Genomic DNA, 126,431 nt, shown 5'->3' with positions numbered 1-126,431 from the left:
GTGGACAAAGTATTTGAGTTTATGGAGCGTCTCGTCCCGTGTGATTTAATTTGTTAAATGTGAATCAGCAGTCCACCCTCTGACCTGATGTGTCAGAGTAAAAGCATCAGAAAATATCACCATAACACAGAAAACCTGACCTAGTGTTTTTTTACACCAGAGCGGAGGGTAAAATCGTTAAAATCCGTTCTTTGTGTCCGAATTAAAAAGTTCAGCACTGTGAGTCAGTGTTGAGGAAAGTGAATACCCTCAGCTGAGATTCTGTGTCTGTCAGGTGACACCTTGTGATTCCAGTTTGAGCTGTTTTCTTGTTCTTGCAGGGATTTTAGAACCCTGTCATATAACTCTTTTTACAGAAATGAGACTTTTACTCGGTATCTGAAAATATTGCACTTTATAGTTATTTGCTAGGATGAAACTGCAGTTTAATTAACACCGACCTTCATGTATTGTGCTCTCCTCAAGTATGTATGTGTGTATTTATTTGTAGCAGCTGTTGTGTTGCCCTGTGGTGACGACAACCTCACGAAATCTCCAGTTGGTAATATTTGGGCAGCATGCTGGGTTTCATGTCATACAATTAGATTTTTCTAATTGAGCAAAATTGATGTAATAAATCTGTTGTACAGCTTCGAGTTTACTGCTTGGTTTCACATTGCCTGGGGAAATCAGTGGGTCCCTGCTCAGACGTACAGCTGTTTTACTGTCACACTTCTCTGTTATCGTGGCTTGAATTGTCCCGACTCTGGCAGCCTGAGGAAACACATTTACTGAGTGTCCTTAGTAGGGATGTTCCTGACAACACAGTTCTCTAATGTACAAAATAAGACTACTAAGAAGACACTCAAAATATTCAATGTAATGCATTGTCGAATAAAATCTGAAACAACCTTCTTCAATAACCCAGTTGCAATTTTAAATGCCGCTGAATATGTGGAACCTTGCATCAAGTGTTATGGACATTGCACAATATTATTATATAATAGTGGCAAGTTGCTGTGCAACAGTTAACTTGTGTTGTTCACATTAATAACAGAAGCTCTTTTTATATAAAGAGGAAGACATGACCTTTCAGTGTAAATTATGTCAATTATAAAATGATAAAATCGACTTTAACTGACTAGTATTTATGGTTTATGAAAAGGTCGACTAATCACACACGTCCTTAGTCCATAGAGGTTTTCTGTCTTTGATAGTAATACACAGTTAATAGAAAAAAAAAAGTAAATAAGTATGGACAAGGCAGCCTTGAAAAGCTCAGAGGGGAATGAATCTGGCTCACTCCTCCTGGTTGTGTGCAAGCTTAAGAGTACTACAGTGATTTAATATTGTACCTCTTTAAGCTCCACACTCCTCGTTTATAACAAAGGCTTTCTGTTAACAAGACTAAGAGTCTCCAGCCATGCTAGCAGCTCTGTGAGGCACACTGTGCTTTGAGCTTAATGCTATCCTACCACGCCTGCAATGACCATTCTAACTTACTGATGTTTGGCAGGTATTATTCTTGGCCTGCATGACATGAGAAAAATCTGCGATGTGTGATGACGCATTCAATATTGAGATGACGGTATGAATAAATGTTGAAGCTCGTCTCTCCCTCTTCAGCCATCTCACTAGCTAACCTTGCAGTCAACACCGAGCTCCATCTGATAGGTTAAATGTCACATTTTCTTAGGCTATTCATCAATTTCAGGCAGTCCTTTGTGATGTGTTTATTGTTCATGCTCACTTTGCAATGACAATACGATTTATAGGTCAGCACTGGTGTTATCCTCCAGCAAACATTGACATTTGCACCAAGTTTTGTGTCAATCCATTGAGTAGATGTTAGGATATTGAAGTGAATTTAAAACTTTGACTTGCTGTTGTTGTTGGGATAACTTGATTTAATTGATTTTGACATGTAAAATAGGTGAAATGCCTTTTTATACATGGATTTATGCTTTATGCAGAAAGATCTCGTGTTCTAGTTTTGTCATGGAAGTGCTAACATATGCTTAATAGACACTTTACATCATTAGCCCAAGTGGGAAACAACCACTTAACCCTGGTAGTGATGGCGTCTTTCTGCAACAGCAGGGCCATAGAGGATGTGGAAGCCCTGACAATGCAACAATGCAAAGTGTACTTGGAACAAGGATATATAACCAGTTGTGTGAGGTCGAGCTGAAAAGAAACAAGCAGAGATGGAGTGGATGGAAGGAGTAATGGTGGCAGAGGTGGATGGAGAGGAGTGAAGGTGGGAGTTGGAGTTAAGGGGGAGGGTTATGCCCTTTTACATTCCCAGATGAGGATTAGCAATCACAAGTTCTCCGCCTGTTCCTGACCTGGCCTGGATTGCGAAGGCCGCTGCTGCCTCCTGGATCCTTTAAATGCTCACACACTCAGCTATGGAGCAAATGTTTGCTATGTATCATTTTCCCCTGGTGACATATTTGTTAGTCCTCTAACTAACATTGTTGCTCGTGCTGAAAATCCTGTTTGAGACTTGGTTTATCAGTATGTGATACGGCTGCACAGAATACTGTGGCGACCTACATCTGCTGTCACCTTTAATCACTGTTGATAGCCAAACAGGTCATGACCTTCTTACAGTACCAGGGCAAAATACAACCTGAGGCCTACTCAGATTTTTATGAAATAAAGCAAAACTCAGTCATATTGATCATATACACTCCAGTAACTAATACACTCTGTTTATAACCTCAGATTTTCAATCAAACTGCTGCTGAGCTGATGCAGATTGTTGGATCTGTGGAGTGAACAGTGTATCTCTCACTAGGCTTAGCAAGAAAAGTGTAAAATATGATTATGTTACTTTTTAGATCGGTTCTTTTTAAGGAAATATATCGGAATAATATGCTTTTACTTGACTTTTAGTATGGATAGCTCATGTTGTCATGGTTTTACTAGTTATTGGGCAGATAGAGGCCCTTTTTTGAAACACTGGGTATTAACCCAGTGCACATGGGTATCCACATTTCAGTCCAAAAATAAAAGTCAGAAGTCGTTACAAAAGAGGATATTCTCAAGCATGTTTATGTAAGAGGTTTCTCTGATTATTCTCCTGCTAAGCCCATTTTGTCACATTGTGCCTGACTATGTCTTGAATGCTCAGGTTTTTTTGTCCGACTAGTTTTAACCCTACCTCCAAAAACTAATGAAGAACCATATGAACACGTGCAGGGGCTATTTTTGCCACATAAACTGAAACTGGTGAAACATTTGGAAGACATTTGAAATTGTCAGTACAGTTAATTCCTTCTACATTGTTTCTGGTGTTATGTAACGATCCATTGTCTTTGACTTCAACTTTGATTCCCTGAGGAGTCTCGTGTCAAAGGGGCTGCAGCTGTCGCTCATGTAGACTAGAGATGACATTGGAATGTGTCTCTAAGGTGCTAGAGGAATCAGACACACACACACACACACACACACACACACACACACACACACACACACACACACACACACACACACACACACACACATACAAACAATTAGGTCTTGCCCAGCAGCCTTTTGTTGAGTTGTCAGACCAACTAGATGAAAAAGGAAAATTTAAAAATTCATATATTCCAAACATTCCTCGTGATTGGTCAATTACTTGAAAAACAAAGTAGTGGTTTTGTCCATATTTAAAGGAAAAGTTCACCCAAAAATGAAAATTCAGTCATTATCTTCCATATCGGCCTCAAAACCTAAGTATTTTTTGGACTCTATTTAATTATTAGGTCTTCTAGAAAAGCTGCTGAGCTCTGAAATGTCACAGAAATGTTAGGTGGCAGATCCTCACGCTAAGCAAAGTTTCTCTGATTCAGGAAAAAACTCTGTCATGAACTGACTCTCGTGGAAAGAAGGAAAATGGACACATCCTGTTCACATGAAAATCTTTATTATTCTAATTGCGAGTGCTGTAAACACATCCAGCGTGTCCGTGATTGCTCCTTCACGTGCCTAATGTGCATGTGTGTGTTGCTGTGTTTCCCAGGTCCCAAGGCGAGTGTGTGTCCATCATGCCGCTGTTTGGTAAATCCCACAAGAATCCGGCGGACATCGTCAGGACCTTGAAGGAAAACCTAGCCATCCTGGTCAAACAGGATAAAAAGACAGACAAGGTAGAGGAGGACAGTGTGTTCTGTGTTCCTGTGTGTGTGTGTGTGCATGCGTGTGTGTGTGTGTGTTTGTGTGTGCGGGTGTGCATGAGTGTAAATGCCTGGGTGTTCAGGGGCCCAAGGGTGACAGACCTCTGTGAAATTAGAACATGGAACAGCCTGGCCCTGTCATCTCCTGACACTTCACTGTCAAGACGTTTTACGCTCTCTCTCTCTCTCTCTCTCTCTCTCTCTCTCTCTCTCTCACTCACACACACACACACACACACACACACACACACACACACACACACACACACACACACACACACACACACACACAATTAGCCAAGTTCATGCTCAAGTCAGTGTCTTTTTTCTCTATTTTCCTCTTTTTCCTCGGATCACTCTTTAATCTGAAGTGTTTGTTTTAGGTTTATACTTGCTCGTGTGCTTCGCCATATTTATCTCCTCTTCCATCTTTTTCAACTGTCCCTCTTTCTTCCGCAGGCGTCTGAGGAGGTGTCAAAGTGTTTAGTTTACATGAAGGAGATTCTGTATGGCAGCAACGATAAGGAGCCTCACACTGAGACGGTGGCCCAGCTGGCCCAGGAGCTGTACAACAGTGGCCTGCTGATCTCACTGGTAGAAAACCTGCAGGTCATAGACTTCGAGGTAAGGACAGAAGGATAAAGCTTCCTTTATATCAATCCCCAAACAACTAAAGCAAGTTTCAAGAGTCTACTAATCCATTTGCATACTGCGCTAAAGCTTGCTATCACACTGGTACAGTCATTTAAACTTCTGTCCTGCACCAGCCCAGATCGGCGACTCGCCACCTGCATGTTGGTTTGACTGTTTTACTGTGTGTTTTAGTGTGCTATTAATTATGGGGTTCTGCTCTCCCCTTATTATGCACTGCCTTAAGACATGTGTGCCTCTTTCTGTTGGCACTCATTACCTAATAAAGTATTCCGTATTTCGTACAGCACAGCACTCAATATACACAATAAAAGTAGCACCAAGAAATGTAAAAAAAAATCAGTTGAAAAGTGCTTATTTGTCTGATTTTGTGTGTGTGTGTGTGTGTGTGTGTATTTTCAGGGGAAGAAGGATGTGTGTCAGATCTTTAACAACATCCTGAGGAGGCAGATTGGGACGAGGAGCCCCACTGTCGAATATTTCGGTTCCCACCAAGAGGTCCTCTTTATACTGCTGAAAGGGTGAGACACACACACTGATACACTTACACAATGTACACAGTTTAATGGCTGCCAGAAAGGTGACACAAAGGCTCCGTCTCTGTTTGAAGGTACGAGACGCCTCAGGTAGCGTTGAATTGTGGGATCATGCTGAGGGAGTGCATCCGCCACGAGCCACTCGCCAGGATAGTTCTCCATTCGGATCATTTCCACTGTTTCTTCAACTACGTGGAGATGTCCACCTTCGACATCGCCTCCGACGCCTTCGCCACCTTCAAGGTACCGCAGGTCTCCCTGTTCTAGCCTGTAGATGAGTCAGTCAGACTAGAAGCTATAGAAAATATGTTTGTCACTACACCTGCTCTCCACGACAAGTGTTTGACTAATGTGGGTGTTTGACAGAAGGTGTGATTTGTGTGTAAAATCTGCCAATATTTTGTGCCACTGTACGCTATCTATTAATATAAACTGGGAAGTATTCAGTGGACAGTTGGTTTGAGCTCCTTGTTAATAAAATAGCGTTTGTCATATCCTGGTGTGCGCTGGAATATAAAATGTTTATTAATGTTTACCTCTATTAGCTGATAGACCTGATGTGTAAATCAGGGTTTGTACAAAGTTTTTATGTTTTCAAGATTAGAAATATGCTTATATTTGAATATACTTGTTAAAAAATGCTTGATATTCAACATAATCTCCAGAAATCACTCATGTAAGCCCAGAATCTGTAATTATTTTAAATGAAACACTCCTTTTGTCATATTTGTTCGTCTCCTGGTCTCAAAATTAGCAGATGTGATAATAAAGGCTTTGAAAGTCTGAAGATTGTTCGTGCAGGGACCTTGAAAGTGCTTTAAAAATGTTTGAATTTTACTCTTAAGAACCCTGATCATTAATTTTTCTGTCCCTTTTCCACAGGATCTCCTGACAAGACACAAAGCGCTCGTGGCTGAATACCTCGAACAGAACTACGACGCTGTGAGTGATTTGAGTTTAAAACATATATTCCAACACTATAGATCTACCCCACAGAGGATTTGTCTAGAAAACACATGACTGTTCTAGCTACCACACATGCTAATGCTAGTTTGCCATGTTATTTTGAACCAGCATCACCACATGGAGCTTGCATCATGCCTCCCCCCCCCCGTCCCTGACCACATCCACGTTCACACACAACTCTCACATAGCTCACGCAACATTAGCCACCGAGCTGCTATTTGGAAGCGTAAACATAAACACCACCCGAGACCCCAAGAGAGGCATCAGTCACGTCAGCGCTCAATGGCCTAGTCACACATCCAAGAAAAGATCTGTCTCATTGAACACACTGGTTAGGAAGCAAAAAAATACAGTTCCAGGAAAACAAGATTAGTGGAAAGCCCTGTCGGTGTCACAACTTGTGCGGATACAAAGCTCTGCTCTGTGTTGTCAGTTTCCCCAGGCAGAGCTGTCCCTTTCATAGGTAGGGCCCCCAGGGGTCTCAGGCTAAAGAAACCCAGCACAAAACTGCCTTTTACCTGGATGTTGCATGTTGACAGATGTCACTGTGAAGCTTGTCAGGAGGCAGCGCTACAGGCTCAATAGAGTCGACGTAATCCAGGAGCCAGAATACAGCATTTTGATTTAGTGACGTGCCTAGGTACACTCACAGAACAAGTTGGTCTTTGGCTTTGACTGATTTTAGTATCCATGATGTGCTGAGAACAGAAAGTATTGTGTGAAAGGTCATCTTTCACTTAAGCTTAAGGAATTCTGTCCCTTTAATCTCACACTTTAGAGGGAAAGAACTCTGATTTGCTCAAGACTAAGGAACATGAAACCCAATAAGAAGAAGAAGTCTCCTAATGGTTTGTGAAATTCAGATCCCGAGGTTGCACTGGTGTGAAAACTTGAGAGAAAATTGGAGAAAAAGTTTACATCTTCCAATTAATCCACTTACTCCTTGTTTAATGTGTTTTTTTACATGTTTGAATGCCAACATCTTAGTAGTTTGGACTTGATTTAAACTTTTCTTTGTGGGCAAATGGGACAACTAATCAAAACACAACGAGACATGTTGAACTGCAAGTCTGGAATTCCATCTCTGACTTATACAATGTATCCTAAGGTGTGTTTCTTATGTAATTGCAGGTGTTTTCAGACTACGAGAAGCTGCTGCACTCTGAGAACTACGTCACCAAGAGGCAGTCTCTAAAGGTTTGATTCTGACTCATATTCATTTGCAATCATTAATGCTGTTGCAATTGGGAAGCTGGTGAGGGATCGTTTGTCACCACAGTGCCACCCTGTTTGGTCAGTAGACGGAGGGTACTCAAGAAACACCAACGTAATGAATGTCTCTAATATATGATTTATTTGTCTCATTGTTTTCTATCATCTCTACCCAGCTTCTGGGCGAGCTCTTACTGGACAGACATAACTTCACGGTGATGACGCGCTACATCAGCAAGCCTGAGAATCTCAAGCTGATGATGAATCTGCTAAGAGACAAGAGTCCCAACATCCAGTTTGAGGCCTTCCATGTCTTCAAGGTAAAAACACTGCGTCCATACACGTAACACCGGAAACACTGACTCAGTTAAATAATCGTCTATGTCGAAATGAGTGAGAAGACCCAGTTGGGTGTGAGAATGTGGCGTAGTTCACTGATGTCAGACAGGCGGTGTGTGCCTTTTTCTGCCTCTGTCATTCTGTGCATTCCCCAGATCCTTTTGTGAAATGTCAGACTGGCCTTTTACAAAGTCTAGTTGCTAATGTACAAAAGCTCAAACCAAATCAAAGTGAACTTTGAAGGGCACTCGAGAGCACATACCTCTGCCAAGGCCAACAGTATTTCTCGTTTTCACGGCGCTTAAAGTTTAATACCTCTGGTGGAGATTATTGCAGACACGTCACATTTACGTTTCCATAGCCACACTTTATTTTTTTATTAATGACGTCCTCAACATACACACACATTGGTTGTAACATTTTTTTGATACCTTTCGTTACAGGCCTGATCGTGGTACATTAATAAAAATATAAATACAACATTGCATTCTGTTGCAGAATGACAAATAAATTGACCTTGAGCCTTGAAAATGTCGTATATTAAGTATCAAATCTAGGAGAAGTTATAAAGGGACAATTCAAGTCATGGAATTCCAGCTGTGTCACTGAAATCATGGAGGCGTCACGTAACAGTATTGTTTTTTATCATGTGAGTAAGTAAAACTCTAATTTTCTTTCCTGCCCCTGTCGTCAGGTTTTTGTAGCGAACCCCAACAAGACGCAGCCCATCATCGACATCCTGCTCAAAAACCAGACCAAGCTAATCGACTTCTTGAGCAACTTCCAGAAGGACCGCACGGACGACGAGCAGTTCAACGACGAGAAGACCTACCTAATCAAACAGATCAGGGATCTGAAGAAACCGGCCTCCTAGAGAAGCATCCCCTCCCCGCCCTCTGCCCCGACTTTTTATCGATAGGAAGACATACAGTAGAAAAAAAACACATTAACAATAACGGTAATTCTATTTAAAAACAAAAAAAAAAATCTTCAAGACGTTATTGGTCTTCATTCTCTTCGTTGCTTCATTTAAACCTTGTGCAAGAGTAGTTCTCAATCACTGATCTTTCTTTTGTAAATTTTTCTCATGAAACCTTTTTTTTTTTTTGTTCATCTGTAGCATGTAGTGCCACAACTCATGGTGTTGGAGGCAGCTGATTTGCTCTGTTGGGAGAACCAGCGGTTAAAAGCTTCGGCCAGAATGGTCAAGTAGCCGTCGTACAGAACAGACGTGACCATTGTGTCACCCTTTGCAGGTGATCTGTTAGTTGCTGCACACAAGTTAATTTCTAAATGTTTCAATGAAGTAGCTGCAAAAAGAAAATCTTTTTTTTTTTTTAGCTCAACTTGCTCATTTCTCACAGTGTCATGAAAGACAACATATTTTAGCATTGCCAATTCAACGAGGGGAAGGTGGAAGCAGTTTTCTGAAGTTGAGAACACTATACGGTATATAAATGCTGATTTGTCTCTCATAATAGCTTTCCAATATCACAGAGTTTTGGCACTTGTCCGCAAAATGTTTGGCAGGTCACTGCAGATGTTATCTTATTGTGTACTGGAACCTTAAAGGTGCTATTTAGAAGGTATTGGGTTGTTGATTCCCAGGTCAGCAGACACAAATGCTTTGGGTTGGTGGGTCAGGCTGGCCCCCAGCCCTAGGCGTTGGTATTTGACGTCCCAGAAAGAATCAACTGTCCTTCTCCAGAATCGCTTATTGCACCATTAAAGGAGCAGTTCACCCCCAAAGTCATACACACATATTTTTCCTCTTACCTGTAGTGCTGTTAATCCATTTACGTTGTTTTGGTGCGAGTTGCTGAGTTTTGGAGATATAGGCTGTAGAAATGCCTGCCTTCTCTCGAATATAATGGAACTAGATGGCAGTCAAAACCCCCAAAAACTCATTTGAATAACTCAAAAGCAATGCCTTCTTTGAGACAATCCACAGCTTGTTGTGAGCAGTTTCATGCAGGAGCGTGCATCTACTCATGGAGGCAAGAGGCTGTGGGGTAATCCGGTTGGCGGGGTGTATTTCAGTAGAGGGAAAATACTTCCTCCATGTAACTGCTCACAACAAGGTTTTGCAGATTATCTTGAGTGACCAGGTCATGATTTCTGGAAAGAGACATTTCTATTGAGTTTTTTTCAAATGTACTTTTTTGGCAGTTTGAGCGCCACAAGCCAAATCCGGTAGCTCACACCAAAACAATGCAGTAGACGGATAAATAGCACTGCAAGTTAGAGGGAAAATATGGATTTTGGGCTGAACTATCCAATAAAGTTTCAGTGTGGCCGTGACTGGTGATGAATTTATGTTCTCAATCTGATCTTGCAACATGTAGACTTGAGTCAGTCGTGATTAAAACGAGATCTGTTTCCAGGTTAAGGTGCATCCACTACGTCTAATAACGCGAATGAGCTTGAGTAAGACTGAGAATCTCTGTTGACCAACAAAAATAATTACCTGTAGGAATATTATAAGAGTTTGAAATGAAGGGCCTCTTAAATTGCATTGTGACATTGGGCTGCTATCGGTACAGTAAGCTTCAATCATTTCGATCACTGGTTCTCTTTGCTGGTGGCTAATAGCACTTTCTGTATGATAAAAAAATAATAATATGATGATTCAAATGTTCTCTTTTTTTTGTTAATCTTAAAATGATCACTGTTTTCACACTGCTTGATGGTATTTTTTTTATATATATATATATAATTTCATTTCCTGTCATGTACAGTTTATGGTTTGCACACCTGAAGCGAGTGCCATTGCGAGTGAGAACACTGAACATGAGCGGGAGGCACCTCGCCGTGTCGAGGCGCTCCTTGTTGAGAGAGGAGAGCAGCTGTGAAGACGGCTGTTTGTGTTTTTGTTTCACTCCTTTTTTCTTTGTGTACTGTAACGAGTGTTCTGCTCCGACCTGGATCTGATGTTAACACGTGAGAAGAATCAGAGGTGCCTTTTTGGTTTGGTGTTTCTTCCCTTCCTTTGTCTTTCCTTTTTGTATTTTCAGTATCTTTCTAGGGGGAGCTTAATTATTATGTTAATGAAAATATGTTCTGGACAGAACATATTTGTTGTGATTAAGCAGTGAACCTCTTAACTCACTATATTTGAGTTACGCTGTCAAAGAAACATTTTGAACTTTTTTGCAGCTGATCGGTTGCCAATGTGTACAGACCGGGGGCCACATATTCACTTTGAGTTTGTTGCCAAAGCCGCGCTGATTCAATATGTGAATTACAAAACTGTGTCGGCGACAAACACATCTGGAAAACTTGTTGCACAGTGAGGCCAAAGTTAACCTGTAACAGGATTGTGAAGCGTAACTGTGAAAAAAAAAGTTCACCCAAAATAAAAAAATTCTGTCGTTATCTACTCACCTCCCTGCTGATGGAGAGTCGTGGTGAAGTTTTGTAGTCGACAAAGCTTTTCTGGAGCTTTACAGCAAAATGGTGCTGCAGCCCAAGCACTGACCCAATCTACTCCAGGTGTTTAGGAGAATGCTGCAGCGCTGTTTTGTGGACTGCGACACTTCACTCGACTTTCCATCGGCATGGGGCTGAGTAGATACTGACTGAATTTGAATTTTTGGCTGAACTTATCCCTTAAAACGCTACTTTTTAAGATGGTGTTCATTTTATATTTGACCTTAAAATGAAAAAGCCGTTTGCTAAAAATGACTTGAGCTCTTAAATCAGTACAATCCGCATCGATATTTGATGTGCTTCCATTGGCTTACTTTGAGGTTTTCAAGCAAATGTTTGTGTTCAGCGGAGTCATGATGAAAATTACAAACCGATTCAAAATAAAAGCAAATCTGAACATATACAAAAGGCAGTAGTGGAGTGCAGTAGGCTGACAGTGACGATTGTTAACTTGTGAATCGCTCTTCTGCTTTGTCTTTTCATCTGGCATAAAAGAAAAACAGAAAAATACTTCTCCGTGGTTTGTCTTTGGGGTCAAAAAATAAAAATAATACCAGCTTTTTTGATGTGAAATATACTAACTTTACATCAGACTTGTCATTTGAGCCAAACTCAGCTATTCCTCTAGTTTTGATTTTGCCTGTTTTTCAACTTAAACAAAGAACGACTTTGGTCTCAGCAGATTTCCACACTATCTTCCCAGTGTCCTCTCTGAAAGCAGCCACTTTTTTTCCCCACATCGATGCTATTGTACCACATTCACAACAAATAAAAGGATGGGAATGCACGCTCTGTGTGTGTGTGTGTGCTCATTTGTCACTTGTTTACAGGTGTGTAATAAGTGATGTTGATCATTCACTCCTACAGCGTACAGAAACTTTTTGCATTTTCTTAAAAACTTTATTTACATTTTGTGTATATATATCTATATCTCAGCACATCCACCTTGAAAGATAATTAAAACGGTCTTTAAACACAAAAGCACATGATGTTTTCTGGCTTGATATTGTTAGGTTTGCTGTCTTCCTCTGTGATTTGGACCTCAGTTACAGAAACATTTTAACGGAGTGCTATTGTACTTACAGAAAAACATATGACACACAATGCGATTGGAACAGGTTCTCGTGCAGAAAATTAAGGCTGGAAACGAACAGAACTCCTTAACACTGTGAATAAATCATGAAAATAACGACACCCCGGTAAAGCTGTGCAATCAACTTCCTTCTTTGTTAAAGCTGCTTCACGTCACATTTAATCCAACACCTTCATATCACTGTGAAATATTACGATTGCTTGATTTATGTTGAAAGAGATTTATTTACCTTCATTCAAGCCTGAGATGCAAACAGTGCATTCTGCTTCAGTCCACATCAAATTAAAAATAATAAAACTGTAATAAAGTCCCAAATAAAATGATCTCACAGCAACAACCTTTCACACAGAGCGCACACAGAGATGCTACAGTGTTGTATCTGCACTTCTTTTAGACCTCATTCAAGTCTCATCCTAGAGAACAGAGGTAACCTGACATACACACACACGTAGTACTAATGTCTTTACATTCATACTCCTTACACCATTTAAATAAACTATTCACTATTTATATAAAAATTAAATAACATGAACAAATCCAAATATCACACTTTGTATTATTATTTTAAAGATATTATTTTTGTGGTATCCCTATTTCCCTCTCTTGTTCCCATTCAGTTCAAACTGTCCTCATGCATTCTTTACCTCTCTCATCACTGATCCATCCATACTGTCCATCCACCCATTCATACTGTCCATCCATCTGTCCATCCATCCATCCATCCATCCATCCATAGATAAGATCAACCCATCCAGGTACTCTGCCCTTGCATCACGTCCCCGCCCCCTTTTGGGTGAAAACAGGCCTTCTAATTTAAATGGCAGTCAATACAAATTCTAAATTAACAGCATAAAATAAGGAAACCCTATGTAACCCTTTTTAGTTATTAGGGTCCGAAACACTATGGCCAGTCAGGACAGCAATTATATTATGTTGTTCTCAGTATGTCGTTACAGAGAAAGAAATACAGACATAGTGGCTGATGAGTGTGCTTTCAGTCCCAGTCTCCATCAATGTGGACGAACCTGACACACACAGCTTCCTTATTAAATGTCCAGGTCATTTCTATGTCATCTATCATCTTTTCTGTCAGTAAGACTCTTAATGTTGCCGTTATATAATCTGTCCGATATGACTCTATTGTAATCTAATCACGTCGCTGTGGTGAAGCAGAGCCATCAACTGCCCTTCATTCAAATAAAATCATGACCTTTGGGATTTTTTATAGTTTCTCGTGAAAAATGAAACACAGCGGCTTTTAGGAATGTCACTACTAGCTTTTTTCAGTCTGGCGCCAGCACTTTGACAGCGTTTGTTTTCACCCAAAGGGGGGGTGGTCATTCTGGAGACAGGTTCGCTAGCGCGTAACTAGATAATCACAGTGAGTCTGTAGAACAATCATCCAGATTCTACATGTCTAGCTTCCTCCCTCTCTCTTTGCCAGGCTTAGCAGCCCACATACCGAAGTTGTGTCAAGAGCTGTGGCAGCTTCTGATACATTTCCAATTACTACTTTGCCTACAATGGTATATATAACAAAACACTTATGTCCCAGTCAAGTGTAAATCCACCGACATCAGTGGTTTGTGGACTACTGTCTGAAGCCTTGAATTTGGTATTATGGCCATTGCCATCTTGGTGACCATATCTTGATTAGAAGGTGGAGCTGGGGAGGATATCCTGATGGGAACTGACTGAGAACATTAGGACAGGCCGCGGTAGCGACTTGTCAATCACTAGGTAGCCACGCCCTAAAGCTTACCCTGCTTTATCATCTATTTTACCCTAAATGTGAACATAACTTACAAAATTGACATCATCCTGTATTCAATAAGCATTAAAACCAGAGACTGAGACCATAATTTCATTAGGAAAGCGTTTACTGAGGTATTAAATCAAGTAATTGGTAGGGGCACTTTCTCATAAAACTTATGTATGCTTACATAAAACCTGACTTGTTTTTGAAACAAGTGAAGTCGTCCCCTGCTGGCCATTTAAAAAAAAAAGCAGGTTTAAAGCACTTCTGCATTGGCTTCACTTTTCAAGGCCTGGAAGTTCCGTCCATATTTTATCCAATCAATGGTACTGGTTCCACACAGAGCTTTGGGTCCATCATATTTGATGCCATGGCACTCACATAAATGAGAAGTAGCATGGTAGCAAACAGCAGGGATAACTAACAGGGGGAGCGTCTCTGAGAAGGGAGGGACTGGGGTCTCAGCAAGGCTCGTGTTGTAGAGATCAGGCCCTACGCGGCATTCTTTGGCTGCCGTTTGACCTAGTGGGTTATCATTTGGTGGATGATACAGGCAGCAGACAGAGGTGGAAGACAAAGAGGAAGGAATCACCCAAGACTAGCAGCCCCTGGTTGTTCACATATAGCCTTTCAGGTGTTGATTTTACCCATTTTGAACTGCTGTTGGTCTGTCCTCCCTCGGAGGACTGACCAATAATCAGTCTCTCAAAAAGACATGATTCACAAAACCAATCTCAGCTCAGATTCCTCACAGTCCGAACTGTATTGATGCAGCAATTAAATGTCGAATCTGTGTGCTAAAACATTATTCTGTGGTTTTTGGTATTTTCATTTATCTGTCAGTCCATCTGTGGCCGATGTTCAGCTAACAGTAGGTGAGTCGTGGGATCTGTTGGTGCACAGCTTCTTGTTGCTGTGGCTCTCCGGATCAGTCTGCCTGCTGTGCTTCCCAACACAGCCATCTAGGAAAAGAGACACTACCTGTTACAACACGAGACAAAAATGGCACATCAGAAGATATAAGGATAATAAGTTGGAACTTACTGGCGTGGTGAGGAGAGGACGGCGAGCCAGCTGAAGGGCTCCTCTGCCACTGTGAAGACAGAATATGTCAGATTCTCCGAGGTGGGGAAATCTGTATCTACTTTTCCTCGACTGCACCAGACATCAAGAGCAACACATCAAAAAGCTGCTGAGTCAAAGAAGATTTCAATATGTAACAGAATACATTAATATATGTCTTCCTTTTGAACAGATTCTCACATTCTAGCACTGAAAGCCTGAGAGTAGAAATTTACCTCGGAGAAGTCTCAATACCTTTCAATGCCTTAAACTTGACTGTACCTATAGAAATAGATACAGTGGTGGTGTAGGTGGAGGATACTGACCCCCATCTACTGAGGTAGTCTCAACCTGTTCAACTCTGTGTAAGTTTAACTTGTGAGTGCCAGACTGAGGCCAAGAAGAGTAAATGTGTGTACAGCTTTCAAATGTCACTTTCTGATAGATGTGGAGATAGGTAGGTCGTTGAAGACATTTTAGTAGTCATGTCGGCTACATGATATTATGTATCACACAGTAAGAAGCTGTGTCTATCATGGTAAGAGCGCCCTCCGCTGGCTGTTTTCTGTAATGCCTCAAAGCGAACTGCTGAACTAATACAAAACATATCGAATACGATTTGAAACATGAGAGGTCACAGTGTGCAGTCAGGCACAAAGGCAAGCTGATGTTGTGTGTTTCATTTTGCTAGATACCAGTAGATTTATTATACATGATAAACTGATGTTTTGTTAGCATTCAGTTAGCATAACATTATCAAACCCTAGCTCCACTGCAAAAAGCAGAATCTAAGTAAATCAAAGCAGTATATGCTTGTTTTTTGATAAGATATTTCTTCTTACCAGGCAGTTTTTATGTACCCACTGCCATACCACCAGACTACGGAGCATCTTTCCTCAGGCTGTGACACTCCTGAACTCCTCAACACTCCACCATTACGTTATTTTTTCCTTATGTGGCATAAAGGGACTTCAACTCACGTTTCCTTCTACAACTCTGGGTTTGTAAAGTGACTGTTAAATGAGCCTTTGTACCTTTCTTTGAAACTTTAAAGCATTTTACTTGTCTACATTCATCTACTTACTTTGATTTCTCTTTGTATCTACAGTAATATACCTGATTTCAGTGTAGCTGTACTGGTTTTGATATATAAATATCTTTCACATACTGTATAGTCTTATTTCAAGACAACAGCACTAGCGTTTGCTTATTTTAAGCACATTCTACATGTTGAGATAAGAATTTTTACATTCGTCTTACACTAGTTTTGCACTAATTTTAATGTCTGTGTGTTCTTTGAGACTAGATGTTTTTACTTGATTGAAAAAATCCTGACAAGTGAACCTTTCTTGATCTGTTGGCAGATAACTTTGCCTATTTTAAGTAATATTTCGCAGATGTTATCTCTTTTTTCTTGTTTTTAAGAGCCGACTTTTGCAGAAACTAACTTTGTAATATATTTTGCTCCTTTGTCATCTCTTTTAATGGGAATTAGTCACTTCGCTTACTTTATACATATCTGATGATTAACGATCGGCACATGACAAATGACTGAGGACAGTGACAGATAATACTCTTTCCTCCAAAAATGGCGATTCCGTCCTAGAATGCGCTGAAACTTCCATTCCTTATAGTAGATGTAAACTAAAATAATACTGGATAAAGCAAGAAGAACTGCTTCCATCACTCCATGTACTCACTATGTACTTGTTGATGTTCTTCAGGCTGCTGAACCTCAGGTAAGAAATGTCCACCTTGTCCTTGTCCCTGTCCTGGTCGGTGGTGTAGATGTGTGTGATGCCTGCTCCTCTGATCAGCGGGACACACTCGTCACATGGACATTTAGTTACAAACAGCATGGTGGGCTCTCCTGGTTTGATGTCTCGAGTCCTAAAAGCATCAGAATGAACACTTCAGAATTAGAGGAGACTTTGTGATGGTATTATTCACATCTATTGTCCATGTAAGGACAATATTAATATATTTCTTCAATCCGATTTAAATCATTTTAACTTGACAGTTTACATGGATGTTAAAAAGTAATCCGATAAAGATGTGTATTTAGTTCATCGATGTGTATAGATGCTTTCTGGTTATGCCGCCCATTGATTATTTGCAGTAGAGTTAGACTGTAAATTTTTTGTCCGTTTATTCTGGTTATTATTGGAATATTAGGGTCCGTGTAAACACAGCCATATCTGACCTGAAGGTGAGGGCGTTCTGCTCTGCATGGACAATATATCTGTATTTGCGTCTCTGTCGGTCCTCCTGTTTGTTGTCCATCTGGGGGTACTCGGCGTATTGTGAGCCTGCCGGGTAAGCGTTGTACCCGCAGCCCACAAGGTACAGACACCCAGTTCTATCACTGCTAGCCTGGGACAAGAGGGCAGGTCAAAATGCTTCATCAACATCAGTGAGAAAAGGAATGCAGCTAACAATGTGGTACACCTGTTGGACCTGTTATACAACACTTAATTGAGCGCACAGTATAAGCATTCCCTCATTCTATGGTAACAATATTATTTTATCTTCTATCAAGTTTCTGGAAATATGCTTGTTTGTTTACTTGCCGAGAGTCAGATTAGATGATCAACACCATTCTCATGTCTCTCAGCTAAATATGAAGCTTAGCATAAACACTGGAAACAGTTGAGAACAGCTAGCTTGACTTTCTCCAAAGGTAAAAAGAATACACAAGTAGAGCTGCAGCAATTGATCGGTTAATTTGTCAGCTATTAAATGTTCCATGCCAATAGTAGAGAGTAGACTGTGACTTGTAAAAAAGTAAAAAAACAACTAAAAATCCCATCAAATCGATTTGAAAAGATGTTATTTACACCCTTTTTTAAGCCTTCACTGTGGGGCAGCTGTAGCGGCGTACATGTTGAGGTGTACTTGGTTTGTGAGTGCGTATCAATAGTTACTGCTCCTGATGAGCAGGTGGCACCTAACATGGTAGCCTCTGCCACCAGCGTATGAATGTGTGGGTGAATGCTGAAGTCCTCATCTACTTCAGTTCTTTAGGAGAATGCTGCGAAGCTCCAGAATTTTTTTATGGACTACAAAACGTCATCCAACTTTCTACGGGCAAGGGGGTGAGCAGATAATGACTGATGAATTTTCATTTTTGGGTGGACTTATCCTTTAAATCAACACTAATTATTAGTTGCCTACCTACAACCAGCTCTAAAGCTCACTTATTAAAACAGACCATCAAATTCTCTGCAAAAAAAGTATTGGTTTGCAATTCTCAAAATGTTTAACTATTCCTTTTAAATATTCGCTGTGAAAAGACGATCCATCAAAGTCTGTTTTAAATAAACACAATCACTACCACAAAAAAGGACTCGGTGTTCTATCAGGACACTTGTGTGTTAATTGAGTCAAGGGTATGTTCCTATCATAGCATGGAAGCTAACTGGAGGGATTTGTCAAAAGCTATTAGCTTGGGACAGCACACTCTGTCCACCCACACTAAAAACATCAATGCAGTAATACAATCAGCCATAACTGGATTTATTTGATCCCATTTTGAGTTGAACAAAAAGGCTGATCTATATAAGGCTGCTGTCAGTTTTAACCATCCAGTGCCCCTGTAGCGCCTCCTCACTGAAACAGTTATCAGAACAAGCAAAGCGTAGAAAGGAGAGCTCACCGACTGTCCTTTGGCCCAAATAACAGCACCCACGCCCACTTTAGGGTCCTCTGGAATGAAAATGACAGATTTGCATGTAAGAAAACTGGCAGATGACAGTGACAGATGTTTAAAATTGTGACCTTTAAGTGTGCCTTTCTGGAAGATGTCCTGCAGGCAGGAGCTGTTGCCTCACCCTTTAAAGACTTGAGAATAAGCTGCCTAGAGACTCACATAGAGAAGTCAGTGACTCAAACTACCCTAACAGCATACTTGCTTGGGAGTTTAGCACCACAATTTGACAGTGTTGTATAATTAAACCAAACGGTGACTGGAGCGACGTGTCATCCAGACAAACCTGCCAACTGCTCTCCAGTTTGACAAACACTATTATTACTCATTAGCGACTCAGATTTTTATTTCATTTTCCTTTGATTGCAGTGTTGGACTGTACGTTTTTGATTTGTTAAATTAAGTTTCAAATTATGAAATAATGTGGGTATTGAGCTAAGGAACTAAGGTTAATATTGTGTCAACACACAGAGAACAAGATGCCATCATCTAGTATGCAACTAACATTAAAAGTGAAAAGTATTAAAAAAATTAAATTTGGAGTCCTTTTTTCCTTTTTTGTTGAGAAAATCCATGACATGAACTGGGAAAAGTTATCATGTAATGACCCTTAATTTATTTCTAGCCACATGTTTGCAGTTTTTAGTGTTTTGATCTCTTTTTGTTGAGTCTGCCCTGCAACAGGATATGTACTGATATGCTTAACCAAATTGAGCAGTGTGAAGAATTTGGTGAAAAAAACAATCAGACCTGTTCTGTAAGCCAGCAGCCTGGCTTGGATGACGCAATGGCGAGCCTCTTCCTGGGACAGTCCTTCATGATGAGAAGGCAGTAAAGGCTTGGCAGGTGATGGCTCCGGGCTGGATTGCTGTTCCCTGAGTCACAGGAACAACACAATCAACAACAAATACCATCTATGGATGGGAAGCGCAAAAACCTAAGAACTGTGAGTGTTACTAACCTGTAGAAGCCGTAGTTTGACTGCGGCACCCCGGCAGCCACTGCAGCTAGAACCTCCACCAGCTCTCTCATGTTGTCTCTCAGGTTGGAGAAGTACGGCTCCACGCAGAAGTTCTCCTGACCCATTCGGGTCAAAATGCTCCGGTGCTGCCGAGACGTCTCGACCAGGAACTGTCTGGACAAATACTTCAAGTGTCGCATCCGCTCTCTGGAAAGCAGGGAGAATTTCTCATTGTCTGGCTCATGCCCTTGAAAAACTAACATATTAATGACTAAAATCACAACTAAAATCATTATAGAATCACAGAGTCATACTATTGCTGCAACAGCGAAGGCAGGCATAGTAGTGCACCTGTTGAAGAGCTCCTGCGTGCTCAGCCCCGGTTCATCATCAGTCACTCTCTCCATGAAATCGCACTCTCTGGACGTCTCATTGACGAACTGGGCCAGGCCTGGAGCCAGCGGCTGCAGCAGCACACAGATGTGAGGTCGGCTGTTGGACTTCAGCTTCTCCGTTGCGACGGCGTCCAGCGCGGCCTCCTCCGTGATGCAGTCAGGTGGACTGTGGGAGTGAGAGTTTGGCTGGTTTGGAGGGGCGGACCTCAGCATGCTGACCTCAGGGTCTCCGGGCCAGAAGGAGATCTGACTGACTCCAGCTGGAGAGGAGCAAACAGCATCATCAGTGTTTGTTTCCAGTAACTTCCCAGCAGGCCATTAATTTAATATCTCAACCTCATTGTTTTTGTCTGATAATCCCTATGTCATCCATCTAAAGCCTCCCTCTCTCCTCACCATTGATGATCATCTTGAGGCAGGTAGCGCAGGGTCTCCTAGAGAAGTACAGCTGACAGTCAGTCAGGCAGGAGCCATGCTGGATGATGGCCGCTTGTCCTGCGTGGAGCTCAGGTCCTGAGCAGTGGAGTCCCAGCACCTTACTGTCCCGCACCACCACCAGACCCATCCCACGGATCTGGAAGAGAGCAGATTCTAACTATTACTTCATAGAAAGAACTACTGGTATGGAGTCCACTACTATAACTCACTGTGCATGCTCAGTGTGCAGTAGGTGAAGTGGAAGATTGACCCATTATTTCATTGTAGATGATGCATTTGTGTGTTTGTACGCTAACCTGACTGTGGTCATCCTCTTCAGGTTGCTCCTGTGGAAACAGCTCCATCCACAAACTCAACAAGGTGAACAGGTTTACCTTTGATAACCTGGGGCCATGACCTGGAGGAGAGTGAACAGTTATCTTGTCAATGTTTGTCTCCAAAATGCCTTTGTACAAAGGTAGTCAAGATACATTTTTTTTGCATTTGTATTGAATGTAATACATTTTTTTCATTACAAATGATATTATCAGCATGAGTGAAACTCTCAATGTCTGAATTTCAGAATATCTTAGTATTTGGATGGATTGGTACTTTTTCTTGGTCACGTTGTAGTGAACTCCAGAGTACGTAAAACACCCCCAGCCTTCAATATTCCCACCACCATGTTTAACTACTGGTTTCAAACACTGTGGTATCATGAGTGAGGATGTGGACGCCGATTCCGTACGCGCTTTGGCACCTTTCGGCTCCTGCATGCCTTCAGCTGCAGAAATAACACCTCTTTTAGGAACGGTCTGCTTGTATTAAACTTTTTATATCTACTGTAATTTTTTAAAATATTAAGTTTTTTCATAAAATTTTGCCATAGACAATGAATGGGAGGTACATGATCACAAGGCTGGTGGTTCGAATCCCGCCTACGGTTACTATTACAGCCTTTACTATAACTACTGTGACTTCCACAACTACTACAGCCTTTATACAACTTGTACTACTACCACTACTACAACTGTTACTGTTACTACAGCTACTTCAGCCTTCAATACTACCACTACTATTACAGCTTTTACAATTGTGTTTGGTGGCGCTGTGCAGAACTACTATTAGTAGAAGTGGAGCAGCCCTATTTGAGACCCACAGCAGACTGTGATTATAGCTGCCGCTCCACGACAAAGAGGATAATGCACATGTCTGATGAGGCCATGGTCACTGGTTTGCTTCCCCATCTCTCCACTTCAAGCAAAAGTTCCAACATATTTACAAAATAAGCAAACACATGGTCGATTGTAAGATCTATTACAACTCTGGTTTTGCTTGCCGCTCTGTGGCAAAGAGGGTAAAACACATGGCTCATAATGACATGGTCAGGGGTTTGATTCCTCATCCCCTCACTTAAAAAATGTCAAAGTAGTGTTATTATACTCCACACCCCTGCTTATGCTACTACTGCTGCTGCTACAACTAATGCTACACTACTGAAACATCTGCTACACTGTGGCAGAATGAGTAAAGCACATGACTCATGATTAATAACACTGAAATATGTTGAACAACTAGAACCTCTCCTTTATAAATGTTAAATACCTTTAATTGTGTCAGGATTGTTCAGAGTTAAGTACTTAGGGTACAGGTTACAAGTGAACCACTGGAAAAACTATGAAACTGTGTCAGACTGTCTTTGCTAGTTTGACAGACACTATACGACATGTTAAAATACATGACATTTTTGGAGTGCCCCAGTTGTTTAACTGGTAGAACATGTGCGCTCTGTACAGAGACTGTGTCCTTGCAAGTGACCCAGGGTTCAAAACCACCCTGTGGCTCCTTGCTGCATGTCATCCCCACTCACTCTCTCCTCATTCCCTTTCACTCTTTCTTGTCCTATCATGATAAAAAATGTCACATCTCTCATGTATTATGACTTTTCAGTTTCTTGAAGACGTTTCACCTCTCATCCAGCACTTAGAATTGTTTTAGAAATTGATAAATAAAGAATGAAGACTCAGAGGACAAGTAGCAAAGTCTTGATCTGTGATGAAGCTGCTTTTCTATCTCTCATGGATCTAAACTTAATGTATAGCTATTTTGATGGTGTGGTCACTTTGGGTCTGCCTGATCGTGCTCTGGATACAACTGAGCTGGTTTCTGAAAACAGTTTTTGAGGTACAGGCCCTCTTCGATCAGGCATGTCTGGGCATGATTTGATATTGAGAGAGGCCCTCTTTAGTTAGAATAACAATTTGACTTGTAAAATTGACTTTGAATCCTCAAACTTCATCTTATTTCCAGGTTTACGTGACAATATTTGAGATTTTCAATGTGGCTGGATGGGTTTTGGATTTACAATTTCAAAATGCATAAAGTACTCGACATTTGATCAAAACATACATGTCTGCCTCAAATTATGAGTGATCCTTTCTGATATTTGCTTGCCTTGTGATGGTGACTGACAGCTCATACTTGTATAAGTGCCTAAAGGAACATCTCACAGTCAAGAAGGAGGATACTTCCAGCAGGACAGCGTTTGAAATAACCATGATAATGTGATCATCCCTTTGCACCATCTTTCTAAGAGTACCATGATGATTATTGGAGCACTGCTGCCATTAATATTCTTAGATAAGTCGTAGGTAGCTACGTGAGGTTGTACTGGTGAACTATCTTTATCATTAATCAGCTGTTTTATGACAGGACTGAATAGAAACCTATGTAGCTAACCCATTACAACATGAACTCTTTCCATCTGGCTCACCTTGTACTTTACTGTCAGTCTGGGTGCTGCTGTCTCTCGTGTCTCGACCTGGCCTCATCTCGCCCGGGTCGGCTCGGTTCCGTGTGTCGCCTCCTTCCATCCAATTCTCCAGCTAAAGAAATAATATTGCGTTCCGGCTTCCAATAACACAGGGACAAGGTAGTTCAAGCAGAATTAACAGTAATCTAGTACAGTGTCAACCTAATGCCATTTCCGATCAAGCATTTCAAAATAAAAGTCCGGCGGACGAACCAAAGTGGTTATATGCAGAAGAAACAAACGCAAGTTGCACTCAGAGCATAATATGTGATATTAATAAAAAGATATATGTCGGTTTATTCTTTTGATATTACTTCCAATTTTTTTTCTATGACGAATTAGAAATGTAAGCTAGCAAACAACTAGCGTTAGCGTTAAGCTACAAGTCCCCTAAATAGGACAGCTAGACACTTACAGTTGAAGTCGATATCTTGAGGTTACTCTATGTAGTCCGATATTATTAATGTCACGTCCTGCCCAGGTATTGACAGTATCTTATTTCAAAGGAGAATTGTACTTACTTCTGTTCTGTTCTGTTTCTGCTATGTTAACTCACTGTAACTTGACAGAGTTCCGGGTTACTTCCGTAACACCCTCTGACGTACACAACAGGGCGGGGCAACGACTCGAAAGCAGTATTTACAAACTACCCAAGTGTTTCACTAGGTGGCAGCACACTACTGCAGTCATGTATCATACGTCTGCTGCTTGTATTACCCTATTAACAGTTAACTACTTCACTATATAACACAAAATTAAATGCAGGAGGAATAATTCACACAATCTAATGACAAATAAGCATGATATAAAAGTCTACTTTAATGAAAAAATATTCATTATATGGAAACAGAGAAGGGTTTTGAGTTATTTATTTATTCACAGAACATTTCATTCCATAACTAGAGGTAAAAAAGGCAAAGTAAAATAACATGAAAAAGGAAACAGTCATTCAAATCCACCCACTGTAATGCTCTGGAGTAACCCGCTATGCTAAAGTTCAATTTTAACCAAACTATCAGCATATTGATCAACTTGTCCTATGTAAATAAAAGCTTAACAAAGCACGTTAAAAATATATATTCTTATCTTAATACAGTGAGCAAAACATTTGTATTTTTTTTCCAGCTTGCTTTTCATATAACACAAGAGGAAAACTGTAAACCTGCTCGTAATTCCAGTCAAGCATTAATTGCCACAGAAACCTAACCTCAAAGCATATGTCATGGTTTCTAACCTGAACAAAACTGTGCTTGTATAATGAACAAATATCCTTTTCACGACCAAGCCAGATTAAAAAGGGCTCTTTCAAGCATCAAGAAATAAAAAAAAACAAAAAAAGGGAACAGAAACTGATCTCAGAAACTAGGACCTGCAGGCAGTCTTTGGTCATAGTAAGCTCAAACTAACAGAATAGAAACAAAGCAGCTCAGGGATTGCTACAGAGCATATCGTATTGTGTTCATATTGCTTTAGCTTGCAGTGTCTTCAGTGCATTGCATTTTCACTGTATATACAGATAAAACCTGCACAAACTGTGATAAATGACCGAGGAAGTACTCATTTTGCTTTGCTGCATTCCTTGTTTGTTTGTTTGTTACTCTGCATTTACCCCAGTAACATTAGCAAACACAAACAGATGAAAACACTTGTCGAAGGTCCCAGAGTCAGAAGGAAAATAAGGTAATTCTTGAAATATAAAGACCACCTGCCTCAGATACATTTAACATCTTTTACACTTAAAAAGAAGGAAAAAAGCTGCTATTAACGTAAAAGTGCCTGAAATGTTGCCTGTTTCTTTTGTAACTCAAAATTGCTAGTCTTCCATCCATCATCAACGTACTACAAGGAACATTTAGATAGTTATGAAACAGACTAAATTTAATACTGATACCTCTACATGACCGTAAACAAGACCGCAAGTGAGAAGATTGGCCATTTTTTTATTATCAAAGTTATTCTTAACGGACCGGATTCTGATTTATCCAGGTTAATTAAGTCATAAAATTAAAACTTTTTTTTTATGGCAGATTGCTGAGGATGAATAGAGGAGTCTCACAGCCTGAGGAGAGAAGCTGCTCTGTAGGCCGGTGGTTCAAGTTTACTTTGTTTCATCATCGTCATCATCATCGCCAGAATCAACAAATAATCGAAGTTCCTTGTAGTAGCTTTAAATGATTTGAACTATTAACCTTATTATTATTAATTTTAGTGAATGTAAAGAAGAAGTAAATGTAGTTTTTTAAAGTGCCGTAGAGCAACAATTTAAGTGAGACAGAATGAACATACCAAAAGAAAACAAACTTGAGTATAAAAAGGTAAATATTAAACATCCCACAGTGGTTTTGAGCCTCCAAAATGTACAGTATTCCAGCTAAAGGAACAAATACAAGAACAAGCCAAGTGAACCATAACAACCCACAGTAGGAGCTGGATCAATTGTTTGAGTTGACGCCTCCGGATTGGACTAGTTATCAACTCAAAGGCTTAGATTTAAAGGTTCAACACATCCGAGCGCTACTTGCCTGAGCACAAAGACCACAAGTTGAAAATGATAGATATGGAATGTAACTCAAAGATGTGTTTCAGTACAGTGTTCATACAGTCAGATATCTGAGCCTCTTCAACAGAGCTTCTCTTTCAGTTCATTCACAAAGACACCGACTGTTCTTTGAACTAGATTCTGAACTAGGGTCTTTGGTCTCCCATGTTAACTTTTTCATAAGTAAGATGAGGATCTATCAGGACATGCGTGCGCTGGCCGAGAAAACAAACATAAAATTCAAGTAAACATACAGCATGTAAAGATACGATGCAGTGTGACACAATAAAGGCGCCATGACTTTGTCAAGTGACTCCACAGGAATGGGCCAAAGTGCTGAATTCAGATGACATGATGCAGCTTAAATTTCAGGCCAACACCTTGTAAATGATGCTGCGTATGCCAACATGTGCCTCAGTAAATATAAAAATCCACACTTCAAAGAAGGGCTTTTGTTTTTCTTAGGAATGTGATCAGCATAAACCATACAATGTGTCAGAAGATTGTAAAAACTCAGGAATACCACTCAGTTCTTGAAGGCTCCACAGCGGCTAGCTCTGCTGATAAACTCCTTGAGCATGGCTCCATCCACCTGCCAGAAGGCTCCAGTCTGAGTCACCTGAGTCAGATGGTTTACACAAAACCTGAAACAAAACACTTCCAGGTCCTTGAAAAAGACAAATAATATGAGAGAGGATTAGAATATGCACACTGTAATGTAATGTTCAGTAGTATAAAGAGAACAGAAGAGAAAAGATGAAGCCGACACGATCCCTCTGGAGAATACAATGCTGCAGCAGCAATACACATTAACACTGTACACTGTAGGAGCCGATTCTAGAATAGAGGCTCAAATAATATTGTATTGTAGTTCACGATGTGTACACTGGGTGTCACCTTACTCTGTGGTCAACTTTAAAACAGGTGTTGCACAACAGAGGGCAAACAGTTTTTGATTGTCTTGCCAGGAAAAAATACTCCTGTAATAGTGTAGAACTGTAGTACCACTAATTGTCAAAATGTATTTAGAAAACTGTAATGGAGGATTTCTGACAGCAGTAATGGAAAGTTTAGACTACAGTTTATTACGCTGAACACCATCCCATTCCAGAAAACAGAACATCATCATTGTAGCTTAAATCTGGCACTGAGGGCTCCACATAGAGGACGATCACTATCGAAATAACTGTAATGATACGGATGTGAGAATCTACACTGAAGAATGAGGAAGTTTTGTAGACGGTATCGCCTGTGGCTGTTTGTTTTGACAAACCAACCGGGAGAAAAGCACAACCTCAACCCATTAACACCAGACAGTTACTGAACACACAGTTAGGAAATCATAATGGAGGGATTTCTACTGGCTGCTGTATTGTTCTGCAACTGCACATAGTCCAATCAATCACTGCCAAAGACATTTAAAGGCTTCTTTTTGCACATGCTTAGGTCATGTCCAGCTACTTTTATTTTACTACAGAAACAAAGCAGATGTACCTCCAGTGAGAAGTAAAACCAAATTGTAGACCAATAATAAATCTGATGTGTTCATTTATTATTTAAAGGACATCGTTCAAGTCATCATTTTTTTTGTTTTGTTTTTTAAATATTGTGATATGTATTTATCGTAACATTATCTAGTTTTTAGTATCGTTACATCTCTATTATTTTATGGGGAAATTTCCCTAAATGAAGTTAATTGATGCCCTGTAAATTCAGATGGGTTTTTTGCCTGTCAGTGATTCTATCATTCATCATATCGCTGTTGAGTTGGAAAGATTTTTTTAACATGTCATAGTTCTTGTTATATTGATTGTTCTTGGTGAGAACAGCTCTTTCCAGTACTGTGGTGTCCTGTGTGTGTGTATATTGTACCTCTGCGTCATATCGTATGGCAGCAGACAGCAGGGTGAAGGCGTTGTCGACAGTGATTCCTCTCTTGATGATCTGCTGACACAGACGCTTCAGGCGGTTTTCACAGTAAGAGGTGGCCAGGTCCAGCAGGCCTGCATGCCAACACAGGCAGATGGGACTATGAATACCCGACAAAGAAAGAAAGCCTTGCAAACCATACAAATGAGTGAACAGTATATGACAACTGCGTGTGTCCTAACCAATGGCGTCTTCAGGTGGAAGGTCAACAGTGTCTGTGTAGAGAAACTGCAGGAAGGACCTGTAGACAGGGTAGGAGAACTGGCCGATCTCGATCACCTCCTGCTGATCCTCTGTCCATTGGGAGCGAAACATGGACCGGAAATGTTCACACCTACTCCAAACAAAAGACCATTATCTATACGGTGTATAGGGCATGGTACTGAGCCTGATGAAAAAGCAATGCCATCAATAACTGGCCATAATGAGCCAAATTTGAAGCGAACTTGTGAGCAGTACGTTGAAATGAACATAAAAATACACTGATGGCTTATGTCTATCATGCACTTGAACACACGCACCTGATCTTCAGCACAGCTTTGTGAACGTGAATGTATTTGCTGTCAACACTGAATTTTAGGTCAGCAGTTTCTGGACTGTCGAACTCCTTCCTCAGAGCCTCCGCAACAGTCAGGAAGTCATCGGGCTCTGGGATTAAGCAGAATACAAGATCAGCCTTCGTCAGCGAGGAACATTATGTTGTAAAAAATACATTCAAAACAGAATCCCCAGTAAAAGACAATCATAATGCTGAGGATTACACCCTCTCTCTTTCTATCTCACCCACAGACATGAGCCTCCACATGACGGAGGGCGTGGCGAAGCAGGCGAAGACATCGTCGGTGTAGGTGAAGTGCGTGAGGTGTGGTATGACGATGGATTGACCCCTGCACTGACCCCACATATACACCTGGAGGACAAACATAGTTACTGGCATCCCAATCGTACACGTCTACATCGTATAATGCAATCAGACTGGGGAGTTGTAATGATCCAACCTTTATCATCATGACATCTGTTATGAAAGGTTGAATTTTTCCAGACCTCTCTGTAGATTTTTCAGACCATTTTTGACATCTGAGTACAAATAGCCAGACGATTATTATGTAAATAAAGGTTTTAAAAATACAATTATTGAAATGTATTTATGCTCTTATGTTGCAAAATAATTGCCAGAGGATTGTTGCAAGAAATGATTACAAAGTTACTCAAATCCACACTGCGTAGGAACCCAGTAAATTATTGATGGCTGAATTCCATTCCAGTTTCAGGGTCCTGGTAGTGTGCGTGCTGGTTCACTGTCACATTATCATGGCTTACTGGGACCCTTGAATAGAACGGAGCCATTGTTAATGTTGGTTTTACTACCATGACAAAAATCGAAATGTCTGCTGTGAGAAATTATGTATTTGTATTTGAGTTATGAGGTTGAGGTTGTCATTTTTTTGATTATTTTTTCATTATTAAAGAGTGTAAGTGTAAATCCACCGTGACATCACCCACTGGTCTGTGGACCACCCTTTTGAAGCCTCGAGTTTGACATTATGGCCGTCTGCATTTAGTTTTTTCAGGGGCCAGAAGTGACCATATTTCGAGGAGAGGATAAAGCCTGCGAGGACACTGATTGGATATGACTGAGAACCCGAGGACGTGCCATGGTAGCAACTTGTCAATCACAATCTGTCTTTTTGCAACCAGTGGAGCTGCTGGCCATTAGACAGAATGCGAGCTTAGGCCACTTCTGCATTGGCTTCACATTTTAAACATGGAAACTCCATATTTTATCCCGTCGCTGGCTGTGACCAAGATGTGTACTGAGCTGGATGTTTAACAGCTGTGAAAAAAAAACAGCTCCCCCCAATTATAAGTGAATAAATTAAGGCCATGACATAACCACGTGCCACTGAATAATGAGCAAAATTAATTGAGTAATTATGTAGACAAAAATATTTTAAAAAATGTAATTGATTTATTAATAACTGTGTTCAGGGATGGATAACACTGCCTGAATTAACATCTCAAGTCAAAATTGGTAAAATGATTCATATATTACAGCACTGTTCATGCTCTGAAGGCTGGAAAAACACAAACCCACTCACATAGAAACAAAACACAAATGGTCATTGTAGACAAGATTAATTTGAATTTATACCTGCCCACTTTGGGTCTTGGCTGCTGAAGTGTGTGTTGAATGGCAAGATGCGACCTCCACAACCCTGTTAAATGAGAGATGTGTTAACAAATGGGCATGCTTTTTTTTCAAGTAAGTATAGAATAAAATGTTATGCGTCAATATTGTTATTATTAGTAGTAGTAGTATTATTAGCCACAACAAGAAAATTCTATGATGAGTTACTTTTGCCCACTGAAGTCTGTAAGACCAGGAGCGGAAATTAACATACAGAGGGAGGAAATGAGGACAGGAAAAAGGAAGTTGAAGTCTTAACAGGATGGGAACAAACCTGCCTGTCTATTCTCCAAAGAAATATTGTTCTGAAAATCAGCTTTGAGCACACACCCCTGCCTCAAACCCCTACCTCTCTTTGTCAGCCATGACTTGTACAGGGCTGAGGTGGTTGCTCTTGTTGCCAGTTCCCAGCTGGCCGTATGTGTTTGCTCCCCAGGCGTACAACAGCCCTTCATCTGTTAGTGCCAGGCAGTGGCCATAGCCTGATACAATCTGGAAAAACAGGGAACACTTAAGTCATTAGTGAGTCATGCATAAAGACAATTATGTGATGGTTGTCATTTTTTTTCCAACAGCCTTGGCGTAAGTAATATCACCAGATAGCACTGCATTAGCTTGCTGTCTTACCTGTTGAATGCACAGCCCTTGGAGTCCAGCGAGGCGGCAGGGTGTCAGCTGGTTTCCATTGTTACCAATACCCAGCTGACCATTACCATTATAGCCCCAGCCATAAACCTAGGAACACACAAAATTATCCTCTTCAATTTAAGTTCAGATTTCTCACTTGGATACTTAGGATTTCATGTAAGGCCATATTCACCTCTCCGTTGTCGATCACGGCCATGGAGGAGGTCTGTCCACATGTGATGCCCACCGAAGTCTTACCCTGCAGGCAGCCGGTGACTTTCCTTGGGTAGGGCTGGTTGGCTGTCGAGCCTGAACCAATCTGGCCACAGTTATTATAACCCCATGCAAAGACCTGGAGGGGCAGGGAACAGGGATGCAAAACCGTCTAAATCTGATGGTAAAATTATTATATCATGTTCTTGCTAGGGCTGCAACTACTGATTATTTTCATTGCTGATTAATTAATCCGTTATTAACTAAATTTTGTTGTCTAGAATGGTAAAATGTGATGAAAATGGCAAAATGTTAATCAGAGTTTCTCAAAGCCCAGGGTGATGTCCTCAACTGTCTGTTGTTTTGTCAACAACCCAAAGATATTCAGTTTACTGTTAGAGGAATAAAGAAACCAGAAAACATTCACATTAAGAAGCTGGAATGACAGAATTTTGAAAAGAAAATTCTTAAAAAATTACTCAAACCAATTAATGAATTATCAAAATATATGCAAATTAATTCAATAGTTAAAAGCGTAATATGTAAGAATTGGCCACCAGTCCAACTCATACTCAGAACAGACAGTGGGCAACATATCACCAGAGTAACAGCCAGGGCTTAACAAATTAAAGAAACACATCGTTTTTCCCAGAGCTTATATTGGAAGTTGCAAAGGAGTGAGACATGTCACTTCTTTTCTCATCTCTGTTGAGCGTTGCACATATACTCCCAATCAGGCAGCTGACAGGAACGGAGGCCACTCCGATGGTCAACTATATTTTGTCTCGGTTCAAACTCTTGACTGCCGACTGACGATGTTGAAGCTCTGCTTGACAGAGACGGATGGAGAAGCATTAACAAGCCAGCCGCCTTAACTTCAACACACGTCATAGCATCGCGCCCGAAGAGTGGCAAATATTAGCCTGAGTCAGTTTACCTGGGAGTGAATGCTGATACAATTACATGGAAGACGAAAGCCAGATGTTAGCGGGTGTCAGTGGCCTTTTTTTTGTGAAAGGAGTATAGGCAACTAAGTAAATAAGCATGTTTCCCAAAATATTAAACTATTCCTTAAAGATAGATCTAACTTTGACCTGCCAACAAGCCTCAAATAAAAATGCAAACACACAAACACTGAAACTGACAGTTGTCTGGAGAGAATCCAAATCATCAGATTACTATCATCTGAAAGGCTTCTCCATTTCTATCTATTGTTCACCACAGAAAACAACATTAAAATGACTTGTTTACTTATGCTGTTCCATTTACTGTAGGGGGAGACGATGCATAATTCCAAAATGCAGACAGACAAAGCAATGTTTACACAGCACTGTGAATGCTGCTACTGTGCGGTTGGTGACATCAAACATGGTGAGAGCCTTTCCTGTTTGCCACACACACAGCCTAATTAGCTTAATGCCTTGGAGTTAAAAATAAGCTGCTTAGTTGGACACTCGGTGAGCAGGAGGTGCTACGTCAAGGCAGTCAAGTGACACATCTAAAGCTAAACGTGACATACAAACACACTAGTACATATGCTGTTCCTGCTTCATAGTGAACATATTGCCATATTCTGGTGTTTTAAATGAATTTCTATGGCATTTTATGTGTCTTTCAAAAGTTTGGGGATGGCAACATTTATCTCAACCCCTAAGGTTATTTAAAAAATAAATAAAAAAAATAAATAAACTTAATTATTTCATATATTTGACCTATTATAATTGCCTTATGATGCTGAAAATGATTTTTTAAAACATTCAGGTTTTAGCAGGTGGATTTCAGTAAATGTATTCAAACAAATGTATTAAAACAAAACAGTAAATGACGATGATACTGTAGAGTTGTGAAATAACAGCTACCTCTCCGTCGTGAGTGAGGGCCATGGAGTGATGCGAGCCACATGCCACTTCTTTCACTTTCTTGTTCTGTAGGTTAGCGGTGACCAGCACCGGGGACAGTACCTGATTGGTGGTCCCGTTCCCCACCTGACTGTAGCCATTGTGCCCCCAAGCAAACATCTGTCCATCTGCAACAAATCAACACAAAGAACATACAGTGGCTCAAGATCTGTGGCTTGTGAATCCAGACTTTGACCGACACAGTAGAAGGTGAGAGGAGCAGAGATGTGCCATGAGTAGATGATTTACGGACTAAATGATTTATATAGCTTGTAATAACCTACCATCAGTAGCCAATAGGATATGGGGCCCGCTGCCGTAACTCAGGCTGATGACCTTTTTCCCCCGCAGGAAGTCCAGTTTCTTTGGCACAATGGTGCTCAGACTGTCTCCTGTGCCGAGGCAGCCACTGTTGTTCAACCCAAACACAAATACCTGGGAAATAATAACACACACACAGTAAGGGAGAAGTGAACTTTAAAAAAAATCCAGAGGACCAACTATGTGGCACTAAGCCGGGGATACTTCACAACTGATTTACATTTTTTAATCTTCAGTTAATCTTCAGTTGTTACTGTTACAAAGTTGTGTTTTGTATACTTAAAATCTGTTATTTTACTTGCACTTAAAGTGGAAACAGACATCTTTTCCTCCACTAGCATTTCCAAATGGTATAACTGTGGCGCCCCCGTCACAAAGACAACAAGGTGTTTTCGGTTTTCCTCAGAGTAGCAACCATCAACCACACATGACAAAACGTTAATTTAATCATGCATTTAGTCTATCTCTAATCACCAGTAAGCCTTAATTTTTCAATGAAATTTGGTACCCAACAAAAGACAAAGGAGCATAATGAAAACAAAGTTCAGAGGGAAACAATCTCAAAACCAATGGTGTCCTTATTCTATAGCCATTACTTTCCGAATTCAACATTCACTTCATAATGATACTCAAGTATTGTGTTGTTACATTTCAATTAGCATCTGTTAAAGAGTGAAAACAAAAGTCACATGAAAAGGTCCTGATAAACTGTGTGAGAACAGACAAAAGGAGGCCAAACCACAAACCACTGCAGAGAAGGGGCTGCTGGTGTGTCTGCAGCTGTAGGAGGGCCGAGCTGCAGAGAGTACTTTACTCAAGTAAAATCTCTTTAAAATAACAGTACTTTGACTTGAGTATGATATTCTACTACTCTTTCCATCCCTGCCAGTATGTGCAGAACAAATAAACCTGCCAAGAATTGTCAAGAACAAGAGTACAATAGAGGTACAGAGAAATCTTAGATGGTAATGGTAAGCACAATAAATACAAAGGTGCAGGTACAACAACAGGCGTACAATAGGTGTAATAAGGCGAAGGTGGACTACCTTACCTCTGCTACCATAACTACAATACTTTCTCAGGAAATAAAACATAAAACTTCATGAAAGACAGCCCAGATACTATTTCTGGCTGCAAATGTCAGTTATTTCAGAAGTCCAGCTATTTAACTAGGCCATTATCTACTAAACGAACGGATCACAAGACGAACTGCATCAGGATCTGTTTGGTTTACCATCTCTGCTAAACAAAGCACAAGGAGCACACATCATGCAACCACATAGATTATTACCAGTTCGTTTTTGGGGACATACTATGCATGTTCTGGTAAACAATATACAGATTAAGTCAATGACTCGTTTGAAGTCAACCTGCATGTGGCAATGACACTTTCAGGCTGTACATTTAGATAAATGAAGACTTTCGGAAGAGGCCCTCCTTACCTCATTGCTATGTGTGATGTAGATGGCTTCGTTAGCAGACGTTCCAAAGACACAGGCCTGTCGGATTGTGGCCAGTTCCTCAGTGCTCAGCAGAGAGAACAGGGGCCACTTGCTGACGTCCACCATGGCTCCGGAGAAACTCAGCCTTCCCCGCCGGGTAGGAGGAGTCAGGGCTGACGGCGGAGAGGAGGGAGGGATAGGAGGGGGGTGACGAGGAGAAGGGAGGACGCGAGGAGAAGGAGGGGAAGACGATGCTGGAGGAGGCGGGGAGCAGGGAGCAGAATCATCCCTGCTGACACTGCCAAAAAAAGATGAGAGGTACTTGTGAATACATGAAACAAGGTAGAGGAAACAGACTGGGCTGCACAGACCAGCAGACTTGAAAGGTATAAAAATAGCCAGACAGATGCACTCAGAATCACATGCAAAATAATAATTGCGAGAGAAAAACATATTTTCTTCAACTTTGAGAAAAATGGAGAATCTCTGGTTTAAGCCACAACTTGCTCATGGAAATGAGGCATGGCATGCAGTCAAAGCAGCACAAGTCATCCATTATAGCAAGGATTTATGCTTCATATTACACTGCCCTTGAAATGGACCAGACCTCATACAAAATCTGCCAATTCAATTTATACTTGCTCATAGGTGGATGTAAAAGATGTCTTTCTGCTGCTATGACGCATTACACTGCAAAATCATATTCGCCATTCAATTCGGGATGCATGCCAACTTCACTTAACACTTAAATTAAGCACTATAGGATCATATAACTCCCTATGAATCCAAAGAGATGGACTCTGAATAGGCCGTGAATGGTTGTTTGACTGTCAGCCCTGTGATGAACAGGTGACCGGGGTGTACCCCACAGTCTCGTCTAATGTCAGCTGGGATCACCTTCAGTCCCCCACGACCCTCCAAAAGGATCAGTTATAGATAAAGGATGGATGGTTGTCTCTCTATGACCGACGAAACTGCATAATACTGCATATTCTGAAAGTGATGGAAGTAATATTTCCAGGCTTGACTAGTTTAAATGATAACCCAGCTCTAGATGTACCAACGTAGCTCTGAACTATTAAGAACAGCCACTGAGTCACAGATGATAAGACACGTCCTGAAGACGACAAGCAGGGGACTTTTAAATCGCTCAATTATTGAGTGGAGTTCGGCGTGGCGCCCTCACCATCAAAAACACAACACGGGACATTGTCTGCGAGCTGAAACTGCGGCTCCCTTTCAGACCACGTCTAAAATAAACCTTTCAATTAATACACGTGAGTAATAAAGGCACCGGCAAGCTAACTGGCACCGAAGCAAATGGTAAACATGAGAAGCTAGTAGCTTAGTTGAGCGTTTTCCTGTGCTCTTCCTACCTAAAGCACCGCTCCATGACAACGAGTCAACTGAGAAAAGACACACAGACAGACAGCAACACAATTGCAATATCATTATCAATGAAACACCCACTTCTACAATATTTAAACAAATGATAGAAAGTTACCCGACCGAAATCGCTCGCCCGTTGTTGTTGACAGTACAGCTGCCTGATTAAACTGCGTCAAGTAGTGTGTTCTTCTTCGTCTCCTGTACCCCGGCAGAGGAGAGGCTGCATGTGCGCTTCGACGCCCCCCTCCGGTCATTAGAGAAATAGCCGTTCTAAATATGGGATTTCAAGGACGTCAAGGCAACTTTAGAGAGCACATAGAGGGGAAACAGTTTCAGATTATTTAACAAATTACCTGTCTGATTAATTTAATCAGTGATTGTTCAATTTTGCATTTATGTTTAACCCTCCTTTCAGTTACCGCCCTAAAATAACAGTGCCAAAACCTGAAGCTCTTCTTAAAGATTCACTGAGGACTTTTTGACCTCTGGAAGCACTTTGGAGCAACACAGATTTTTTTTAACATCTCCAGCTCGCAGATGATGCAGTACATGCTCCTGCCAATAGTTTCATGCTATTCAAATTGGTGGCTGTAACAGGAAAGATATGCTGCAATTCGCCAACAAAGACAGGCAAAGAAGAAGACAGCTGCGGGTATACATGGATGTAAACAACGCAGGGTTTAAAATACATGATAAAAATGCCTTGCAAATATTTTAATGAGTGACACTGAATGTAAACATGAGGTTTGTTTGTTTACAACAAAACTCAACAGGACACCAACATTTACAATTGTGGAGTACATAACCTATAAATTATTTCATTTTTTATTTCACAAGTGCAGTCTTTAGACAGGCCTAAGTAAACCTAAGTATGATAATTCCACATGTTTAAGATTATGCAGTATATTTGCTTGAACCTTATCAAATGTCTTTATACAGAGGGTGCATCTGATTCAAACAAAATGTAAATGTTCACCTGACCACCACTTAATAGATCAGGATCTTAGTTCCTCACACAAGCCCCTCTTGTTGTCCCAGACAAAAACCTCACCATGTTTATGATCTCGTATGATCCCCGACATGCATTATCATCCCCTCAGTCGCACCAGTTTCCGAAATCATGAAACTACTGTGTATGAATTGATTTTGATTTATTTAATTTTTAACACTGATAACTTGTGTCTCATCTGCTTTTGTCATATTCATTTTGTTCAGTTACATGAAGGAGAATGAACTAATGCCAAAAAACACGCACAATGTGTTTGCTGATTAGGCACAAAAATACACAAGAATCCTGCAGAAACCACCGCCTCACATCACATTTTGACATCTGTTTAAAGTAACAGCAGTCATTGCATTAATATATAGTGCTAACTAATCTGACTGCTGTCCAAAATCAACCTTCACACTGTCAAAAGCCAATATATCTAGGGTCCGACCAATATGCAGTTTCTGGGGCCGATGCCAATATTAGGGAGAAATCAATTCCAATATTGATATATCGGTCGATATACACACATTTTTTTGCAGTGATCTTTCAAAAAAAATGTAATGGAGGCAGGATATTTTACAGTTTAACAATAAACTGTCTAAAATGACATCAGTGAACTGAAACAGTAAACTTCCCTGAAAATCTAATAATGATAAGTCAACCCAAGCATTGTTTTCTGCATCGATATATATCCGCCGATAATTGACCAACCAATATATCTGTCAGGCTCAAAATAAATAATACATGCGTTTTGTTATGCGTTGCACTGATTGATTTATATACAAAAAGTTATTTTATTTTATTTTAGATTTTAATTCATTTTTTTATTGATTCAATATCAGTGGTCTACGTTAGTTGTGTTATACCTCCTGTACCTGTGTCTTGTTGAATTTTAAAATAGTTTTAGGATCTTTTAATCTAGTTTAGAAAAGGTGTATGCAGAAAAGGGATCCCAAACAATAACAGTACAACACATTAAAATAAATGCCAGTAAATATTCATTTGGTGATTTAATGTTTATGTGAAGTATAGTTTTGATACAAACATTGTTTACAAATTCAAATGAGGATATTTCATTTTTTAAATATATTCCTTCAGTAACCTTGATTCTGGGTCAGACCTTTCAAAAGGTCCAATGTGAAGGATTTAGTGGCACCTAGAGTTGAGGTTGCACATTGCAACCAACTGAACACCCCTCCCCTCACTATCCCCTTTTCAAGTTTGAAGCAGGACCTATACACCAATCTGGCGTGGATGTCCTGGTGATGTCACTGCTGTTAGTGGTGTCAGAAAACCGGCGGGAGCAAGTGGAGAGAAGCCGGGACAAACTGGAGGCATCTTTGGAGTAAAGGGAAAAAAATATTGATTGTTACGCCATTGGATGTGAAAATGGGAATTCAAAAAAAATATTGGCATACTTTTTATAGAATACCATTGTTGAAGATGCCCTCTGAAGCAAACACATACGTTTATGGTTGCAAACCACTAAATAGACGGACTGGACTGATGAAACCATCCAGAACTCTTGTCTCTGTCAGGCTCAATTCTACTCCCTCAGCCGAATAAACTTCTAAAATATTATGATGATCTTATAGAAGATGATGCACTGCCGTCGATTAAACTAGCCAACAGTATATAAACTAAGTAGTAAGTGAAGTTTGAATGCAGGACTTTTACTTGTAGTGGAGTATTTTCACAGTGTGGTATAGTACTTAAGTAAAGGATCTGAATACTTCTTCAACTGATACTGTATTAGCCCGACAGTTAGCCTACAGCATGAAGTAATATTGAGGCTTAGAAATAACATTTTGTCTAGTAGCAGCAGTGGTTCTAGTTCTGTACAGCTGTTCTGTTAAACAATGAAAAAGAGCTAATGCCACTGCAAAAACTGTATACTTTAATGACCAATTCTGATTAGGGGATGACTGGACCACAGAACTTCTTGTGCACATTCAAACAGAACAGTCCAAGATCCAACGATTTATTGAGTAAGAAAGGTTGATCAGATTGATGGGTGGATGAGTGATAGGATGATGGGGGTTTGATTCTCTGTACCATGCACAAACAAATCAATATATTACCATACATGCCATAACAAAAAGTAATACAAAAAGTGCAAAAGTACAAGGCTAGCTTATGTTATTAATGCATTCACTAAGGTTATGGATTATTTCAAGCCTTCGTGTTCATCCAAAACAAAGTGAATACAGGGTAATGATACACAGTCTGCTTTACTGACAGCTTTAAATGTTGCACAGGTGAGTACAGGTACGTATCAATCGACTCCAAACAATACATCAGGATCTGGTAGGAAGGGAGATGCTCACTATATATTAAGCTTCATTTGTGTTACGTCTACATGCACCATATTTTAAAAATAAGATATCTAAGGCAAATTGGCAGAATCAGTTCAGGCAGCCTCACTGGTTGCAGCATGGTCTCAGACAAAGAAACAAAGGAAACAGTCTTACAGGCTCGAGATTCTTCAACAACTAATCCAGTCATACAGATGCAGTTCCCCATCAGTAGCCCATATACTTTGACTTTATTTGTGTGACCTGTTTATGATAGCCCACATTCTGTATAGCTGCATTTTATATCCCTGCATCAAGAGACCTGTATGCCTGTATGAGTTTTTCTTTTGTATAGATGCTCGGTTTTTCCACAAGGTAACGAAGATATCCAGTCACTGTAACTTGGGTCATTTCGCTGGATCCTTGACCCAACCCGACAGCGGGTACAGGGCAGGAAACCTCACTCCATTGCTGAGGGTTAGCTTATTAGTGTAATACAACCTGTCTTTTGCTGGCAAACCATTAAAACAATTGAAGAAGAAGTCTGTATTATCCATAATGTTGATCTTGACACACACACCTGATGCTGCTAGCTAGTATTCTGTGCACACCTGGTACTTTCCGCCACCAGTTTGGCACCACCCTGAAAACACATCATTGCTGCATCATCATTACAAAAAAAATGGACCTATGGTAGCTGCTAAAAAAACACAAAGAACCAACACATCCTCATACCATTGGTCAACCGCCTGTTACTTCCAAAATGACATACTGTACAGCACTGTTCCCAAAACAACAGGTTAGGTTTAGGCAAGAAAACTACTTGGTTAGGTTTAGAAAAACAATGTTTTTTGTGTTTAACCTGTTAAGCCCGAGGAGAGCCCAATTGGGCTATACCTATGGTAACATATGAGTGAAATATATATTGTGGTACCTGATCAATTTTAAATGGCACAGATGGTGCCAAAATTGAAGATTCTGCCTGAGTACTCTGTACTAAAACCTCTCTAATTTTGTTCTGATTCACTTCATTAGCATAAAGGTTGGCAGAGGTAATGTTCAGATGTTTTGCTGTGGTTTGCTAGAGATTTGGAGCTCCAGCTGCATCATTCCTCAGGGAGATTCATTCTAAAAGTGTAATTTCTTAAAAAAATCTTTCATTTATGCTGTGTGCCAACTTAATTTACTCTGACCCAGTGACATATATACTTACACTTACACATCTGAACAAATATTTCAAGTGTTCCCTTTATTATGATACCTTGATTATTCGAATAGACCTTGTCTATAGACGGAGTCTGAGATGCACTTGATTATTATCGAGCAGATATAGATCAGCTTTGCCTTTTCCACCATATTTGTTCATTGATTGGTTTATCTAGATCAGTTTTGATCTCAGGTACGGTGCCAACATAACTTTACTGAACTGCTCTGTCCATGCGATATAAATAGTCAATATTCCTTATGTAGGACCCACGTGGATACTCATTGCATCTTTGTAACTGGTCACAGGCTCCACATGTACAGCACATGTAGTTCTCCATGACAACCAGCAGGTGGAGTACTACCACATAGATTGGATGTGCTGCATCATCTGGGACGCTCTCAGGGTGATAAAGTGCCAGACAAACAGGATTTACGCTTGAGGGTTTTAATATGAGATTACTTGAGCTCTCATGAGTCAGTATAAGAATATTATGATGGTTTGTAAACACTGGACTTGAAAAGGCTGGTCAAGAACTGATTCTGAAGATTAGATTATAGCTAACAAGATTCTGGTTGACTGCTAACAGCAGCTTTTCTAGTTCAACTGAGGTAAACCCGCAGTCATGCAATGTTCTGTTCTGTGTGGAAGGACTTCACTGATTCTTCAGGAGAAGGAGACAAAGACAAGTACAAATATTTTGACCAGAGTTTGACTTGGTTTAATGTGTCCAAAAGAAGCATTTTAATTTATTTTAATTTTAATTACATTTTTTATTTTTCATTTTCTGGCATTTGTAAAACATGTTTTATGTCACTGAGGATCAGATTACATGTGAAGGCTTGCAAATCAGGATAATCATTTCCAAATTGGGTCCTACTTTGGTCCAGCAGCACTCGTATCGCAGTCCGTCCTGTGGCTCAGAGTGCAGTTACATTGTATTCCCTGGATGCAGGCCATGTTGTGCTTTTCTCTCGGAACAGATCAATGCATCAGCAGGCTTAGTGCAGCCCACTTCCCAGTGTCCTGGTGTCCACTGCATGTGCCCGCTGTAGGCATCCAGTCAACAAACCAGCCACTCAGATGTGATGTCAGATTTTTGGCAGGAGGGAGTCATACGTGCCCTTCACTCAAGGTGTTTCAGGTATAAAAAAGGAAGTAAACAAAGATTCAGACTTAAGCTGATTTAAGAAAACAGATATTTTTTGTCTTGAATATCCAATCTCAGGCAGTTCTCTTTCACCTGTGGTGTACTGCCCTTAAAAGGCTCTACCAAGGAACTGTTGCTTCCATCTCTGAATGTTTCTGCTGGTACACAGGTAGTTTGGCTGAACGTAAAAAAGGACCAGCAACAGAAAAAAAAAATGTTTCCCACTAAAATAAAATAAAATAAAAATCACTTGTGGAATATATGGGGAAACAAGGTGTAGATAGTAAAAAAATAACCATGAAAGTTGATTACATACAATCTGACAACTACTTCAGAAAACAGACTTCAGATACAACCAAATTTACACCCTGTAAAAATGTTTCTATTGTGTTTTCCATGATGGAAGAGAAGCAACAGGTTACATTTATACTACAGAAATAGAAATTCCGCTTTTTATGAATTCCAAGATACTCTCAGATTAACTCCTCAGACTCTCAGACTACAATGAAAACTGATGTTTTCTCGTGTGGAGTATCCCTTCACTGGTTCTATTATAAAATGATGATGGTGGAATATAAAATATGGATATAAAACCGTTCTCCTGTCTGAGCTTACAGTTCTAAGTCACAGATGCTTGTTTATTCCCATTATTGAGTACTGTGAGAGGCTCGCTCACAAGACTGCAACCAGAAAATTTAAAAGTCCAGTGTGCAGGATTCAGGTAGAAATTGGCAGAAATCTAATATAATATTCATAAGTATGTTTTCACTAGTGTATAATCACATGAAACGTTGTGTTGTTGTTACCTTAGAATGAGCTTTTTATATCCACAGAGGGAGCAGGTTCTCTTCCACAGAGTCCACCATGTTGCACTGCCAGGTTTCTACAGTAGCCCAGAACAGACAAACCATACACTGGCTCTCTAACCCATTTGTTCAACAGCCACTGTAGGTCCTCCTTCACGCTTTTAAGGGGATGGGTGAGGCGAGGGGTATGCAGTTGTGCCACTTGGCTTTGATGCAGCATGCAAAGTAACTAGGATGCACTAGTGTATGTTCCTCTGGATGCAAACTCAAAAAATGCACTTCAGGAATTGTGTGATGTCATTAGCAGCAACACGACAAAGAGGAGGCATTAACAGATACCTCAACACCAACAGCACTAAAGATACCTGTAAGACAACACCCAGCCCAGCCGCAGTCTGTTCACCCTGCTGCCATCTGGCAAAAGATACAGAGGTATCCGCTGCTGTACCTCCAGAATATGGAGCAGCTTATTTCCTCAGGCTGTGAAGCTCCTCAATTCATCTTCCACACTCCACTTTATGAAATAGATTGTTTTGTTTTTTCTGTGATGTAGCATAAAATGACTCCAACCTTATGTTGTTTTGCAAAACTAGCAGCAAAAACTGGAAATACTCACTTAAAGGACAATAACTCAGTGTCCTCCCTGTTAGCTGTAAGGCTTTGCTTGTTCATTTCCTGCAACCTTGGACCAAACTGTCCAAGATCAGTTCAGTACAACCGGATCTACATCCTGTAAAGACGTTTCTATTGTATTTGCCATGATGGAAGAGAAGCGACAGGTTACATTTATGCTACAAAAGTGAAAATAAGTAAAGCCGAGCCTAGGCAGTGTTTAGCTCTATCTCTGTTAGTACTGTGATTAAACGTCATCGATTTTCCAGCTTCTTCTTTTTATGAATTCCCACTGAGTCGCTCTCAGCAGGCATACTGTACACACACGCATGCAGCTGTGACTGTGTGCTGATGGAGCTGAGGTAGGCCTTGAGCACACAGATGATATTTTGCTTCGTGATGACAGCAATTCCATGCTGCAGCCTTGAGCCCCTCAAAAGTCATGAATGGAGTGTGGAAAAAAAAAATCTGCCAGGCGTGCATGTGTGATCCAAATGTCGCAATATACAAAAGTAGATGTGCAGGAGACGTGGCTGTTTGTAGGGAACATTATCCTTGACTCGTTTGCCAACACTGCAATGCAGCTGAGAGTGATGTTTGTTCCAGGAAGTTCGGTATTTGTCTGTAACTTTTCATTTGCCACTGCAGAATTTTACTCATTCGGGTGTTAAAAAATGCTAATGTCTCTCACACAGCTGTATTTGGCTGTTTAGTGCAGCTGAAGGATTAAAGGTGTGTACGTGTAGCCGTTAATACATCCGAACACCACTGTCAGATTAACTGTTATAGATGGATGTAATCATCGTGAACAAATGAGACCACGGAGGGTACAGTGAGTGGGTTGTGTTTCATGCTGGTAATATATCTGCTGTTTCTCAAAACTAAGACTCGATTTCCCGTAAACCTTTATTGGAGGGAGGCTGTAATGGCCTATTGCACCATCTGATCTTTAGCTTGTTTATCTTTATTAAGGGGGATGATGTCCAAGTGATTTTTTCCATTCATCTTTTTCCTTTTTCCATCATCTGCACCAGCGAAACAGCACCTGACCTCTTCCTGTTTTGTGCCATAAAGCAATGAGGCTGCAAGGTTACAGTGATTGTTGTAAATACTAATGATAGAAACATTAAGCTGTGTGATTGCTGGATGTTAAAAATCCAGTGCTCAGCTGAATTGCTGGCTTGAAGTTGCATCTGAAGGAGAATGAATAGTTACAGAAGCGGGGTGAAGCGGAAGGATTCAGAATCTACTATGAGCTGGGAGCTGGACTGCATTGCTTGAATAATAACTAGGAGCTACACTGCATTGCTGGCTTGAGTTTGTGTGGGGAAGCGGCTGAAGGAGTATTATTATTAAGCAAATAAATATAATAATGTATCAAAGACGGGGGATATTGTAAGATTTTAAATGAGTGAGCAGATGAGTTGAATATAGTATGAGAGTGAGTTGGAAAAGTGGCAAGGATGCAATATATCCAATATGCTCTGAGTGAAAAAGCATGGCTTGAATAATACAGTAGCTGGGAGCTAAACTGCATTGCTGGATTGAATATGGATGCAGAAGTGGCTGAAGGAGTGTGATTATTAAGGGGGAAAGAGTCAATTACCACAAATTTGACTGAAAATCGGGGGATATTGCAAGATTTTAATTGAGTTTCTGGCTTCAAAATGAATGAGCAGATAATTGGAATGTAGTATAAGTAGTTGGAGAAGTGGCAAGGATGCAAAATATCCAATAGGCTCGGAGCTAAAAAGCATGGCTTGAGTAACACTGGGTGCTGAACTGCATTGCTGGCTTGACTACTTTTGGTTTGTTTCTCTTTTCTCGTGTTTCACATGTGTTGCAGTGACATGTGGTGCAGACATATAGTATATAAGTGGTGGAAGGTAACTAAGTACATTTACTTAAGTACAGCACGTAAGTACAAATCCAAGGTACTTGTACTTACCTTGAGAATTAGCTTCGTACTACGCTACAACACAGAGGCAAATACTGGACTTTTACTCTGTTACATTTGTCTTGAGTTGCTTTTCAGATTACAATGTTTAATACCCTTCAACCCTTGTCAATCAAAATGTGGTTATTTTTAATGTGAAGGTTTTATGTGAATGTTGATTAAAGGGGCAATATGTAAAATTTTTAGTTTAAAACATTCAGAAATTGACTAAAATTTTCACCATAATGTGAAAAAACAACAGTGTTGACGTTATGTTAAAGACATCTATTTATTGTTTTACAGAGATATCTGCTAAATGAAGCATGCTAACCAGCTAGCCTTGGCCTGTATTGTCTCATAATACCCCTTTGTACTTCAAGAGACCATGGTGAGTCATGAAAGCGTCCGATCTCCCCTCAGTCCAACAACACTGAGATGGTTTTCCTGCCAGGTTTGGCTCCTGGCATGGTCACCCCTCTGTAACCCTCACTGACTGATGCCAGTCCATTGTCCCAGATTCCCTGTGGTATTACAACCATCTAATCTAACCATACCCAATCAGAGCGACACTGGGTGGGCGGATATTTTTCAGTCTACAGAGTGCTACATTGTGGATGCATGACTTCAACGTCCCTACCACTTAGCTTCCCACCACACTAAACTGTAGTACAGACTTTACTATAAATTGATCAGTGACTTGTAAAGTAGTTAAGTCTGCCTGTAAAGACGGACTAGTGAGAAGATGAGTCTCCTTGTCCACTTCATACATGAACGTCTTTCCCCTTTCCTTTCAGTGGAATTGCTCTTTTGTTTTATAAATAGAAAGATTCAAAGGCAAATGAGCCACAAGCCATTCTAGAGAGCGATAAATAAAAAGTAATCAAGTCAGTTTATTGATTTTCGTCGTGGTTTTTGTTTTTGAATCAGGTGTGTGAGGTGGATGTGGTCTGTGCTGTGAGTTGGAGCAGCTGATGTGGGTTCAGCACCGTGGACAGCGCCAGCTCTACAACCACTGCAGCATTCTGAGCTCCGCTCTAACACCAGTGCAGCCTGTAATCATGTCTGTTTTTACAGTGTGCATCACACAGCCTACACCGAGCCGCACTTCATTAATAATACAATCAAAAAAATCAAGGAATGGTTTGACGCTTCTTCAACCACGGGAAAATGCGAAGGAAACGATGAGACTTGATTCAGATTAAGTGCCGTTTGTATGTAAGCCAAACAGACTAGAAGAGCCCAGCTGAGCCGCGCAACAGTGTGCACATCACCGTTAGAAGAGGCGGCATCAGCCCGCCAGATGTTTGGACAGAGTTTGAGTAACGCATACCTGATGGAGAGAGGGGTGAGAGAGGGATAGAGAGAGAGAGGTGAGAGAGGGAGAAAGGGGGTGAGAAAGGGGTGAGAGAGGGAGAGAGAGAAAGAGAGAGGGGTGAGAGAGGGAGAGAGACAGAGAGAGAGAGGGGTGAGAAGGATAGAGAGAGAGAGGGGGTGAGAGAGAGAGAGAGAGAGAGAGAGAGAGAGAGAGAAAGAGAGAGGGAGGGAGACAGAGAGAGAGAGAGGGATAACTCTATGTGGTGGTCTGTTAGATCAATGACTGCATCTCTCCCCCCGTCGCTTCAATAATGTTTTACGGTTCCCATCCAGTCCGTCCAGATACTGACGGTGTGGGAACCACGTGTCTACGTAACTGCAAGCAGCTGCTATAGTAGGACTGCACGGGCGAACCGGAAAAAACGGTTTCCTTCAGAATAAACGTCGAGGGTAAACCAGAGCAAGCCAGATATTGAAAAAGAAATGACAAGGGAGTCATATGTATGCACACTTGAATGAAGTTTTCATATTTCCAGTTTTATGTATGTCATAGTTTTATTGTCAGTTGAAGGATGGGCCTATTCTTTATTGTTTTGGTTATTATAACGTGTTTTTGCCCTGAAAATTAAAGTTAATAAATAAAGCCTAGATAACAAATAAGGACTGGTAATTTAAGGTTGAAAGTGCATACCATTAAATTGTTAGGCTACTACCCTGCTATATTTGCCTGCTTTACTATGGGCCTTCTTGGACTGCTGCATCCACCATATCATTCTACATTAAGCAGTTTAATTCAGACTTTGATAAGAATGCTCATTCAATAGATTAAGAAAATACATACTTAAATGACAAGACAATACAAATAACTAATAGAAAGAAAATGCACTTCCAGATATAGGGTACATGAAAGTGTGTTCATTTAAAAATATCAGGGGTTGTTTTATTTTGAAGGCGCCAACCGGAGCAGGCGCTGTGTTTAACAGCTCCAGCTTTGTCACTGTTGGGTATAGATAGTCAGCGCAACTCCTCGAGCCCCACCGGCCGTCGGTCATCTCGAGCGCTGCTGAACGAGACGCTGAAGCACCAGAGGAGCGCGGGAGGACCACGAGCCGGACCCGGTCTTCTTCTACTCCTTCTTCCTCCGTGTAGTTCTCTGGAGTGGTGGGAGGCAGCAGAGCCAAACTCCGGCAGCTCTTCATCAGCAAGGTGAGGAAGAGGAAGAGGAGGAGGAGGAGAGAGGAGAGGAAGAGGAGACAGACAGACAGACAGCAGCAGCATCTTGGCGCATTGGAGCTTATGGATTATTGAGAAGTGGAGGCCGAAACGCGGATGAAATATTCATAAGGACTTTTTAAAGAGGAAAACACAGAGTGTGATAGTGCACAGAGCCCCTGCAGTGATTCACCTGCCCGGTCCAGCGCTGCATGCGCTCCCACTGACCAGAGCCCGGAGAGGCAGCTGCTCCTGCTGCTGGAAACGATTCTGCATCTAGCGTGTGTGTGCGGTGAGTGTGTGTGTCTGAGTGTGTGTGTTTGGAAAGGAGCCCCCCTGCTGCAGTATACTTGCCTGCTGTACGGGTACAGGGATGCCACCGACTTTCTGACGGACGCACGGTATCCGCACCCCTCCCCTCCTCCTCCCCTCCCGGACGGACAGCCGCACCGACCCCTGCCATCCCCACTAATATGCAATGGTTTTTTGTGCAGAAGCCGACAGCTGCCGCGTACCGCCGACTTCACGCTAGCGCCGCCGCATGCCTGTCCGTCGCTGCCGCTCCTCTCCCCGCGCCGCGCGGCAGACGACGCCATTTGAAGAGGAGCGCTCGGGGGCTTTTCACGCCGCGGCGGCCGGGCGGCAGCAGCAGCGACCCATCCTCCGCCGCTGAGGACCACCGGCCGCTGGGGCAGCCGGAGGAGGAGACCGCGGAGAAAAGCGCCGCAGCGGTTGCTCTTTTCCTGCCGCACGGGGACGACGTCGACGCGGAATACGTGCGGCTGCTGGTCTCTGGGCTCGTGGAGGAACCGGGCGAGAAACCGGGCGACGAGCCGGGCTTCCTGCTCTTATTCTTGTCTATGGTGCAGATTGGGGGGCCGAAGCACCGCCGAACTGAGCCCAACAGCTGGCCGGCTCTGCTGGCATGCAAACAAGGGGGCGGATCAGCCCCCATGCGGTGGGTGAATTTTAGGCTGCCGCATCCGGAGCGCCTCTCGTCCCCCACCTCCTCTTCCTCCTCCTCCTGCACCTCACCCTCCTCCCCCGTCTCGGCCAAATCCATGCGGTTTATTTGGAACAACATTTTCAGCAAAGGATCGCATATGCTGCAGTGTCTTTGTGGCAGGAGCCTCAAGAAAAACAAGAACCCAACTGGTGAGTTTTGTTGTGTGTGTGTACATGTGTGTGTTCCTCCCCTGTGTGTGTACGTGCGGGTGTGGGTGTCATAGAGAAAGACTTTGTTGCGTGTGTTTTTTTTTTCTTCTTCTGTGCGTGCGCGCAGGAATGTGCGTGCGTATATGCGCTCCCGAGACCGCACTGCTTGCTGGTGTTTCTCTGCAATCGCAGTTGTGCAGCAAGTGAGTGCACTACAGGGAGGGGGGGAGGAAGGGGGGATGGGGGGGCCACAGGGAGGCGGGAGGTGATAACTTATTAGCACAGAAACCGACTACAGTGGCGGTGCGTGCGAGAGAAGAGTGCGTTCGTGCCGTGCGTGGCAGAGATGCTGCAGAAAATCAAGTCTAATGCAGCATGCAGACCCGTTCAGGCTCCAGTAACCTGCATGATTAAACAGCACATGGCCTTATTTAGACTTCCACTGTGGATGTTCAGTGCATAGGAGAGAGTGGAGACAGTGTGCGTTTGTCTTATGGCTGCAGACATTTCAGTCAGACTGTGAACACAAACATCTCATGAGATCGAAGATGGGATGTGATGCTGTGCTCAAGCAGACCTCCTCGGAGGGAGTGACTTTTAGGGGGTCCTACAATGTTTAATCCAAGTTTTTCCATCCAGGTGAGCTGTTCATCGTGTCCAACCATCAGGCTCGGCACACTAACAGGCAACATGTCCATCTCCTCAACTTAGATCTGTGCAGATGTTACTTCAAAGATCCTCTGGGACAGCCCTCTGTCACATGTCCCCGGCTGTGTTCATCAACAGGCTGCAGGGTTGATAGAATAAAGAGTGAAATCCAGCTTAATTCAGCAGCAGCAGGTGCTTTGATTCTCTGAGTCATGCGCTTCAGACGGTTACGAGACACATTTGCTCAAAGCTTTGACCAAGCCGAATAGTTTGCTTTGTTTTAACACCGGATTTTCCCTCCCGTCTGATGGAGAGCACGGCAGAGATTGACACTGGCGTTGCAACAGGAAGTGGACATTGTTGACATTATTGGCTTATTGACACTGCATCACAGAGTTGGCCTCTATATCCTCAGCACAGTGTTTAGAGGACAACAGCAGGTCCCAAAGCAACTTTTTGAAGTCAGTTGGCAGTCAGATATTGTGTTTTTAATGATTCATCACTGCCTTTTGTTATCTCTGAGCTTCATAGGTGCTGCCTGACAGTATCTGTGTGCTGCTTATGTGTTTAAGAGCAGTGGTTCTCAAACTTTTTCATGTCAACGACCCCTAAACTGACACAACTTAGACCACGGACCCCCATTTGAGACTTTGAAATGTTGAAACCATGACCAAAACATTCTGTCATTGACTTACTTATTTTACTCTCTGGGCGGCTCCAGTGGCTCAGGAGGTAGAGCGGCCGTCCACCAGTCGGAGGGTAGGCGGTCTACATGCAGTCTACATGTCAGAGTGTCCTTGGGCAAGATACTGAACCCCAGTTTGCTCCCAGTGGCTCTTCCAGTGGTGTACAGGTGATGCCTTACATGTTAGCCTCTGCCACCAGTGTGTGAATGAAACACAGTCCATTTATTTAAGGATGGGATTATAGTAAGAATAGATTATCCAACTGATTTAGAGGAAGTCTCACAGTTAGTTAGATTTACAGTTGCATTTACAAAGAGTAACAGGTATTTTTGTATGAGTGGTCCAATACTTGATTGCTTCATAACAAGTTAAAAGTTTCTTGCAGTGTGTTGTAATGTATTTGAACCCTTCGTCATTATTACTATTTTTACATCTTATAGACTTATTGATAAACTAGTTGATAATGACAGTAACTATAGTTGCAGTCCAAATATAAAGCCAGCACTGCAGTTAACAGTGACCACTTCCTTAATGTAATGTCAGCCAAAATAATCTATACTAATTTCCCTTAGAAGTTGCTGACACATTAAATTATAAGTTACATATATTGTACGGACTGCAAGGAGAATACACTTTACGGGCAGGTCAGTGGCCTGCAGCTGGTTGCTATTCTGTGCCTTGCTCAAGGGCACCTCATCAAAGTACACCACAAACCAACCAACTGGCCCAATGAACGGCAACAATAAGTCGATCGTATATGAGTCGGTCGAAAGAAAATCAAACGCCAACTATTCTGACATTAATCGTTTGACTCATTTTTCAAGCAAAAACATCAAACGTTTTCTGGTTCCAGCCTGTTAAGTGTGAGGATTTGTTGCTTTTCTCCGTCATGTAGGACAGTAAATGAAGAGTCTTTGGGTTTTGGACAGTTGTTTGGACAAAAGAAACAATTTGAAGGCAGCACTTTGGGCTCTGGGAAATTGTGATGAGCACTTTTCACATATTTTTATTGTTAATCATGAAAATAATCGTCAGATAAACCTATAATGAGTACCATCATTAGTTGCAGCCCTAGTTGTGCTAAAATATCTGTGACTGGAGTGTTTTTCTCTCCTCTCCACTCTCCTTTGACCCGACCAAGCTAACCTTTGCTTAGCACGAATATTGTGTCTGTGACATTAGCCATTTCTAACCTTTCTAAAGCAACATTTAAAAAAAATGTCATGTGGTTGCACTGTCCCTGCCTGGTTGTTTGGAGCCATTAAGATATATTCAGGCAAAGGTTATGAGGCCTGAGCGGGGACCAGCAAGTTATCGCCACCGTATCTCTGAGAAGCGGAGACACCTACCAATCAAGTAAACACACGAAAAACAGAATTCTATTCAAAAGTAGGGAAGGTGATTCTGGAGAAAGATAGTTGATCATCAAATCCTTACGCTTGAGGCGGTATTTGGCCCGAAATTCTAACCCAAAGCATCAGTATTTGACGACCTGGGAACGAGACTCAACAATCAACTACAGGCAAAATTGCGTAGTGATAGCGAGGTTTATAGGGAATCAATGTAAATGGAGATGGTTTCACTCCATGGAGCATCAACAAGCCCATGTACACTGTACTCAGTTACCATAATGCAACATGTTTATTACTGTGGGCACTTTCCAAGTCTTTTGCTGCATTTATCTATACATTACCATCGCTATGTGGTGGTGTGGAAGAAACCACCGAGCAGTGAAAAGAAAAAGATAAAACAAAATGGACTGAGTGGATATTCTGATGGTGTGATGAGGTCAAAGACATTAATGCTGTGTCTCCTCTTTGTTCCTGAATGCTGAAGAGTCGTTTTTTTTTCTCCAGTTGTTTGAGTGATTGCGAAAGCACTGTCCCTCTGGTTTGGAGCTGATGTGTAAAAAGAACAAGGACGTAATAAATCAAATGAAGGCAGACGTAACACACAGTGTGTGTCATCACATTAACCATGAACAGCTCTGTGTTTGTGTGATGCATAAAACTTTGTTGCAGATAAATAAGACTACCAACCACAGACACATGTATAAGAAAGACATCTGTACAGTTTTATGAAAGGCTGGTAGGTCTTTCCTGAGGAATACATTTGTATCTACCAACAAACATTTAAAGAAAAGAGCCTGCCATGTGCGATCGACAAGTTATCTGTGGGAAAACACAAAAGCAGCGAGTCCTTAGCGCCAGAAATAATCCTCTAATCTTGCAGATTAAAGGTGAAACCAAACAAAACAAAGTCAATACTGATGTGTTGGCACAGGTGAACGGACTAATTTACTTAACAGTTGTACCAACTGCAGAATTTTTCACAGCCTCTTTCCGCCGCCTGCCAACACACCACTGCCTGCAATTTTCAGTGTCACAAGACGGGGTTATGTTTTTCTTTGTGTCCTCTGGGCTCTGTGTTTCCGCTGTAATTCCTTTTTATATTGTGCTCCTCTTTGCCTATTTGATGAATTGGCTTGAAGCTAGACTCGCTGGATTCATGAGAGAGCGTGTGTGCACCCCTGTGATACAGGGATATTAACAACACTGAGCCTAACCTCCTGACTGAAGTCACCCTGCAGTTTCAAACGCCGTCTTTAGTTGTGGAAATCATTAAATTGACAGACTTTGAGCCACTGTTGGATTTTTTAGTATACTTATGCCTGATTTTTGTCCTTTTGAAGTTAAAATAAATCAATGTCTTTCTGTTACATAGGCCACGATATACTGAGTGATGAAAGAGGGCCTGATTTTGACTTAAAGCAGCTATAATGAACTTTTTGTCAGTTCTGGTGGCCCTTTTTGATAACAGCAATATGAGCACCACCGCCTCCTGTGGTAAAGATCTTGATCAGACCAGCAGGTGAAAGAGAGATGAAACTTTTGAATATAGCTTTTTTAAAGCCGTTTGCTGGATGCATAGTGATGAGGTAATGTATTGATTAATAGCTGTAACAGTATCGATCACACCCGGGTCACATGTAAGCCTACAGCCAACAGATCTGGTTGATCATTTATAGTTATTTTCTTGAGAAAGCTAAAGTTATCAACAACAGACCAAAGAGCAGCTTCTTTACTCAATTCATCATCAGACGAAGAGTTTTAATCTAATTACTTATTAACATGGATAAATCAGAATGGGATCAGGTGACAGGCATTAAGAGTAAACGTAATGACTATATAGAAGTAGCCTTCTCGTTGAAGGCCATGAGATGTGGTTAAGAGCTCCTGAGAAACCAAGTAGATGGACCTTGAGTTAATGTTTTGATTGTCAAACTAGTTGACTGATTAAAGTCCCCCTCCAGTCAAAACTGGATTCACTTTGTATAATGATTTATGTGCAGGGTTTGATGTTAGAAGGCTGTTTTCACATTCATCTGATAAAAAACATTTTCTATGTGCTCAGTGAAAATCTGATTTTAAGAGGCGGGCCTTCCAGTGTGATTTGTGACATCACAAATAGTTTGGAAGCCAATCCTGGTCCACTGTCAAGGTGGCAATTATACTTTTTTCTGCTTAAACCGCAGGGGATGTTTAGCTAAATGAAAATACAAAACATTATCTTCTCAACTTGTTTTTCCCTTTTTATGTAATTGTGACTTGAACACCTTTAGGTCTGCGTGGCAAAATATACAAATTTAATTAATGACATTGGACTCTGGTGTACTTTTCATTTGTTGGGGGCATTTTATTGACTAAATTAATCAAAAAATGTCCTTTATCCTAATCCATTTTTCATCACTTCACATGTATCTGATGTGGCAATATGCTATTAAGCCATACTGAACTGGATTGTGACAGGCTCAATGTTTTGCCTGTATCTCTGGTGTAAAGCCAGCTGCAGAGATGTTGTTTAAATGCAAGCGATTGCAAACAGGAGTTCAGAAACTTGGCTTTTGCATATGTCGATTTGTCACGTGAGGTGATCGGCTAACGAAAGAATGCCTCACCCGCCCACACACGGTGTGAATGCAAAGAAGAACGGTATGTGCTGTACGCTGTCGTCGAGAGAAAACTAGGAAGTTCCCACCAGCATCCTGCAGCCAGGCTCACAGATTTATAGCAGCAGGCACAATTTAGCTGTCGCCTTCTCTTTTAATTAAAGAAAACGTATGAAGTCTCTCCCTTGGCGTCGAAGTGTGTATGTGTGGATTTAAGTGTAATACACACAGCAGTTGGTGGTGAAATATGGAGCGGGCTGTGGATGGGGAGGTGGCGGAGTTTTGCTGACTCAGCATTTGTTGGCGTTTTTCCTCTGAATTGCACTATTTAGTGAAGGTCCACCGGGAAAAGAGAGAAACAGCTTTGTTTAGTGTGTAGGGAAGTGTACAGTATATGTTGGCTCGCATCTGTATGTCTGTGGGCAGTTCAATAAGAAGCAAGCTAAAAGTTTCAGTTGTTGTTGTTAGTTATCTTGTTGTAGTAGTTGAGTTTTACTTAACATTTGTGTCATGAATTTTCTATTTAAAATTCTGTCTCTGTTTCTGTCAGTATCTAAAAGTTGAAACAGACCAAACCTTTGAGGAAACACAGCCCAGTGTCATGTTGCAGTGGCCAATCACACAAGCTGGCGGTCAGGCTAGCAAGCCTGTATGATTGAAACCACACCAGAGTGTAATGTAATGTTTCACGTGTGTGTCCTCAGTTTGGCTTTGTGCACCAGCTTAAACACTTCTTCCATCTGTGGATCACTGTAGGACTGGCATGATTTACCTACTCTGGCAGATCAGAGGCAGAGTGGAACGGGTCAGTAGGGGGGCACGCCATTTATCACGGCTAAATGCAACAGAGGGAACACAATGGATATTTCTTCAGTTTCAGTTTGGTCTTGTGCCCCATTTTAAAACCCCCTGACCACACTGTTTTTTATGACTCGCACCTAGCCAGGCAGACCCACAAAACAACTTTATGTGTTATATTAGCACAATTGTTAGGACTGAGGATAGGACAAAGGTGCTGATCCGGCTGCTAGGGGTGGAGGAGTCCGGTACAGAACACTCTCTCCTTTTTTTCCCTCTTTATAGGTGAATTCAGGTGAAACAGCCTCCCTCGCAAGCAGTTTGAGGTAAAAAATGGAGGATGTTTAACGGAACTCAGTGTGGGAACATTTCCTCCAGAAGGAAAGTCTAATTCTGCTCTTCAGTTTAGTAGTAGTTGTAGCACTCTGCTGTCCCACATTAAGAAGAGCACTCATCTGCCATGTCCAAACATGGCTCGCAGCCAGAGATCACTTTGCTGCTAGTTGGAGGGGAGAAAGTGTGGCGCGGGCCGGTCCCAGTTGGTGTGCCGAATGATTGGGACCAATATGCCGCCAGTCAGTGTGGTAGAGGACAAGGGATCCAAAGAGCTAACTTGGTACCTCCAGCCAGAGCATTGCAGCTGCATTAAAAGCCACCCCATGCTTCACCGGTCGAATGTGAATTCAGATGCAACTCTGTTCAGTAAGCAGGAAGGCTTCTGTCAGCTGCATGAAAATACAAACAGCAACAGCTGAATACATGCATGCATCGTTTTCTGTGAATGACTTGTGTGTAGGCAGACGGAGCCTGGAACTCACCTTTCTTTATATATGTGTTCAGTGATCAGGTCAGGTCCCGCTGCTATTTCTGTCCGAGACAGCTGAAACTGTGTGAATGGACTTCCACTGTTGTAAATGGGACTCCCTCAGCATCAGTATCATTCATTGTTAAAAGGAATGAGGCACAAAGTTACTCAATGTCTTGTGTCCCATGTGGCGTGACCCAGATAGAGACTTTCACCCTTTATAGCACATGTGGGCGTCTACGCCCACGCAGTCACATACACACATATGCCGGCTCACCTCTGAAGGGTTGCCATTAAGGCATTGTACTTTATATTTTATTCAGACGCTGGAGTATAGCTGTGGGGTTTGTGCCAACTTGGATCTGTGTCTGTAAGTGAAAGGCCGTCAAACACACACACACACACACACACACACACACACACACACACACTTCAGATTTATGTTGTTAATTTCATTGTATTTAAATACACTATGCAAAGACCTTGTGGATCAAAAAATATGCACATCATGTTTTCATCAAGCTTGCGACAAAGTCAATTTTGTGTGCGTCTCTCTCTGTCTCTGTCTCTCAGTTGCATGCAGTTACATTGTCCAAAGGTGATGAGTTGACAAAATAGTGACAGACATCATAGTGATGTGTGTCCTCTAAGGTCGCGTAGAGGGTTTTGGTGCAGTCCTCTAATATGCTCCCTTTATGCGTATGTGTGTGTGAGTGAACTCATTAGCTCACGTCCTCGTCGTCCCGAACACACTGAGTCTGCAGAAAGAACTTTATGACTTTGTCTGCTTTCATCTGAACATGTACGTCATACCTCACACACACACACACACACACACTCGCAAGCTGTCAACTAATCACACCCGTCACAAACACGTACAGCGCAGTCACACAGGTCAGTTATATAATCAGACCAGAATAAACCAAACTGAACTGAGCTTTGCAGGTGAAAAAGACAAAAATGATCCAATATCTCTTATGCAATATGCATCATGGTAAATCTGTATGGCTTCTGCTGTTGTCTTACACACTAGAGTAGAGTTTAGTATAAAAAATGTGCTCTTAAAGCACCTAAGGTTAGTTCATAATGATTACTAACATGATTTTCACAAGGTACAGGGATGCAGAAGGGCTTTAAAATTCACTAGGGGATTATGATGTTTTTTGTATTCATTGTTCATTTATTTATTTATTTATTCATTTATTTCATATTATTTTTCCTATTCATTTATTTTTGTTTACAGAAAGCAAAGTGGGTATGTATGTATATATATGTATGTGTAAAAATGTAGCTTTGTATGGTGAGGGGTAAGTGGATGCTGGTGAATACATACTTAAATCATTATAAAATATATAATTCATTATGGGAATAGTACATGTTTATAGAGGACAAAAGAAATCAATATATAAGCTATAAAACATAAGTCAGTGGTTGATAAAGTAAATTATATTTTGCAGGACATATTTGGTTATAAATGATATATTTTTATATATTTGTATGTGTATATATAAATTACCTATTTATGTATTTATTTATTTCATATATTCATAAGTAATGATTAAATAATGTATATTTAATGTAGTTGTTTTTACATGTTTGAAATAAAAAATTCAATCAATCAATCTCTACAGTTTGTTTTTTGTATTTATTTGCCCCAAACATTCATATTACTTTACTGTACATTAGCCATAAACTAGCGAGCAGTTTCATGCTCTGAGGGTGTGTGTGTCTGTGTGTTTGAGTTCAGGTCAATCACTGAACTCAGCACTCACCAGAGACTCCAGTTCTCTCCTCTCTCCTCCCCCTCTCCTGTCTGTAACATCTCATTCATAAAGTACAGTAGATTTCCCCTTCAGCTCCACTCAGCAGTCAACAGTACAGTACATTAACACCGACAATGGAGGTCACATCTGTGGCTCACTGCTGCAGTTAGGTTGAGGGAGGAGTCATTTCTGACCTCTCCTCCTGTCGGATTAAATCAGAAGCCAATGTGACTCTGGATGTTTATTCCTCAAGAAGGTCTGGCTCTGCACCCAACTCTCTGACTGTATATATGTATAAAGAAGCAACCTTTTGCTTACTTGTTGTTTAAAATTATTGATTAGAGCAGCTTTAAAACAGCAACTTCAAAGTTTAGCACGTAAGAAAGTGGTTCAGGTGGCGGAGGAGACTGTGGCAGCCAGTGGTGTTGACATGAGTACATCAGCAGAGTAATAGCGAGAAGTGTAAGGTCATAATAGCTGTGCTGCACACCTGAATGAATATGACTGAGCATTAGTAAACAGCTGGTAGCCAGACAGCTAGTGAATGAGCCACTGATGGGAAAGCATGAATGAAGCTGCTGATGCAAGCAGGGCATCAGCACTCTGCTCGCACTAATGATATGCTAGATATTTTATTTTAGAAGGACTGCAAACTTCTTCTCACATACAACCAGCTGACACACAGTAAATTTGGAGCGTTTAGAGGAGCCACTGGGAGTCTGCAGGAGTTGCTACTCCTGTATTGGTTAGATTTATGTAACAGACAAACAAAGAAGACAGAAACTTAATCTTGAATATCGTAGGAATGGATAAACTTGTTGCTGAACGTAGATTTGACACGTTTACGGTTTCATGTAAGGGACTATTTCTTCGGTAGAAAGTAGTTTCCCATGAAAACGGTCGACATTTTGGTCTGTAGCCTATCCTGGGCAACAGGTAGCCTACATTGTTTTTAAAAAGGGAAATTGCTGTTGGGATTTTCCCATGTAGTTTTCAATGCTGTGGGTATATACTGTGTGTAGGCCGGTACATAAAACGTTAAATGTTTAGGCACTGGACCTCTTATCTGCCATCAACCGCCCTGTTGCATTCCTGCTCTTAAAGGACAGTATTAAGGTGAAAGAGTGCAGTTATTGAAGGGTGTCTAACCAAGAAAAAACAGCCAGTGCTGTTGATTACAGCGTGACTCAGCAATGGAAACACTATAATTTTCAAAATGAAGCAATTAGGGAAAAGAGGAAAGGTGAATGTGTGTGTGAGCATGTATGTGTGTGTGTGTGTGCGTGTGTGTGTTTGGACAGCTCTCGCTCCAGGTTTCTGTCAAGAGAGGGTGAGTGCCGAGTGTTATTTTTCCAAGTGCACTTAAAAAGCAGCAGGGCATCAAAGGCTCCACTAAGAAGTGTTTTCACAGACTGAATGATAAGAAGCTGACTCGCTGCATAAAATGTGTTTAATTGGCGAGGCTGGAGATGCCGAATATACACTGTCACTGTGTTAAAGCATTAGAATGATTATACGCTCTATTTTTCTTTGACAGTATAATCCCAACTCAAGGTGGATTTACTTGCTTCACCCCGAGCTTTCAACCATTGTACACAGATGTTGACTCAATAGCTGTTATCTATAGCACTTTGTTTGGCCTTTAGTTAAGCAGGAAAGTTCATTCTTTACATTGAAGCAAACAACCCCAAATCATGGTATCATAAGTGTATTATGCTGACTGTGTTCCAAGCTTTTAAGTCCATTAAAGTGTGTTTTTTGTGGAAACGTGGACGCTACAAAGAAGTTGTGTTGTATTTAGCGAATAATTAGCTTTCTAACGCTACATGGACAGCAACTAATGGTAAGTTGTACCAACATTTTTGCAAACTTTCCAAGTTTGTTGTTTTATAATAGGGAAAATGAGTTCTAGACTGGGAAAATTCACGTGAATGCCCCTTCAAGTCAAAAATACAACGCGGAAAGTCAGCGAAAATGTCCATTATCAAGTAGTTTTAGATACCTAAACTTTACCATTCATTTGCAAACACTTCTTGTTCATTCATTTGAATCAAATACACAAAATAAGAATAGCAGAAGAAAAGAACTGAGTATAGAAATATTAAATAAGTCTACGTAATACAAACATCTGACTGACCTAAGACTTTTGGCCCAACTATAAGAGTAAATTCAAAAGAAAAGCTAAATATAATGTAAACACCGATATGAAGGCTCCATCACAGATTACTTCTTACTCTGAAGCTTTTTCTTAGCACCTCTTCTCTTTATCTCTTTCCGCCACTTCTTTACTCCTCCTTTGTTCCATCTCTCCCTCACACACACTTGAGCTGACTTCTTTCCTTGTCTGCGTTAACCTTTTGCTTGATGACAGCCCTGGCATGACATAATCGCCATATCTGTCCCAGTGTGTGTGTCCAAGTCTAAGGCTGCGTTGAAGGAGTCCAGGCAATTTTAGGACTGAGTTCTCACAGGGCCGATGGGCTGGTGTTTACAGGTGTGTGTTTGTGTGAGTGTGTTAGCCATGGATTTTGAGTTTATCCTGAAGGTAGCAGAAAGGAGAATAAAGGCTGCTTTGGGAAAAGCTGAAGCAGGTAAGATTCTCTCTACACTGGTAACAGATTTGTTAATTAGAGCTGCAACTAATGATTATTTTCTTTATAGATTCATCTACAGATTATTTCACATTTAATCGATTAATCGTTTAGTTTTTAAAGTGTCCAAAAATTGTGAAAAATGCTTATAACAATTTCCCAGAGTGCAAAGTGATGTCTTCATTTGTCCAACCAACAGTCCAACACCCAAAGACAATTCATCGTTTTTGCTTGAAAAAACGATGAATTGATTATGAAAATAGCTGGCAATTAATTATGAATTATTATCTATCAAACAATTGATTAATCGACCGACCGTTGCAGTTGTAGTGTGCATCTGTCCTTAGATAGAGGAGTAGGAGAATAGAGACAGCATAATGACAAAATTACTGAAACTATATGTAACATCCTCCAACAATGTCTTTCTGTGGTGTTGTTATGATTTGAACTATAAAATGTATTTTATATTGTTTGCAACTTTTCAAACTTGCAAAAGTTTGCTTCAAAATCATTTTGGATTATTGCTAATGGGAAATTGGATTTCTTTTTTCTTTTTGCTGAAAATGACTCTTTTGAGTCTCAATTATATGCTTGGTTAAAATAATTTCAAGGCTGTGCCGGGGTGATGCAGAGGCAAAACACCAGCTCCTTCTCTCTCCTTTGTTAACTTGAAATGAGGCTAAACTGGGTCCAGAAATGCTGCCCATTATCACTCTTTGCTAAGTAACACATCATAAAAGAGTGGAGACAGAACTCGGTTGACCTCATCCACTTCACAGGTCACAAAAAACAACAACCTGAATTTAAAGACATGTAATGTTAGACAAGATTCTTTTGACTGGACACTTGTAATCTGGTGTCCTACTCATCCGCATTATATAGCTGTCAATGATATGTTTGTGTGTGTGTCTATGTATGTGGTGGACCGATTAGGTCATGATGCACGCCACTAAAGCTTCTCATCTGTTACAAAGCAAAGCCATTTTCTTGTTGCATTTGCTTCTCTGAACTAAACTGTCTTTTCATATTTACTATAATGTCTCAGATTTAATCTGCAGCCGAAAGATACAGTAGTTTATGTGTCTTTAGGTACTCCTTCAAATCCTCTACTTTGAATTATTGCACTTGTTGAGTGTTGCGGTTGTAAGGTAGTCATAACACACAAAAAATCAAAGCTGTGATGGTGAATTAAACATGAGGTGGCAAACACCCCCGTGAATGCAAATACTGTCCCACATGGGTCAGTGTAGGTGATAATTCACTGGGCAACGCAAGCTCTTTTAATCAGCAGAATGCGTAGGAATATGCAGCCACAGAGCATGTTGACCTATTTATAATACCAATTCAAGAGAAGATTTAAACTTAAAATTATACTGGGGACCATCTTGGGCAGGTTTGGCGGCCACTCCAGGGTCCACTCCCTACTTGCCAGCAATGACTGCACTAGTCAATGTCATTGTCATACCACTAGTCTCTACCCAGTTGGTTGTGTCCGGAAAACCTTCAAATGGAGGTGCCCAGGAGGCATCCTAGTCAGATGCCCGAACCACCTCAACTGGCTCCTCTCGATGTGAAGGCTCTACTTTGAGCTCTGTCCGGATGTCTGAGCGCCTCACCCTATCTCTCAGACCAGCCACCCTATGGAGGAAACTCATTTTAGCCGCTTGTATCAGTGATCTCGTTCTCTCTGTCACTACCCACAGCTCGTAATTATAGGTGAGGGTTGGGAGGTAGATGGACTGGTAAATCAAAATCTTTGCCTTCCGGCTCAGCTCCCTCTTCACCACTACGGTCCGGTGCAACGCCTGCAGTACTGCTGGTGCCACACCAAACCTCATGTCTATCTAATGCTCCAGTTTCCCCAATAATCGTGAACAAGACCCAGAGATCCTTGTACTCCGGAGGGGGCAATCCACTGTTTTGCTTACCCTCATCTAGGCTTGATGGGCAATATGGGCCGTTGCTTCACCTCTATTGAGTGCGTGATTGGTCAGCTGAATGCTTCCTGACTGATGTGTTCTTTTAGCCAGCTCCTCATTCATTAATTTTTAATTCCTCCCATCTGGCTCATCCTTTCAACCCATCCACGTCTGAAACGATGATGGAATGAGGGATAATCAATGTCACGCTACTACTGCTAGCACTGCTTGATAGTGGCCAGCTAGAGGAGGCTGAAGTTTTGAAAAGGGACCGTGATATTGTTGAGGTGAACTTGCTTGGGTGATTTCATAATGTTTCAGTAGGCTACATTAACTCCCTGTCCTTGCAAGGAAGCATATGACCTCTTCATTTTGCACGGTGACCATCAACATGGGAATTCTGATTGATGCCCCTTATTCACGGTATTCTCATCAACAAATAAAAACAAATAAATGCTAGCAAAGGGCATTTAAAGCAACATTATGTAGAGACTGGAATTTTTTGTGATTTGGCGCCCAACAGTGCAACACCACTGTCGTAAATACAGTCACACAATTTTTAGGTGCTAACTACAAACAAAACTCATTACAGCATAACAATGTTGTGTTGAAAGAATGTTGTCTTGAAAAATACATGTATGTAACGCTGTGATCTTACCCTCTCACTGAAGTTACATAGTGCAGAAACAAGAGCTGGGGGGGCGGAGTGGCTGTGACAGAGACACCATTCACCCTATTACAAGACACTGAACCATCCAAATGATTTTGAAGCTGTTATGTTACCATAAAAAATGTACATAATGTTGCTTTGAGGCATTGCACAACGATGGAGAGATGTATGATGACATTCTTTCTGTCAAAGTCAGGAGCTGAATGCTTGACTGTTGCTACTGATGCCTTCATTAGTTGCAAACAGTTATGTTTTCCAAAAATGTGAGCGCGTTCAATGAACTCGAACACACCTTTTCTGAAATGGCAATACAAATTAGTTTAGTTCAAGCTGACCTGGAGCATTTAGAAGGTGGAAAAGGAGAATATGAAAGTCTTCACCTCTGTTAAAATGTCTTTCATTGTGTGTTTTGATAGTTAACAGACTCTCTGATTAACTGCTTCTTGTGAAATGAGGAGAATGGGAGCAGTTTCTTTCTTTTTTCCCCCCAATTTTAAATGAATTGTAATGCATGTTAACACTCATCTCAAATCCATTAGCCTGTTCTCTCTAAGGCCCTAGATAATGGACCGAGTTGTAAAATGGTATTAGTATTTTTAATACCCAAGGTGTGTGTGCCGTATTTATGTCTGTATCCCCTCTTAAATCGCCCTTTTACCTGTTCGAAGTGTTTCTCTTAGATCTGTATTATGGCACAGTTTGGATTAGATGCAGTCTTTGAGTAGACTCACTGGCTGAATGGGATCCTCAGATGTACAGTGCTGCTGTTCACAATGTCACCGAGAGGGATTTCTGCACACACACGTTTAAATACTGTATAGAGGGTTCCTTTAATCCAACAATGTGGGAAAAACAGATTAGTCAGAGGTCTCTTCAGTGTTACTGTCAGCCTCAGAAGTGCGTTTGCACCCTCTTCGTACCCTGCCTGTTGTCATGTCACTATTATTTATCTAAAAGGACAGTTATGCTGCATCATCTCAGTTTTAGAGTCAACAAAGCTAGTTTTTTTTAATCATTTTGTTGGTTATTGAATGTGTTTGTCTGCCTAAGTATTTCAGCCAGAAATCCCATATGACCACAACAATACAAAGATCCTTCTCCAAAACTCCACCACCTGCTCAGTTATCTCCCTCCTGCGCACGGCTGTGGGTGGCACCGAAAACACTCTCCTTTGTTGAGTCTGAAACGCTCGACAAAGTTTTTATCTCTTGTCACATTTCTACCTACGCTCTGTCTTCCCGTTATTCAAAACTAATTTTGTGTCTTGTTCAGTCAGGCGCACATACAGGAGCGTGTGAAAGCACTCGGCGAAGAACAATAATGCGTCTGTCATCAAAGCTAATCTCCTTCTTTGGGAAAACATGGAGCAGATAGATGACATATTGTCACTGTTTGTCATGCTGCAGCTAGCAAAACAAAACATTTTAAGCTTATGTTAAAAATGTGTAAATCTGTTAAAGCAAAAATCAAGGGGATTTAAACCAACTCCGGTATGCAGACTTTTATGTTTGACAAAGTCTTTTAATGCACCACAATCAAACAATGACCCAGCCAAGACCCGATTCACTCATTGCAGAGAGGCCAGCAGGTTACAGTGATGTAAAAATGCCAAGGCATGAGACTACAACCACTGTCATTACTCATTAATGGGTCAGGTCATGAGAAGTGCTGCTGGCAGAGGAGCAGTGGACTGGGAATTGTGGTTTCGCTGGGATTTGAAGAGTGCAGCTACTGGGAAACCACTTCATTCTGCTGTGGCTGTGAGTGCAACCACACAGAAAGAGAGTGAATTAGTATTGACCACTGTATTAGATTTCTCTGACAATGGTCAAGTGCGCACTGTATGCAGTACTGTCATTCTCTAGCACTACACTGCAGTGAAGTGTTTGCACTTAAAGGCTAACTCCATGAATTTTCCACAAGTTCTGCTTAAAAGGCAGTATGTATGAAATATGACAAATTGCCTCCAGTGATGTCATGTGATAGATAATGACTTAACAGATATCTATTTACATGAAAATCTTCCAGATTATTACTTTAAGTAAAGGATGTGGATACTGCACATTTACCTGACAAGTGCCTCTTGTGACTTTGACAACATTGTTTTCTTTCAACCATGACCACGATTATTTCCTAAGTATTGTTATGTTCCTAATGTTGACCATATATTAACCATTGCTGTGGTAGATCAGAAGTTAAAATAAAATACATGTCAAACAATCATTTGTCGAGGTTCTTGTAGGAACTGACAGGTTAGAAAATGCTCATGGAAGTGTCGTTTTAGGGGTCAGTTATTATTATTTTGATTAGTTGAAGTCCAACACCAAAAAAACAGCCACATTCACAATTTTTTTCACATTGTCTCTTGTCGCCTGGACATTTTAGTAGAAAATGACTTTTAATGCATTTCCTCATATTAGAATTTGGTGAATGGAGTTCCCGATCAACACGGGCACGTCACACGTTTCTGGTTTGATTTCAAGATATCTGGCATCCAAACAAACACTAGCAACTAATAAAAACAGTGACGGCACACAATCTCCATGCGGTGACTGAATCCAGGTGAAAGCTGCAGTCTCACAGAAGTAAGCCATCAAATCCAGTCATGATGTGCGGGTTAAGCAGAGCCATGTTTGGATAACTGAGAGGGGATGAAGTGGTTTCATGGCAGTCCGTTTCACTGGCTGCACTGCAAGATCTATTTAAAGAGACCGAGAAAGCATGAAATAACACGTGCTTCTAATACGCTGCTTAAACTGAATGATCCATCTGCGTTTCTTTTTATTGCTCACATACTTTCCTTATGTTGTCTTTTAGATTCACTCCCTAGTGCGTATCTTCTCCTCAAGACTTTTAATTAAACACTCAAACCTTCAGATATAAAGTGCCAAAAGTTTCGTAAAAAGTCATTGTAAACACATTCCAAAAAACACAGAACCAAACCTGACTGCAGTGTAACAAATGGTTGTGTCTCACTATACAATAAAGCTGACTGTTGCACTGTATTTTCACATTATATAAACCTTTTCCAAACACTCTGTCACCTCCACCGAGCTTTGACTTTCAGCACTCCCTCAAATCAAACTCTTGCTCGGAGGATTTCTCCACTCTGTAGTTATCTCTCTCTTCACCCCCTCCTCCCATCTTCCTCTCCACTTCTGACTTTTTTTGGGGGGGAAAGATCTGGAGCGATTATGTAACCGCTCTGACGCAGAAGTCTTCCATTTGCAGCCGTTATCATTTTGTGTGGAAAATTGTCACTGATGACTTAAGCCTCCTACCAGGCCTATACCTGCTCTGGCAGCTGCTGGTGACCTCTGAGTAGATAAATGCCAAAATGAAGGGAGATGACTGAAAACAGCATTCTATAAAACCACTGCTGTAAGAACCATTCCTATATTTAGATTGCATTCACTGAACGTATACGGGCCCTTTCCATAATCTTAAATAATGTGATTTCATTTAATGTATGACTTTATTTTTTTGTAAAAGTCCATTAACTGCCAGGCATGATAGGTGAGGGAAAGTTAGAGCAGACTATTCGTTTTCATACACATCCCCTGTCCTCCACAGTCTTTTTTTTTTTTTACAGATGGTCACTCTGGGGAAAAAGGCATGACTAACACGAATTGACTTTCACTGTTATGACTTCACACTTCAAAGTACCAACAACACCAGGAAATATTAGAACGGCACTTCCTGGGGATATCCCCTTAAAATGTCCCTGAAGATAAAAACAGGGAGCTTTTAAAGGACAGATCAATAGTTATATGTGAGGTGTTTAGTTGACCACGGTCCATGAAACCCTCTGTAACTGAGGCCATGCTGTTGTGAAGAGAAGTACTCAACCTTGGGGGTGTGTAGACGGGGGTTTTCATGATTCACTGATATTGTTTGGTATGCTCGGAATCAGAAATACAGTTAAAATACACAGTAATTCATGACTGCATGTCACCACACTGAACTGCACCACACAAAACTAGTGTAATGGCGCATTTAAAGATTGTGTTTGTAGGATTTAAGCGGGTCTATTGACAGAAATGGAACATAATATTCATAGTCATAGTTTTCAATAGTGTATCATCACCCTAAACTAGTGGTGGCTTGATACATTTTTTTTTATGCTTCGAGATTCAACATCACACCTGTGTAAATTGAATGTTGGAACAGGATCTAATCAGTCATATCTGTCTGAATCCACCGAAGTTCTGATACTGACGTTTGAAAAAGAAGCCGAGTGGAGCAAACTACGCATGTACAACTTAAAACGGGAGTCAATGAGCAAAGATTTGTGTGCCCTGGGCTGGAAATACAGCGTAGAACATTTTTAATCTGCATTTTTATGGCATCTGACTCTTGAGTTGGACTAAAAAGTTGGAGGACAGAACCTACGGCATCATGTTATTTTACACTAGTTGGCGGCTTATCTCCTATGAAAAATGACAGGGTAAAATGATGTCTAATAAGATTTCTTAAAAACCATATGATTGTATTCAGTCTTGTTGTTTCCAGATTAATCACACAGGCTTAATGCAGAAGATAGCATATTTGTTAATGCTTCTTATATACTGGTCGATCGAGTAAATTACATTAAATAGAGTGTTCCATATTAATAATAATATAAATGTAGTTAACAGTTTATGAGCTGATGCAGTCTAATAGAAGCTTTCTGACCAGTTTTCTGTCAGCAGCAGGTGATAGTTTGTGTTTCCTTCCTGATGGTGGCAGTGACACAACTGTGCCATGCACTTTATACTTACAAACAGCTGTTTACAGTTGATCTTGGGACCTGTAACTGCTGTGAAATGGCTCCAAGTGACTTTCCTGACTTGTTCAAATCAATAATATGCTCTTTCAGATCAATGCTGAGCTCTTTAGACTTTCCCATTGTAGTGTCTGTGGCTGAGTCTAATGGCTGTATCAAACAAGCCCTATTAAAATGGGCCCAGAAAAGTCACCAGCTGTTATCAGTCAGAATCACCCAGAAGAAGTTAAGAGGCCATGCTACAAAAAACATCTGATTAACACAACTTTCTCACCAAAATTGGACATTCAGTTTGTTGTATGTATATTTTTGATCCAGCAGATTTGGTCACATTTTCAGAAGACCTATAATAAATTCATTATGAATGTTTTTTGTGACAAAGTAGTTTGTGTTCCACTCATTCCATCACAGAAAAATGAGTTGTAGAAATCATTGGAACTGAAGACTGCCATGATGTACATGTTCTTTACAAGTGGATGTAAACTGTAGGTGCTAGACACACCCTTGCATTTACAACACCTGAACTGTTTGATTTTGAGCCCAAACATCATCTAATATCTTTAACAACTCTCAAGAAAATCACGCTGTGCAGTAGGATTTAGGATTCCAATGATGTTTTATGAACTGCATGCCAACCAAAGTAGAGGAAAGTTAAGTAGAATGATCCCAAAACTTAAGCCCTATAAGCAGGCTCACAAATTAAAAAGGTGTTTTGATTCAGTGGCTTCACCTGAGTTTATTCAGATAAATAGCAATGTGAGACGTAGCTCAACATGACTGTCAACAACAGTCTGTGTGTCTCTTCTATCATAATCAGCTGTCTTGTCCTCCGTCTTCTTTCAATCTTGACAATCAAGTCAATAATTTTGTATTTTAAATTTTACTCTATGTGTAATACAGGATCAATAAACATGAAAAATACATTACGTTTACATCTAAAATAAAATGCTTTAAGTCACCTTATCAAGACAATAATGTTTATTAATGTACAGTGTATTTTCCTTGTTAGTTCAGTTTAACTGTTTTCTTTCTTTAACCTTTATAAAATGAGGGAGGTTTCCCAAAATGCTTTCTTTTCTGCACCTGGAAGCTGCCGAGTGCAACTGCAGTTGCACATGGGCAATAGCGATCAGGCAGCTGACTAGGCTCAGACCACACAGAAGCCCCTGACAGCGGTTACTTTTTAAATATCTGTTACTTCTTGCTTCAGTGTACAAGCTCTGCATGACAGAGACGGATGGAAAGATATTAACAAGCCAGCGGCCTTAACGTCAACACATGTCATAGCATGGAGCCTGAGAAGGAGAGTAAATGAGCTTGTTCACCTGGCGGGGTGTTGTGTTCACATCAAAAACCTGTGACTGCTGCAGGGTTAATTGTCTTGGGAGTAAATCCTGATAATATACATTCACAGTGCACACAATAGCGAGATGTTAGCAAGATTAAGTGTGTATTACAGTGGGTAAGTCCTAGAATGCCCTACACTCAGATCATCGGACAGGCTGTCAGCTCAATGTGATGCGGTTGAAGCGCATTTAACTCCTTCCTACGTACAAGATTATAAAGTATCTGCAAGAGGAAATAACGCATCCTTTCTCTTTTCAAATGAAAAATGGAATTCATAAGCATTTGGAGTGGCACTTAGTAGAGCTTCTACCTCCTTCAAGGCCCAACAGTCGCCTTTAAAATTGAAATTAACAAAAAAGTTCTGGGTCCGTCCCTTTATCCAGATCTGTACCAAAAGTTAATCGGGTCTATTCTGGGCTGAGACCCATCCTCCGTCCAAGTTTTGTGGAAATCTGTTTGGTAGTTGTTGTGTAATTTTGCTGACAAACCAACCAACAGACCAACCAACCAATCAGACAACGGTGGCTTCTCAAGAGGTGGTGTGGATGCTGCTGTGGCATCAGTTATATCAGAAGTGAAGAGTATATTTGATTGGAGGAAGAGCAGAGAACGGCCCTGACTTCTGCAAGAGTTTGATTCACCGACAGGCTCTGCTGGTGGTCGCGCTGTCCTGCTATTAATATGATTGGTTGAAGTTAGACAGTGATAGACAGATGGCAATCACCTGTCAAGGATTTTTTGAAAGTGCCTGTCCTTTCACAAACAGTCAGTGATCTAGTATGACCAGTAAAGCTTATGGTGGCTAACGAAACAAACAAAACTTTGGACAGAGATTGCTGTTTAACTGATGCTACTGTGTCAGGTGACTTTATAACTCTCGTCCTACTTTAAGCAAAAGTTAGACTCTCACTTTAAACTAATAGTGAGGCCTCAAGCATATCTATTACTAATTCTATTCAGAAACAGCAGATAATAGGCAGTAAACAAAGTCTCATTTATTTCTCCGTCTGTGATGATGCACATAACTTTGTCTGCGGTTGCTAGGTTACAAAGGCTGGCTCGTCTCACTGTCATACCCAATTAACCCCATTATCCCTTATCAGAAAATAATATTTGTTTACTTGAACCACCCTGACTCACGCATTAGTTTAACAGGCTCAAAGACACTACATATGTTTAACCGTGTCCACCCTTGTGGTACATGTATCCTTGTGAATTCACCAACCGACCAGATGTAAAGCCGTTTAACAGTGAAAGAAATTTGGGATGAGAGAGGAATAGGTATAAGAGAGAGAAAGACGAGTGCGAGAGGAGGGGGATTCAAGACGCTAGAGACGGCAGACAGAGATGGAAGAAAAGAGAGGGGGGTGTGAATGAATAATTTAGTCACTCCATTCCCTCTCTCCTCCTCCCTGCTGAGTTGGTGATGTTACAAAGATAGATGAGGGGAAGAACGGAGGAGAGGAAAAGAAAGGAGATTAGATGAGAGGAAAACAAAAATAGGAGAGAGGTGAAACTAAGAACAAGGAGAGAAGAGGAGGCAAGTTAAGGAGATGAACTAAGAGAGGAGGGGGCACATGGAAAAAGAAAGGAGAGAGACAAGGAGATGAGGAGAGGAGACGAGAGATGAAACACATGAAGGAGGGACGAGGAAAGTGGATGAAAGGACAGGAGACAGCAAAAGACAAGGAAAGGAGGATGAAGCACACAAGAGAGTAGACAAGGAAAGGAGGCAAAAGGAGAGGAAACGAGGAAAGGGGATGAAAGGAAAGGAGAGAAGAAGGAAAGGAGAGGAAAGGAGAGTAGAGGAGACGTGGAAAGAAGAGGGGAAGAGAGGAGACGAAACAGAAGGGAGAGGAGACAAGGAAAGGAGAGAGACAAGGAAGGGGGATGAAAGGAAAGGAGAGAAAAGGGGACGAGGAAGGAGAGAATGAAATGGAGTGGAGAGGAAGGTTGACGGTACATACAGAAGTGGCCAAGGAAAGGGGATGAAAGGAAAGGAGAGAAGAAGGAAAGGAGAGGAAAGGAGAGTAGAGGAGACGTGGAAAGAAGAGGGGAAGAGAGGAGACGAAACAGAAGGGAGAGGAGACAAGGAAGGAGAGAGACAAGGAAGGGGGGTGAAAGGAAAGGAGAGACAAGAGGACGAGGAAGGAGAGAATGAAATGGAGTGGAGAGGGAGGTTGACTGAACATACAGAAGTGGCCAAGGAAAGGAGATGAAAAGGAAAGGAGCGAGAATGAGACAAGGAAAGAAGATGAGAGGGGAGGAGGAAGGAGGAGACAGGGGGACAAAAATGAAAAAAGAGAGGAGAGGAGACAAGGAAAGATGACTGGAAAGGGGAATCGAGGAGAGGGACATGAAACAGAGTTTTCATGAGGTGAGAGGAGAGGAAAGGCAAGAAAACAAGGAAAGAGAAAGAGAAAAATAGGCTGTTGTATGTGAATGTGTTGCATACATTTAAGCAACAGTGTGTGTGTGTGTGTGTGTGTGTGTGTGTGTGTGTGTGTGAGAGAGAGAGAAAGAGAAAGAGAGAGAGAGATCCATCGGCAGTGCAGAAAGATGAAGTCACACGGTGGATGTAATTGATGCCAGATGTGCGCCTGTGCGTGTGTTATCCTCTCAGCATTCAGCAGGTGTCCTCTCCCTCCTTTTCGGAGACCCACCTGCGTCACTAATCACTCGTTACCTAGGTAACAGTGGACTTCCCCGTGTCTGCGCTGCTGTGAGTGTGTGCGTGTGTGTGTGTGGGCGGGTGTCTGAGTGTAAATTATGACTCATCCTGCTCAGTTCAGAGTGGCTATCCTCACACTCCTGTCTGGGGAACACCCACCCACCCACATCTGTTGCCTCCCTGTCTGTCTCTCTTCCCTCTGCTGTCCTCCGTCCCTGCTCTCTCTCCATCATCCCCTCTTTTCCAACTCTTTTCTCTTCTGCTGCCCACACTGACGTACAGATAATAATGTCTGTTTGATTTAATGTGTCTAATGCTGACCTGTTGCTTTCTCTCTGTCTGCTGTTTGCGCAGAGCAGGTGAGGAGCACATTAATTAGGACGAGCAGTCAGCATGACTAAACAAAGAAAAGAGCGCCACCTACAGAGATGCTGTGAGCATATCTATGACTAATCTGAACAGGTAAATCTTTGATTCAAAGGAATAGTGCAACATTTTTGGAACAAAACATTTATTTATTTCTTATTTGAAATATATAGGCTTGCATCTGTGATCTTGTTCTTTTAATATGGAACTTTTAATAATTAGATGCTCAAATATTAGACAATATCAGCAGATTTTTAATATTCTATTTTAAAAAACTAACAGATTGTTATCAACAAACATAACCATATTCTTGTCCCCAGTAGCCTATCATTTTCAAGTTGTTTTAATTAATGATTCAATTTAATAGTTACTTACTAAAGACGTGGGATGAAAAGATGTGTTCTTAATGAACTGATTATATGATATTTTGTTATCACCAATTGTTCCTGACTGCTGAGTGTTAAGTTTGAGAACCCCTGCTTTATTGGTTTCTTTGAAAGTTCATTCGCGGAGGAAAAACATTGCCAAAGGTTCTTTATTGATATGAATTTTTATCTTTAGTTGTTTATTGTTGAACCACTGAAGGCTGGTATTGTTTTTTTGAACTCCCACATTTTTTATTTTTGGTGAATATTACTTGAACTTGTCTGACCCTAACCTGCAAAAAGCAATTTGAAAATGTAGATGACAGTTGTCTGGGTATGAAAATCTAAGTCTGACAATAGCATAGCCGTCAGTGCTGACGATATTTTTAAATCCAATTGAATTGAGATGTGACCTTAAAATCGAAAGTCAAATCAGATGGTGGATCGTGACACTCCTAGTTACTTCTGTAACTTCAGTTACAAATACTGTATACCTACGTTGAGTAAGTAACATTATGGCCGTGATGTATATCTTCACTACCTTAGCAAGTCAAAAGTATTGTCAAAGTATTGGGGTCTTGAGGTTTCGGTGGACTCGGATTACGCCGGACAAGCTGTATGGAGCCATTTTATGTTTTTTATTATTACGTTTTAAAACAAAAAAAACAAACAGAAATTGGGTGAAATGTTCCTTTACCACTCCAGTAATATCTACAGTTGAACATCTCAATCCAAAACCATTCAAATTAACTTGCTGCTACAACAGTCTCCGCTCCTCCGGCAAGCTTTTCACCAGATTTTGGAATCCGACTGCAGGGATTTGTCAAGTAGCAGTGACATTCCCCTTCATTGGCACTAGGGTAAGTGTACAAAAGTATGTAGACAGTAGAGAGAACTTTAAAAAAAAAAATGCCTGCCACCATCCAGTTCCCCGTCTGGCTTCAAGCACAGTTCCTCCTTTGTACTGTATGAGCCTATCTATTAGCTTTTTGGTGAACACACAGAAAACAAAGACCAGAACCAAACAGTCATCATCATCCTCCCACACCCAACATGTTCAATACTCTCTCAAGGTAGCTGAGCAGATTTAGTCCCGGCACTGTACAATAACTTGTTTTTTTCCCCTTGTTGGCGTAGGCAGCTCTCCATTGTCGGTGAACAAACACTTTAAAATGTCAAAGACGAATGTTACTTCTGGCATCTCAGGACAACTGTTGATGCCTTGGACTAATAAACAATTATTAAACAACCTTAGAGACACCAGTTGCGCAGAGTGTGTTCTGTGTTGTATGAAACCTTTATTAACCAGTATATTCCTGCTCTCAAATGGGTCACATACATGCTTCATTTTTGAGGAAGATGTCACTTTGGGCTCTAAAAAATGGTGACGAGTACCTCTCACAACTTTTAAAAATATTTTATAGACTAAATGATTAATCGTATAATCACGACAATAATCATTGGTTGCAGCCCGAGGGAAATTTCAGGGTGTCAGCAAAATAATCAAGGCTCCTTCTCTGAAATATCCGTATGAAGTCTTGTGCCAAATATGTCTAGGAGTTGACAAGATAAGCTCACTGAAGTTATCTACAGTTATCAACAGGCCCTCTAAAATGAAGTATAAACTCCATCGCACAGCTCAATTTTGGCTTAAACCTTCTTATTATGATTCTCCGGCCGCTTTATCAGTAACACAAGGGCAATCATCGCAACTACTTTTTTCTAAGGTACAGTATATGCTGTCATCATCAGTGCAGCTGCTCCCTGCTAAAATACTGCTGACAGTTTGAATATAATGAAATGAGGTGACCCCATGCCAGAGTAATAAAGATGATTTTGGCAAACTTCACCCCTCATGTGTCTTACTATGAAGACTATGGAGCTGAGAACAACAGCACAGAGTAAGGATTGAGATCTGAGTCATAGAACAATAGTGTCATAGATTATGATGCTAGAAAAGTTTTCCACATAGTAATTGTTATGATGACAATAACTGTATTTACCTAGCACCGTTTAAAAAAGAGCTAACAAAGATCTTTGACAGGCAAAGCAAAGGCAGGAAACTCAGGGAAACGACAATTTGCAAAACAAATACGAATAAAGACAAATAAAAAGGGAGAAAAAGACAAAATCAAAAGAGTAAAAGGATAGAAGGAAAAAGATGACTTCACATACAGGCAGGTCTATAAAAGTGGGTTTTAAGAAGTTCTCCTCAGGTAGGTGGTTCCAAATCTGAGGAGTCACCTTTAGATTTAAGCCTCAACTTAGGAACGGCCAAAAGGGCCCACCGGAGGCTCTAAGGCTGAGCACTGGCTCATGGGATCAGCATTTCTGCTGTGTACTGCAGCTCGGGGGCAGACCCAGACCAGCTTTAAAAGTGGCCGGTCGATTCTTAACTGTACAGGGAGCCAATAGAAGCCAGGCCTGGAATGATGTGATGTTGTCTGTTAAAGGAATGAAGTTTTAAGAAGCCGAGCTGCTACGTTCTGGAAAAGTTGGAGGCAAAAGAAAGAAAGAAAAAGCCTTAAAAACCTTAAAAACTGACTAGAAATAAAAGAACTTTTGAATGAACTTTTATATTTTTATTAACATTTAACCTCCTTAAAAGTAAAATATTGCCCTAGATTCTTATGTTTGAGTATGAAAACATGTTAAAAATATATAAATCTGTTCTTCCCTACTGGGCATGGAAGCATCTTGAGGACACAACAATGACATCTAATGGTCTACAACATGAGTAGGTAAAAAAAATCATAAAATCAAAATGCATCCAAGGATGGGCTGGATATAAGCAGAAAGAGGGATTTATTTATTATGAGAACAGGGAGGTGGAAGTCCTGTGTTATTTCAGTGCCTGTGGAGGGCGCTGCTGCCTCTCTACAGACAGACATGCAGAAAAGCTTCAAGCACAATAGAAAACAATAGGAGTGTGTGTGTGTGTTTTCTCATGTTGGAGCGCTGCATGTGCATGAAAAGCATTTCTTTTTCATTCATGCATAGTGTTTGTGTTGAAGCACTTTATCTGCATGATTTGTGTGTGTTCTCTTGAAAACTGTTCAAAGGTTTGGAATGGGCAGAGGGCTTTTTTTCCTTTTCTGTTTGAGGTGATGGATGATGGAATAAGTGGATGAAAGAAGGACGAGGTGCAAAGATTTTTTCTTTTGAAGTTTAGGAGCTGCGTCCCGCCTCCCTCCGATGTTATAAAAAGCAGCAGCGGAGATGAATTTTAATGTAAATGTAGCTTTGATTTATTCATGACTCCTTCACTCGGACTGACCTGGATAAAAACAGCATACACACCAACACACGCATCTCTCTTTTTTTTGTTCCTCTATTTCTGCTGTTGGGAAGACAGACTAAATAGTTGTGTGTCAGCAACATCGAGGGCAAGAGGAGTACCTGGCATCCTGTGAAGGACTCTTGGTTTAACTCACTGAAATGGGACAAAAGATGATGATCCAGGCTGACAGACTGCTGCTGCTGCTGCTACGTCTATATGGGTCTATATGATAGGAAGAAACAAAGCAAAGTATATCAGCACGGAAATGATAAAAACAGAATGGCACTGACATATTTTCTGTTCTTAAAGACCAAAATCTTCTGGTCTGCCTTCAGAACTCCATTTGACTTTATAGCATTTTAATGAGCAGGTTTTTCTTGTAGTCTTTTACACTTGTCTTGTTCCTGCAGGGTCCCACACTGCTGCCCCTCATTACTGCCACACACAGTGATCTACCACTGTGTTATTGATGTTCCACCACTATCAATGCTGCTATCGGTGAGCTCCTATTGTAAGGGCTAATAGACACGCTCTGGTGCCACCTAGTGGGCGTGAGGAACACAAACACATCATATTCCTGTGATGCACTGGAGGAAACTGTGTCTAGGTGCTTCTATGAATAGCACACATACACGCACAGAGGCGGAGGAAAAGTGTCAGAGAGAGGCCGGTCGCTGTCCGTGGTGCTGGAATATTTTGGTCCAAGCCTTCCGGCCTGTCTTTGACGTCAGGAAGCCTCAAAGCGACATCCGATTATTTTTTAATCGCATATGATTCATCCGCTGCCAGGTCCTTTTTTTGGATCCACACAATGGAAATTGTTTTGTTTTCGCAAAAAGACTACTAATAAAATACAGTAAATGCAGGGTACGAATATGATCAGTACCAATAGTATATTTTTCTATATTTATATTTTATTTTGATATAATTAGTCTTATTATAAGCCTGTTATTCACCCAGACTAACTCACATATAACAATTATAATAGCAGCAGTCTACATTGGGATTGAAAGGCTTGGGGAAGTGACTGCAATCAGCAAATTAAATGACAATCAACCTATCAGAGATCAAGATATCTCACATGCAAAGATGACATTTGGGATTGACAATGGGCGCTTAAATGTGATAATTCATTTTATCAGATTTTGAAATGTCTAAGCAAAACGTGGGAATTATGCCTTGTTCTTGGTGCTAAAGGAAAATGTCAGACAGTGTTTGTAAGGGGAAAAAAAACAGGTGTTGAACTGAATTACACATTGCTCCTGAGACTTATTAATAAGATAAATATCCGTATCTGGAGAGATTTTGTGAGTATCACCCTGCCATCAAAATTCCACGCAGCCAAACTCTACCGTCCATCATAGAAACATAGATAGGAGGAGATAGGACACGTAGATTGAAAAAGGTGTCAGGGTTTTCTTTGATATGAGTTTCCTCAGAAGAAAGAGGAACATTTCATTTCAGTGTTCTTTGTGTCCAGCTGGGTCCCAGCCCGAGCTCTTTGTTCCAGAGAGATGGCTGACCTACACGCTTCACTGGAAAGACACTTTCATGCTGGATTAAGAAATTTGGGCAAAACTCAAATCAGAACTTTTCAGAATAATAACATTTTATTTGACTTTGTCTGGTTGTACATGCAGTTATAGCCTTAATCATATCCTTCTGGTGCACTTATGTAACATACTTACTCAGTGAAGCTCTACACCTGATACTGCACCCCATCATGGAAGAAATGTGAGCGTACTGTAGTATAAGTTTACAGCTGGGAACCTGTTTGAAAGGTACGAGCACGTGCACGGCAGACAAACAAGACATGTGAGGCGGGCAGCCCTCCAGGTTATCAGCCTGTCAATCAGGCCCACCGCTTCGTGCATTTTTAAACCAATCATTCAGACAGCCTTTCACATGCTGAATACAGAGTGCCGGAATATGTGGGATGAAGTAACGAGCCGGGTAGGTTTTATTGTCTGCACGACTGAGATTCTTTGTATCAGTCTGAAATCAAATTAATACATTTGACTGGACATAAAATTATAGTCAGTAAATTGCTTTAAAGGGCAACTGCACCTGTTTTACACATTTGAATTTGTAACATGGGCTTCAGGGCTCTGGAGTTTATCAGATTACATGCAGGGTAATTGCTGGAGTTACCCTGTAATTCCTAAGATTTTTCCATATTATTTTTAGCTTTTCAGTTACATTTTCACACATAGGAAGAAATACTTTATTTGTCTTTGTGTCGGCCTAAAATTACTCAAACAACTACCAGCATTTGTTTTCTTTATTGTCACTTGGATGTGTGAGTCATTGTGCAGAGTTTGATGCTAGAAGGATGTTTTCACATTCATCTGTTGAAGTGAAAGCTTTAAATCTACAGCACAAACACTCAGATTGGGCTTGTCATTGAAGCAGGAGGCATCCAACCTTTGAAATGAAAATATTTGCATATTCAAAGATTATGTTTTTTTCAATGAGGAAGAATGAGTAGATGTAATTTACAGATGTTTTTAATTAAAGGTGCTGTAAGCCAACTTGCTGTGCATTTTGCAGTTAGCAATCCCCTCCCTCATCTTTTCCTTTCTTGTTGAGGCAGCTCTCTTTGCCCCTTTCTTTCCTTCAAACGTTTTTCATTGCTCGGCCTTTTTGGTAGTAGAAGCCGGGAGCGATGGAATCGGTAGCTGTCCCTGTTCTGCCATCGCTGGTGTAGGTACCAGAACAGAAGGATCCTGCTTTCTGCACGTTACCGAGCAGACCGGACCGCCTTTTTATGGAGCTCTCTTTTCTGATTGGATAAAGTGGGCAGGCATTTTTTTTATTATTGATGGTTAATGAAACTTTAATTTATAGTTATAGTATAGTATAGTATAGTTTATAGTTAATTTATACTCCACATGCTTTATAAACCATTTATTGTTTAATTGTTTAATGTAAAGTTGCTACTGATGTTTATAATAATATATTAATTATATTATAATTCATGAATACTGTGATAAATGGTTTATAAAGCATGTCAATGTTTGTTACCAGTAAATTAACTATTACCTAATGGTTAATTAACCATTAATTAATGATGGTTACTATAAAGAGTTACCCAGCTGCCCTAGGGTTAGGGTTACATGCATTCACTGTACATCTTACAGTAAAGATGAATAATTCAGTATTGTAGCTGAGCCCTGACATTGTTGGAGGCATGCTACAGGTGATGGTATCATGGAGTATGTTAATAATCTATTACATTCTGCTCTATTCTACTTCTATAGATTCCATACATGAACAACTTACATCACATATTCCATTCTAGAGCCCCACCCGGCACCTGTTGCCCGTTCCAGCTGACCGCCGACCGGTGACGTCGCCCCCACTCCTCACACACACACACACACACACACACACACACACACACACACACACACACACACACACACACACACGCACACTGGCCGTAATGAGAACGACAATTTGTTTTTGAGAGCGCGTGTGATTGCTCGCTCGGCGCGTGGCTCCAACAAAGGTCCGCTTCCAGAGAGCGCTCGCGCTTACCAACGTCAAAACACCCAGATTAACAATCATTGCACTTCCGGTCATTACTTTCAAAATAATAATATAAATACGCTATAATATAAATACGTGGACGAAATACGTCCATGTATTTCATGCAAAAACACTTTTCAGAAGACGTTTCACTATTAGGTCTAGTTCACAACCTTTAACAGGAAAAGGTCGGTGATAAATAGAAACAGACACATTATACAAGGTGTTGAAAGGAATTGTGTTTAATAGTCATAAAATAAATAATATGCAGCAGTCAATGTTAATTATATTTTAAAGCAAATAGGCTATATATCATAGATAATGTGGCTGATAAGAGTTTTAAAAGAAGTAGGCCTTTAACAAACAGTTGCAACGTCTTCTACTACTTAATTTCACCATTATTTGAAGTGCAACTTGTGTTTTTATTTGAAGAAAAGAAGATTTTTTTTTCTTAAATAACTGATTAAACAAACATTGACCACTTGATGGCAGCAACAGGTGGCAAAATGAGAGAAGGATGAAATCAGAATATAAGGCGATAAATAGGAACACAGTGTATCGTCATGACGTAAAGGTAAATATTTATTGTCAGGAGAGTGAGTTTACAATGTATAGAAAGCATTTAAAACAACACAAACCCTTTTATGCTTTAATTTTGAAAGCCAGAGCGCCCCTCTTCCGGTGCCGCTCTGTAACTCTCGCTAGTTTCACGCAGCTGGAGCGGCGCGCGGCTGCACGCGCGCCTCGCGCCTCTGTCAGCGGAATACAAACGGACGTTTTTCAGAGGAGGAGAGGGACACAACTGCTTTCTGGGCCACCGTGCTCCTCTTCACAGGGGCTTCTCCTTCCGTCGCTCTCGCCTGTTGACCATGGGAACACACAGTGACACCCGGGCTCCGCTGAGAGGAGCCGTTCAGTGACAGCTGCTGCTATCTGACTGACAGACAGACCGGTGAGACGTGACGGACAGGTGAACCGCTGTACGCTTTCAAACCAATGGCCCGGGCTGTAGCGACAACACAGAATATGCAGTAACGTGAAGTGGTGTGTTTATTTGGGACTTTACCGTGTTGTGGCTGAAGTATGGGGCCGTTATAGCCGGTTAAAGCGGAGCCTGGAGGTTTGCGTCTGGGGTTTGTCTGCGCTCCGTCCCCTCCGGTGGACACAGCTGAGGAGACTGGAGACACGGACGGAGACGGGGCTGTTTTTGTGTCGGCGGAGACATGGCAGCGGCGATAGCCAGCGGTTTGATCCGGCAGAAGCGACAGGCGAGAGAGCAACACGCCCACCGACCGACCACTCACCGGCGGCGGAAGAGCCCCGGTAAGAAGCAGGGGCTGTGCAACGGGAACCTGGTCGACATCTTCTCCAAAGTCCGAATATTTGGCCTGAAGAAGAGGAGGCTACGGAGGCAAGGTGCGAGACGCGCACATGCACGCACGCACGCAGACACACACACACACGCGCGCCGATATATTGATATGCTTGTGTGCGCGCGCGCCCACCGCACGCACACACTTTTTACGCACACACAGCCACCTTCACACATGCACGCCCTGGGTCGCGCGCGCTCACACACGCGCGCACAGTACACCCCAATCATGCATAAACACAGGCTGGCAGACTTGCCCCCCTCTCTCTGTCTTTTTTGTGATACACACACACACACGCACACGCACACACACTGTCATGTCTTGTAGTGCCCCATGGTTCAGTAGTTTCCAGGTACATCCATTATTGAAGCCACAGATTAGTCTGTCTGGCCTGTCTCTCTCTCCGCCTGTCTCCCTGTGCATCTCTACCTCGCTCGCTCATTCTCAGCTCATAATTTATAATAAAAGCCTCTGTCACCACGATCAGAATGTCAGACTTCAGCCCAATGACAGGACCAAAACTAACACCTCTCTCTTATTTTGAAACGACACCTCTGCTCCATGTCATTCTGACATTTCTCCTGGCCGTGACGAGGAGAAACAGGTTTTTTGTTCACGTGGAGGTCGAAAAAGTAAAAGCGTTCAGATTTCAAGTGAATCCTCACAAACATCGTTGTCAAACTGGGACAGATCTGGCTCTCAGCGTTACAGGAGGAGTGATCAGATAACGGGAGTGAATGCAGATTAATGAGAATGTTGTGATTGTGTGCTATGGAAAGCGTTCAATAGCTGAGGCGATAAGTGCTGCTGTAATCAATTGATTGTGTGAGAAACCAGCAGGTGACGGAGGAAGGGAGGAGAGAAGGAGGCAGGGAACGAGGGACAGAGGAGGAGAGGAGAGGAGAGGAGAGGGGAGGAGAAGGGAGGAGAGGGGAGTGAACGTGAGGAGTCATGTTGATAGGAATTGGTTTTCACCAGTTTGGTCTGGTGAGTATGAGGAATATTTTAGTGCCAGATTCCAGATTGTGGTGGGAGTTTTCTCCTCACCTTCCTTTCCTCTCTGTCCTTCTCTTCCTTTTTTCTTTCTATCACCTCCTTTCCTTATATCTTCGCTTCAGCTGCTCTGATTTGTTCACTTTCTGTTTCCTTACATTCTACTTTCACCTACTTTTATCTCCTTCCACCCTTCATTGACAACCTTTCATTTCTTCCTCCATTTTCCTTCTTTTTTGTCACCTTCCCTTCTTCCAGCATCATTTCACTTTTCCTCCCTCGTTCCCTTCCACCTGTCTTTATCAAGATGAACAGCTTCCTCCCCTCTCTCCGTCTCTCCTCCCCTACCTTCCTCTCTTTTTTGTCACGTCCTCCCCTAGGTTAACCTTAGTTCCTCTGCATTTTTAATCCTCCCTTCTCTTCCCTCTTGGCCTTTGCATCACCCCTCTCTCTTACCTTGTTTTTCCTCCTCCTTTAACTGCTCTTCCCCTCCCTCAACTCTTCTGGCCCTTCAAAAGTCACTCCTTCATCCCATCCTCCCTCCCCTCTTTTCATCACCCCCGGACTCGCTCTTGTCGTTTTATTCTGTCTTTCTCGTCTCCTTTTCCCTTTACCTTCTTTTTTCTTCTCCTGTATTTCACATTCTGTCCCTTTCATCCTTCTTTCCTTTCCTTTCCTTTCCCTTTTCTTTCCTTTCCTTCGTCATTTCTCTTCTTACCTTCTTCTTTTTCTCTTGCATCCTCTTTTCCCTTTTTCCCTTTTGTCACCTTTCTCTCTTATCTCATTTTTAGCCTTCATGTTCTCCTCGTCTTCCTTCCATCCCTGTCTTCCCTCCCAACGTTGCATCTCTTTTTTCCTCTCCTCCCCATCCTTCCTTCACTTATCTTCCTCTTCCTCGTAGCCTCCTCCTGTCCTCTGCCTTTTTGTCCTTCTTTTCTTTTCTCTTCCCATTTTCACCTTTATCCTCCTCCTCCTAATCGCTCCACTCGATCACCCTTCCTCCTCTCCATCATTATCATCCTCTTTTCATCCCTCCATCCCTTCTTTCATATTTAGAAAAATGGATGACAACAGCCTCTTCTCTCCTCTCCCTTCTCTGTCTTTGTGTCTCCTCGTCCTCTCATTGTTATTCTTCAATTCCTCGTTTCTCTTTTACCCCCTTTTCCTACCTTTCTACCATTTCACCAGTCCTTCCAGCTTCATTTTATTTTCTTTCCTCCCTCCCTCCTCCATCCGTCCCTTCCGTCTCCCCCTCCTCTGTGTTCCCAGCTGTGAGAGCTGCTGGTGAAAGCTTGGCAACGTCCACATTGTCTGCGCTCTCCCCGTGAGTGTGTGTTTGTGTATGTGTGAGAGAGATTTGCCAACATCCCCGACTGTCTTCCAGAGGTTTTGTGAAGGAGAGACAGGCAGACTCAAACCAATCTGCAGCCTTCATTACTGGATCAAAGATGTGGTTTAATACAGCTTTAATTTTCAATATAGAGTTAGACTGACATGGAGGCAAAATTGTGTTTATATTGGAAATGTGATGTAAGATGTTTTGACAACACTGTGCTCATGGTTTAGTTAGGTTTAGGTGCAAAATACATTTGGTTAGGGTTAGGGAAAGACCATGTTTTGGCTTAAAATACCTTGTTTTGTCCCAACATGCCACAAATACGGCTGGAAAATGTCCCAACATCAGTAGTTTTAAGCTTACAAATGTTCAAATGCTGTCTCAAGCACTGGTCTCTGGCTTGGCCCCCTTCTTGTCAAGCTGGAATGCCAACTCCTGCACCTCCCACCTTAAAAATGTCAGCTCATATACATGCAGTGTGTCCCTGATACGATAGTTACTGTAGAAATGTCAATATGGTGCATATTTCACATACAAATCTGAACATATGCATGGTTTGTAGAGATGTAAAATGCCAATATTTTATTCTGGTGACTGGGTTGTTGTTGAGTCTGAGTGCAGAATTCATGGCACTGGTGTGGGAGGATTTTTTACTCAACAGTATTTCAATCTTGCAGTAAAATCAGCTTCATTAAAGCTCTTCCAACCCACCTAAAACTATTTAATCAGTCACATATTGAATTTAATGTTTGTGACATTATGCAGGAATTCCCCGCCAAATTAAATGAGATTCACTTCTGCAACATATTGGCTTCTGGTAGATTGATGTGGCCTCGAAGACTTCCCATCGGCTGAGTCACAACACCAGCCAAGAACGGTGGTCTGATTTTACATGCCGCTGCTGAAATGCACCTGCTGTTAATATGTATACATATCAGATGGGGGTTTAAGACAACAGGAAGACGGATGTATAAATGCAAAGCCAGGCTGGAAGGAATACAAAAATACATTTTGAATTATATTTTATAAATTAAACAGACAGATGAAGACGTGACACATTCTTGAAAAAGATAAGAGACAATGAATTACATTTCCAGCAGCTTCCTCTGGTCGTGCGTCACACAAACAAGGGCAGAGAGATTGAAATGTGAGTGATTTCAGTCTGCGGTGGGCAGTGTGTGTGTGCTGATTTCTTTTCTGCTCTGACAGACGGATGCTGGGCAGGTAGTTTGGATCAGAAAGCAGCGAGAAATACCACAGCTGTCAGTCTGGATGATATTTACTTAATGCATGGAAATATTAATGGAAATATGATCATTACCGGCTCATATGTCACTAGTTTTTAATTCATGCATTCAAGTACTAAAGCAACATGGACTTCTGAGACACCAAAGACCCATATCTATTGTGAATGACACTCAGTGTGCACAGTAGAGCATCCCGCCCTCGTCCATTGTCATGAACCCTGCGTACTGACCGAGAGGATGCGATCATGGACACGCCAAGAGAAGGATTCACTGCTGAGATGAGTTTAGTGATGCAAGAGGACCTGTTGCACATTTTCAGGCACCTTGTAAGGATAACCCCTGTGGAGTCCTTGAGGGAATCAAAGACCAAAAAAATTATTATTTAAGTCAGCAAATGGAAGAAAATGTAATACTTTTCCCAGCTGATCACCTTGAGAATGTTCTTGAGAAGGAACAAGAGGAAGACACTAAATAAAGTAGGGCTGCGCCTATTGGAATTTTTTCCATTGCTCAATTAATATAACAATGAATTTACCCAAAATACACTTTAAAAACTTGTCTCGTTAATATTTCAGTGTGTTATCCAAGCATATTCTGTGAAAAATGAACAAATGCTACCAGAAACAAAGAGTTCATGTGTTGACAAAAATAAACCCTGTTTGTCAGATGCCTGATCAGAAAAATACTGAATACTGAATACTAATACTGAATTTAGTCACTATATGCAATAATAATAATAATAATAATAATAATAGCAACCCTTTCCCTGAACTGGAGAATCAGTATTTTTACTTAAGTACTAGACCTGCAACTTAAAATGATCATGACGTGGATTTATTTCATCACTGGAGTAATATGTAGCTTATTTATAGTCTCTGCTAAATGTATTTCTGCATTAGTGTGGGGGTAATAATTTAAATGATTTAAAGACTGTAACAATAGACTGTAAAGTTAGTTTAAGCCAACTTTTTTCTTGTACGTGACCGTTTGAATAAATAGTAGATATTAAACAGCCGAACAACAACTTTAAATGATGCTCGGTATAACAGCGGTAGCGGTGCAGGAATTGCTTTTAACATGGAGCCGATGAAGAAACATTTAACATTAGAAAATCAGTGACTTCTAACAGACGCACATTCAACATAAACAAATTGAAATGGATTAAGTTGACGTGTAAGTCCAGCCCTAGAATAAAAATACATCTCATCTCGAGCTGCAAAAATCCATCGATTAGCCGATCGAAAGAATTGCCTATTTTGATTATTGATTTATCTTTTTAGTCGTTATTCAAGCAAAAATGTCAAACTTTCGCTACTCCCAGCTTATTGAATGAAAGGATTTGCTGCTTTTCTTTGTTATTTATGACAATAAATTGAGAGTCCTTGGAGTTTTGCAGTGTTGTTTTCTTTTTGGATATTTGAAGAGTTGGTTCGACAAAAGAAGCGATTTAAAGACTGTTTTGGTTCTGGGAGATTGTGATGAGCATGTTTTATTTTTTGGGGCATTTTAAAGACTAAACAATTGATTAAAGGTAAAAATAACCAGCAAATTAATGGATGGTAAAAATAAACATTTGGTTGCACCCAGAATCTCAGCTGCTGTCGCCACACAGTCCTGACCCCAGCTTGAAAGTGGACAGATAATCACTGTTAGTTAAATCAGTTTCAAAAGATTAGGTAACCAATGCTAATGTTTATCACATTAAAGCCACTACCTGTAACTTATGTTACTCAGTGCGACGTAGCTCTGTGTTTCACCTGTGTTGGTCGATATTTTATGCCTGTGATGGACTTGCTATCTGCACAGGGTGTTCCCTTGCCTTTCAACCAATGCATTGTATTCTTGTCAAGGCTGGAAAAGCCTCTGAAAAAGCCTCGAGACGAAACGGCATTAAAGCTAAAGGCGGTGGTATGTAGTTCAGGCTTATGAACAGTACGTATAGAATGTCTCATTAGAACAAATTCAGGTGAAGTCTCAGGTCTTTTACTACTTGTTAGTATAGATACATAATCAAACAAAGTGCGTCATTGCTGCCATGTTAGAGGTGAAGGACATTTACTGAAGCCGAACCAGATCCGAATGGTTTTTAACAAGTAATCTGCCCCCTTTTCAGCACCACAAGTGTTTCTTTAATCACCAATCACTCTGATGTAAATGAGGATAAAATGGTTGCACTCATTTGCTGCTTTTTCACTTGGATGCAGTTGCTTTGTGAGATGGTGTGTGTATGTGTGTGTGTGTGTGTGTGTGTGTGTGTGTGTATGTAAAAAAGAGAGAATATTCAGCGCATCACTTGTATGAGACACCCATGTTGATGTTTTATGCCGTGTTAAACACTGTATTTAGACTCAGACTGGAGCGAATTAACAGACAATGCCACATGTCAAATCAGCGTGGCTGCTTGACGGGCTGACTGATTGAATGAGATCACATTATGGTGGGAATATAGCTGTGTGTGTGTGTGTCTGTGTGGATGGGGGAATACCCTTTCACTGGAACAGTCTGGAATCACGAGACTGTTGCCGTGGCAACGCGAGAATGGGAATTTCCCTAGTAACAGACAGGGTGAGGAGATTCTGGGAAGAGTGGGAATATCACCTTGGCGACTGTGGGAATGTCACCGTGGCAACGGTTGAATATGAGTAAGTGGATAATGGGATGTTAGGTAGATGAATAGACACAAATAGATGATGAGTTGATGCTGAGTAAATGTGGTCCCCTGTGGAGAATTATTGATTTTTCATCTGTACAGCAGGGATCTATGCAAACACCAACAATAACTTTGACTCCATTTCAGACTGTAATTGTACTTATAATAAAGCTGAATGATGTGATTAAAAATCTATATCAGAATAGATAATATCATAAGATAAGTCTATTAGTAGCAGTTTGTTAAATACATCAATGCAATATATCTCTTTCACAGTCTTCTGTAATGCAGTATGTATAAGTATATATGCAGTAAGTATATCGAGACTATCTCTCCGAACAGTTACATATTCCATATGTATGGGGACCATGCACAGGCTTAAAAGGCCCAGGTGTGCATGATTTCACTGAGAGAGGACGAGACTTTGAGTACAGAGGAAGGAAGATAAGCAAATACATCCACTCACCATTGTGTTAGAGAGTTTGTCCCTGGGGTTTTATTCCTGATATTTCCTTGTCCCGAAGCGGGAAGGCACTGTCAGGCCGTATTTGGACATCAGGGGCAGACCTGCTCTCCAGGGGAGGCCCATGCCCAGGGGAATAGAGTATGCACCTAGAGGTAGCTGAGGGAATCTGGCATTGCTTTGGCAGGGCTCAGGGCTGCTTTATGCTTTTCCCCCATTCAGCCATCTTCTGCCCAGGAAGAAGAAATGAAGCTGATCCCGGTGGCCCCGAACTGGCCTCACATGGTGTGGTTCTCAAGGATAACACCCCTCTTGGAGGGGAAGCCTGGGGACATCCAGTTTGCAGAGAACTTCTCCCTTTCCGTAGGGGCTCAAAATCTGAGCCTGGCCCCTGAGGGGGCAAGTATGTTTGGCATGGGGCTTGTGCCGTCAGTGGTTTGGATCAGGCAGAGTGCGTGAGCACCATTAACAAGAGCAGCATATTCTTACCAGTGGGAACTCTTGTGTCATGGTGCAGGGCGTACCAAGTTGATATATATTTTGTACAGCTCCAGACTTACAGCATGCATGAGATTGGCCAACCTGACATCTAGGCATTGTGTTGGCTGCCTTATGACTGGAACCCTTGAGCCCCTGGAGTTGAGAGACATTAAGTGGTTGTCACTAAAGGTTGCATTCTTCATAGCAGTGACATCTGCTAAAAGTATAGGGGAGTTATAGGCTCTGTCAACGCCAAGAACTGCTGTTGTTTCCTGCCAGTAGACCCAGGAGTTATATTGCGTTCGAAACTGTCGTTGCTGCCGAAGGTGATCTCAGACCTTCACCTGAATCAGTAAGTGGAGTTGTGATCCCAAAGTCCTGCTCAGAAGGAGGGCGAGGAGGATCGAGAAGGATAACTGTTATGCCTGGTCAGATCCCTGAGGGTCACATCCAGCGAACAGAGGCATTCAGGAAAACAGACAAGGTTATTTGTGCTAAGTTCCAGTTCCTGGCTCACCCAGTGTCCAAGGCTGTCGCACTGGATTGGGGAAACGATTCAGCAGGTGTACAAAGGTACATAGTGTCTGATGTTGTCACTAACCAATGTGTGTGTAAGGTGTATATTTGTATACAATATTTCATAGGGGATTTGTTTTAATACGTACTGTTTAGAGCACTCTGGTGGCAGGGAAGTCTTACTCGAATACCAGGGTCAGAACCTGGGGGTCATTCCTGGGGTCATTCTACAACACAAGGTTGTACTATGAAATGCAAGTTGTACTCCCTTTATGCTACACAAGAAAAAATGTTTTTATGATGGAGTGTTGAGGATGAGTTCAGGAGTCTCACAGCCTGAGTAAAGAAGCAGTTCTGTAGTGTGGTAAGAGAGCCACGATATCTTTTGCCAGATGGCAGCAGAGTGAACAGATTTATAGATGATTCAGAAAATAATTAATAAATGTTGCTTCTTACTGAATAAAATACATCAAATTGCAGAAGTAGAGGTTTGATTGGAAATAAGTACACAATAACTCTGTTATACTGTATACTGTGATATTTCTGAGATGGTTATCATACTGTGAAAGTCTATAGCTCTATATTGTTTCAAATTTTATGATACTTGTGTTGATGCGATACATTTTCGTATTGTTGGGACCTCACCACATGGTTCAGACAATAGAGCCAAACATGAGTCCTAACCTGAATAGAGGCATCAGCTAGGCAATTGAAGGACCCACAGCATGCATGCCAGGGTACTCAGCACCTCACAAACTACAAAGGCAGCAAAGACCAAACTACCAGCAGCAGTGACTCGTTAGCGGAGGAGATCAACCACTTCTTTGCATGCTTCGAGGTGAATGAGACAGAGACTGGGCCAGCACAGCGACCAGCTGCTTGCAGCCTGGCACTTACTGTTCACCACAGGTGATGTCAGGAGGGTGCTTCGTGGTGTCAACCACAGGAAAGCGGCCGGTTCAGACAGGATTCCAGGGGGGCCACTCAGAGAATGTGCAGATTGACTGGCTGAGGTATTTTGCAACCTTTTGAACCTCTCCTTGTCAAAATGCACTGTCCCCAAAAGTCTGCCATTATCGTGTCCCAAAAACAACAACAATCAGCAGCCTCAGTGACTTCAGACCTGTGGCTCTCACCCCCACTGTAGCAAAGTGCTTTGAGAGGCTGGTCCTGAGATACCTTAAATCCTCACTCCTGCCCACCCTGGACCAGCACCAATATGCCTACAGAGGCATATGATAAACAGAAGACACCATCAACACATCTCTCCACACTGCACCGACCCACCTGGAACATCCAGGGGCATATGTGAGGATGTTATTTGTGGACTTCAGCTCCACATTCAATGGGATCATCCCTAGCAGAATGGTGGCCAAACGGCTCAACCTAGGTGTCAGTCAGCACACATGCAGATGGATCAAAGACTGTCTGACGGACCAACCACAGACTGTCAGGAGAGGACCCATCACTCTCCAACCCTGACACTGGTGCACTGCAAGGTTGGGTGTTCTTTACTCTCTCTACACCTATGACTGCACACCAACCCACACCACAAACACAATAAATAAGATTGTGGATAATACCACTGTGGTAGGACTGATTCAGAACAACAATCAATCTGCATACAAGAGTGAGGTCAGCAAACTGTCACAGTGTTGCTCTCACAATCTGACTATCGACACCTCCAAAACAAAGGAGCTGATCATCAGCTTCAGGAAACAGAAAGAGGAGTCTGCTCCCATACATCGGAGGAAACCTCACACGGACTGTCAACATAACCTAGTAAAAAGGCACTGAAGCAACTCTACTACCTGAAGACAGTGAGAAGGGCTATCCTGTCCCAGCAGCTACTGGTGTCCTTTTATCACTGCTTTGTAGAAAGCATACTCACCTACGGCATCCTGATGTGGCATGCCAGCTGTACTGTGGCTGATAAAATAACTCTACAGAGAGTCATAAAATCAGCACAGAAAATCACCAACACTGAGCTGCCTTCACTTGAAGACATGTAAAGAACTCGATGTCTTTGTCCGGCCACCAACATCATCAAAAACTCATCCCACGCTGGTAGCCACCTCTACTGGTCCATCTACACCCTCATTTCCAGATTACTTCATCCAAGGGTATTCAAAGAACTGAACTCCAAAAACTTGCAGTAGAAGACGCGAACGTAAGCACTTTTGCCACAAAGTCAACTGACTGGCTTCTCTCCTGCGTGATTTCTCATGAGTCTCCTCAGACCTTACAACTGTGCATGAACTATGCGTGAGCTTCTAACTTCTGATTGAAGCTGTGTGACCTTCTAACTGAACTCCTTTCCACAAATTGAAAATAAAAAATATACACAGTATAAATAACAAAAATAAATAACACCAAGTTTTTCTAAGTCCTGTTTTTTTAAGTGCAAGCAATAATCAAAGTAGTACAGTGTGCAAATAGAGACTGACCAAATTTTTCTTCAAGCATGATACCGCGCTGAAAGCTGGCATTATATTCACTGTGCCCACATCTGCCATCATGTCACACATAATTGAGAAATGTAAGTGTTTATAAGGTGGCTTAGATTCTTGTGATTCTATTCATGCAAACCATTTTACCACAAGTTACAATTAACAAACACACAACAAACAACCTAACAAACTAGCATGTATGAAGTTTTGCAAACTCATGTGTCAGGTGTCTGGGTGTTTCAGGGGTGCATCAAGCTTAAACAAAAACTGTCTCCTCTTATTCCCAAATGTCCACTAGATCCATTCCAGAAACATTTTTAGTCCAACACACAGTATTCCATGATTTTTCATGCTTTTGTCTGTAAAAAGACTGCTCTCACTTCACAGCAGATACCACTATCCCTCTATCCTGGAGGTCCAGAGATGGCAGCCATTTGATTGACCATTCTATGGGTATATATAAGCTTCTATGTCCGTCCTAGAGCTTACAATAGCCTTCTTTTTCCTCTCTCCTGAGCCACTAACATACAAGCTTCCAGATGATTAATGCATCATGTAGCCAATGAGATTTCAAATCCAGTAATATATAGTTTATACAAGTTTTTAAAGCCCTAAGCTTGTAAAAAATGCAAGTTTATATATTTTTATGTGTTTTACTCATTGAATAAGCTGTTTTTCCACCTAAGCAATTGTGCTTGACTATTTAATATTTATAAAGTTAAAGTAAATAAGGAAATAAAGAACTTTAATGAGTTTTTTCCCCTGCTGGCATTTTTTTGCCCAGCCATCCATTTCCTGTGATATTGTTATCTAATTTGAACCTGGTCCATTTAAGACTATATGATGTGGACCCATTGTGTTTTCCAGCTAATAGGGGCAGTTACAGGTTTACTTACAGGATTACTGTCAGAATCACTTACACAGCTTTTAACAACGTGGGAAAAATCATCTTATAACCATTTTATAAGCCCAAAACCATGCCTGTACTCCAAATGGTTCAACAACAGCTTTGAATTTACTTTTGGCTAGACTGGGATAGGTGTTTTATGATCATTTTACATACATTTTTAGTAATACGAATTCAACAATAAGAACAGGTTAAGCCAACAGAAAGACAGATGTATGAATTTGAGGCCAGGCTAGAAAGAAAACTCTGTGCCCCAAGGTGTGATTCGGTAAGACACACAAATATTATCTTTTATAAATTAAAGAGACAGAAGAAGTACAAAAGGCATAACATGTTTTTGAAAAAGATAAGGGGCAATAAATTACATTTCCAGCAGCTTTCTTTGGTCATGCGTCACACAAACAAGGGCAGAGAAACTGAAATGTGGCTCCAGTGATTTCAGTTTGCAGTGGGCAGTGTGAGAGTGTGCTGTTTTCTGCTTTGCTCTGACAGACGGATGCTGGGCAAGTAATCTTAAAGCAGTGAGAAATATCACAGCTGTCAGTCGGAAAAACGTTAACTCAATGCACAGAAATAAAGACTAGCAATAAGAGTTTGCCTACATTAGACCTACATAGTGTTAATTCATTGCCTTAATTCACGCACTATGGCTTGCCTCGCCTTTCTGTTTCTCTCTCCTTTCTGTTGTGTGTGTACCAGCAACGTTATGTCCTTTCTTCCTCAGCGATTTATGGAGACGACCAAAAAACACACCTTGTATGGAGGATGCTCGTTTGTTAATTATGCAGCCAATCAAAACTAACATGCACTGAATGACATCGTAACAACCCAGTGCACTTACAAGTTTGTACAAAACAACGACATAAGTAGGCCGACATTAAATAGGAGAGGGTGCATCACAATCAGTGCGTTCACAGGAGGGATGTAAGACCTGTCTCTCTGGTTAAGTGTATGCGATGAAAACACTGGGAATATCTGTTAAATAGCCCTAACATGTATGTGATATTTTCTTACCCCTTAATTCCAATGGGCATGTTTGAGTGTTTCAGAAGCAGACCGTCATGCCTGCCTGATATTGTTGACTTGCTCAGATTGCTCAGGTTTATTTCATTATTTTGTCCTTGATTTTTGCGCTTCTACTGTGGTTGATCAGGCTATGTAGTTAAATTGTTTCGCTATTTGTTAATATTTCCAACTTTGTTATGCTGTAAATCCGGCACAGGGTGTTTTATTTTAAAAACCGACATGCTTGACATGATGCACTATGCCGTTCCGCTGTCTAACTTTCTGTCTGGTTCGATGTGCTCTGTGCAGATTGACACGGCTGCGGTTCACTTCCATCAACAACAACAAAAAAAAAGTCATTAAATGAAACCTTTTTTGTTCAACAAAAGTTCTCAAATGTAAAATGTAGTTTAACACAGTCGGCGAGAACTCTGCCCCAATGAGACAAGACATATAACTTTCTTGTCCTGGACCTGGTGGTCCAAAGGTGCCAACACTCCTTGGCGGCGCTCCAAGCAGCTAACGGAGCTAACTTGTAGCTATGGTACGCAGTAGTTAGCAAACACTGTAAATCACAGAGAGTTGAGGCAGAACAAAAATAATATTTATAATAAATGTGATGTGCGCATAACTAAAATCCTCCTAGTGTTGGGAGACACTTGCCTGCAAATGTTATAGCTGTCTTTCTAATCTAACTTAGATTTATTATTGACTGCACAATGCAACATGCTAAGCAGTGTGCTGGGAGTTCTGTCAGTTCAAGTGCTGGTTGCAAGCTTCACTGCTCCTCTCCTCTCCTCTCCTTCTCCCCTGCTGCACAAGATGGATCCTTCACAGAGACGGAAAACACCCCTGCTCTCGCTCTCTCTCTCTCTCTCTCTCTCTCTCTCTCTCTCTCTCTCTTCACACACACACACACACACACACACACACACACACACACACACACACACACACACACACACACACACACACACACTCTTCACAAACTGGGTCAGAACTGTCTTTCTTCTGTCCCTGTGCATTAGGGTATACCTTTACACATTCGCTCTCGGTCTCACACACACACACACGTTCAAAGGGGATTCCCACCCTGCTCTAGCTGCGCCGGCGAAGGCGATGCCAGTGATGAGTGTCTTCACGGAGGGAAAATGGGTGTGGTCACATGTGTGCGTGAGTGATATTAGATAATCAGTGTCACCGACCAGCGTGAGTGTTTGTGTGGAAAAAGCGTGCTGTCTGTCCACAGAGAGCGCTGAGAACAGGATGGAAAGAAAAGCCTGTCTGTACCTGCCGAAGAAGCAGTAATATTATATCACCTACTGCAGGTGTCTCCATCTTTATCTAGTGACTCAGTCGCTCTTTGTCCCTCAGCTCCTTCCCATCGCCTTTGTCACTCTCTCATTGTGACCAGCTATAAAGCCTGACAGCGAGACGCAAGAAGCAAACAGTGAAAGGCAAAAGTGTAGTTTAAATACAGCATTTAATTGATTCATTTATCCGTATTTCAACGTTTGTGGATGAATCAAAATCAAGTATAATAGTTCACCCTAAAAACATAATTCATTATGTGTCGGGTGAAGTTTCATAGTCCACAAAACATTTCTCGAGCTTGATGACGAAACAACATCGAAGCCTTCTCCTAAACAACTGAAGTAGCTGGGAACATGTTTAAAAGACTTGCTCCATACAGCTGTCCGGTGTAATCAAAGTCTCTCGTAGCCCTCAGGTCCTGAACTGATTTGAAAAGCCGTTATTTTACACCCTAAATTCACTCTTGAGCTTTTGCACCCACTTTCGATGAGGTGGTGCTTTTAGCTTAGCAGCTACATTGAAGATTTTGGTTTAAAAAAGTGTGTGAATAACATCTCTTTGAATCAATTTGGAATCTCGGGGCTTCGTTATATTGGCCATTACATTTTTTTCAGGGGTATAATGGGGGACAGTGACTTGATTTTCATTTTTGGGTGAACTTATCCTTAAAAACCTAAAACATCACATATAACCTCCTTCAAAGATCCATACAATTATTTATGTTTTAATAAAGGGAATTGCGCCTGTATATCAATATATTGGTCAATAGTAAACAAAATATAGTAGATGCAAAGTCATTATGAAGCTGCTCTAGACCATCAGAAATAATTTGTCACTGTTATTCAAGTGGAACAATGACCATGAAGAACGGATTAGTCCAAGAATTCTGTAATGGATTGGATGTGCCTGACTAGTCTCCCTGCAGGAAGTCCCTCAGGATGCAGCGTGTGGCCACGTTGTGCTTTAATGGCAAACTGTATTCTATCTCAAATGTGCCTCACAGGAAATTGATTTCTGGGGATTAATTTGTAGATAAATCATTTACAAATCATTATGCTGACGCTGACAGAATGTATTACTCATTTTATTTGCTCGTTTATATGTAAGGGCTGTATTACGTACAGCATCTATCAGATCTGTTCAACTTACCTCCCTGTGTCTGTTTCTTTGTTGTGTAGAACCACAGCTGAAGGGCATAGTGACCAGGTTGTTCTGTAGGCAGGGCTTCTATCTCCAGATGGGCCAGGATGGAAGTATGGACGGGACCAAAGACGACAGCACCAACTCCTGTAAGTCCACACATGCACGCACACACATACACACACATACACAGCCAGTCTAGTCACTAGGATATAATGTAAGCTAATAATGTTTTATTTGACAATTTCAAAGAGCACCCCAACGCGTCGGCTAAAAGAGGATTTTGTTTTTTAGGGCTTAGTTTATCGGACCCCTGCACCCAACACTGCCGTCAGGAAGGAGCTGCAGATGGATGACTTACTGATTAATGTGACTTTTTCTATATTCTGATGCTCTTGGCTAAGAGATAATCAAATGCTAATCAGTTATCACCACAAGTGTCCTGTCCACATTGGCTGAGCCGGTTGCTCTCTGCCGTCTCGCATTGCAGCAATGTCCCACTTGTTTACTATGATTTTTTTTTTTGGAAGTGTCTTCACATCAATCTTTGGCAAACGTTCTCAAATCGCCATTTTTTTAATTTTCTGCCACGGCTCGGCATGTAGATCAAACAGAATTTACTGCAGCTCCTTACTTGTTGCCAAGCTTCATTTTCCATTTGTTCGTCAGTTTTTTTTTTCTGACTGAGCCGCGCTCAGCAGACGGGAGGCATCAGTGACATTTCCTGCAGCATTTAAAAGGAGGGTTGTTACCATCTCTAATCAGCTGGGTGCACGTCTTTATGTTAATGAAGGCTGTGCATGAGCTCGATGGTGGTTTAGAAAGTGTTATATTTTCCAGGGATGATTACTGGCAGGTGTACTTTTGCATATTTGATTAATTCTTCTGCTCATCCCTGAACGCTGTAAATGTTGGTTGTTAGCGAGATTGAACAACTAGTTCTATGCGACCTTGATTAATAAGGGCAATGATACACCAGGTGTAATCAGATTTTGATTAGAATAAAAAGCAGCAGGGTTGCTGTTTCCAGATATAATGTCCACTGTCACAGCCTTCATTACTGGTCATTGTTATTTTGTGTCTTTATAATATACGACTGACATAATAACATCTATTAGGGATCTACTATTTTTATGTCAGAGCCGATACAATACTGATTATTAGTAATCAAGGACACCAATATTTGGAACTGATATACATTTGCAGTAAAAATAAAATCTTAGTGTCAACATTTTGAGTAACCAGTGATGGAATGTAACTGAGTTTATTTACTCAAGTACTGTACTTAAGTACAATTTTGAGGTACTTTCTTCTGCTACGTTTTACTTCCACTCCACTACATTCATTTGATAACTTTAGTTGCTAGTTACTTTGCAGATTTACATTATTCAGTGTTAATAGGCTATTACTTGTGACGTGTAACCAATCAGATAGTGTTGTTGGTGCGACTCCAGACGGAGAAAGAGCCAGATCACACGTTTTTAAATACATTTATTTTATCGGCAATCGGACACAAAAAAAAATACTGAATATCGGCCCCAATGATCAGCAAGGATAATCGGTCTATCCCTAATTTGCAATAGAAATGATGAAAATAAAATAAACTGACTGTCTTTGGAGAATCCTGCTGCTGTTCGTACAATGAGCACACTATTTTGATTCCACCCATAACAACAGCCTTCTTTGCTTTAATGCACTCATCATTTCAGCTTATCTCTGCAACAACGTACAGGAAGTTAAACTCGGCTTTAAAGGGTTAATTAAGAGTCAAGTGTGTGTAGACTACCATATCTTTGACACATGGTCGGATTAGTTGTGTAATTAATGTGGGCATGATTGGAAAAAAGTGTTAAACTAAAGGTGGAGGGGAGATTTAAAGTTTGTTTCACCAGTAGTGTGCAAGCTAACATTAGCCTCAAGGTCTACAATGTTAACCATGGCTTGGCAGGGCCGTCAGCTGCTCCACGATGCTTCTCTCATTCATTGTTCTGGTCCACCTTGGAAGGTACCAGCATAATAGTACAGATTTTAAATCCTCAATATCACACATGTTTAATATTATTGGGGCAGCCTGGAGGAATCTGTGAGCAATTCAGGAGGGTTAAGACTGGATCGGTAAAGCCCTCACATTACCAGATAGTCTGTGCCAAACAGTACATTTAGAACAGGCACTGCACTAGTATTCAAAATAAAGACAACTCACAGTAAGGTGTGTGGAGTATCCACTGATGTTTTGAGCAGCACAAAGAAAAATCTGTCTGTTTCTATTGTGTTGAGGTGGAGGCAGAAATTTCAGAACTTGGGCAAATGAAAGAAATGGATTCCCACACTTTGTCAGCACTAAGTTTCCTGAAAATGTATCATTTCGGCCTTTGTCAGGCATCAAACTCACAGCATGAAACATCGTTATACTCGAGCCAGTGGCTGCAACAACTGAGGCAAGTCACAAACACCTTAGACAGTTTCGCGGTCAATAATTGATGAAAACATCCTGAAAATGGGACAGTGTTCTGTCTTTTCTGTATTTTAATGCTGAGTTTTGTGCGCTCGAAAGACTTAAATAGGGATGGGCACAATATTTTTGAGCAAATGCCTTGATTCCCATATTGCGACAATGTTGTAGGAATGACAACCCGAACTTGTACAAAATATTAACACATGAGATTTTTTGATAAATAGTCATCAGTGATGTGGATATAATGACTAAGTGGGTACAGTTAAGTCTTAGTACAGCAGCAGAGGCTTTTAACAACTCATAGCTGATAATGTTTGGTGTCCAATCAGAGCACCCTTTAATTGAAGCATTATGTCTGAATGTTCTAAAATGATCCCTAATGTACAAAGAGGTAAGATTGGAGTTGAATTTGGTTTAACATTGTTTCTGTCATAACAACAGGAGTATATGAGCTGTCAGCAGGTTCATCAATAACACTGTATGATAAAAGACAAAGGGGTTAAGAGGTGTGGTTTCAATTGAACACAGAGGAAGACAGCCGTGAAAGGTCACAGCTAATGATGGCTAATAATCCACCTAGTATTTATCAAACAGTGGGGTCCAAAAGTCTGAGGCCACATTTAGAAAATCACATTTTCTCACGTAAACCTGTAAATAATGATAGTTTGAGGATTCAGAAAGTAATAGAAAGTAAGTGTCATCAGTCAAACTGTCATTCTAAGCAAAGATGGGGCTTTCTCTGCGCCACACGATGGCCGGGCCGGTGCATTGAACTCCAAAACACTTTGTAGAAACTGGCTCAGTTGTAAACCAAGCGTGACCACGCCATCAGGGGATCCATTCATCAGGCTTAGTTCCCTGAGAGTTAGAAAAGCAACTTCATCAAGCGACTTCATCAGTGATACAAAATTCGCCAAATGAAGAACACGACTCCGTACTGTGAAAAGAAGGCTGTCTTGAGGGTGTCGTGGTCTCAGAGGATGAGTCGCAGTTTCTAAACCACTTCTCAGGAGGGGAAACAAGGCCAAATGCTCGAGGTGGGCTAAGAAATACCAGCATTTCATAAGTCAACTCACAACTCACTTTTGGAAGAAAAAAAAAGTCCTTTTTACTGATGAATTCAAGTTTGAGATTTATGGAGTATGTAACGAGACGATCAGGAGAGAGAATGATTCACACTGACAGTGAAATACGATGGTGGGAACAGTGGCAGCTCTTGCCAAGTCTGTCAGGGGGGAATCTATTTTGACAATGACTAAGGCGACTTTGGTAAATTAACCTAAATCAGCTGATATTGTCATAATACATCGTACCACATGCACATGAGTTCACCCTCAAGACACCTTTGGCTGTAAAGGCAACGACTTACATAAAGAACAGTGGCACTGGACCTGATAATGTGCAATTAATAAAACAATTTACAATAACTGTTTGGGAGAGATATATGTAGTGTTGGGAGTGTAACTAATTAAATTGACTTACTTTACTTGAATATTTCCTTTTTATGCTACTATAGTACATCTCGGAAGTAAATGTTTAACTTTTTACTCTACTACATTTGTTTAGCTTTAGCTTTAGTTACTAGTTACTTATCAGGTTACAATTTTTCATCATCTTCCTTTCCAGGGAAAGCCCTGATTCTCCAGATTTGTTGATTTTGAACATTTCTCAGGAACAAAGTGTTCCTTTGTGTGTTGAGAATATTCTCTTTCATAGGCTAAATGCATAAATGCATCGACACAAAGTGGAAAACAGGCTGTTTTTCCAACTTTTTGCAGGTACGTGGTTCTCACAGCATAACCATGCTCCAAACATATGATGATCTCATAGAATATGATGCATTGCTGAACATTAAACTAGCCAACAGTATGTAAAGTATTGAAAATGAGCTCAACGTTAAAAATCTACAGCGGTAAAATAACACATACACACTAATGCAGTAGTAATATTAATCTAGAACAACTTTACAAGTGAATGAATTTATCTGAAGAGCATCTGAACTTTACCGGGTTACGTTTGGATGAAAACAAGTTACTGCAAGCCCTCCTGGAACCCAGAGAGATTGCATTGCTGTGCCTGAAGTGAGAAAACAAAAAAGCCCAACCATGGACGAAGTTATCAGAGTGGTCCGGGCGAATTTCAACCAGATTGAAATCGCCCAAAAGGGACGTACATGGCTTGGGCCTGCAACTAATTTGACTTGGAAGTGTAAGGGAACATGTCTTAAGATAGAAACAAAGATTAAAAAACAAAACATGCGTGTTTATTGGCTTCAAATTGGAATAAAAATGAGGTATATTCTGTTTAAAGACAGCCAGCTGAGTGTCTTGTGTTGCGTTATTAAATTCCACGACAATGTGACCAAACAGTAACCCAAATCTAACCCAGCCGTGGGACCTCGTGATTCTAAGTTCAATAGTTAAACAGTTAAGCAAAACAAACAGTAACCTACTTACAGCTTCCAAGTTTGAACCCAGTAGCGATCCATGCTTGAGCTTGAGTTTTAAAGCACATCCTGCTTTTTATGTTGCCGGCCCTCATAGAGAAAGCTGTCTGAAGTAGAATCGTTAGCACAAACACAGCCAGTAAGACTTTTCCAGTTGTTCTGGGGACATTTCCATCACAAATTAAGTTAAGACCACTGGGTCTGCAGTTCCTCAGATGATAAGAGTAGATGAAGACAGAAATTGGGGTCCCTTGTTTACCTTCCACACGTTTGCATGACAGAGGTTTGCACCAGCGAGGGAAACAGTAGTCACTGGATGTAACTCCAGTGCTATGAGTTAGCTTTCTAGCTGCATGTTATCACAGCTACAGTAAAGCACATTGTTTTCAGAGGCAGTGATGACGGTGTCCATGTTGTGGCTGAATTTCACACCAGTGACAAAAACCACTATACCCTACACCTCTAGATGTGCTTTGTTGTATCGTAAGCATGATAGTTCTCAGTGAAGCACTCCTGATAAACCTCAAGAAGCTTCTTCAAACACCTTTAACTCCAAATGTCATGCAAAACATCTTCTGTAGTTTCTCAGTAAAAGTGATCCATACCTGCCACTGAGAAGCTGACAGCCATGTTCAGCTTGGTTGTGTCAATGCTGCTCTTGTGCGTTAAACTTTTCTTTTTCTGTATGAACAAAACAAACGTTTTCAAAGAGATGAGATCATAATAACACAAGCCTCAGGCATTAGGGGATTGTAGGAAGTGAACAGTGACAGCTGCATCGTCTTAAAAATACCTGGCCAAGGAAATCATGGTGTGATCAGCTGTGTGTGCCTTTACCGTGACTGCTGTTCTCCAAATATTTGACCTGATGAAGCTGAGAGCGCGGCTGTGCCTTTGATAAATAGACAAGAATAAGCTGACATTAAAACCTTATGGAAAAATGAACATATTCTTATCCTAAAGCTCTCTTACTTTTTCCTTGTACAAGTATTCCAGGTCAGACTCAGCAAACCCTCTGAACTGTACAGACTTGTTGTAAGTGCCATCTATTACCAGCTGTCAAAACTGTATCAGTGGAGTGACAGAAGTAGAGGGAGATATCGTTTGACTTGAAGTTAGGTGCCAAAAATATGTCTTGCTAAAGGAAAGTGGCCCATTACTGAGATGATGGAGGTGAAGAGGACGGCGATACAGATACAGGACAATAAAATGCCGGACAAACAGGTTCAAAAACAGTTTTTACCCGAGAGCAATAGTGTCGCTGAATAAATGGTATTTATGTTTTTTATTTATTTTATCCTAGTATCAATGTTTTTTATGTTGTTATCTATAATTTGCACTAATAAGGAGTTGCATCTCAATTTCGTTGTACAATGTACAATGACAATAAAGAATCTAATGGAAGATGTTTTCCATTACGCAGCTCACATTGAATATTCATTTTACTTTTTAATCAGTTTTCCATAAGTTTACTCAAAGTAACAGTGCGCTTCATTTGGTGGCCTGTGGCTACAACTTCCGGGAGAGGGTCAGAGAGTGAGGAAGGAAGATCACGAATGTGACTAAATGTAACATGAATAGAACTTTGAAATGTGACCTCATCTGTAAACATTTCTGCCTCAGTCACATCAGACACATTTTCCTTTCATTAATTTTTTTTATTTTCAGCTTTAACAATAAAGACAACAACTCCCACAATCCCACGCTACAATTGTTTTTATGTTTTGTCTTGATTGAGTGGCAGAAATAACATACTGTGCATTTAAGGAATTATAATTCATAAGAAAGGCTGTATATTTCTACATGACTTGACTCAAATATGACATGCTCTCATTGAATTACTTACAAAGACATGTATGTTGTAAAGCTTGATTACTGTGATGATACAAATCGGTGGCAGTATGATAAGATAAAATGGGTATAACTATAATACTCTATGTACTTTTTCTTTTGTTATTACATAGAATACCCTAACTGTATATAAAAAAATCATATTCTGATTCTAATTTATATTAATAGTAATGGTCTGAATTTGCAATCAGCGTTCTAAGATCTAAAGCCCTGCAAGCTGCCCTGGAAGGCCGAACTGCTCCTCCACCTCACCGACTGACCAAACCAGCTGAATAACTGATATTTCAGTTCTCAGAGCACTGCACTGCAAAAGGAGAAACATGCACACATGCACAAGAAACAAACACGTTCTAATTCTAAGTTTGTCTGTGTTTGTCCTCAGCTCTGTTTAACTTAATTCCTGTGGGTCTGAGAGTTGTGGCCATCCAATCAGTCAAGACTGGCCTCTACATTGCCATGAACGGAGAGGGTCACCTCTACTCATCGGTGAGCATGCACCACACACACACACACACACACACACACACACACATACGGTATGCTAGCATGGACAATGAACAATTTGGAAGACGTGAGGCGAGAGGGAAAACAGAGGTGGGAAGTAAAAGTAAGTAAAGGGGAAGTGAGGTAGAAGAGGAGCTGCTTGGAGATCTGCTTGAGTGGAATATGAATTATTTGCATGCTGACTCTTCAGCGAGAGTTCACACTCTTCCACTGGCATCTTTTCTCCCTGACAACATCCCACTTGCTCCCCTTCGTTTTTTTTTGTTTTTTTTTTGCTTAGGGTAGTGATGACAGGAGCTAGAGAGGAGGGGAAATGAGGAGAGGAAGAAGGAGAGGTGATTGAGAGAAGTTACGGGGGAATAGAAACAGATGGGAGGGGAGAGGAGATGAAGAGAGGAGATGAAAGGAGGGAAATAAAAGGTAGAGGTGAGGGGGAATAAAGGTCAGGACGAATCATGAAAAAAGGAGCGGGGAGAAAAAATGACATAGGTGGGAGGCAAAAGAAAGGAGGCGAGGAAGAAATAGGACAAGGACAATGAGAGGAAAAAAGGTGGAGAGGAAGAAAGAAAATGGCTGTAGAAAAAAAGGTTATAGACAGAAGAGGAAAAGATGGAGTGGAAGGAGATAAAGGTTGTCAATGGATGAGGACAAGATGGATAGGAAGCAGGAAAAGGTTGCAGACAGAAAAGAAAAAAGATGGAAAGGGAGGAGGAAAGGGTTGTAGACAGGAGGTAATGGTGGAGAGTAATCAGGGAAGAGGTCATAGACAGAAGAGGAAAACATGGAGAGGAAGGAGGAAAAGGTTGTGGACAGATGAGGAAAAGATGGAGAGGACTGAGGAAAAAGTTGTAGATAGGAGGAAAAGATGGAGAGGAATGAGGAAAAGGTTGTAGACAGGAGGAAAAGATGGAGATGAAGGAGGAAAAGGTTGTAGACAGGAGGAAAAGATAGAGAGGAGGGGGGAAAAAGAGGAAAACATGGAGATGGAGGAGGAAAAGACTGTAGACAGCAGAGAAAAAGATGGATAGGAAGGAGGGAAAGGTTGTAGACAGAAAAGGAACAGATACCAGGAGGAAGGAAAAGGTTACAGAAGAAGAGGAAAGGAGGGAGAGGAGGGAGGAAAGGTTGTAGACAGAAAAGGACAAAAGCGAGGGGAGGGAGGAAAAGGTTGTAGACAGAGGAGGAAAAGATGGATAGATAGGATGAAAGGGTTATAGACAGAAGAGGACAAAAGTGAGAGGAGGCAGGAAAAGGTTATGGACAGATGAGGAAAAGATGGAGAGGAAGGAGAAAACAGTAGATAGAAGAGAAACGATGGAGAGGAGGGAGGAAAAGGTTGGAAGAAAAGATGGCGTGGAGGAACATGAATAAGAAGGAGCAGAAAAATATGCGGGAGTAAGAAGAGAACAGAAGAGAGAATAGATGAAGAAGAAGAGGAAGGAGAAATGCTGCAGACAAAGAGATGGGAGGAAGAGAAGGCGTAATCGGGAGGAGAAATAAAGGAGATCTGTGCTGCTCTGCTGGGCTTTCTCAGCCTGTCGCTGAAAGTCACAGATGCATGAGGGCTTCCTGTAAATAATTGAAGAGGGGGAGTCCCCCCCTACACACACACACACACACACACACATACACACAGAGTAGAAATCCCCTCTAAAGCTGCGTAGAGGGAAAGTGAGGATGTTTGATCATGTTCCAGCACTCTGACTAGTGCGCAGGCAGCTACATGATAACGAATATATAAATTACATACCGCAGGTCTTTTTTATCGTGATGTTAGCACCGCTTGATGTTTAATTGGCTGCTGCACCGGTCCTGGCAGGTGTAGTGTGTTGTAGTGTGTGGTGAAGACAGCAGCACAGTGCCTGAAGAGACACATAAACAGAACAACGGCGTTCTCACGGCTACAGTTCATCGGTTAACTTTCATGTGTTGTTTAATTTGGTGGTAGGGGTTCAGAGGCTTGTTTAGTTTGGATCACCTTTCATTCTGACGGGTTGGTTATTGCGGAGGAGTCGGTGCGTCGATACAGATCAAATCAAAACGGTCCAGTCTGCGTTTTGCCCTTTGAATCATTTCTGTGTAACAGTGTGGTGCGTAGCAGATGTCAACAGGTCATCCTGTAGTAGGCGTGGATTATGTCGATGAATGACCACTGGCACTGTTCTAACCTGTCTGGACCTTACCCTGAAATACAAAACACCGTCACATTCCTGGTAAATGCACACATCATTGAGTGGGAACATTTTTAAGCGCACTATAATTAGTGTTACAATAATTGTAATCAGAACAAGATGTACTGAATACTGAACACAGCGTGCATGAAAAGGTGCTTCTGGGGAAAGAATGTAATTAGGATGTTAACTGTATGTAATATTTCACTATTTATGTTTCTGCGTCCCTGAGGGCCATGATTGCACGCAGTGCATTGCAATCGAAGTGTTATGTCACTGAAAGATAAAAACAAAATAATATTCAGCACCAGAGCGATTCACACCTTCACAGCCAAGGTTATGCATCCAAATAAATCTGAAAACCGTGTGATTACATTTCTTAAATTTAGTTTGAGATCCCGAAAGGATGTTAACAAGTTTGAATCTGACACAGTATGAGATGTTAAATAGTATAGGATCTATTTGGGATGCAACTAATAATTATATAGCAGCATAATGCTGTGAAAATTGTGATACCAATTTCATTTATGTTGACAACCTGTGTCTCAAACATTGAAATTGAGGACCATTCCTTGTATGGTGCATCTGTGTGTTGTTCCTAAATGTATGCTGCTCTGCCCTCAGTGAGACTCGTTATGCTCTTATAGCACATTGTTAATGCTATGCCTCAAACTTAGTTATACATAAACCATAGGACTATTTTATTAATCTCGGATCCCAAGCATCTGGCGGTGTGTGTTCATGCACGTATGTGTGTTTTGGGCGTGCGTGCGCGCATCTAACAGATGGCACAGTGTGCAATGAGCTGCTATGTGATAATTATGGAGCATGCTGGGGAAAGTGGGAAAAAAAAAAGTGCTGATGAGTTTGGGACTGTGCGTGTTTATGTGCGAATGAGTCTGGGAGTGACGAGAGTGTGTTCCTGTGCGAAAGTGTGTGTATGTGTTATGTATATGTGTGTGGGTGTATCAGGGTGTTGTCAGCGGCGAAGGTGAAGGAGGAAGTGAACTTTTACTGTGAAATCACTGCATATTTCCTGTTTAACTGCTACTCCTTCTATTGTTATTACCTTCTGCTACTATTACTATAAGAATGGGGTGATAAAGAAGATGGATAATTATTATGTTACAGGTAAGGGCATAAATAAACATTATTATGAGTGATTTTAAAGGTAATAGACCAACTGTTGTGACATAATTCTCAGAAGAGAATAAGAATACGAACATTTGAAGCGTTTTCTTAAGGAAATAATGAGTTAAACTGTATATGTACCAGTAACTGGATCATGACTGAGGCTCATGTACAGCAGTGCCCCCACTAAATCTGCTTGTTTTTGAAATCTGAATTGTGCTGACTGTCCAGCAGCCAAGATTAGAAATGGAAATGTATTCCTCCGTGCCAGCTCCCTGTGAGTCAGACTGTTAGAGCCCCAGTCTGTCTGCTGGAGAGGTCCTGGGAGCCCGAGCACCATTAATTCAAGTCCGTCCTCCTATCCATCCTTTTTCCTCCTCTTGTTGCTCCTCTCTCTTCCCCCCTTCTGTTTTAGTCCAGGTCTCTTCAGGTCATAGAAACAGCTTATAGTAAGGGACAGCAAATAGCCTGCAGTCACATCTGGTCCTCGGCAGAAACTCTTTGTCCTTTTAAAGGAAAACAGAAGTTTAGGTATGTTACAGAAATGTAGCAGTATCAACCTAGAACACATTTAAATCCATATACAAATAACAGGAATTTATCCGACAATAACTAACAACCATGTATGGTGAGCAAACCGAGTCTCTGGCTAAACGCTAAGTGTTTCAATCCTTCCTTGTCTCGTCTCCTTCATCAGAGGGTACACCGGACCATTCTTCACAAGAGGAAAAGAGAAGTATTGTACTGTGCCCGAGTGTGAGTGCAGTCAGACTCTCTGAGCACTCCAGTTGTCTTTTCTGAAGCCCTTATGAATTCACCTTAAAATGTTTCCTCGACCTTGTGACGTTTTAAATTGAGGTCAAAGAAAAGTGCTCTGGAAAAGACACAATTTTTGGACTCTTGGACCACAGAGTGTACCCTGGTCCAGGTCATACAGTGGACAGCTCCTGGTGCTGAAAAAGGGTCCAGTAGAGTTTCAAGCCACATCTTCACATATAATGTAATTTTATTCATAATCATGTTTTTTTTATGTTCTCTTTACCTTAGAATGAGTCACAGAGTCCGCCGTGTGTTACTGCCTTCATTCTGCAGTATGTTCTTATAACCCGTCATTTAAATTCAAAAGCAACTTGATCAAAATAAATTATTTAATATAAAGAATAAAAACGTGGAGATTATGAATTTATAAGGGCACGTAGAGAAAAAATTTACTGAGACACCGCATGTGTGGCTCTCCTGGCACAGTGGAGACTGGAATTACCGAACCGGCGTCATTTCAGCCAGAGTTTGAGGGACAGCAAGCTCAAATAGTGAGCTGCCACTACTATAGATACTATTATTTAAAAGAAAAAACAAAAGAAAAAAAACTCTGATGCCGTCAGGTACTGATTTGGGCGTTGGTTACCAAGGCAACTGTTGAAGCTTGGAAGCATTCAGGTCAGCCCTAATTGCAGTGCTTATAAATTTATGATCACCAAAATGGCATGGTAATGGTATGGTAATCCTCTCAAAGCCATAACACCTGCATAAGAGATGTTTTCAGAACACTTTTACTAAAACTGCACCTCGCCCTGACTCTTCATTTTTATTCATTATGTTGGATTGTGTTGTTTGATTACTCCATTATTTCTCTTTCAAAAGCCAGCAACTGTTAAAAAAGGCCCAAAAAAGAAATGTTCTGGGCACAAAATACAATCAAATCGAGCTTTTGTCGTGTAGAAGAACACAGAACATTAATCAACATGAAATACTAACTGATCCTGTCGGCGAGTCAGGAGTTTTTAAACAGTCAATAAAGTTAATCTGTTGTTCCTCGTGCACAAGTGCGCATGTCGAGGGAGAGATACACATATCGGCTCTGCTGCTGGAGGATCGCTGCAGGTGATGTCATTAATATTTTTCCTCATTAAAGACGTATTTCACCCACTTGCAACCTGCTATGACAGAGGGACGTGCAGCAACCTTCCTCTTCCTCCTCAGTTAAATATCAGTGTATTTTCTCATACGCAGTCAGACAGTTGTTGATGGGATGGAGGGTCCAGCAGCCGAGGACCACGACCCTGTATCTCAGTGCCACTGTTTAATATAAATGCTCCAGGTCATGATGCACCTGGCTCTTAAAGGGGATGGGAGATGACGCTGGGATTGCTTTAATTTACGTCACACCCAAAACACACACCATGAGTCTAAATACTACCCCTTTACGTCTTATTTTGCACACAGATTTTCTGCCGTTTAACTTGCAAAGGGGAGTTGGACCCACCCTGAGCGCACTAGTCATCAATTAATAGACTAATGTCTGAGCTATATGTATTCATGAATGCGTTAAGAACACTAGATGTAGAGGCCTTGCTCATCCTTTTCTATATTGTGGATTTTTCCTTTTCACCTTCTCTACTCGAAATTGTTTCCCGCACATCTACTTCTCTCTCTTTCTGAGCGGAAACAAGATGTTTTCAACAAATATAGGCATTTGTGTCCAGTGTGTGTGTGTGTGTGTGTGTGTGTGGCTAGCACATGTCTGTGTACGTAGGCGTGTACTTCCATTCATAACGCAGTCTGAGCAGCACTCAGACAGAGTGAGTCCTGTGATGTCTACATCCACAGAGATGAGAAGGAAGAGGAGTGGCAGAGAGAATAAATGTTAGCCGTGTGAGTCATGAAGCGTGCGCACGCACACACACGCACACACACACACATTTTCTGGTGACTAGAGAATGAATTAGTTGCTGGTGAACTGTTGAGCCTCTTCAAACATGCAGCTCTGTGCGTTGCGGTATTGAAGTACCACATGGCAGACTTCACACTCAAATAACAGATTTGAACATTTGGACAAAAGTGTCGCCCACTGATTATGTTTGAAAAGCCATTACTGATCTTATGTATATGCTTTTTCGCAGCCTTCCTGCGATGAATCACATACAGAACCTTCAGACTCTCATCAAGGCGGTTTACTCATATCGATGCTCGACATAATGGATGGATGGAATCAGAAATTTAAACGACTGGCTTTTGATTGAAGTTTTGCCAGATTTACCATTTACTAGTTGTAATTCTGTGGAAATCATAGTTCTTTGATGCTGCCATATTGCTTAATTGTTGACATACTAGAAAAGGTGTCAGATGGTTTGATGACCATCTAGTCAGGTTGGATTCAGGCCAAACCAACATTAGCAATGCATGAAAAATGCGTCACTGAGGCCACTGTGTTGGCAGTAGAGGTCTTCATGAGTCCAAAGTATTGAACAGGATCCAAAAACAACTCTGTGCAAAATGTACCGAGTCCTTTACTCACCTCAAATTCCATAAAGTAGTTGTCCTTCAGTAGCATAGGCTAACTTCATTACATATTTTCTCCAGTTGGGATTATGAGACGCCACGTGATGGGAGTACACTCAGATCCATTTGGATCCACCCGGGTGGTATGAGACATGTTGACAGAGAGGCCCCTGACTGTGGTGGCCTACATCGTTTCTGTATTTGCACGTTTTTCTAATGGGAGTGTTTGAGGCCGTTGCAGCTCGTTTGTGTATTTGGACATGTTGTGTGTATTTGAGGCGTGTTAACTAAATGCTGTATAGTCGCATCTTAACGACACATCCTAGCTAACTAGCGGTATAAGATGAATTATCATTTGCCAGAAAAGATCAAGGCCTCTCTAGTTTTCTTTGAGTGCGGAATGACTTGGCTTTAATTTGCATTGTTCTGCCGTGTTCATGAAATTTAATATTGTAAATATATCCTTCCATCACATACCGTAGTCTGTGCTGTTGGCTTCTTGAAGCTATATTGCCTGATTGACTCCCAGAAACTACCTAATAAACACTGCAGCACCCAGCTGAATTGGACTGGGGTCACCATTTTTTCTATACTACTCAAAATGAGTTAGGGATACTGGGATATTGGATTAGTCCCACCCCTGCCTTCTATCACACCTTATCATCATTTGATTAATCACTTTAAATCCAAACTAATTGCGCAGGATATAAATCTGACATTTGTCAAAACCTTATCTTATTAAATTAGCAAATTCTGAGAGCATAATTTGCAAACAGCACAAAAATGTCTCTTACACCATTAACATTCTTTGTTGAGCACTGCAAAGAACTGAAGCCCTGTGTCGACTACACATGCATGGAATTTAAATACTAAGGCTACATTCACCAGGTGCCAAGAAACTCTCTCCTTACACTCGTTTTCTAACCAGTCCTCAAAAAGTACCTGTACCGTGAGATGTTGGTCTAGCTCTTAAACACCTGATCCAATTAGGAGCCACACGTTTTCAGACCTGCGTAACAGGATCAGGTGTGCAGGTCTGGAGTGGTTGAAGAACACTGTGGTGTTCCTGTCATCCTGACTGTGATACCGTCAGATATATGCTGCGGTTCAGTCTGCCGGGGCTCGAGGACATCCTTTCAAGTCCGCTCTCAAACCACCCTCTTCACTTTTCTGTTTACATATGCCGACACTCCTCTTCGTTCTTCTCTGTGGGCTTCTTTTCTTTAGAATGATTTGTTTACCCACAATTCCCCTGGGTAATTAGTGCTGTGATAATAACTGTTGTTGAAAACAAACACACCCACTCAGTGAGCAGTGCACACAAACTGACACACACATACACAAACACACACACACACACATGAATAGGCTGGATGAAAAACAGCTTCCTTGAGCTTAGTCGTATTAAGTGACATTACCAGGAGAGCAACTGTTCCCCACATTTAAACGGAGGAGGAACAAATCTCAAAGATGCTCCCACATTTTTTACCAGTAATTCAGGAGAGACACTACACTAAAAGCAGATTTTTGAGATTTCGGACAAATTGTGTTTACATTCTCTCACTGACTTAATATGGAGCAATGATACAAAGGTTTGGCTTGTGTACCCACCGAGCGGGAGAGTATTGCCGTGCAATAGTGCAGCACTATACTGCAAAAAAAGCTGACATCACAATATTTTTCTTTTCCGCAATATATATTGCAATATGAAAAAAAAATATAGGAATGATACACTTATAATATAGCCTGCTGTAAAATAGAAAATAACTCCATCAAACCAACCAAAACAATAAAGCGAATAGCAATGAAATATATACGTCTCCAAAAACCAACACTGCAGAAACAAATAGACCACAACTCAATTCAGTGTTGGCGTGAGTGTGAGTGAGTTCAATCCACTTGATAAAAACTGTATTTTTTCCCCCACAACCCCCGAACAGTTCCAATCAAGTTCACAACCACAAAAACCGCAGGTCCCCACAAATACAGCCCTTGATAACTCTGTAGGAAACCCAGACAAGGAAAAACACACATATAGTGCATGAAGTGGGCTGGTACTCACCCCTGCACCAGACTGGCACTTTCACATTTTGCTCTTGGGCGTACTGTGACTTTTCTTGCATTTCTCATTAGCTGTCTGTACTCTTTGCTGCCCTCTCCATATAAGGTTCTCTTAAAATAAGCTGCATTATGAAGAGGCACTACGTGACACTCACATTCCCGTTCCTGCCTGCCAGTTCTCCTCAGTCTGTCTGTTGCTTTGTTCATCTGACACATCAACAAAGTCAGACTGGCCATCGGGCACGGTCAGTCCCAGCAGGTGGCTCTTTGGGCCGCTGTGAGCAAACCCCCCCCCCTCACCCTGCATGCCACCAGTTAGTAGTAGCACTTGTTTTTATCATTTCAAGCACTGCACATCACAGATTATTCCTCCTCCAGGCACAGACTGCAGAGACAAAGCTTATGTTTTCATGTGAGCTGGCTACAATGACACAGACTTCACAAAGCCATCTGATGCCGCGGACACCTGGTGTATCTCTCCTCCAATGACCAGAAAACACTGGTGGCTCTGAGACACACTGATTCTATTGCAGCATCTATAATAGGAGTCGCTTTTGTTGTTTTCATACGAACAGTCACTTCTGTCGCTGGTCTAAACCACTGCCAGGTACTGGTAGTTCCTCATAGGACAATGATTGGTTAAAACACCAATGCTTGAGGCATAGCAAGATGGATTTCTTAGGTCCTACGATCACGTAATCTCGCATATCCAGCTGCCTCGCAAGGTAAGACAAAGAGCTCAAGGTCTCGAAATATCCCAGATCCCAATCTGATCAGGCATCTGTGAGATGCGCCAGAACAAGTCCAATCCAAGGACTCAAGGTTTCCCCGCAGAACATTGCATTGTAGCATGTCGATCAATGCAGTGGCTGCTCAGTGTAAATGTGTCTTTCTTTAAGCCATGAGTCTGGTCAGCTTGGTCACAGGCCTGAACTCTTGGCCACATGTCATTCATCGAGCTCCGTTCAACAAGGCATGTTACTGATTGTCTTTGGTAAATTACAACAGAGACAGAGAATACGCTGGAACAGTACACAATTTATTTTAATTGTTATACTGTGAATGTGCATCTACTGGGAAGCTCCCAGTGGCCAGTAATCAAGCTGTGGTAGCAATGGGCAGCTCCAGTTGCCAAGTGTTGTTATTAGTGAAGCCTAGCGCTGTGCTCGGAGTTGAGATTGCTTTTCACACTCTCTTTTTTTTCAGCCTCTTATTTGAGGTCTATAATGAACAAGGGACGAACTGCTGCCTGTATCAATTTAGTATGTTTCAGAGCAGGGTGTTAAACATGTTAATGGGCTCCTCTCTATCTGATTACGGCTTTCTGTAACACAGGCTCGGATGCACGAGTACATGTAATCCAAAAGATAATAATGTGCATGCGTGTGTGCAAGCGCGTTCACTTCCACCGAATCTCTGCAGAGCTCGGAGAGATGACAGACAGAAGAAGAAGAGCAATGAGAGAAATGCTAAGATAAGAAAAGGCAGAGAGAGAGTAAGAGAGAGAGAGAATCCCCTGCTGTTTTTCCAATCAGGAGGCGTCGTCCTCCTCACTGGGTGATTTATTCTCTCTCTTCTCCTTCATGTCCCAATTTTCAAACCCACCCAGCCCACCCCACCCTGCATTTCTTTCATTCATTCTTTCTCTCTGCCTTCGTTCTGTGGGCAGCTTGTGAACAAAATGACGACGGAAACACATTCAGGCAGGCAGCGTCATGAAAATGACCCACCTGTAAGGGCTGAGGTTCTCATCCTAAGTCGTTTTTACTTGTTTCTCTGTTAGACGAGGCAGAAAGACGCCTTGTCATCAAACATCTTTTATTTTAATAGCAGCATTAAATGATGTATGACCTCGCTGACCGCCATTAATAAGCGTCTGGCGCTGCTCCCTGCAAAGATCATCCTTCTGAACGAATGATTCATGAATCCAGGGTGCAGGTCAGGACTAAATACAGTATATATTAATAACTTAATTCAATCCAGGATTGAAAGATATTAAGCTTGTCAGAGAACAACCGCTCTGTTAACACCGATCAAAGTCGCCAAAGGAGAACATTTGATTTGTGGCGGAGCGTTTGTGTGTGTGTGTCGCTGACATTGCCAATAAATAGAGCATCCATTCATTATAACCTGTCTTGTTCATTTAGTCACATTTTATATCCCAGCAAGCCCTTCTGCGCCTCCCTCCATTCATCCCCTAGAGCCACAAGTGTGTGTTTGTGTGTGTGCCAATGTCTGATCCCTTGCAGCTGGTGCCTCCCAACCCTCCCCTTAATAAATGTCTTCCTATGTTAGCATGCTAGAGCTCGACATATAGCACAATGTATGTTAAATTACCAATGCAGGTGTGTGTGTGTGTTTTTCTTTCGCTCTTGCAGCCCCCCCCCCAGCACACACACTCCATCCCACCCACTGACCCCTCCCTCTCAGCGCTGGTTGGTTGCCACGGCTACAGTGTCGCCTCTCTTCCTCATGTTGCTATGAGACTCGGACCGACAGACCTGAGCTGAATGACAATGTGTCTGTGGCTCTGGCAAGAGGCCCAAAACAACCAATAAGAGACGGTCTAGACAAACACTTCCCCGATCTGGGGTCTGGGGACCTCGGGTTGATTGTTTGGGATGGCGGGAGCCTCCTCAGCCATTTGAGGAGGAGTTTATTAGCACTTTTTTTCATTTCCTCAGCGTTTGTCTCGATGAGAAAATGTGCCAGTCATTGTCTGTTAAATGATTATGAGAGTGATAAAAACATCGCCCCAGGACAGAAAGATTCTTGTTATACAAAGGGAGATAATAATAATATTCATATATATTATTAATAATTATATAAACAATGGAACAATTGAATTGAAAATTTGAAAAGTGCTTCATCTAGTGACAAACCAACGGAGAGTTATCAGCAATTGTGCAGTTTAGCCTCTTTTAGCTGATTGTTTTGGTTTTCATGCCCACAAGCTCCATTCATTTCCAGCCGCAACAGGCAGCTGCTTTAAAGGTCCAATAGGATTTAGGGGCATCTAGTGGTGTGGTTGCAGACTGCAACCAACGAAATACCCCTCGTCTCACGAGGCTACTAAAATCATGAAAAACAAGACGGACCCTCTCTAGAGTCGGTGTTTGATTGGTCCGTTCTGGCCTACTGTAGAAACATGGCGGACTCCATGTTAAAGGACCCGCTCCCTCTGTAGATATAAAGGCTTGTTCTAAGGTAACGAGAACACAATACACGATAGGCTGCCCATGATAACAACAGTATCACGCTACAGCGACAATCATCCAACGATACATCATGATATCTGCCTGACTGAAGAATACAAAACACAGGAATTATATATTTATTCACTGCATCGTGGTGTCCATTTCACAGAATTTGACACTAACTGAGATGAAACAAGCTATAAAAGTGCATATAGTCTCAGCTTAATGCCTCTTTATCGCACTTACTGCAACTTGTCCATGTCCATGTGTCATCATTTCAACAATCTTTTCACTCTGCGAATCACATTTACAGAAAACTATAAAATCAATCAATCGTCTCCTTACCAAATCTGTGGAGCTCCATTGGAGGGAAGATCCAAAAGATGTTCCATCATTTATATGTCCAACTGTTCGAGCTCTCCTTTGCAAGAGAGATGAGTAAGGCAGATAGAAAGAAAAACTAACACAGTCAGACATAACAAAAGGACATGCAGCATCAAAGACAGTCATAGACAGCACTAAATAGAGGTTCCTAGATATATTCACATCATTTTCATACTTTTTTTTTTGGATTGGTCCCCCATCTGTAGTATACAGTATCTGTTTTGCAGTTTTACTGTCCCATATTACCACTTACTCTCAAAGATGTAATTATCACTTACGTTATGGTATATTGACTGAAAAATAATCAAGTTATTAAAACAATACGTACTTTTAACCAAATGTTAATAGGACTTAACAATAAATTGAAATCTTGTTTGCTAACTGCTTTTCCCACATTGACTCAGTGAAGACACTCGATTGTGACTTAAATGAATGAATAGTCCCTCAACACAAAAGAATTCAACAACAATATTGATAGTCGATGTAATTATGAAGCAAAAATGCAATAAGTCTTTGTTGTTTGGACAAAAGAAGCAATTTTAAGATGTCACGCTTGGCTCTGGGAGATGTTTCAATATTTGACTTTGCTTCATTAACCACATTATTAGTTAATTAACCAAAGAGTTCCAGAGATTAGTTGATAATCATTAGCTGCAGTTCTAATAGGGAAGTTTGGTCACCTAGAAAACTGTGTTGACATCATGTAAGAAAACAGAACACTGAAAAAAATAAGGTACAGAATAAATCAAAATACATCTGATCTTACACTAGCAAGTATCTTTTTTTTGCTCTAAACCATCATTATTCTATCAGCATTTCAAAATCAATGGTCGATATCATTCATATCATTGAGCTGAGCTTCAGCTGTGAGATGCAGATATCGCAGGAGAAACTGCATCTCGCTGGTATCACAATTTCAGGAAACTTCTCAGACCGCCTGGATTCCGACCTCCCCCCCAATAGAGATTGTTTTATGTCAGGCTGCCACTTTCGCTCGCTGTGACTCAGTAGTGCAAGCGGACACCAGGGAGAGATGATTTCTCTCCCAGTAAGAATAACACCTTGACTCTGTGCTGAAATATGCTCTGCTGGAGGTGCCGGCAGCCATAGAGAAGAGTTTTGACACATAACAGCAGAGCTGATGTGGGTGGGAGGGTGAGGTGTTTCGGGCTTTGTGTCTCCAGAATCAATAAGCTGTTTTATCTGTTTAGTTTGTTGGGTTGTTCATGTTCTTACAGACAGTGTCAGGGGAGAATGACACAGGTTAGAGCAATGCTTCATTTACATAGTCCTGGGCTGCTCCTCCCTGTTTGATTCCATTATGTCTTATATCAGATATCTGACCAGAGAGTCATTCTAGTTTTGTGTGAGAGGATTTTCTCAACAGGTTTTATTGCTGACTCATTTTACCAGCCTGATCTCATGGGATGGCATAAATAGCACCCTGCTTTTAAGAACATTTTGGGTGTCATGTCACGCATTTAAGCTATTCAGAGGTCATTTGAAGCAACAAAATGTAACTTTCTGATGAAAGATAGTAGATTGTTGAGTCTCATCCCCCCGATTGTCAAATATTGACGCTTTGGGTTGGCTGCACTGGTCGACCCAAAACATCTGGGGACTATCTTTCTCCAGGAAATGACATTTAGTTTCACATGTGCATGAAAGGACAATGTATCTATTTATATTGCTCACTTAACAGCTATCCAAGGCTAAACGCGACAGTTGATCCCCGGGTCTATTACACAGTTTTGGCATGAAACCTGGTCGGTCATTTGTACGCCATTTGGTGAGACGAGGCTGCTTTTTACGAATCTGCCAACATTTCGTTGACGGACATGCTGGTAGCCTGATATTAAAATGTTTTTGGCCATTTTAATTGTTCAATAAGGCATTTTGCAAATAAAATCATGAGCAAGTTTCTTTTTCTTAAGAGGTACTATGGAGCTGCCAGTATACCTGCAACTTCATCAGTCTGTTATTTTTCGCATACTTTTCAACATAAGTTTTTAGTGGAAAAACAACCAAATACATGTAATTTGTAGAATGTTTTCTCTCACATACAACAGTCCAAAAAATAAAATAAATGTATGTAAGCTGAGGTTTGACAACATACAGTACAACTTAACGACAAACAACCGCAAATCAAGTTAAATAATACGGGTGACTTGTCTTTCTGTCTCCTCAGGAACTGTTTACAGCGGAGTGTAAGTTTAAGGAGTCGGTGTTCGAGAACTACTATGTGATCTACAGCTCTATGCTCTACAGACAGAAGGAGTCGGGCCGGGCCTGGTTTCTGGGCCTCAATAAAGAAGGACAGGCCATGAAGGGCAACAGGGTCAAAAAGACCAAACCAGCTGCACACTTCCTGCCTAAACCTATAGAAGGTAATTTATACACTCATGAAGCAGTGTAAATTCCATTAGTTTTTGATTCCTTTTTTTTGTTTGTTTTTCAAAAATACACAGATGTTGCAGATGTTTAGTTATTTTCTTTCTTTACCATGTACCATCATCCTCTTCTCTCCCTCCCCTCCTCTAGTCGCAATGTACCGAGAGCCTTCGTTGCACGACGTAGGGGAGGCGGTGCCTAAACTCGCCGGGGGCCCGCCTTCAAAAAGCACAACCAGCGAACCAGTGGTCATGAATGGCGGCAAACCAGTCAGCAAACCTGACAAGGAGGAGACATAACCCCACCCCCTGCTTTTTACCCCGCCTCTGGCCACACCAAAGGCCAGAAAAAAGCCACAGACTTCGCCCCACTGCTTTGCTCTGAAAAAAAAACTGCAACAAAAGTGAACTAAACCAACAACAGCTCGAGTTCTGACTGGCGGCAGTGGGGCCACACTTCCCAGCCTAACCTCTCTCCCTATTGGACGGTGTTGTGGGACAGGGCCAGAAGGTGGCAGGGGAAGAGGAGGATGAAGACAATACAGCCAGGCCAATGCCAGCCAGATGTTTTGGAACTGGGGCAGTGGCGTGCCCTCGTACGGGAGACAAAATGACTTCCTAAAAAGATAAAGAAAACAAAGAAAAAAACAGAAAACAAATGTCGTCTTCACCGGTATTTTTCTGTGACAATCTGTAAGGATGAGGCCCCCCTTTTTCCTCTTCTAATAGTACTGTTTTCTGTTGCCAGGTATGCTTGTTGGTCGGCCACAGACACACACACACACACACACACACACACGTGCACACAACTCCCACGCAAAAATCGACCACCTGGATTCGATCTGTGAGTAGGTAAAAAAACAGATTAAAAACATCAGCAAACATTGGGCGAAGAGAACACTTAAAACCCCAAACACTGATCCTTCAGTGGGTGCTTAGTCATCGATCAATTAAGATTTGGCAGAGGAACATTTTGTACTAAGCTCACAGTGTACATGAAAATGGCCCTGTGCACACATCTTATAACCTGTCCCCTTAATTTCAATGACATACTATAGCTGTTATAAACAAGAGTTCTTATTTGACACCACATAGCTTAAAGCATGTTTGTCTCTTCAGTGTTTCTTTATTATCTATTCGTTAGGTGGTTTATTATTCTGCACACAGAGCACTAGTGATTATCAAGCTGCATTGTTGTACAGACAATTCTAGTCTCCTTGTCTAACAAGTTTTTTTTTTTCGTCCCTTTTACCAACACTACAATTTCCACGTCGCTGACACGAGTGTAAGTCAGGAGAGGAGATCAAGTGTCAGACGAAGAGTTTTGGCATGAGGTTGCTCAAATTAGTGTGGCTGAGTGCTGAAACCAGAACGATTTTCCCTGTTTGTAGCAACATGGAGTATACAGGAGGCATGCTGATGTTCAGTGAACATGGTAGCAGTCAGTGTTTACATGGAATAGCAGATATTGTAGACTGAGGTTTAACAGAGCGAAGGTCAAACCTCGAGAACGGTCCGATGGCGTTCTCAGTTTTCATCTCTGTTGCGTTACCAAGTACTTGAAATTAAAGGTAGGAATAAGGGTAATAGTGAACAGGGTAATAATGTTAAAGCCACTATGTGTAGAATTTTTACATTTCTTACTTCACTGCCCAGTGGTACTTTCAAAAAAGGCACTGTGGTAGACAGCAAACACTCCACTTCTCTCCCACAGATCCGACCAGGATCCAGGGACTGGAGATCTTTACAGGTCCAGTTAGTTCCTTGTAACTGTGACCCGGTCTAATCCGATTAGATAATGTCCTGTTGTGCTGCTGCAGGTCTCACTGGTTGGATCTTTTACTATAGTAGAGATACTAATACAATGAAAAAGTACTCCATTACAAGTAAAAGTCCTTCAGTCCTTCAGTCTAAGTACAGAAGTATCATCAGCAGAAAGTACTGAAGAAAATACATACATCTGTATGTAACATTATAAGATTGTTGATATACGTCACTGTACAAGTTCCCTTGTACTGGTAATATACAGTTAAATTCAGTGGTTCCCAACCTGGGGATCAGGGCCCCTTCAAAAAACCTCAAGATAAATGAATAAATGGGAGAGGAAAGAAGAAAAAATTAAGTTCTGCTGCACAATGTGTACGCCTTTCGCTTTTTGTTGAAATGTTTGAACATTTCACCTCATTATTTAACAGTTTTTAAATGAAAACATCTGAGAGGCTCAAAGATGGAAATCACTCACTTTAGTTCAAGTACTAACGACTCATAGATTACAAGGGAAGTAGTCATTCCTACGTTCACAGGGCCCTGTCCTAGGTTCCCATGTGGCCAGGGTCCTATGTTCCCTAGGTCCTAGGTTTCCAGGGTCCTATGTTCCCAGGGTCCTATGTTCCCTAGGTCCTAGGTTTCCAGGGTCCTATGTTCCCAGGGTCCTATGTTGCCAGGATCCTATGTTCCCTAGGTTCTATGTTCCCAGGGTCCTAAGTTACCAGGATCCTATGTTCCAAGGGTCTTATGTTCCCTAGGTTCTATGTTCCCAGGGTCCTATGTTCCCGGATCCTATGTTCCCAGGGTCCTAAATTCCCTAGGTCCTATGTTCCCAGGGCTCTATGTTCCCAGGGTCTTATGTTTCTGGGACCTATGTTTCACGGTTCTACGTTCCCAAGGTCCTGTGTTCCCCAGATTTATGTGGCGCACAATGGGAACATGACAGAAAGTCTGATGCTCCCCAGCTCCAGGGTTAGCTTTATTTGACCTGAACACAAGAGGAGGCTTACTGTGTGTTAACAGAATATTGAAGTGGAGAACTTAGGACCCTGGGAACAAGGACACGCTCCCCAAGGGAAACACTGGTTTAATCTTTAACAGTTCATTTCTAAAAGCTTATCATGTGTTTTTATTATTTAATTTATAATGATAATTTATTATTATTTATCTTAATTAACAAAGTAAGTAATACATAAAGTTAAATATGAATAGCTAATGGTAAATTGCATTCAGTGTTAATGTCAATATCTTCCTCTGAAATGTAGTGGAGTAGATTATAAGTACTTCAAAATTGTGCTTAAGTACAGAAGCTGAGTATAAATCAGGATGTGGTTATTGTATGCTGCCCCACTGAATGGAAAGTTATCCTTGAATTATTCATTCTTAACTCTCCTTTTAGAATTTACTTGCATCACCACAGTGTTATTTTATTAAACAGAGTTAATTAACTTGAATTTAAATTGATAAAATAACTTTATGACGATCTTTTATGAATGATTATTAATGATCGTTAATATATATGAGGGATTCTGACGATTGTCGTTGATTGACAGCTGTCACGCGTCACGGTGGCCCTCGCACCCAGTAAGGCCTCTGGGACAAGAACAGTCGGTGCATGTGGAACACTCACTAACTTAACATCAACATGGATCTTCCAAATGTTGTTTATTTCACAGACCTGTGTTTCCCTGCGTATTACTATCAAATGACTGCATTTGCTGTAACGTAACTGGCAGCAGGGCAGTTCTGCGAGAAAGATAATCATCTACCCAATGCTTATTGTTAGAATTGTTCAGCTGACGTATTGCAGGTAGGCGTAGTTTCTCATTTATATGCATAATGCTTTACTCATGTGTGTGTGAATCGGTAGATATGAATCATCGGTAGCGAGAAAAAATACAACTTTAGTTCCTAAAGTTATAAGACGGAGTCCTCTCTATTTCTAAGCTTTACCAACCAGTGTGTGAAAGCACAAAATAATAGGTTAGTTTCTAAAGTTATAAGGAAGTGTCCTCTCCTCTCCTCTCCTCTCCGTTGATATGCTCTGATCCTAACATAATCCACAAAATACGGCCTGGGGGCCTGCTCCGTCCCGTGGACCATCTTAGTCCGGCCCGCGACATCCTCCAAATAATGAAACAGTCTCCAAGAAACCAATAAGAGGCAGCACATCAATGAATCTCAAGGTGAACGACTACAGAGTCTGCATTGCTATTTATTCCAACAGAGGGCCCTGTCTACATTTCGATTGGACGATAGGCCTCGAGTTGACTGTTGCTCACTCACCTCAAGCGACAAGTTACACTACTGGTTGTCAGCAGTGGCAGTCATGTTTCATGTTGCAGCGGAGGTGTGCCGCTGCTAGGTGCATAGAGGGGAAACACTGCACATAGTGGCTTTAAATTAGCTGACCAATCAAATAAGAATGGCTACTAAAAAGTATTAGGAATGTGGTTTTTGTGTAGAAAATCACAAAAACCACCAAAAACAAACAGCGCACATTGACACATAAAGCGTGTCATCAAATCAAACGTGTTCGTGTGGAAACGAGGAGGCAGAGAAACAAAATGCCCTGAAACCAAATGAAACCAAATAGATCCCCATGCTTTGCCCTCTCACTGTGACAGTCGACATGGCACCGATCCGTTCTGGATTCGAGTCCTGTTCGACACCCAGGCTTTCTGTTTTCTCGTCTTTTCTTCGACGGCAGGACTAGACACCTATTAACTCCTTAGACGGTCGTCGTATCACCGAGGAGATATTGATACTGTGATCCCACGCTTCATACCGCGTTAGCGTTAGTGACAATGATGCAGGCACAACAAGAAACAGAAACTGTGCATCTTTTTTTCCTTTGAATCCCAATTTGGGCCAGGAGCAACCGCTTAGCATTTTAATCAGATCATTAAAACAGCATTGCATTTGCTGACGATGAGTGACCTCCACTGACGTTACTAAAACTACAAAGAAACAACAAGACAAAGCGGTCGCCCTCGAAAAAACACAAGGCTGCGTGATTAATGCTCAGTCGTTCCTATCCAACATCAAACAAGCCTGAATCAGCTGCAGCCCCGGCCTCGGCAACAGGTGTGTGTCTGAAAACACTGCAGTGAAGCCACTCTAACGTGTTTAATGTTGGCCCACTGTGCAGTACAGAGGACGCGCTCCACAGCTGAAGAGACAGCTCACAGTGTTTCTAATTGGCATTTCTCAGACTTGTTCCTCACATACAGCACATACTTCCCTCCTTCTCTGATCTCATTAGCTGCCTTTGTGTTCAAATATACGTCGACGACAAGCTCACATTCTTCAATGTGAACTTAACTGGTCCAATGTGCCCGTCCTTAACTACTGTTTTGAAAGAAAAATTATTTGATGAAGCCAAAATGTTAATGAAATGTGTGTGGAAAAAAGTCAGCAATTTCTGTGTCACCAAACTAATCTTGATGCTGAAAAGTACATGTGAACTGTACCGGATCATCAGAAAGTGTTATGTTTGCTGGGCAGTACTGTAGATTCTTGCTATGTGAGTGCCTCTCATCCCCCAGCCAGGCTCAAGATGTGAGATCCAGGTGAATGCTCAGCCTTCCTGGGTTTCCAGCGGGGTTCGCTCACGATTTCCAAATTTCTCAAAGTTGCTTGACTTCAGCTGTCCTGTCCATGAGGAAGAAGTCTTTTTGACCATGTTGTGCTCGTCTCAAGTCAAAGAAGTGTGGATGTAACATTTGTTGATGACTTGTTGTGTCGCACTAGGGGTTACTCGCAAAACAGTGAAAAAAAAACAAAACCCTGACAATCAGGTCTGTAATTTTATTTTTGAATGTATTCCCTGTGTTGTTCTGTCTGACTGTGTCTAAGCCAGCTGGTTCTCACCCTCAAAGAATCAAATCTGGATGTCTGGTCAGTGGCCCTATGCTTCTAAGTGTTGCTGTAGTTAACCTCTAGGCTGCCCTCTAGTATAAAGAGCGAGTAGAGTCGGCAGGTGGTAGGTTGGATTGTTCATACACATTTCCCCCCAGAAGAATGGAATCCATTGATTGTTTTCACAATCTTAATATCAGTCCAAAGGTCATAACATGGGCCCTGACACACCAGGCCGACATTCAGCCGTCAGCTTTCTCGCCAAGACGCAGGCGACATGAGGTAATGCAACGATGAACCTTCGTCTTCACTGTCTGGGCCCTAACCAGACGATGCATATTTATTTTTGCTAACTGCATGTGCAAAACTGACGATAAAGGAGTAAGTAGAGCGCCATCGTTCGAAGTTTAATGTCACCGACCAAGCTGCCGAATTTGAAGTTGAGAGTGAGAACATGTTGAGAACCTTTGTAAGAAGCCACTTTAATTCTAGTATAAAGGACAATGTTTTTGTACTTGCTTGAGCAAACATTAGTATAAACACTTGTGAACAAGACTGTTGGACAGCAACTGGTATTCTCTAAGTGATTATCACGCAGCTAGTTTGTCCTACACTCCTGGTAGAGGAAAGAGATCGACTTAGTAGAGGAACCAGATCGTCCTCTGCTCAGAGGCCCTGCTTGTTAAGGTTAGCAGCAGGGCTCACATGCTGTGATAGCTGCTACTGAAGATCTCTGGCACATCCGCAAGAATTAATAATGGCTGAGGCCAGAGGAAAAAAAAAATGGCCTGGTTTCCTGGCTACTGACCAAAAACACTGCTACAGTAGTGTTTCCAGGCTGGTAATCACAGTGCCTGTTTCAAACGACGGCGCAATTACTGTCAGCGTCTCCTGAGAGATTTCTCCCCGCTGGTGGTTCGCGAGGTACCAAGGCTACAATTACGAGATATCTAACAGTGGGGCCGTGCACAGGAAGAGAGCAGCTGATTTAATTAGGAGTGAGCAATCACAACAACCTGGGTCACTTCTAATTTCCACATACGAGGACCACTCATGGTCTCATGACAGGTACACATGTAGCCATCTCACTCCGTCCTGTGTGAACTGTAGCTCTGAACTCAAACGTCAGAAGGCACAAATGAAGACATAAAACGTGTTAGCGACAGGACCACATTGGTACAGGTGCACTTTAGAGACGCAGGAACATGTAATGGTTAGCACTGCACTCATGATGTAGCTCGTCTCCCTCAGGATTTCTTTACCATTTCTATTTTGTCCCGTTCCACTTTATTCCTCTTACAAAAGACTGCCTTATTACATCCAATCTGAAACGAGACAGTAAATGCGCTCTCCTCCCAGCTGTTTCTTTCCCACTCTCATCCCACACACACACACACACACAGCACACACTTTTCATCCTATTTTACTTTTCAATTATCCTTTGATCCCCAATCTTCTGTTCACTGTAACTATGCTAGCTTTTCGCTCTCTGCTCGTTTTGTAATCGTGCAGCCAGAGAACTCACTCCCACCTCCTCTTTTCTCTCTCACCACCACCTCCTCCTCCTCCCCCCTTCCTCTGTTTGGACTGTTTCCCACTTGTTGCATGGTTTTAAAAGAGGAAAGCTGACTGGGGCTAATGCATGTGGTAATGTAGGAAATGTGTTATCAAAAACAATACAAACATTTACAGTGTAGCACCAGTAGAAGTTTGCATCTGGCTCATTTCTGCCGTAGGTTTGCGCTGGTGGAGAGGCTGCAGCCATGTGATATTTGTTTCTATTTATACATTCAGGTCCTTTACATCTGGTGCCCAGAAATAACTTAGAGAGACATATTGTGTTTCAAGCATAATTTGTCATCATAATGAAGCAAAGGAAGAATAAATAGAAATGACTTCATGTCACAAACTTTCAGCAGAGCATCAATATTTATTTCTGGTGGCTGAGAGTAGGAAAATAAAAAATATTAAACGAAAAAACAGAAACTAGTTTTTGCTTGATTTCCTTCAAACAATGATGGATTGAGCTCAGGAAGTTATTTTAGATGCTTGTAGATGTAGCGTTGATGTTATCAGCCCGGATCAAGGACATTTATAATAATCTTGAACATACAAACACTTCAGATGGTAGGAAAAAAAAGATGTTATGCAGGTGTAAAGTAAGAAAAACTGCAAATGCATTGAAGTCAGAAGAAAAAGGTGCAGGTTTTCTTCCTTGCTCACTGTGGTTCGGAGCTGTATTACACCATTACTCGAGCCGTGTCATGTTGTGTATGCAGGTGCAAGTTCCCTCTTAAGTTAGGGTGCAAAGTTAACACCAGGTAGTTACTAACACTGTCCATGTTTGGTTGGACCAAAGAGACTTGAGCTTCATCGTAACTATTCTGATGTAAAATCTAAATAAACAAAAATATTGTCACAGAAAACGATGTTTTCACTTCCTGTGACCAATCATTGAAGACCACTATTCTTAATGCAGTTTTTTTTTTTACCATATTGTCCATGTCCAGTTGTCTTTGAACACTTTCTGATAGCGAAGGGGCATATGGCTAAAAAATAGCTAACGTTATTACCGAACCACAACTAAAAGGTACAGAAACCAGGACAAAGTGTTATCATAGGTGGTTACTACTAGTATACAACCTTAATCTACAATTAATGCAAAATAACAACTTGACATCGAGTATTGAAACCATCAGCTACAACATGGGGTAACATAATGGTATTTTTGTACTGGGCAGATGAAGTTGTAATGTTTTAACAAACTCATTATAGTGTACATTGGAAAACTACTACATCCCACAACGCATGCAAGCAAGCATGTGTCTAATGTCAAGTTGCCAGCAAAAGAGTGAAGCTAACAGCTTTGCTCGCCCCGTAATGCTGTGTTGACATCGGTATGTGTACTGTCACAGGGATTTGACCATATCTGACTGTAGACACATAATTATAACTCGCCCCTCCGCGTCCTCCAGGTAATCCCACCTGTCGAACCGATACAACCTCTGTTTAATGCAGGACTCAACTAAAGGCTAGATGTAAGATTAAAGCTCTAACCCATACCTGCGTTGAAGCTTTATCAGCTGGTGCAACTCAGTGCTGCACTCCAGAAACAACTTTATGACCATTTTTGATTTGACATGGTTTGTATTGACTTCGGTGATGAAGACCTTTTCTTGGTCAGGAGAAATCATGGGGCTGCTGCTGTGTTTTCCTGCCTTTTCATTCATTATGAAAACTCTGTACCATTCAGTGAGTTTGTATTTCCAACATTATTCCTGGAACAAATTTTAGGAGCAGCTGTGTGACTGTAGCGCGACGGTCCTGTAAAAGTTCTAAGGGAAAACGTACATGTTCCCTTTTAAACTAAGACTTGCACAAAAATGTGTGCAGACAAAATTAGTTTACAGTCTACATAAAGACAACAGAGAGGACACATCACAACCTGCTGTATCTTGCCAGTGCAAACCACGTTAACTATGAGCCAAAAGCAAAATTCACTGGAGCTAACCTTAAAGGAGATTACTCTGCCTGTCAGTAAATGTACAGTTACCTTTACATACATATTATGCAAACAGAGTGTGTCTGCACTGTACAGTTTGTGTCTAATCCATTGTATACACACAGAAAACAATGATATTGAATAAAGGATTTATAGAAAGGAAGCGTGACTGGCGTAATTATTTCTCTGATTCATTGCACCTCACTTCTCATCCAAGCATTCATTTTTATATGAACTAATCATGAATTGATGCCATATCTAAAAAGTTTACAATGACTACTGTACATATCAGTATCACACACACACACATACACACATACACACCTGGGGGTCCCTTCGTTACAGCCAATCCATCCACGGTTCTACTGAAGGGCAGGCTGTGTTGCTGTGTCTGCAGCCATTTCAGCAGCAGGAAATGAACAGTAAGTGACTTCAACTGCTTGTAAAGTAAGTTGCAAGTAAGTAAGTGCAATTGTTGAGTAGCTATTGGTTGTTTTAAAAGCGATATTATTTTCATAAACTCTATTTCATCAGTAGCGAGCAGCACTTATCATCTTATTAACCTCTTATTAACACAAAGAGAGAAACAGACAGTGATGGCGTAACCTGCTACAGGCACCAAGGTAAAATGAGCTGCGGGACCACTGTCAGTCACATTGTGTTTCTATCCTGTCGCCATTAACTATTAATCAGGTACAGTAGAA

The 126,431-nt window shown here is 41.4% G+C and overlaps 4 protein-coding genes across 10 annotated transcripts in view; 2 read left to right on the top strand and 2 right to left on the bottom strand.

Moving 5' to 3' along the window:
• cab39l (calcium binding protein 39-like) overlaps positions 1-8,811 on the top strand; it is a 15,599-nt gene extending 6,788 nt beyond the window's left edge. Inside the window, exons 2-9 of the mRNA XM_073462513.1 lie at positions 3,992-4,118; positions 4,605-4,769; positions 5,199-5,317; positions 5,407-5,575; positions 6,215-6,274; positions 7,430-7,495; positions 7,687-7,830; positions 8,544-8,811. Coding sequence (XP_073318614.1) covers positions 4,017-4,118; positions 4,605-4,769; positions 5,199-5,317; positions 5,407-5,575; positions 6,215-6,274; positions 7,430-7,495; positions 7,687-7,830; positions 8,544-8,723 — 1,005 coding nt within the window. The 5' untranslated portion in view covers positions 3,992-4,016 and the 3' untranslated portion in view covers positions 8,724-8,811. The remainder of the gene's footprint in view (positions 1-3,991; positions 4,119-4,604; positions 4,770-5,198; positions 5,318-5,406; positions 5,576-6,214; positions 6,275-7,429; positions 7,496-7,686; positions 7,831-8,543) is intronic.
• Positions 8,812-14,866: 6,055 nt separating this feature from the next.
• Positions 14,867-24,056, bottom strand: cdadc1 (cytidine and dCMP deaminase domain containing 1). The gene is made up of 12 exons (XM_073462709.1): positions 24,002-24,056; positions 23,442-23,578; positions 20,986-21,086; positions 20,648-20,825; positions 20,208-20,511; positions 19,857-20,063; positions 19,646-19,770; positions 18,845-18,894; positions 17,393-17,562; positions 16,890-17,079; positions 15,172-15,220; positions 14,867-15,089 (listed from the first exon to the last, which is right to left on the bottom strand). Exons 2-12 carry the CDS (start codon positions 23,539-23,541, stop codon positions 14,989-14,991), a joined length of 1,575 nt encoding a protein of 524 aa, XP_073318810.1. The 5' UTR covers positions 23,542-23,578; positions 24,002-24,056; the 3' UTR covers positions 14,867-14,988.
• A 276-nt stretch (positions 24,057-24,332) lies between these two features.
• Positions 24,333-36,231, bottom strand: rcbtb1 (regulator of chromosome condensation (RCC1) and BTB (POZ) domain containing protein 1). 4 transcript variants are annotated; one of them, XM_073462437.1, is made up of 14 exons: positions 36,147-36,231; positions 36,014-36,043; positions 34,638-34,935; positions 33,159-33,309; positions 32,836-33,002; positions 30,957-31,115; positions 30,764-30,871; positions 30,486-30,628; positions 30,101-30,164; positions 28,732-28,858; positions 28,470-28,596; positions 28,131-28,282; positions 27,892-28,022; positions 24,333-26,686 (listed from the first exon to the last, which is right to left on the bottom strand). In XM_073462437.1, the coding sequence occupies exons 2-14, from the start codon at positions 36,028-36,030 to the stop codon at positions 26,546-26,548; spliced, it is 1,785 nt and encodes a 594-aa protein (XP_073318538.1). In that variant the 5' UTR covers positions 36,031-36,043; positions 36,147-36,231; the 3' UTR covers positions 24,333-26,545. The 4 variants fall into 4 exon arrangements, with proteins under 4 accessions (XP_073318538.1, XP_073318540.1, XP_073318539.1 ...); XM_073462439.1 differs by lacking the exon at positions 36,014-36,043 and having other exon boundaries at positions 36,142-36,223; XM_073462438.1 differs by lacking the exon at positions 36,014-36,043 and having other exon boundaries at positions 36,147-36,190.
• A 12,375-nt stretch (positions 36,232-48,606) lies between these two features.
• Positions 48,607-116,897, top strand: LOC140992114 (fibroblast growth factor 14-like). 4 transcript variants are annotated; one of them, XM_073462373.1, is made up of 5 exons: positions 48,607-48,700; positions 94,767-94,877; positions 101,863-101,966; positions 116,396-116,594; positions 116,749-116,897. In XM_073462373.1, the coding sequence occupies exons 1-5, from the start codon at positions 48,607-48,609 to the stop codon at positions 116,895-116,897; spliced, it is 657 nt and encodes a 218-aa protein (XP_073318474.1). The 4 variants fall into 4 exon arrangements, with proteins under 4 accessions (XP_073318474.1, XP_073318473.1, XP_073318476.1 ...); XM_073462372.1 differs by lacking the exon at positions 48,607-48,700 and adding an exon at positions 80,078-80,270; XM_073462375.1 differs by lacking the exon at positions 48,607-48,700 and adding an exon at positions 91,485-91,500.
• The last annotated feature ends 9,534 nt before the right edge of the window (positions 116,898-126,431 follow it).

The sequence above is a fragment of the Pagrus major genome, chromosome 24 (assembly GCF_040436345.1).
Source record: "Pagrus major chromosome 24, Pma_NU_1.0".
NCBI classification, from domain to species: Eukaryota; Metazoa; Chordata; class Actinopteri; order Spariformes; family Sparidae; genus Pagrus; species Pagrus major.
The sequence above is the reverse complement of the archived record's forward strand: the minus strand, read 5'-3'. Positions and strand labels throughout refer to the sequence as shown.

Excerpts from the sequence above, each read along its gene's own strand:
- LOC140992114 (XM_073462372.1), top strand. The coding sequence starts at position 80,078 with ATGGCAGCGGCGATAGCCAGCGGTTTGATCCGGCAGAAGCGACAGGCG. Across the intron at positions 80,271-94,766 it reads GAGGAGGCTACGGAGGCAAG|AACCACAGCTGAAGGGCATA; the intron begins GTGCGAGACGCG and ends TTTGTTGTGTAG. Across the intron at positions 94,878-101,862 it reads AGACGACAGCACCAACTCCT|CTCTGTTTAACTTAATTCCT; the intron begins GTAAGTCCACAC and ends GTTTGTCCTCAG.
- rcbtb1 (XM_073462437.1), bottom strand. Across the intron at positions 30,165-30,485 it reads GTCATGGCTGACAAAGAGAG|GGTTGTGGAGGTCGCATCTT; the intron begins GTAGGGGTTTGA and ends CTCATTTAACAG. Across the intron at positions 28,597-28,731 it reads GTGGAGGCTCATGTCTGTGG|AGCCCGATGACTTCCTGACT; the intron begins GTGAGATAGAAA and ends GCTTAATCCCAG.
- cdadc1 (XM_073462709.1), bottom strand. The coding sequence starts at position 23,541 with ATGGAAGGAGGCGACACACGGAACCGAGCCGACCCGGGCGAGATGAGG. Across the intron at positions 21,087-23,441 it reads GACTGACAGTAAAGTACAAG|GTCATGGCCCCAGGTTATCA; the intron begins GTGAGCCAGATG and ends ACTCTCCTCCAG. Across the intron at positions 20,512-20,647 it reads CCTCAAGATGATCATCAATG|CTGGAGTCAGTCAGATCTCC; the intron begins GTGAGGAGAGAG and ends GCTCCTCTCCAG.